The sequence below is a fragment of the Prionailurus bengalensis genome, chromosome E4 (genome assembly GCF_016509475.1).
Source record: "Prionailurus bengalensis isolate Pbe53 chromosome E4, Fcat_Pben_1.1_paternal_pri, whole genome shotgun sequence".
NCBI classification, from domain to species: domain Eukaryota; kingdom Metazoa; phylum Chordata; class Mammalia; order Carnivora; family Felidae; genus Prionailurus; species Prionailurus bengalensis.
In genome coordinates, this window is record NC_057360.1 from 64,310,926 (window position 1) to 64,446,755 (window position 135,830).

General features: G+C 56.0%; 5 protein-coding genes, 1 long non-coding RNA gene and 1 pseudogene across 11 annotated transcripts; 2 read left to right on the forward strand and 5 right to left on the reverse strand.

Annotated features, from left to right (window-relative positions):
- The first annotated feature begins 794 nt into the window (after positions 1-794).
- DCAF8 (DDB1 and CUL4 associated factor 8) lies at positions 795-41,371 on the forward strand. Of its 3 annotated transcripts, none has more exons than XM_043568933.1 (14): positions 795-920; positions 1,966-2,038; positions 14,264-14,338; positions 16,932-17,605; positions 18,540-18,680; positions 20,183-20,277; positions 25,292-25,402; positions 32,835-32,907; positions 33,383-33,440; positions 33,948-34,055; positions 35,356-35,486; positions 39,193-39,312; positions 39,676-39,792; positions 40,412-41,371. In XM_043568933.1, the coding sequence occupies exons 3-14, from the start codon at positions 14,290-14,292 to the stop codon at positions 40,526-40,528; spliced, it is 1,794 nt and encodes a 597-aa protein (XP_043424868.1). In that variant the 5' UTR covers positions 795-920; positions 1,966-2,038; positions 14,264-14,289; the 3' UTR covers positions 40,529-41,371. The 3 variants fall into 3 exon arrangements, with proteins under 3 accessions (XP_043424868.1, XP_043424866.1, XP_043424867.1); XM_043568931.1 differs by having other exon boundaries at positions 825-1,090; XM_043568932.1 differs by having other exon boundaries at positions 826-1,244.
- On the reverse strand, positions 28,208-28,689 carry LOC122476357 (annotated as a pseudogene).
- A 1,314-nt stretch (positions 41,372-42,685) lies between the features above and the next one.
- PEA15 (proliferation and apoptosis adaptor protein 15) lies at positions 42,686-52,048 on the reverse strand. Of its 2 annotated transcripts, none has more exons than XM_043568935.1 (4): positions 51,902-52,048; positions 46,220-46,393; positions 44,895-45,050; positions 42,686-44,742 (listed from the first exon to the last, which is right to left on the reverse strand). In XM_043568935.1, the coding sequence occupies exons 2-4, from the start codon at positions 46,389-46,391 to the stop codon at positions 44,678-44,680; spliced, it is 393 nt and encodes a 130-aa protein (XP_043424870.1). In that variant the 5' UTR covers positions 46,392-46,393; positions 51,902-52,048; the 3' UTR covers positions 42,686-44,677. The 2 variants fall into 2 exon arrangements, with proteins under 2 accessions (XP_043424870.1, XP_043424871.1); XM_043568936.1 differs by lacking the exon at positions 51,902-52,048 and adding an exon at positions 51,260-51,452.
- Positions 52,049-54,906: 2,858 nt separating this feature from the next.
- CASQ1 (calsequestrin 1) lies at positions 54,907-63,249 on the reverse strand. Its single transcript, XM_043568941.1, has 11 exons — positions 62,678-63,249; positions 61,023-61,107; positions 60,186-60,286; positions 59,837-59,948; positions 59,458-59,531; positions 58,989-59,119; positions 58,210-58,255; positions 57,744-57,798; positions 57,440-57,540; positions 56,637-56,711; positions 54,907-55,523 (listed from the first exon to the last, which is right to left on the reverse strand). Exons 1-11 carry the CDS (start codon positions 63,233-63,235, stop codon positions 55,383-55,385), a joined length of 1,479 nt encoding a protein of 492 aa, XP_043424876.1. The 5' UTR covers positions 63,236-63,249; the 3' UTR covers positions 54,907-55,382.
- A 3,383-nt stretch (positions 63,250-66,632) lies between these two features.
- ATP1A4 (ATPase Na+/K+ transporting subunit alpha 4) lies at positions 66,633-94,343 on the reverse strand. 3 transcript variants are annotated; one of them, XM_043568938.1, is made up of 23 exons: positions 94,249-94,343; positions 93,825-94,009; positions 92,657-92,716; positions 90,686-90,889; positions 90,051-90,101; positions 88,476-88,610; positions 88,075-88,192; positions 84,089-84,357; positions 82,138-82,336; positions 81,791-81,900; positions 81,491-81,625; positions 78,185-78,374; positions 77,875-78,047; positions 74,866-75,005; positions 74,395-74,545; positions 73,954-74,122; positions 73,566-73,720; positions 73,290-73,413; positions 71,915-72,060; positions 69,571-69,701; positions 69,363-69,464; positions 67,022-67,113; positions 66,633-66,749 (listed from the first exon to the last, which is right to left on the reverse strand). In XM_043568938.1, exons 2-23 carry the CDS (start codon positions 93,975-93,977, stop codon positions 66,721-66,723), a joined length of 3,036 nt encoding a protein of 1,011 aa, XP_043424873.1. In that variant the 5' UTR covers positions 93,978-94,009; positions 94,249-94,343; the 3' UTR covers positions 66,633-66,720. The 3 variants fall into 3 exon arrangements, with proteins under 3 accessions (XP_043424873.1, XP_043424874.1, XP_043424872.1); XM_043568939.1 differs by having other exon boundaries at positions 69,363-69,396; positions 90,051-90,164; XM_043568937.1 differs by having other exon boundaries at positions 90,051-90,164.
- A 7,449-nt stretch (positions 94,344-101,792) lies between these two features.
- On the reverse strand, positions 101,793-124,249 carry LOC122476359 (sodium/potassium-transporting ATPase subunit alpha-2). Its single transcript, XM_043568940.1, has 23 exons — positions 124,115-124,249; positions 119,796-119,900; positions 119,563-119,622; positions 117,584-117,787; positions 117,000-117,113; positions 116,603-116,737; positions 115,607-115,724; positions 113,850-114,118; positions 112,899-113,097; positions 112,662-112,771; positions 112,391-112,525; positions 111,597-111,786; positions 111,291-111,466; positions 107,817-107,953; positions 107,145-107,295; positions 106,703-106,871; positions 106,315-106,469; positions 105,939-106,062; positions 105,606-105,751; positions 105,280-105,410; positions 103,039-103,140; positions 102,839-102,930; positions 101,793-101,910 (listed from the first exon to the last, which is right to left on the reverse strand). The coding sequence occupies exons 1-23, from the start codon at positions 124,124-124,126 to the stop codon at positions 101,882-101,884; spliced, it is 3,063 nt and encodes a 1,020-aa protein (XP_043424875.1). The 5' UTR covers positions 124,127-124,249; the 3' UTR covers positions 101,793-101,881.
- Positions 101,921-118,098, forward strand: LOC122476362. Its single transcript, XR_006295465.1, has 3 exons — positions 101,921-102,030; positions 110,320-110,325; positions 118,088-118,098. It is a non-coding gene; the product is annotated as an uncharacterized LOC122476362 (long non-coding RNA).
- Positions 124,250-135,830: the final 11,581 nt, after the last annotated feature.

Sequence of the window (135,830 nt, forward strand, 5' to 3'; positions counted from 1 at the left end):
GAGAGATAGGGAAGCTTTGGGGGCCATAATGTGGCCTGACTTACATTTTAGGCCGCCAGCCTGGCTGCCTTCTAACTAGCAAGTCAATCATGGAAGTAGACAAACCAGCTAGGCGTTCATATGTTTATAAGTAACATACAACGCATTCTAATTGGATGGTAATGGTAGAGGTGAATGGGGTCAGGTTCTTGCACCGTGCCCCGGTCAGAATGCCCTGCGCCTCGCAGCAACCTTTCCAGGGATCTCCTGCAAGCTTCCTTCAGGTGTCAGAGCCAAGCAGCGTCCGCCACCAAGCCCATTCTGCGGAACTTGCGACATCCCCCCCCCCCCCGCCTCCCCCTTCGGAGAAACAGCCTCTTGAATCGCTCAGCTGCATCTGAAGCTTCCGAATCCCTTCATTTAAAAATGGGTAAATGGAAGCTCTCGCGGGGAAGCGGGTCTCAAAGGGATTGAAACCACTTAAGGAAACAAGGTCCTCAAAGGAAATGGGGTTTCCACAGGGAGCCTGGCAAGCACTGCCTGTTCCCAGTATTCAAAAACAGGGCGGAAATGGAGGCCGCCCAGGAGGTTGCCCTCCAGTCCGCTGGAAGGGAAATTCGGTTCCACCGCAGCCACAAGTCCGGGAGGCCCCCTACCCCCGCGTCTGCCCGCGGCCGTGCGAGAGGTGCGAGCCCCTCCAAGCACGCCGCGAAAACAGCTTCGCCTCACGGGAGCGCGCACGCGCCCCTTGCTCTGTTTGCCGTTGGCCCTAAGCCCCGCCCCTTCTGCGTCCTCCGCGGAGGGCTGGGAGCCGAGAGCTCGCGCGACCACTCTTCCTTCAGTCTTCTCCAGCACCTCGTCGCAAACGGGGCCGGAAAGCGTGGCGGCGCAGGCGCAAGCGCCGAGAGCGGAGGCGGTGGTGGTGGCGGCCGCTGGCCAGTGTAAGATGGCGGCGGCGTTGGTGGCGGCAGTGGACGGGGCGGCTGGGCCTGGAACAGTCGGAGCAGCCGCTGGCAGAAGGATGACCCAAGACGGGAAGCGGGCTGCTGAGCCTCGTCGGCTCCCGTGCTTGTAACTGCCCCAGCCGGACACCCCCCCCTTGACCTACCCGGTCCGTGTCTCGTTCCGGCTTGGCCTGACCCCCTCGCCCCTGGCCCGCTCCCCTTCAGGATAGATTGGATTCCTTTCCCAAGCTCCCGGGGCTCAGGTCTTCTCCTGGCCCTGACCCGGGTCTCCGCCGGGAGGACTGGCTGCCCTTGCCTCAGGTCAGCCCTGGGGTTGCCCCCAAGAGCCTGCCCCACGGTCCACAGGGACGGCTTTGCTGCTCGGGTGACCCGTTTGGGTGCGCGTGTTTACCCCCTTAGGCTGGGGGAAGCGGTCGCCCTGCGTCTCCCCGTCACCTCGGGGCCACCGCGCAGTGTGCCCCCCTCCCCCATCCCGAGTTCTCGGGCCCAGCACCTTGTACGGAAGGCCGAGGTCCAAGTCAGTTGCCGCCGTCTGGTCTCGCTCCCTTTGTAATACAATTCTCGCAGCTTTGCTTCCCCTCACCCCCAGATCTTCCAGGGCCCCGCAGAACCGTACCATTTGCTCCCTGTTAGTTGGAAAGCATCTGGTGGCTTGAATTTCTGACTCATATGATTGTCGCTGGAGTCTCTGTAAACAAACCGGCACTAACGCTATCACATTCTCTCCGGGATTTCCCCCCCTGCCCTGTGGCTTCTTGTTGAGAGGTTTGGTTATGGGTTAGCAGCGACAAGATTCAGGTTTTCCTTTTAAATGACTTTTAACGTTTTAGCGGAGCTGGGAGATGACTTGCCTGGTTCGTGGTGTTTCTGTAACTGCCTGGGTTATTTATGCAGTAGTCGGACTTACTCTGGTTTTAAACAGTGCGGAGGAGGTCTGAAAAGAAACTAAAATGTATTCACAGATATGTTGTGTTATGGTCAGTAGAGATACTTTTGCCATTTAAACTTTAACTTTTCTCAGCCCTTCAGTGAATCAACCGACCTATTTTCTCAGGAGCTCAGCCTGGCCCAACTTCAGTGATAAAGAAGGAAAGGTGAGTAGGAGTCGAAGGCATTTAAATTCCTGAGCCCAAGACAGACCCTACCCTGATGCCCAAGTGCTGACCACTACAGTCATAAAATTCCTACCCCAGTATCCCAAAGAGTTGGGGTGTTGTTCTTGGCTGTGTTCCAGCTCCGGTTAAATTACTTTGACAAGTTTTACGGGCTGTGGGCGTCTTGACTTTCTGTCCTAAACTGTTGCTGTGTATCTTCAAATAACGCACCCCCCCACCCCACCTCGTTAAGCCTAGAAGGGAATGTGTCCCCCTCTTCCTTTATTCATTTGCCTTGTGTGTTGCTTTTCTGTGGATCGTGTTTCTTACGTTGTTAAAAGCTGGGAATTAGTCTGCCTGAGTTCTCTTCAGCCTTTTGTCAAATCGAGTCTCTTCCCTTCTCAGGGCTTTGCATTGTTATTTGTGTTTGGAGGAGAATCTTCAGCTGCTTGTCCCTGAAAGCTGGGAAGTGGTGCTGGGAGGTCGGCGTCCGAGTTCAGTCCACTTCAGAATGCCAGTTTTGCAGGACATCGTAGTAAAGTTGGGGTTAAAAAAAAAAAACCCAATCAGCTGCTCTTTAATAGCCGGTCTGAAGAATTTGGGGTCAGCCGAGGAATCATCTTGTGCATTCAACAGCACAGGCCAGGGTCAGAGAGGGAGTCAGAACATACTCGTAAACGTAGTTTTTGTAAGACTCCTGGGTTTCTGGTAGCGGAGGATAGTGCTGTGCTTGAAGTCCACGGGATGCGACAGAAGAGCTGAGTGGCTCTGGGAGGGAGGCCTGGCTGAGTCTTCATACGTTCAGGATAGGTAGTAGGTACAGGTTGAGTGGCACACTGCTGAGTTTTGTTCCGTGTGGTGTCCTGATTGGAACATCAGCCGGGCATGTTTGTGTGTCATTGAGACAGATAAGTACAGCCGTTAGAGCTGGACAGATCAGAACTTAACTACTGTACTAAGATTTATTGGCCACGTGACCTTGGGCAAGCTACTTAAACTTGTCGGACTCTTAATTGCCACGTCTCTAAAAGTGGGATAACGCCACTTACCTCCTACAGTCATTGTTGGTCTCGTGGGAGGGAACCTGTGTGAAGCTCTTATATTGTGCCTAGCACATGATAGACACTAAAAAAATGTCTTCTGTTTTCTTTACACATTGTTGCTATGGCTTTGAATAAGGCACGCGCCAGTTTCTACTTCTTTGCCTTCTGCTTTCCAACGTAGTTTCCTTTTTATTTTTTGTGAATCGTTTTTAACTGGTCAGCTTAGATGTCTGCTTTGTAGGCACCCATCTACAGTTATCTTCTGAACATGATTGGAGTCAGTGTGGTGGGGGTTCAAGACCAGAGAACAGCGGAAATAATTAGATGTCCGTGTGTATGTGTCTCTCTAAATAAATGCATTCTTAGACTAAACATCAGTGTATCTCCTTAGTTCATCGCCTCCTTCTCTTGGTCTCTGTTCATGCACACCTGGTCAGCGTTGACACGAGGATTGGAATTCCTTCCCTTGCTGCTTCAGTGTTCACTGCCTCCGCTCCAGCTACCCTGTATGCCTTTTCCTTTTTTGCCTTGACGAGAATACATTTTTTCAAGCTATTGGGCTCTGCAGTGACCCCCATCAATAGATCATCAGAGGCCTAGACCATGAAAAGGTCTCCTTGTTCTCGGAAGTGAGTCTGGGCTAGGGAGCTAGGAGTGTGGAGCGTTTTATTTCATCCCCCCAGCTGGCCCGTCTTAACAGCATGATGGCATAGATGCAGGTTTTTAACCTTCTCTTGTTGGCTTTTCTTCTACATTTTTGGGGGAGGTGAGGGCACATGAAAATTCAAGTGTTGATCACGTCGCAATGAAATCAACTGTATTCATTCAGGCCAGTGACCAAATTAGGCTTGGTCAGCTTTCGTTACCACCACCACCAAAAGTGGACTTGGGTAGAGGGTGTTGAGGTGGACTGAGACTGCATTATTATTATTATTATTATTATTATTTTTTACTGTTTTTATTCATTCATAGAGTGAGAGAGAGTGAGCGAGCATGAGTTGGGGAGGAGCAGAGAGAGACAGAGATACAGAATCTAGAACAGGCTCCAGGCTCTGAGCTGTCAGCACAGAGCCCGACACGGGGCTCGAACTCACGAGCCCTGAGATCATGATCTGAGCCGAAGTCAGATGCTTAACCGACTGAGCCACCCAGGCGCCCTGATCTATTACTTAGGTTTTTGTGAGATCTGGAGATCTGTGTTGGGAGAGGGGTGGGGTGGGAGGAGAAAAGGAGATGTGTTGAAAAAGGTATAACTTTGTTCCTTATTACTCTGTGTGCTGGGTGAGAATCTCTCCTCCCCCAGGGGTTTCACCTTCTGTGCTTCAGGTGACATCTGTGTATATAGTGAACCAGTATTCTTAGTTTGTGGGCCACAACGATAAAATTCTTACTTTTCTGAAGTTATTTTATATTTCAGGGCGTCGCATGAGAATTGTCGCATCTTAGTAGGAAGTATTTCCTAGCATGGCTGAGTGGGAGGGTAGGTATGCTTGTGACTGTGACCTTAGTTCCCACCGCCAGCCTGACAGGGCACTGTATACAGCAGTCTGTGGAATGTATAGGAACCAGTACCAGTGCTGTGATCCTTAGCGTTCACTAGGATCAACCTAAGACAAGCTTGTCTGCAGAGAGAGTAAAAGAAAGCAGCCTTTTTGTGGCCTGTTTAAAACAATACTGACATTTCAAAAGCAAAAGGACTCTAGAAGACATTCTGCAGAAGTGTGCCCTGTTGTGGGAGACTGAGACCTTCGAGTTTCATGCTCTCGGTCCTGTGTTCTATCAGGTGAGTTGCAGTGACTAATTAACCTTTGTTTTCAGGAGATAGATTTGTTTCTGGATTGTTTCTACTGGAGAAAAGTTATTCTAAACATGTCTAGGAATTTTCCGGATTATAAAAGACAGAATTAAGAGGTTTTTTTTTTTTTGCATAACATTGGCATTAAAGTTAGTCGTTAAGACTGAATTAGCTTTTTCTTTTTTAAAAAAACAAATTATCAGTAAGCCAAGATAATCGGCTTACACTCAACCCATTTGGAACCCCGGGCAACTAACTGGAAGAATTGAACCAGCAGTGGACGCGGAGGTAGTGACACGTGTATATCTTCATGTCAAAGCTACCTGCCAATGATTTTAGGTTAGCTTCACAGTAATAATGAAAACTTCATCTTAATGTTTTCGTGCATATAATAGAGGAACTGTGCCACGGTTAGGATTGGTCAGAAATTCTTGTTTACTGATTCAGTTATTTTCTTGGAGAAGAAAGTCCTTGAAAGGTCTTTGAAAGTTAGTGTGTGATGAATTTTGTGACTCGGTCACGCTTCTTTAGAGCAGGCCTTTATCTGTGTCTCTGTAGGACCTGGTTTCTGGGCCAGAAGCCCACTTTCTCAAGTGCTACCTTCACCTCTGGAGTGTGCATGCTAAAGATAAATTAATGAACTGAGTCTGCCCTGAGTTTGCAGATAGGGCCTGGGGAGTGACTAATATGACACAGATGGCATCTTTTTAATGAAATGGAGTATGTGTAATGGATTGGGTTATTGGCGATGTTTTTGGTATCGCGTGTGAGAGGTTAGATTTTTGCTCTTGTCGTTGGTACGGATCCTGTGTAAGGAGGCCTGTCCAAGTTCTAACGTGGAGCATCCATGCTTGCCTCTCATGTCATTTTGTTGTTGTTCTGGTTTTTCTCAGCCATCTGGAAACCTGTCGTAGGATTTACCTCTAGTGGTAGCCAGGAGGCTGTATTCCCCTGGTGTAGTTTAAGCACTGCCACATCATCAGACGTGTTTTTGACCTTATTTTAGGACCCAGCATTAAAACTCTTCCCTCTCACCTAGTGCAGGTAGGAGGGCACTTCTTGAGGTTTTGAGACTTTCCGTTTTACTGTTTTATTAGAAGTTCTATCTTTGGAGCATCACACTTCCATCTCCTTTCCAGCGATTAAAGAACAGTTTGCAGTGTGAGTGCAAAAACTGGTAACGGGGGCTGGATTCTCATGTAAAGGTAAATCATTTCATCGTGGAAACACAGTGGAGTTTCCTTGGAAATGAATTTTCCTTAGAATCATTTAAACTGAGGTAAATGGGCTTAAATGTTGTCATAAAAGGTCCCTTAAGTCTGTTGCCGCAGACAGCACTTAAGGTTTAGAGCGCATTCCTAACATACTCTGAAATACTGTTACTAGAATTAAAGCCAATAAACTGTAAACACAGGACATTTGGAATTACCAACAGGGAGAGGAGGCATTCATCCAAAGGAGGAAAGAAGTTTCTTGTTCATAGTATAGTTGATGCAGGTATTCTTTATTTTCTTCCTCGTCACCTGTGAGGATTGCTTTGAGGTCCTCACCTTGGCCATCCAGTGAGCCTTCAAGAGGGAGAAGAATTCAGAGAGAGGCACCTGGGTATATTGCTTTACCTGTAGTTCGTAGAGCATGGATGCGCTCGAGAGATATTGGCAGATCTCTGAGTCTTTAAAAGGCCAATGAGAACAGGTAAACAGATTTCCTAGACTTAGAACCGTGTCCTCATTTGTGTACAGTGTTTGGAAGATCATTGCTGGGTGGTGAAGACGCCCAGGCTTCTCTAGGAAATGTGGTCTGGAACCAGAAATGAGAAGCCAGAAAGAAAATACACGTACCTCCCAGGTACAGACAAGCTCTTTGCAAAAATGTCTTTAATTCTCTAAACCAGCTTCTGCAGGGTAATGGTATCGTCCCATTTTATAGGAGGAGAAACAAACGTAAAAGTGAGTGGTAGAGGCAGAGTCAGACCCAGGTCCGGCTGACACCAGAAACCCTTCTGTTCTACCAGATTCTGTCTTTAAAAACCGGACTCTTCAGTGCCGAGTGATGAAGCAAATGAGCTCAAAGGAAGAATTCGGTGTTTCTTATAAGAGCGTATCTAAAGACTAAAAGGTCTGTCCACATGACTGCATAAATAAAAACATTTCTGGGGCGCCTGGGTGGTTCAATCGGTTAAGCGTCCGACTTCGGTTCAGGTCACGATCTCGCGGTTTGTGGGTTCGAGCCCCGCGTCGGGCTCTGTGCCGACAGCTCGGAGCCTGGAGCCCGCTTCCGATCCGGTGTCTCCCTCTTTCTCTGCCCCTCCCCTGCTCACGCTCTCTCTCTCTCAAAAGTAAACATTAAAAAAATTAAAAAAAAATACTGAATTGTTTAAACATGGGTCTCAGGTGATGATTGATTGGTAGACTGATGAATTTTTTCAGGAAATAACTAATGGACTCAGCTGAAGAGATAACTGAGTCCTTTTATGATCCTTGAAGAGGGAGGAAATGACATTCTCCCTTCATATCTGAGGTAATTCCATGGACAGCTTCTCTGACTCTTCGAGCCTTTTCTCAGTACGCGTCTTTCTGGGCTTCTCCGTGGCATTTGAAATGGGAATTCTCTCTTTCTCCCTCTCTCTCTACGTGGACCGTCCCCACCTTCTCGAAACCTTTTTAGCTCTTGACTTCCAAGACACCTAGCCCTCCTTATTCCTTCCGCTCTCCTGAGCGTCTTCCTGCCTCCCTCTTACTTCTTTCTCCAAGGGTAGATGTTAACCCGGGATTGTTTCCTCGGACTCTCTCACCTTTCTCGGGTACATACGTTTTTGTTGTTGAGTGAGGTGAAGTTTATAAGGTAGTTGATTTTGAAGCTTCTCCGTGTAAGTCGTTCCCAAGTCTGTATCTCTGACCCTGATTTCTCAAATTTCAGACCCACACTTGTTTTCTGCTCCCTTCCTGACGTGTCGACTTGGATTTTAAACATAAAATCAAATTCATCTCTTCTCCCGCATGGCAGCTTCTCATTTGTGGGATTGACTTCCCTTGGGCACCCAGCCTCAAGCTTGTCTTTTTGACTTTGTGAGCTTCATAACTACCATTGAGCCATCAGTTTTACCTCTACAGGGTTCTCACATCAACTCTCTTCTTTTAATGTCTTCTGCCACCAGCCTAAGACAGGTGCTCATCGCTTTTTACCTCAACAACCATGGCAGCCTTTAAACTGGTTTGTCCTTCCGTTTTTGTCCGTTTCTGTCGGTCTTATTATCCTTGACAAAACAATCTTCCTGATGCCTAATACACACACACACACACACACACACACAAACACACACACCCCTACACCTCCTGCACTCCTTAACTAATCAGCTGTACCCCACCAGCCAGCCAAACCAGACTTGAACATGTTTTTCATCCTCCATGTATTTTCTCATCCTTGTCCTGGTCTTTCTCACCTTTACGCCCTGAAACCCTGTCCTGCCTTTAAAGCCCAGTTTATCTTTTTTGTAACCGTGATTGGTGCTTGGATCACTTGTATCGTAGTTGTGTACTCATTTTTCCTAATCGATGATCGGCTGCAGAGGGGATCATGACTGCCTTGTCTGTATTTGTAGCTCCTGTATTGCCTTGTACGTTGTTGTGTTAGTAGCTTGTCTGTGTGTAGATGGGCCACTGGGTGGTGCCAGAGCCCTATAATCGGGATAAGCAGGGGCAGCTCGAGTGCCGTGCAGTTAGGTTGCCTTGTGCTGTGAAGTCTGCACAACAAAAAACTGATGGACATTAACTTCCCTGACCCGGAAGCACGTAGGGTCTCTTTCTGCTCCTCCGTCCAGCTTACCAGGGGAGACCGGGCAGTGTGGTCAGCCCCTCCAGGCACTTAATAGAGAGTGGCCCAGAACCTGCCCCCCGGGAAACGTGGTTTCTAGTATGAGTTTCAGTTTCCTTGGGGTTATCCTTTGAATTTCAGTGCGTGAGGTCGTCTGATGAATAAACTCCATACCGATGGAGTGTGGCTGGTGGCCGGAGGGTTGGCCAGAAGTGTTTATTGTGAAGTAAAGAAATAGTAAGGTGAGGAGAAAGGATTGAAAATGAGCCATTTCAGCTTGAACTCCACAATTGGGGATGGGGAAAGTAGGACTGGTCGATTCCAGATGGACCGCAGAGCCCAGGGCAAAGAGGTAAATTAGGCCCGTGGATGGAGATTGGCCCTGAACAGCTGTCCCGTGATGGGGGTGTTGGGACGTCTGTCCTCCCAAGAGCAACCCGAGACCGTGTGGCTCTCTGGTAGGTGTTTTACCAATAATTGAAGTATTTCCTACCACTGTTTCTCAGTTTCAGAGGAAATTCTAAAACTTTGCTCCAACTCCGGGTGTCGGTATAGGAGAGCAGGGCCCTTGACTCGCAGAGGGAGGCGCACCACGCCAGGCACCGGAGCGCTCCGGGCTCGTGTGTCGGTGAGCTCGGGTCTCGGTAAAGGGAGCAGTGGCGGTACCGTTTGGAGGAGTAGATGTGCCCGTCGGGCCTATTTTCCTAGCAAAGGAGTTAAAATGAAATTTAGGAGAAATTTGAAAAATAAAAGCAGTAAGTATACAAAATAACAGTACAACCACTGGAACTATTTTGAATTGCTTTCGTTTCTTGATACGTTTAGCTGTCACCAACTAGGTGTTGGGGTCTTTTAGAAGTTTAGGCTTCATCTTGCCTATCTTGCCTTTTTTTTTTTTTTTTTAGTGTTTATTTGTTTTGAGAGAGAGGCAGGGGTAGGGGCGTGGGGGGGAGAGCATTCCAAGCAGGGGACATGGGGCTCAAACTCACAAACTGTGAGATCATCACCGGGGTCGGACGCTTACCCGACTGAGCCACCCAGGCACCCCTCGCTTGCCTTTAATGGTGCTGCTGGTAAGTCACGGGCAGCTTTGGTCACAGTAAAATTCCTCCCACACTTTCTTTTTCAAACAAGAAGACCTGATGTTTTGCCTTCATTTACTGTGGTGTGTTGACCACTTTAGCTGACTTGTTTCTGTCACAGGCTTGAGAATTTAGTATTTAAAAAAAAGAAATTGTTTTTTTAGTGTTTATTTACTTTTGAGACAGCGAGAGACAGAGCATGAACGGGGGAGAGTTAGAGAAAGGGAGACACAGAATCCGAAGCAGGCTCCAGGCTCCAAGCTGTCAGCACAGAGCCCGATGCGGGGCTCAAACTCACAACCCGTGAGATCATGACCTGAGCTGAAGTCGGATGCTTGACCGACTGAGCCACCCAGGCGCCCCATGAGAATTTAGTATTTTTAATTTTTAATGATTATCCTTTACATTTTGCCCAACTTCTTCCCCCTGCCTCCTTTCTCTCATTCTCTTTCGTTTGGCCAAATTTATTGAGGAATCATTCACATACAGTAAAATCTATGCCTTTTTTCAGTGACCTGTTCTGTGGACTCTGACAAACGCATACTCACATAACACCACCACCCACGGTCGAGGCGGACAACAACTCCGTCGTTTCTAGAAGTCTTCTTGTGCCTGGTCGTTGTCCATTCTCCACCCCCATCCAGCAACCACTGATCTGCTGTCTGTCCCCGTAGTTTATCTTTTCTAGAATGTCCCATGAGAGGAATCCTGTTACGTAGCTGCTTGAGTCTTGCTTTTTTGACTTAGCATGACGTATTTGCGACCCGTCCTCGTTGCTGTGTGTGTCAGTAATCCACTCCTTTTTATTGCTCTGTAGTAGTTTATTGTGAGAGAGAGAGAGAGAGAGAGAGAGAAAGCGTGAGTGGAGGAGGAACAGAGAGAGAATCCCAAGCAGGCTCTGCACCGTCAGCCCAACGCAGGGCTCCAGTTCACAAACTGCGAGATCATGGCCTGAGCTGAAGTGGGACGCTTAATCGGCTGAGCCACCCAGGCGCCCCCACAAAGTACTCTCGTACACTGTATTAACTGCCTCTTTGCTTGGTTTTTAGTTAGTATTTTGTCATATATTTGGTTAAAACTTTAAGGCCTTTTCCTTAAGACAGGAGAGATCTAGGTCACTGGCCTTTCTTGGGTAGAAATTAAAATGACACCTGGATCTTTTTCCCCCATCCCCCAGTAGTTTACTCTTTAACCTTCTGTTTGGCAGGGGTTATGGTTATTTTTAGAGTGTAGGCAGCAGGGCTAATCTAATTAAACTCCCCCAGCTACCTGGGACAGTGAGCTCATCAATCAGCTCCTCCGAGCTCAGATTCGTTTGCTCTGGACTGAATTTTACATGGAAATTGATCAAGGTAAAAGCAGTGGATTTGCTGGGAATGTAGTGCATTAAAAAATGAAGAAAGCAATTTATGTTTGGGTCAAGTAGGGTCCCTAGCCTCTGATTATAAAATAACCATCATCTTTGATGGCGGCGGAGACTCTAGAGCGGTTCTTATACTTGAGACCTAGGGCCCTGTCATAGCATCTTAGCCTGTTTTCAGTTGGACACTTGAGTTCCTGCCCCAGAGTTGAGATGGCGTTAAACTTCTTCATTCTGACAGAAATTTATATGATAAGAACAACAACTCCTTTCCAAAGTGATTGTATTTTATTGTCATCATTTCTTGGCTTTTTAAAAAAGTGGTCCTCCTGAGGGGGAAGGTGTGCACCCAGAGGGGTATGGAATGTGGTCCGGTGGTGTATAGAGAAAGAATGTTGGAATTTTTTTCCCGCTACAAACATTAAATGTAATATTTAATGTGAATCGGTTAGATAACGTGTATGTACATGCACGCACACATATTCAGGATTCATGGTAAAAATTTTCACCGATAGGGGTTTATAATCCGTTTTGAGACCACTGCTCCAGAGCGTCCTTCTGCAGAACGTTTAACGTAGAATTCTGCTTATCTCGACCGTCTCTGGAGTTAACCACTACTGTTTTACAAAAAGAGAAAAATGAAGCCTCAGGAAGGTTAAGTAGCTCATCCAAAGTCAGAAAGGATGCTAATGGCTTACTCATGCTGCAACCCTGGACTAATTTTCAATCTACAACTAATTTTGCTAAACTCCATGGCCCCTAAGATGTGACCTTCAGAAGCTATCTGCCTTCCAAGTCCGTGATTAAACAGAGTTGGCATAAGCATTCACGGGGTTGTCCCTGTTTCTGAATTTAGCGATACGTTCCGTCAGCTTTCTTCCTCACGAAGAAGATCTCATTTTGCAAGAACCGTAAGCCATTTTCCCCGGACGACCAGCTCTGCAGCCTGGGGTTGAACCGTGAGGCCCTGCTCTCCCCCTCGCCAAGCTAGGAGCTCTGGCTTCTCCTGGCCCCGGAGGCCGGGAGCGCGGCTGTGTTTTCAGGCACCGACCTGAGTCTGCAGCTCAGGCCGTCTGGGCCTCTGGAGGAGTTGGTGCAGTTCGGGCTCGAGAAGGGGTCTCCGGAGCCACTTTCTTCTTTGGAGGTGGATGATGGTGAGGTGGAAAGTAGGGGCCGGTTGAGAGGTTTGCTCCTGGAGGTCAGAAACCTCAGGTCTCTCCTCAGTTGACCATCATCACGTGTGCTTATGACCTGAGGTTTTTAATCTTAAAGTAGCACAGCTTGTTTTCCTTACCCTGCGGGACTTTTGCAGTTTAAATAGAATGGATTTCAGCCCCGGGTGGGGAAGAAGATGCTGCGAGATGCTAAAGAGTAGAAACAGGGACTGCTGCCAGGAGAGGCCGGTGCTGTGTGCAGAACGCTCACAACACGCCGCCTCCGAGCAGCAGCGGGAGGAAACCAGCCGGCCCCGCGGACCGCTCTTCGCCCGTCGTTTTCCGCGCGGCTTCACAAATCTGTGCTTTGTTGGCATTGTCTCCCAGCACCCTTCCAGGTCCTTCCCCGGACTCGGCCTTGGTCCTGCCTGTGCATTATTTCCACCCCCCGCCCTGGGCTGCGGAGCGAGCCTTGGGCAGCTGTCTCTTGGCAGGGGACACTTGCTGAAGCAACTTGGATTTCTGTAGAGGAGAGTAGGGGGTAAGGATGCGGGCGGGGCTGCTTCTGGGATAATTGTTATGGGAATGAAAGGGCTGTTGAAAGATTAGAAGCCAGTGTGCCTGGGTACGAGGACCGGAGTCATAATCATACTTTGTCTTTTACCAGTGCCTTTTGTCCAGGCACTGAAAGGGCTTCACAAAATTCTAGTCTGAATAATATTATTCTTCGCTCTTTGGAATTTGCTCGAGGTGGGAGTGAGGCTCTGTAAAAATAATGAACGTGTTATAGTGGCATAAGAGGAAAAAAAGCTAGGTACCCCGGTTCCCAGACAGAGCTTTGCCGAAAAGATAAATCTGGTGAAAGTTGGTGGAGTTAGGTGCAATAATGTTTGCTGTTTTATGAAACGGACTGAGATGGAAACGTCACCCTCTTCTTCCCCAGCTTTGTACTCGGTGACTTACTTGTAAGAGGAAGAAAGAAACCTTAGGTTCTTTCTTGGGGGCAAGGCGCTCCTTGCTCCTGAATTCTAATTCGGCTTTGCTTCTTGTCGTCCTTAGTTAATGTCTGTGCCTGTAAGTTTGAAGCTAGGCATCTGAGCAAACAAAGCCCAAGCTCTCGCCCCAAGAGCTTGGTCTCTTCTGTCTCTGTTGACTTGTGTGTAAGATGATATTCAGAGTCTGGCCCTCTGCTTCATGTTATGAAGATGGTGTTTCATAAAATTTATGGACACATCTGACTGAATTTACAGCAGAAGATTCCTGCCTAGAGGGCAATGCTGAAGCTAGCTTTTTGTGTTCAGGCTCTCTGCTTGTAGTACCTCTCACTGGATACATGCCTGCTGGTTCAGGTTTTATTTCAGTTCCTTCCTTTCCATCTGAAAAATCATTGCCAGTTACTCAGGTAAAGAGATAGCAGTTGACCTCCCAAAGATACTGCCTCTTTATGGAATTTAGACATGGGGGAGGGGGGCCTGATAGGATTTTCAGCAGCTGAGAAGCCCTGTTGAGCACAGACTCAAAAAGTTTTTTTTTTTAAAGCTTTAAAAAAAAAGTTCACTTATTTTGAGAGAGAAAGCAGGAGTGGGGGAGGGGCAGAGAGAGAGAAGTAGAGAGAGAATCCCAAGCAGGCTCCGTGCTGCCAGCACAGAGCCCAGTGCGGGACTCAGTCTCACAAAACAGGAGATCATGATCTGAGCCGAAATCAAAGAGTCGGACGCTTAACCGACTGAGCCACCCAGGTGCCCCCCAAGATATTTTTTAAAGTAATCTCTACTTTAAACCCCCAACATGGGTTTGAACTTAACCCCTATATCAAGTGAGAGTCACATGCTCCAGGGACTGAGCCAGCCAGGCACCCCTCAAAAAGTCATTTTTATGAAAACGATAAAGGCTGTGCGTTGTTAAATCTCCTGTCCCTTTTCTCTTCTCTCCCAGACTATTTCCTAATTGTTTCCTTGTCTTCCTCTCCTAAATGCAGGCTGGCTACGGTAAACATCGCTCAAGATGTCCAGCAAAGGGAACGGCGCAGAAGGCAAAACAGACTTAGCCAACGGTAAGGGGCCACCTGAGGGTCTCCTCCTCCCCCAGGGAAAGTGGAGGCCTGGAGTTTAGTGGAGGGAAGGACATCTTTCCTAAGAGTGGACCTTTCCTGCACTGTTTTGTGTGTAGGAAACAAGGAGTTGTGGGAAGGTGCGTTTCCCCACTTGTGATGAGAGGTCTCTTTCTGTGGTAGCTTATAGTTCGATAGAGCTAGTGGACGACAGACGGAGTTACAGCCTGGACCGACTGGAGTCAGGGCTTGCTTGCTTGCTTTGTAGGGTCTTGGCAAGTGTTAAATCACTGGGTCGAGGGCAGGTTTGAAGGTAGAATGTCGGGATTTTGACATGGGTTATTCAATCAGTGCTTGAACCCTGAGCCAGCTTCTTAACTGAGAAATGTCCTTCAAATGCATAGAATTGGGCAGCACAAGAGTCTAGCGTTCCTCAACACCTTGCGGGCCAGGACTACAGGCTAAATTCTAGTTGATGTGATTGGTGGAACAGTGAAGCGGAGTAAGGAAAAGTGAGATTTTTAAAAAATGCTGTGTATTGCTCCTTTGTTCCCTTCTTATCATTGCTGTTCATTCATCTTCTTTCTGTGAAAGACAGTGGTTCAGATTTTTTGCTGGGCTTAATTGAAAAGTTCAGGGTTCTAGAGTGGTTTGGAATTTGGCTGTTAGCCAGATCGGGGATTAGCGGGCTATGGCCAGCAGACCAGATCCAGCCTGCCGCTGTTTTTGTAAAGTGTGTTGGAACACGGTCACGTCCCATTCGTTCACATGGTGCTTACGGGTCCTTTTGTGCCGTAACAGCGGCATCGCGTACTTGCGACAGGGCCCTTTGTAGAAAAAATTTGCCAGCCTCTGGGCTAGATCTTGGTCATCGACTGTTAGGGTCATCTTGCTGAGCTCGCGATTTGCTCTGGCCCTTAACTTAATCTGGTAGAGCCCCCAAGTCATCTTGATTTGTTAATCATAATTTTAACAGTAAATGCTAGGATTTTCGGTGTTTACATTTTCCTTCTGCGTAGAAGCGAAAGTGTGGTATTTCGGCCTTTCTCGCCACTCCCAGTTTCAAAGCCAATTGTGTGTCAGAAACCACAACTACTAATCTTTCTCAGCATCCACAGCAGTCTCAGCAGATGCAGTTCCTAGGAGAAAATTGCTGCACTTTTCCCCTTTTTCTTCCAGTTCCTGCACCACTTGTTTTCGTGCTGGGATCTTAGTTGGGGTGCTTTTCTGAAAAGAGCTGTTGATGTGTCTCCCAGCCTTCTGTCACTGCTTGAACCAAAGTGCTTGTATTGTTCATCTGTTTTCTGTGTTGGGTTTTGCCTCAGAGTTCGTTGTGAAGGGGTTCCGTTGCCGCAAAGATTTTTAGAAATTGCCACTCTGCTCCAGGTGACTAAGCGGTCAGGCACTGCTTTGAACCCTTTAAATGTCATCGTGGGGTTGGATAGCTCATACCAGAGTCGCCCATCGCTGGTCTGCTTTTCCTAACAGCCTTCACTTCTGGTAAGGTAAAATTTGGCATCATCAGGAAAGGAGGCCGTGAACGGTGTTCAAAATCCTCATTCCCTCCTTCCTTTCTTCACACCTCGGCTTCAGTGTGGAAGCTGCGGCCGTATTGGCTCTAGCACATTGCCAGAGTGCTCGCTGAAATAAGACCTGGCTGTCGTTGGGAGAATGCAGTGTCTCATTGTCGGGGGTTAGATTGGTCCAAGTGGCCCGGTTCTTTTACGGCCACCAACATGGCAGACTGGAAAACGTGGTGAACTTCCCTTCCCGGGTGCCACTCTGGTAGCGTTGCTTGTCATCAGTTTTGCGTGTGCTTCCTGGTAAAACTCTACCTCAGGGTAGAGTTCCAATAACTAGATGTAGTGTTAACGTTATTAAATTAATGGAAGTTATTAGAACACATTTATTAGCGAACAGCGAACCAGGAACCCAGGACCACAGTTACCGCATGTCCCTTCTACCTTCTTCTGGATTCTTAGTGGACTTTAAGACCTCAAGGGAAGAAACTGGGATTTAGGAGGTGGGAGGTGGTGGTACTTCCTTGAAGTAGGAAATCGTTCTTCTCTACCGCCACTGTCAGAATGATTTTAATCTGTTTTCTGCCTTCCTCTAAGAAGATGGAGGTGCCAGCTGTTGCTGGGAATGGCTGTTCTTTTTTTTTTTTTTTTTTTTTTTCCTATTTGACTTAATTGTTTGCTGTGCTTAATAGACGTGTGTCCAGCAGAACAGAGCTTAAGGTAGTTGTATCAGATGTACTTGGACTCCACCTGGCTGTGCTTTGCTAGAGAGAGGTGGTGGTGGGGAGGGGGAGTTATCAGACTCTTGGGCTGCCCTGTGGTTTTCCACTTGGGTTGAAGCACCTTTGTTTGCCTGTGGCTTTGATCTTAATCTGTCCAGTTTCTTGTCCTATACGAGACTCCCCCCTCAGAAGGTAGTCTTTATGGTAAGCACTTGAACAAAAGCACGTTGACCAGAGTTGGTTTCTGGATCCTTGGGCGTGATGATTTCTTGGACCGAGGAGGGAACATCCTTCTGATCACTCTCCCGTTTCCTTGTTTTCCCCCTCGCCCGCCCATTCCTCACTACCATGCAGGAAGCCTGTCTAGCAGTCCAGAGGAGATGTCTGGCGCTGAGGAGGGGAGGGAGACATCCTCAGGCATTGAAGTGGAAGCCTCAGACCTGAGCTTGAGCTTGACTGGGGATGATGGTGGCCCCAACCGTGCCAGCACAGGAAGCCGGGGTACAGATACGGAGAGCTCAGGTGAAGACAAGGACTCTGACAGCATGGAAGACACTGGCCATTACTCCATCAACGACGAAAACCAAGTCCATGACCGCTCAGAGGAAGAAGAGGAAGAAGAGGAGGAGGAAGAGGAAGCGCACCCTCGGCGCCGTGTCCAGCGGAAGCGGGCCAACCGTGACCAGGACTCATCAGATGATGAGCGGGCCCTGGAGGACTGGGTGTCTTCGGAGACATCCGCCCTGCCTCGACCTCGGTGGCAAGCCCTTCCTGCCCTTCGGGAGCGGGAGCTGGGTTCTAGCGCCCGCTTTGTCTATGAGGCTTGTGGAGCAAGAGTCTTTGTGCAGCGTTTCCGCCTGCAGCATGGGCTCGAGGGCCATAATGGTTGTGTCAACACCCTGCACTTTAACCAGCGCGGCACCTGGCTGGCCAGTGGCAGCGATGACCTGAAAGTGGTGGTTTGGGACTGGGTGCGGCGGCAGCCAGTGCTGGACTTTGAGAGCGGCCACAAAAGCAATGTCTTCCAGGTGAGGCAAGGGAGCAGGACAGCCACTGGGAAAGTCAGGCAGGAGTTAGACAAGCCTGAGGTGCTTGGAGCGGGAGCAGACAGTGAGTCTGGACTGGCCTCAGGGCTCAGTCGTGTCGTGGCTCCCTTGATCACTTAGAGGAGTTAAATACGCTGAAAGAGCCATGACCGCCTTTCATTCTTCCCAAGCCTGGTGGCGGTCAGAAGCCTCGTCATAGGTCGGGTGCTTGGAAGTCATCAGGAAGGTACCCAGGGGACCCTGATAGAAGGCATCCATCTAAGAGCAGAGGCTCTTGAGCCAGACGGGGTTCCCATCCTGGCCCTGCCCCCTCGCTAGCTTTGTGATCTTGGGCAAATTCTGTAATCTCCGGCTTCAGTTTGTGTATCTGTAACGTGGAGCTAGAAACAGGATCGTGAGGATTAATACGGAAGCTGAGCAGTCTAGAATCCTGTCTTGTACTTAATAAACGTTTGATGAATATCTGTTAGTATTGTCCTTCTCGTTTACTCATCAGCCCCTCCATCATACTGCAACTAGCATTGATTCCTGGGTGGGAGCTCTTCTGCGGAGAGAAGGCACTGGTTGCCTTTGTAACAAGTTTCCCTTTGCTTCCTGAATCAAGATAGACTTTCCTCCTCTTTTCCTTACGGTTCTCCCCTCGTAGGCGTAGCCCTAGTTCACCTGAGCACTAATCCTGTGCCAGTTCAGCCTTCCAGAGTCACCTGCAATGCCGTCTTCTATCAGAAGGTTTTCCTCCCTCTTCTTTAACTCTTGGAAGAAACGGGATTTGAGCCAAGGGTATAAGGCTAGGAGAGCCAAGTTTCCAACCGTTGCCCAACAGAAGGGATGGGGTGGGGCCGTTATCCCGTTTTTCCCTCTCAGATTCACCTCCTCAATTTCTTTTGTGTATCCCTTTTTGTCATTAACGTTCCAGGCCAAGTTCCTTCCTAACAGCGGTGACTCCACCCTGGCCATGTGTGCCCGTGACGGGCAGGTGCGGGTAGCAGAGCTGTCTGCCACACAGTGTTGCAAGAACACGAAGCGTGTGGCCCAGCACAAGGGAGCGTCCCACAAGGTAAGTAAGCTCTCGCCCCCACGGTTGTGTGGTCCAGCTCCTCAGCCCCGGATCTCAGCCAAGGCCTTCGTAGATCTCTGCCCATTGTGTCCCTTCTGTCGTGGACACCTGCCTCACTTCTCTCAGTCCTAAAATTTGTAGCTGGAAAGGGAGAAAAAGCAGCCACCCTAAACTTCTTGGAAGGCAAGTGTTTGAGAGCTCTCTGGATCTTGCACGTGTCGCATTCAGTTGATGAAGCCGAAGCCGACCCACGGTTGCTTTGGAAATCCTTGAGGTCTCCTGCGGCTTCCAAACTTCTTAAATCTACTTCGATTGTATCTAGAACATCTTAACGGCGCCAAAGCCCTAGTGGTCGGCTCCTCGCATGTGAGAGCACCAACTTTTTGCCCAGGTCTCAGGGCACAGACAGCACTATTTCTGGAAGCCCTATTTAGAACTGGGAATATAGGACAGACAGTCATGGGGGCAGCCAGTGAGGAGCTGCGAGCTGCCTAGTCTCAGAGTGGTCATACTGTGGGGGGGGAGTGGCCCGCTTTTACAAACCCTAAGCTAATGCGTATCCTTTTCTAGCCCAAATGGCTCGGAAAATATGAAAATTACCTATTTCTTTGATTCTTAAGCCTACCCCAAACCTGCTAGTTAGCTAATTTTTAGAACTACGATGTAAGAGAGTGACACTTGGGCACCATTTTTCTGCCCACCCGAGAGCGGAATTGATTTTGAGAATGAACGTTAATGGCTGACGTTTTTCTTTGGTATTGTTACTCAGATCCCTTGAGGACTTAGTTGAAAAAGCAAAACTCCTGTCCTCTTGACTTGTATGGGATCAACAAGCTCTAACTAATTCACACACAACAAGAGAGAATGGGTTTATTAGTTCTTTTCCCGGGGTTTTGTAACAAAACAGCTAGGCAGCTTTCTCGCTTAGGTATTTAGTTAGTTAGTTAGTTAGTTATGGGACAGAGGGCACAAATGAGTGAGGGGCAGAGAAAGAGAAAGAGAGAAGTTGGGGCTCACCTGGGGCTTGTGTTTTACCCAAAGCAGGGCTCATGCTCACCCGAAGCAGGGCTTGAGCTCACCAGATGTGGAACTAGAACTCATGAACTGTGAGATCATGACCTGAGCCCAAGTCAGATGCTTAACGACTGAGCCACCCAGGCGCCCTCTTGAGATATTTAAAATGCAGTCCTTCCCGGGGTGCCTGGGTGGCTCAGTCAGTTAAGCATCCGACTTCGGCTCAAGGGTCATGATCTCACAGTTCATGAGTTAGAGCCCCCCTTGAGGCTCTCTGCTGTCAGCATGGAGCCCACTTCAATCCCCCGTCTCCCTCTCTCTCTCTGCCCCCCCCCCCACTTGTGCACGCGCACACACACTGTCTCTATCAAGAGTAAATATTAAAAAGTAAATAGTAAATAAAATGCAGTCCTTCCTAAAGATAAAGAATCAGGATGGCCCTGATTCTAATCTGCAGAAACCTCATCCTTTCTTTTTTTCTCCTTCAGTTGGCCCTGGAACCGGACTCTCCCTGTACGTTCCTGTCTGCAGGTGAAGACGCCGTTGTTTTCACCATTGACCTCAGACAAGACCGGCCAGCTTCGTAAGTGTAGCAGTAGATATTTTTACATCACTGGACCTCTTGGCCTTGAAAGTACCCTACGTGTCCTAGGTAATACCCACCTCTCCGGTCAGTCCCCAGAGTCCCTCTGTGCCTATGCTAAGAAGCAGATGGAGGTTTAGGGCAATTCCTCACTTCTTTGTTGTTGTTTGTCTGTTTCTCAGCAGTGTAGCACTGTTCATGTGTACTTTTATTTCCAGAACGAGATTCAGTCATCTTACGTGTGAGCTTGAATAACTTGTTGATCTCCTCTCCGTTCACTTGGGTGCCACTCAGCTCGCCCACAGGAAGCGCATCACCCTGCAGGGCAGCTGAGAGATACGGTCCTATGTAGTTTTCAGTTATTTATAGAAACATGTAAACAAATGATAAATCTTGAACAAAAATATTGGTAGCTATAATAGAGTTCTGTCTTATCACAGCTCATTTGTACATGAATTTGAGACTCGTGATTAATGATTAAACCCTCATCAGCTATGTGATCTCATAGAAAGAACATAGCATCTTGCTTGGATCTGGACAGACCTGGGTCAGATTGCGACTCAGGCACTACTAGTTATGACCTGTCTGACTTTTCTGAACCTCAGTTTCTTCAGTCTGACTTTGGGCATAGTCAGTTTATCTTACTCTCTTGTCTCTGAGGGTTATTGATAAAGGTGCTTGAAGCCCCAGCATCGTGTCTGGCACTGTGTTTGGAACTGATTATATTATGGCTGCTAATTATTTTACTGTGTTAGAATTTTAGTTCTTATAATAAACAAGTACACCTTGTTTAAAAATTTCAAATAATAGAGTATGTGGGCAAAATGTATATGCTTCTTCATGCACATCTCCCCCACCCCCACTTTTCTAGCTATTGGTAACCGTTGTTAAAAATTTTGGAATACCTTTCCAATCCTTTTTTATACTTTTATGTATCTTAATATATACATAGATGTTTCACCCATGTATATATGTACGTACATACACGTAGGATTCTGCAATTTGCTTTTTTCATGTTATAATGTGTTTTTGGAGTTCTTTCTACATCAGACCATAAAGGTCTACTTTACAGCATTGGTGTAATACAGTTTATTTAATTGCTACCTTGTTGATGGATTATCTAGATTTTTTATTGTCTTGTTAGTCTTAAAAATCATAACAAATTTTGGGGTGCTTGGCTGGCTCACTCAGTAGAACATGGGACTTTTTTTTTTAATGTTTATTTTGAGAGAGTGTGCACACGCACGCGCGCACATACACACACACACACAGACACACACACACACAAGAGCTGGGGAGGGGCAGAGAGGGGGAGAGAGAGAGAGAATCCCAAGCAGTCTCCACGCTGTCAGCACAGAGCCCAACTCTGTCAGCACATGAGCCGAATTCACGAATGTGAGATCATGACCTGAGCCAAAACCAAGAGTCAGACATCTAATGGACTAAACCACCCAGGCGCCCCTAGGGAATATAATCTTAAGGCTGATTATTATTAGACTTATTTTTATTTTATTTTTTCTTTCTTTTTATTTATCTTTTTAAGTAAGCTCTATGCCCACCATGGAGCTTGAACTCCCGACCCCAAGATCAAGTCATATGCTCTCCCAACTGAGCCAGCCAGGCACTCCAGACTTTTATTTTTAGAAAGGTCACTATAGAAAAGGTTGTCTAGAAAGTGGAAGAATTTAAAAAATGTTTTAGGCTTGTAGAAGGGATGTGCTGTACTTCTATAAACCTTCAAGAGAATGAAGATTGGGAGATTATGGGTTTTATTGGAAGGTGAACAGGCCTGGGTGACAACAGATCTGCCTTCTAGACTAGCTTGCAGTTGTTTAGTTGTGAGGAAATAAATTAATTTCTTGATCTGCATGTTTGTGGTTTTCATTTTAAAGTTCCAGAGTAGGGGCAGGGGGAGAAACGCAGAGGTGAAGCAAATGGGCTGAGTTTGTTCGGTCTGCTCTGGTAGAGAGCTGTGAGGCAGGTGGGAGAGAGCTTATCCTGTGCGTCAGGTCCTAGGAAAACCACTGTGAGGCCACAAGGAGTTGGGAGCCCAGTACTGGGCAGAACAGATGAGTGTGTTAGCTTACTGGATTTGGAATGAAATGATGTACACGGTGGCTCTGGTGTGAGCAGTGATAGATGGGGAATGTAGGAGAAACTTCACGTAGGAGCAGGCCCAGATTCTGGATTTGGGGAATCAGGGACTGTGAGTTTTCAAAAAGTTTTTGCTTTAAGGATTGAAATAGTAGCGGAAAGCTTGACTGAGGTGGGGAGCTGAATGGCTGGAAAATCCAAGCTATTCTTAAGTTTAAGCTGGTACGTGAACATCCACTTACATCAGAGACGTTTTTGTGTGAAGCTGGCGTAAGGGGAACTTTTACGTATTTATGATAGCTGCGTCTCTGGAAGCTGGTGGTATTGGCCGACCTCTTAGGAAAAGAGTTGGCTTTGGAGCTGTGGATGGGATATTCGTTTAGCCAGTGGCAGCCAGTTTGAGATCTTCTTCAAAGGAATTCTTTGGTCTGACTGGTAATTATTTTCCTTTTTTTAAAATTTTTTTGCTGGAACATACCTGCTTACTAAAAAACTGCAAATTGTATAGCGAAACTTAGTAAATTTGTTTCCTGTGTTTTTGTGTGCTGCCTCCTCCTAATGTGAAAAACATTTTTCCCCCTGCTGCCATCGCGATTAATCATTGAAACAATTTTTTTTTAAGTTTTTATTTAAGTAATCTCTACACCCAACACGAGACTTGAACTCACGACCCCAAAATCAAGAGTTGCATGCTCTTTCGACTGAGCCAGCCGGGTACAAGATTAATCATTTTTATAGCATATCTGCTAGTTCCCCAGAGGGCCCAAGGTACTCTGCATTTATCCACCGGGAGAGAGAATTCTTTGTTTCAGGTGAATAAAGTGAAGCATTAGAAAGATTGAGTTCTGTCAGGATTACAGGACAGTGAAGCCCTATTTCATAACCTGTCCTTTTTTTTTTTTTTTTTTTTTAAAGTTTATTTATTTTGAGGTGGGGAGAGACAGAGAGAGAGGCAGAGAGAGACTCCAGCTCGCACCCAGAGAGCCCCATGTGGGGTTCAAACTCCCAAACTGTGAGATCAGGACATGAAGTGAAGTCAAAAGTCGAAAGCTTAACCAACTGAGCCACCCACGTGTCCCCAGGTTTCTTCCTTTTGCTTCCACGTGGTCACCTTTATATTTGTCTGACCCTCTCCTTCTGAAGGTCCAAACTGCTGAGAAAATGGAATGGTCCTGTGAAAAGCAGCATCTGCTCGTTCTCCCTGTCTACAGCCCGATTAGACGGGGCACCCCGGTGGCTCGGTCAGTTAAGCGTCCAGCTCTTGATCTTGGCTCAGGTCATGATCTCTTGCTTCATGAGTTTGAACCCTGTGATGGGCTCTGAGCTGACAGTGCATAGCCTGCTTGGGATTCCTTCTCCTCCCCGCCCCCGTCCACTTGCGTGCTCTCTTTCAAAAAAACAAAAACAAATGATTAGAGCTGTCTCTTCTCCACTGCTGGTTTTATTCCTTAAACTCTTTTTGGAGTGTTTTCTACCTTGTGTTTTTGAGGGTTGTGTATGTGTGTGTATTTCCTAACGACATTCATTTTTCATGATTTCCATCTACTGTTTTAATGAAAGGTTACAGAGATTTTAAAATCAAGTAAAATCTCTCCACTTTGCTTAGCGCATTTCTAGGCTGGAGTGACTTTGACCAGGCAGAGAGGATGCTAAAATCATTTCTTTACCAAGAAACTCGTTGTCATGGTTATATTTCTTTCAGTTTCCATAGCAACAAGATGAGCAAAACTCTAGAATTAAAAACGAAAGCTAGAACCCAGCCCTTTCCTTCCCAGTCTTTCATTTCCTGTAAATTTACTAATCTCTGTGATGTCACATTTGACTGGCTGGACACTTAGACCCGGGAAGCCATAGTGCCACCTTTAAGCTGGGACAGAATAGAATTATTTAGTCCGAGTCTTCTGGCTACAACTTCAGAATTTTAGAGAGTTTCCTCAGGACCCCCGTACCCTCCTAAGGGCTGCCTTTTGTGGTACAATCAGAGGAGTAATTTAGAGAGGATTAGCCAGCCTTGTAGACAGCTGTCTTCTTAGGAATCTCCTCTCCTAGCTCACTTCGGGTAAAGGAAGAATGCTGGTTTCCTCCGGGCTGTCCCTGTGCCAGGAAACTGTGGCTTGTCAGTCTTCAGTGTGCATGTTTAGAGCTGGGTTGTGACACTTCTGTGGAATCCGGGAGACAGATTTAACCCTAAGGTCCCTTCTGGCCACTGTTTTCATGATTGGTCCTCTTGCTGACTGCTCCCAGATGATTGGGAGGGTGTTTTTATCTAGGACGGGAAGGTGTGGGCAGGGTCGTCATGTTGGGCTCCAGCTAAACTGACACCACCTGGGGAGCAGTACTTTTGCGTACGGGTACCTTACATGTCTTGGGGAACACCGGAAAATGACTTCACTACGCATTTGTTTTTCCATTCCTCAAAGTAGCATTTATTAAATATATGTGGAAGTGATTTTGTCTTGTTCTTGTTCCAGTGTTCAAAACTAACAAAACCACTTTTTCCGTTTCTAAGTATTTATTTATTTATTTATTTATTTATTTATTTATTTATTTAGAGAGAACATGCACAAACATGTGAGTGGGGGCGGGGGAGGGGGGGGGTGGGGGGGGAGAGAGAGAGAGAGAGAGAGAAAGAGAGAGAGAGAGAGAGAGAGAAAGAATCCCAAGCAGGCTCGTCGCTGTCAGCTCAGCGCCTATCACCGGACTTGAACTCACGAATCGTGAGATCATAACCTGAGCAGAAATCAAGAGTCAAATGCTTAACCGACTGAGCCTCCTGGTGCCCCAAGACCACTTTTTTCTTTCTTTCTCAATCAGAATCTGGTTTCTTCGTAGCTTTGTCTGCATTACTCTCTGCTCTCTCTTGCCATGACCATCTGGGTATTTTCGAGAATATAACTTTTCTACTTTTCTACTCTTAAAGGAAACTGGTGGTGACAAAAGAGAAGGAGAAGAAAGTGGGGCTCTATACGATCTATGTGAATCCTGCCAATACCCACCAGTTTGCAGTGGGTGGACGAGATCAGTTTGTAAGGTGAGTCTGGCTCCTTTGTGTCTCTGAGGAGTTTGAGACTTGACGCATTGGCTGCCGCCAGGTGTCTCTTGTGGGAATGTGTGAATGGCCTAGGAATCCATTGCCCGCCATCTTGAGTTTTTTATCGTCTTCAAAGAGTATAAGCTCCTTCTGAGGCATTCTGTTCCCTAATGTAACAGTCCTGACGTGGGGGGTGGCGAGTGGCTTACCATATTATAGAGATGATCAAGTTTTAAAGAAGTTTGATAAATTGGCCAAGGTCCCTACAGAGCAGCTGAGACATAAACCCAGGTTTACTAGCAAATGCTCTATTGGTAAATATTTTCCACCATTTTTCATGTATAAGTTAACATGTACTAAAAATTTTGAATGGTTTCACGTACAGATCTGAGTGGGAGTTCTCACTGTGAACTCAGGGTTTTTGACTCCCACCGTCATGAACCAGTTTTCTTTTTTCATAGTGATACCTTCGTCACTGTGAACATTTGCTATAACGCTTGCTGTTGAGGCCCATCCTGAGGAAAACCAGACTTCAGAGATTCAGTGCTCATGTGCACCACTTAGCTTCCTTCTAGCCCTTCGTCACAAACTTAGTCACGTCACAAAACCCCTACCCAGTTGGCCTGCGTGAACTATATTTCTGTGGCTATACCATCCCCCTTTGCTGAGTGATCATCAGTTTAAAAGGGAGGAGACAGAGGATCACTAGGAAAATAAATGACTTTTTGCTTTCCTGGTGGTGGGTGGAAAGCATTATCTTCCTTTTTCAACGAAAACTCATTTTTATAACTGTATTCTGAAATTAGTTTCATTGATAAGTGTCTTGGGGATAGATTCAGTTTTTAGAAATGCATGAGAGATGACCTTCCTTTGTTCAAGAATCCTGCCACAAGAGAATTGGGCAACTTTGTTACTCTCTACTTCCTGTTTCCCTTGCTTTTCAAATTCCTGTCCTTTATTCACCAATAACAGATACATAGTGGTAGTTTTTGTTTTGTTTTTTAAATAAGAAGCAGTTGATCAACAGGGGTTGGAGTTGTCAGAACGACCAGGTGGTGCCTCCTGCAAATAGGGCATTTACTGAAATTCCTGATTTGGATTTCCTGCCTAGAGCCCTGGATTGCTTGAAAAGTCCGTGTCTGTAGATAATTCATCCACTGGTCCTTGATGTTTGGAGGAGACTGAAGCAGTTGGCTTTATTGAGAACTGCAGTTGATAATGCCTTAATCCAAAGCTAATACTTGGCCATGGTTAGAGTAAAGCTGGAAATTAGTTTTAGCATTTCAGCACAAGGGGAAATACTTCGATTTTCTGTTTCTTACCAGCTTCAGTATCCCCTGTCCCTTTGTACATCCCAGATTCTGAGGAGATACAGGCTATTTACTTGGCAGAAGCCTGTGTGGGTTTTGAGGCCCCCTGACCCTGTGCAAGCAGATGGCCCTTGTAGCATCCCAGCTCTTCTCTGACGTTAGGGTCATCCCCAGTTTCTCTGGCACCTCTTCGGTTCAGCCAGTTGAATGTTTTGGGATTTCCCCATCAGAGCTCACCTTTTCGGTACAAATTTGAAAGTATCGTTACTGGATAGTTTACATCATACGCCAGTAGCTTTCATTCCTAGCCTAAAGGAATTCCTTCAAGGGAACACAGAGAAATAGCTTACTCATCCTCAAGGCCTTTGCATCATGAATACAAAATTTTGTTTTAGTGTTGTGAGGGAGCGTTGAAAGGAAGCCTAGAGAGACATGCTTTTTGGTCTGTGAGCCCAAAAAGGTGGGGGAAGGAGGGGAAAGAAGGGAAAAAGTAGGCAAATGGAGATGGTGGAGGTGTGAGTGCCTCCTACTAAATCGTGTTTGGGTTGGTTAACGAAGCGAAAGGCGTGAAGAAGAGGAGAATGTATCAGATGAATGAATCCTGTGGTGGTTGGTGGACAGGTAAATATATTGGTAAAGGACTTGGAGTGGGTAGATGGTCCCTTTGCTTCCCTGTCCTTGGGCTGATCTTCACAAAACAGAGAACACTAGATTACCGGCAGGTGGCGGGGAAGAGGAGGTGAGGCGGGAAGAGAGAGACTATAACGTGACAAGTTGGTGGGTACCTGGAGGAGCGTGGAGGGAGGTAACATAAGGGTGCTGGGTGCTGAGGTCATGCCGAAGCCACTCTTTATCTGATTTAAAATGTGAAGGGCATAGAAAGACTCACTGCCGCGGAGATGTCACTTCTTCCCAACTGGATCTGCTGATTTGGTGCAGTTCTAATCAACATCCCAGCAAGTTATTCTATGGATAGTGACAAACCCTTTCTAAAGTTTATACAGAGAGGCAGGAGACCCATAATAGTCAACACGGTGTCGAAGGGCAAGAACGAAGCTGGAGGACTGACGCTACCCGATTTCAAGACTTACAGTAATGAAGATGGTGTAGTACTGGCAAAACAACAGACAGACCGATCAGTGGGCTGGACCAGAGAGCCCAAAAGTAGGCCTGTGTGAGTGTAGTCCCCTTACCTCTGACAGAGGAGTACAGGCAGTCCAGTGGAGCAGAAGTAACCTCTTCCACAGATGGTACTGAGACAGCTGGGCATCCACGTGTGGAAAAAAAGGGAATCTAGGCACACGCTTTACACCCTTCACAAAAACTGACTCGGGTGGATCATAGACCTACCAGTAAAACCCCAAACTATAAAACTCTTAGGTGATCACGTAGGACAAAACCCAGATGACCTTGCTGGGGTATGGTGATGCCTTTTTACTTCAATTTTGATTGAATAAGTTTTTATTGTCTAAAACGTACAGTTGGTGGGATCTATTCATGCGTCTTCACCAGCGGCTGGGGCGTCTCCGTCCTTGGTGTTCCTGGTGTAAATAGCTTGAGCTCTGTACTTTGAAACCAGTTTGATAAATCCTTCGCCAAGGAGCTCCTGAGGGGCTGCCTTGGCCAGAAAACCTCAAAGCCCCGGTGTCTCAGGACGGACAACAGCTAGAGTCTGAGCTTATGGTTAGGAACGGCCTTCCGGAGTTTGTCATGAGTTGCTTTGTCAAACAAGACCAGGTTATGGAGCTTGTCCCAAACTTTGCCTTTGGACACTTCTTTTTGGCCTTGCCCCCAGATTTGTTCACTGGGTCTTTGTCTTTTTTGGCCAACTTTTTGGCATCTTTCTTCTTCTCGTCGTCCTTGGGTGGCATTGCAAAGCTCAGAGAGCAGCGGGCACCCCCGCGGGCCTTGCTGAGATGTTGGACCAAAAGTGGTGACGCCTTTTCAGATACGACACCAGAGACACCGTTTGTGAAAGAAATAGTTGATAAGGTGGACTTTATTAAAATGAAAAACTTCTGCTCTGTAAAAGACACTGTCGAAGAGAATTAGAAAACAAGCCACAGATTGGGATTAAATATTTGCAAAAGACCTATCTGAGAAAAGACCGTTGTTTAAAATACATAAAGAACTTTTAAAACTCAACGATAAGAAAACAGCTCAAAAAAAAATGGGTCAGAGACCTTAACAGACGCCTCACTGAAGAAGGTATATAGGTGGCAAGTAAATACATAAAAAGGTGTTCCACCTCTGTGTCATCGGGAAAACACATATTAAGCAACGAGAGACTGCTACAGAACACGGACCACAGCAAATGCTGGCAGGTATGTGGAGCCACGGGAACCCTAACAATCGCTGGGAATGCAAAACGGTCCAGCCACGTTGGAAGGCCGTGTGATCGTTTCTCATAGAACTAGACATGCTGTTCCGTTTGATCCAGCAGCCATGCTTCTTGGTATTTATCCAGAGGAGCCGAAAACTTCTGTCCACAGCGAAACCTGTACACGACGTGCATCGCAGCCTTATTCATCATTACCAAAACTTGGGAACAACCAAGGTGTCCCTCAGTGGGTGAATGCATAAACTGGGACATCCAGATAATGGGATAGGATTCAGTGCTAAAAACGAAATGAGCTAACGAGGCACAAAAAGACATGGAGGGACATGAAATGCATATTACTAAGTGAAAAAAAAAAAACCAATCTGCAAAGGCTACATACTATGCGATCCCAGCAACATGATATTCAGGAAAAGGCAGTAAACTATGAGGACAGTAAAAATACTAGTGGTTGTTACGGGAGAGGCGAGAAGAACAGGCAGAGCACAGAGGATTTTGGGGACAGTGACAGTGCTCTGTCTGATACCATAATGATGGGTAGGTGTCATCATTCATCTGTCCAAACCTGTAGAAAGGACCACGTCAAGAGCGAGCCCTCAGGTAAACTGTGGACTTTGGGTGATCATGATGTGTGGGTGTAGCTTCATCCTTGGTAAGAGCAAACACAAAGCACTCTGGTGGGTGTTGTTGATAATGGTGGGGATCACGCTCACCTGTGGACAGAGAGTGTATGAGAAATCTCTGTCAGCTCTCTCCACTTGACTGTAAGCCTGGGACTGCTCTAAAAAATAAAGTCTCTGCCATTTGAAATTTCTTCCTGTCCTATGCTCAGAAAATAAGGGAAAAATTCGTATTCATCTTTGTATCGGCGCTGTCTGGCTCAGTAATTGACGGGCTACACTGCCTGTTTTTTTCCTAAGCAGAGTGTTATTGGAGCACAGCCCTGGCTGTTCGTCTACGTGTTATCCAAGGCTGCTTTCATGCTACAGTGGCAGAGTTCAGTAGTTGTATCAAGGACCAGGTGGCTTGTCAGCTTAAAATATTCACTGTCTTGCCATTTAAGAAAAAGTTTACCAACCCTTAGCCTAGCTTCACAGCTAGAATATAGTAGTTTTTTTTTTTTTTTTAAGTTTATTTATTTTGAGAGCGAGAGCACATGCACAGGGGTGGGGTGGGGGGGTGGGGGGGGCAGAGAGAGAGAGAATCCCAAGCAGACTCCATGCCGTCAGCACAGAGCCTGACATGGGCTTGATCCCATGAACTGGGAGATCTGACCTGAGCCAAAAATAAAGAGTCCAATGCTTAACCGGCTGAGCGCCCCGTAGAATATAGTAGGTTCTTGATAAATACCGAAGAAAGGGGAAGGAATGTAAAGATTTCCTCATAAAGAGGAGGGGCAGAGCGCATTAGATACTGAGGAATACTGAATGGTCCATATACCAAAATATTGCGTATTTAAATGTGTTTTACAGGGCACCTGGGTGGCTTAGTCGGTTAAGCGTCCGACTTTGGCTCAGGTCATAATCACAGGTCGTGGGTTTGAGCCCTGCATCAGGCTCTGTGCTGACAGCTCTGAGCCTGGAGCCTGCTTCGGATTCTGTGTCTCCCTCTTTCTCTGCCCCTCCCCTGCTCATGCTCTGTCTCTGTCTCTCTGTCTCTCTCAAAAATAAATAAACATTAAAAAATAAGTAAGTATGTTTTACTAGTTTGCAGACTTACAAAGTTTACGATTGCTTAGTGACATTTAAGAATTGTTGGTTTAGTTTAGAGGGAAAAAATTGATTATCAGATGCTCTGTTTGTTGAAGAGTACTAATTAGCAATATAGCAGTCTCCTATTTGTGGGTTTTTTTTTTTTTTTGATAGCTAGGGGAGGGGCAGAGAGAGAGGGAGACGCAACTAAGCAGGCTCCGCGATGTCAGCACAGAGCTGTACGTGGGGCTCAAACCCATGAAATGTGAGATGGTGACCTGAGCCGAAACCAAGAACCAGACGCTTAACCAACTGAGTCACCCAGGCACCTGTCCTATTTGTCTTTTCTTCATTCGGTGTTCATTTAGCAAAGATTTCTGGGTAATTCTCAACGCAGGAGGATATTAAGCAAGAAATTGTGGAGAGTAGAAGTATGTATTGATTCATTCATTTCTTCATCCAGTGTTTACTAAGCACCTGCTGTGTGCTAGACACACACTTGACCTACAGGGAGCATTCTGGAGAAACAGGTGTGTAAGGATTAAAAATATTAAGTAACTTCCCAGGATTACTCATCTACTAAGTAGCAGAGTTAGTATTTGAACTCAGATCGTACGCCTCAGATGTGGTAGAAACCCTTTCGCCATGCTGTTCTTTCTCACAGAGGAAATATTAAAGACAAAATCAGCGTATCAGGTAGAGGGAGCTGTGTGTGTGGAGGTGAGAGAGTACGGTTGCGACACGGTGTCTTCAGGGAAGCATCGCTTTCTTGTTTTGTTTTTGTGTAACGTGTAGGATCTTTTGAGAAGAGATGGAGAGTTGTATGTACTAAGGAGTTTGGACTTTATCTAGTAGAAAATACAGAGTCACTGAGTAGATTTTAAGCCGGGAATTTACACAAAATACTGCATTTTGGAATGATTCTGGTGACGACATGAGCAAGGAGGTCAGAAGGATACAAATAATCTCAGCGAAACCTCTCTCTAGGTTGCGGTTTCCCTATACAGAGGCTGGAGAGCTGAAGACCCGGCCTCTGGGGAACATGGGCATTTTAGAGAGACAGACAGACGAGCTCATGAACACCAGTAAGGGGCCGTTGGCCATCAAGGAAACACACCGTTTGAGGGCAGGAGTGGTGAACGCTGTCGGGATGCGAGAGAGACGCCCCGAGACCCTGCTGTGGGTGGAGGCCGTCAGGTCCTGGTGACTTGAGCCAGACGAGTCTCAGTAGAGGGCTGAGGGCCGAGGCTGGACTGCAGTGGATTGAGAAGCGAATAGGGAGCGAGGAGGTGAAAGCGTTGATGCGGGTTGCTCCGCTTAGTAATTTGACTACAACAGGGAAGGGCAGAAAAGGCAGCGGTGGGGCCGGTCAGTGGAGGGAGGGTTTTTGGGAAGTGGGCGGACAGGCACGAGGAGGAGGTTGAAGAGTAGACGGACGGAATCGGGTCCTGCAGGGATGAAGTTAAGAGCAGCTGCGGAGAGGAGGCGCGGAGACTGGAGGAAACACGCCGCCGTGTGTGGTTTCTCCCGCATGTCCAGCGCCTGGCGGGACGCTTGCACACGACATCTGCCCCAGATGTTGGAATGGATGGTCAGAGTTTGGGTTGCAGAGATGAGGGAAGGGGACCGTGGTTGGATGGGAATGAGGGCAGGAGAGAGGACGTCTGGAGGAGATCCTGGTGTGGCGGGTGTTCGTAATTGTCACCGTGGGGAACGAGAGGGAGAACCAGCCAAGTAAGGGGCCAAGACGGGACCGAAGACCCGAGGACTTGCACGAGCCCGGCCTGGTAGCAGCGGACCCTGTTGGGGAGCTTTCGGTGGAAATCAACAGTAAGCGATTACAAGCTGGGAGAGGACAGAAGCCACTTCAGGCTGATGTGGTTTAGGATTACCACCTGGAGAAGAGCTAGGGTTTGGAAGGGGGTAGGAGAGGCGGGCCTTCAGGGAAGAGCGGGAGCCAGAAGCTTGGTGGGGGACTGTCCTTTATCCGTCCTGACCTCCCACTGGCCGTGGTTCCCGCCACTACGCATCGCAGCTCTTCAAGGGATCGGTTTGTTAAGTTGTAACATCTCCGTCGTTTCCGCCCACGGCAGGATTTACGACCAGAGGAAAATTGATGAGAATGAGAACAACGGAGTGCTCAAGAAATTCTGTCCTCACCACCTGGTAAGGTTCACGAGGGGCCGGTGGTTCCAGGCTTCCCCGACTCAACCCCAAGGCTGTCCCCAAACTTGTCGGCCTGGCGGGTGGAGCCTGGACTGTGGAGTCAGACCCCTGGATTTGAATCCCGGCTCCACCACTTACTGGCTTTGCGGTCTCCGGCAGTCGCTTCACCTCCGTTAGCTAGGTTTTCTTAGCGACAAAGTGCGGAGGTAAAGATAACTGCCTTGCCCCGTGCCGGTGGGGCTGAGTGAGATAGGGCGGACGTAGGGTGGCTGGCATCCTACAGAAGACGGCCAGCCGAAAGCCCTCTCCCCCGAGGCGGCCGCGTGTCACTGGCTGTACTCCTGTCCGTCTCTCTCTTCCGCGCTCTCGCTCTCTGGGAGAAGATGGAGGGGAGTTTGAAGGAAGACCTGTTTCCTGAAGGTGGTGTGACAAGTGGGGGGGTGGGGCATCAGTCAGTATCTGCTCCTTATTGCAGGTGAACAGTGAGTCCAAAGCAAACATCACCTGTCTTGTGTTCAGCCACGACGGCACAGGTACGTGCGCAGGGCCCGGCTCCGAGGCTGGCGCGCCCCCTCTGTCCAGGGAGCTGCCGGGCCAGTGAGGCGCGTGCCCTCCGGCGCTCACCGCCGTGCCCTGGCTCCGAGTGGAGCAGCTGGGGAGTAGTCGCTGCTGGTGAGCACACGAGCGGGAGGACACAGCAGACGACCCCCGGAGGCGCCGGGCGCCACCCGCAGATCAGATTTCGCAGCGCCCGTCCCGAAGCCCAGGCTCCTTGCCTGAGCAGGTGCTCACGCCTTCGGCTCCTCCTCGAGTCAGTGGGTGTGACCTTCCTGAGCATCCTGCTACCCCTGGGTTGGCAGCGTGTTCTCAGTCTACCCTGGACACCTGACCTGCCTGCCGTTCCAACCGAGTGAGATGGGTGCCATCCCCGGGTATTAGGAGGGGGCACTACCGGCCAGAAGCTGCACCCCAGCCCCCGACTCCTGGTCCCGGCTGTTTTTCAGCCTTTGCCTTCACTACTGTCTGCTTGTTCTTGGCAGAGCTCCTGGCCAGTTACAACGACGAAGACATTTACCTCTTCAACTCCTCTCACAGCGACGGGGCCCAGTATGTGAAGAGATACAAGGGCCACAGAAATAATGCCACAGGTGAGGCTGTCTTTTAGTTTTCTGTCCGGTGGCTTAGAGAACTGCAGTGTTTCGATCAGGTTGTACAGATAAGAACTACCTGAGGGACTTGGCAGGGGGAGGGTGTCCCTGATTAATTGGCCAGGGGTTTTCACGGGCCTGCTGTGCTCAAGCACGGAGGGCCCGAAGCCCCTCGATCCCTGCAGTGAGGTTACTTCCTCTGGGCGTAAGGAGACGTGGGTGACTATTTTTCCAGGCGACTGCAGGCTCACCAGGCTTGTCGGGGAGTCTGGGAAAGCCGTCCGCTGCCGGTGGTACCGAACTGCCTGAGATGGGGAGCTGCTCACTCTAGGGTGGAGGGGGCGGTGGGCCTCTGGGAGGAGCCAGAGGAGGAGGGTGGTGCTGGGGGCTCCTCCCCAGTCTGCGGCGGGAACGGCCGTCTGGGTTCTGCGTGCGGCTGCCTAGCTTCGCCGTGCCACGGACTCACTGCCGACCTTTCGGAAATGCCGAAGCGTGGCTTCTGTCTTCAGACATCTGATTCAGCTGGCGTGGGGTACAGCTGTGGTTGGAGTTCTTGAGAAGCTCCCTACTGGACTCTCGTGTACAGAAAAGTTGGGGTGGCCACGGCTCTGTTGCTGCCACCACTCCCAACAAGTATCTGTCATAATTTTGACTTGGAGGGACGTGTCCTTTCCTTCAGAGCGAGTGAGGAGAGCGGGAGAACTTGGGCTTGGAACTTAGTCCACGGGCAGCCAGGGCGAGGGTGCAGCCCCGTGCTCGGCGCGGAGCTTGGGCCCCCAGCTCCCCTAGCCACGTCCCAGAGTGGAGCCCTGTTGTTCAGTCTTGGGTACGGGCGCTTCTTGCGGGCAACTGTGGCATATTCCTCCGTCGTCCTTAGCCCCACTGCCGGCCCAGGAAGCACTGACGGGGTCCTAAGGAAGCACACAGACCAAGGATGGGCCGGGAGTGTGGAACAGGGCTGCCTAGTGGGGTGATTCAGGCCGGGACAGGTAAGGCATTCGTGAGGCCGGGGGTGCCCCGCAGGGTATAGACCACGGTGATTGAGGCTGCCACCGAGGGACCAGAGCCCCTCTGCCCCACGGAGCTCTTGGAGGGACTAGAAGCAGGCTCGGGGAATGGCATGACTCTTGCTCTGTCTGTTGTATACGCACAAGCCCTTGATTTGGTTTGTGAAAATGAAAGGGATTCTGTGGCTCTTTGCTGACTCGGACTTTGTGAATAACTAAATTCCCTATGAGGTAAATACATACAGGCCTGATGCCAACTTCCGTGTGGTTTCTTCCCTCGTTCATCGTTTCAGTAAAAGGCGTCAATTTCTATGGCCCCAAGAGCGAGTTTGTGGTGAGCGGCAGTGACTGCGGGCACATCTTCCTCTGGGAGAAGTCCTCCTGCCAGATCGTGCAGTTCATGGAGGGGGACAAGGGAGGCGTGGTGAGTACGCTGTGCCGGCCCGGCCGGCTCCCTGCTCTTCTGGCCCTTGAGCTAGGTGTTCGCAGGGCCCCTGAGTTCACTGTGGCGGCGCGACGCCCTGTCTTGGAGTCTGGCCAGCCACATCGAAGGCACCAGGGGGTGCTGAGGTTTGCATGGAATGTTTTCTCCTGTTCTGCCTTCTGCCCCTCTGAGGCATGGTTTGTTCGGGAGAGAAGGGGACTGTAGGGAAGAGCCTGTGGCCCGAATGAGGGGTCTCTAGCCATGCACCTTTTCTGAAAGGAGAGCACTGGAGTTCAGGGCACTCCCATCGTGCCCGGTGCCAAAGGGGTCTCCGTGCCACGTGCCTCATCCCTTAAGAGTAGCTGAGGAGGCATCTTGACTAGATCCTGGGTCAGTGGATACGAGGTAGAAGGAGCACTTTTCAGGCAGTTGGGAGAGTCAGAATATGGTCCACACATCCTTCCGTGGGGCATTCAATGTTAGGTTTCTGTCATGTGACAATAGCGTTTTATTTATATAGGAGAATATCCTCGTACTTAGGAGATACATATTAAATACGTAGAGGTGAAGTGTCATGTTTATATTTAAATGAATATAAACCCATAACATCTACATTTAGATAGGGACAGAGCAAATACGGTGATTTGTTGTGGTGGTGGTTTAAATAATGACTGAGCAGCCTGCTGTACAGCCCATGAGCAGATCAGTCTGCCTGTCCTTTGAATTCCAGACACCCTTCGTAGGGGTAGGGCAGAAAGGAAGCATGAGGGGTCCTGAATTGGGGAGTGAAGTACGGTCAGCTCTTAAGACCCATCTAGCTCATCATATATTTTTTTTCTTTTTTGAGACCCAGACTCTGAAAAGGAATTCAGTGGCTTCCTTTTGTAAGGTTTTTGGACTGCAGAAGATCTGAAAGAGGCAGTTTGGGAGACTGCCTTGTACTGATTACCCGAGTCTGGTTAGGAGCCTGTCAGGAACGGCTGAGACAGCTTGGTCTCTCTCCCTTTTCATCCCGTCTCAGCTCCGGGCAGTTGCAAAGAGCCCATCTCTTCATGAGGTGTCCAGACAATGGTGGTAGAATTTAAAATGGTGCTTTGCAGTCAGGCTCCCTTTCCTTGTGTGTTTCTTGCCTTCACGTGAAGCTCTTTCAGATTTTTTTTCTGGTTTTGTCTAAGTTTTTGGGACCTGGGGCCAGTAGAGATCCCAGGCTTCTCTGGCCTGGGCGCATGTGGAGAGGGTGTGGAGCTTGAAGGCGTATCTCACTGTTGCCCGCTTCCTGTCCTGCCCTTCCGTAGGTCCTCCTCTATCACCTGCAGTGAACAAACTAAAACACTGGAGTCTTCGTGAGAATTCTGCAGTAGGCATGTAGTCAGAAGGAAGTCAGAAGGGCCCAGTGAATCCTTTCTAGATCATAAACTGTCTTGCGTTCCGTTCCGGAGAGACGCAGGGCCGATTGCCCTCTCCCAAACCACTCTGCAGGCCGGTTTGCTTTCAGCTCTGCCAGTAGCAGGGTCTGATGGGTAATCCAGGTTCTCAGGTGGAGAGGGCAGCCGCTTGGGATAGGCGGGCCCCACGCCTGGATCTGGTGGTCACGAGAGTGAGAGACCAGAACAAGAGATCTAGAGGCTGCACCCTGAAGAGCGTTTCCCAGCTTGTTCTTGTCCCCATGTGAGCTCGATGATCTGTGTGTTCCCACCTGGCCACCTCCGTGTTTTTGGCCCTAACTTCCCCGCAGCAGGTCGCCAGGCACCAGCCTCCAAAGAAGACACATTGCAGCTCATTGTAAAGTAGAATATTACAGCCAGAAGGGATCTTAGAAGTTATCATCCGCCTTGCCCAGGTCTCTCGACTCTGGTTTTGCGTCAGTCTCTAGTCCTTTCTTTGTTCCCATTTAAGGACAAGGGGGTGGGGTTGATGTTAAGGACAGTCCTTGGTCCCCCAGGGCACTTCACTGCTCTGTCCCATCCGCGTATCTCCCAGCCCAGGCCTCTTGAGGCTGGAGCTCGTTGCTCCGCTCAGGTTGTTACTGACCGGGTAGTGCTGGCGTTCAGACGGGCCTGGCCCAGAAGCTCTCTGTCGGCTCCCCCTGCAGGCTCCAACCCAGGTACTATACGGTATTGACTGCTGTCTCTCTTGCCCTTGGCTTTGTCCTTAGTCCCAAGTTGCAAGGAATTTTTTTGATTTTGCTGACTTGCTCCAGGAGAGGTAGTCAGGGTGGAGGGCTCATCAGGAGGCGGCGGAATGATCTCTGGTTTGTACGTGTAAGTTGTCACGTATCTTTGGATAATAATCTCCGGCAGCGGAGCTCCTGTCTGGGGTCTCCTCATGCCGCAGATGCTGAGAACTGTCCGCACTACCCGAAAAGAGCCCCAGTAGAAACTTCCCAGTGAGCTGATACGGGGCTTGAGAGAAGGAGAAGAGGGGAAACGTGGTTTCTGCTTTACTCTCAGGCTCGGGCTTCACTTCAGTCTTCTCTGAGCATTTATTTACTTGTAAAATGGAAGAACAAAGACGATTGGGAGCCCGGGTCAGTATTATTTTCCATGCTGGCCCCAGTTTCCCCTCAGCTGCGCTCTCTGCGTGTGCAGGCCAGGCAGAGGAGGTTGGTCCAGAGAGGAGGAAAAGATAAAAGAGGCTTTTTGCCAGGGGTGGATTTTTTGGCCTACGGGGGCAGCTGCAAGGCGGGATGGGATGGTGGGGGGGGCACGGGTGAGGACCGGCTAGGGCCACACCCTCTTCCTTCCGGGTGCCTTTCCTATCTATTCTTTGGCTGACTAAGCCCCAAAATGCTTTAGCAGCTAGATCTGGGACCAGCTCTTCCAGTGGCCCTGGGAGCTGCCTGCCCTGCCCTACCCTGCCCTGCCCTGCCCTGCCCTGCCCTGCCCTGCCCTGCCCTGTTTGGAAGGCTGATGTTTCCAAGTTAGACAGCAGGGGGCATGGGTGCCTCCAGACAGAAGGAAGCTGCTGAAGCCAGAAGGCCTGCCTGTCTGCCACAGTCCCTTTCTCCTGCGCAGTCACTGTACCCAGAGGTGGTTTAGATTGATGCCATGGATGCCCCAGGAAGCTGTGTTCCTACACTGTGCCACCCTATGGCTGAGCCTGTTGGGCTTTCCGGGTGCGCAGCAGGATGCCGTCCCCCTGGGGCGTGCAGGGTTCTCCAGCATCCGCGTGCCTCCACTGCCTCACCCCTCCCCAGCCTGTGCCTTCCTCCAGTCCAAGTAAACCGTGCCAAGTGAATGTGATTGTTCTCTCTTTTCTGGGGGCTCAGCGGCAGCTGCTGCTTTCTTCATTTTTAAAAATTTATTTGCCATTTGGTGAAAGGCACTGAGATGTTTTTTTTCCAGCCTTGGGCAAGTTGGAACTGTGGAATCCGGAGTAGATGAGGTCATCTGGACCTCATTGCCTTTTTGTGAAGCCAGCAGTGAGCTTGGCCAGTCACCCCCCTGCCCCTGCGGCTGTGTCTAGGGCGAGGCCACCCCTGCCTATACCTGGGAGATGAGAGATGGGCCTGTTCTATCTATCCAGTCTGTGTCCAGCGTTTCTTCCACCCCCAGGACCCTTGGCCTGCGTTCGTGATGGTTGGGCCTGCCTTCCCAGCACTCTCTCAGCTCTGATTGAGGAATATGTTTGGCTCAAGGTGAGTAGTGGTTTTTAAGTCCTATTCCCATATACCCCTGAGCCTGTGGTTTCCTTTCCTCTTGACCAGGTAAACTGTCTTGAGCCCCACCCTCACCTGCCTGTGCTGGCAACCAGCGGCCTAGACCATGATGTCAAGATCTGGGCACCCACTGCTGAAACTTCCACTGAGCTGACGGGGCTGAAGGATGTAAGTGGCTGACTGCGGAGGTCCATGTTGCACTTTGAGTCTAACACCCTCCCCCACACGGCTGTGATTGGCCCTCGGGGAGCATCCCCTGCGCAGGGGTCCAGGGGCAGCTGTGGAGTGCCCTGAGTTCACGGCGGAGTGGGGAAGGGGGGTCTTTAGGAAGAATCGTTCTATTTTAGAGCTTCCTGACCTTCTCAGTGGATAAACCTGGGGCACCCTTTCCTAATCTGGTCTGGCTCCCCTTCGGCTTAACAGCTCCTGAAGGACGTTTTCAGGGGGATGGGGCGTCAGTCCCTTCTGATCAGGGCCGGGGTCCCTAGTCGTTACTCGCCACACTCACCCCCAGCACCCTCTCTGGTTCAGGTGATTAAGAAGAACAAGCGGGAGCGGGATGAAGACAGCTTGCACCACACTGACCTGTTTGATAGCCACATGCTCTGGTTCCTCATGCATCACCTGAGACAGAGACGCCACCACCGGGTAAGCTGGCGTGGGGGGGTGGGCGCCCGGGGGCGGTGACCCCCGCAAGGGTCACATGTCCTAGTGCACACTTCCTCGCCATTTTGAAAAGCGATCGGGTGGTTGTGGTTGGGTTTCTTATCCATTGTCCTGCACCCCCACCAGAGCCCTGGTGTAGCCTTGGAAGAGCCACCAGGCAGACGGGTGGGGTCTGCTCTCTGCTCTCCATCGCCGCGCGTGCGAGCGCGGTGTTTGCAGAGGCGTGAGGGTGGGGAAGGAGTTGGGAAAAATGATAAGTGTCAGAGTGACTTTCTGTTTTTCCTTCTGCCCGAAGAGGCCTAGGGCAGGGGTTAGCAAACTCTGGCAGTTGGCATGCTGCCTGTTTTGGCAAATAAAGTTTTACTGGAATACAGCCATACCCGTCCATTCACGTGGTCTGTGGCTGCTTGCGTGCTACCACAGCGGAGCCGAAGAGTTGCAATAGACACATGCAATAGACGTGGTCGGTAATAGTTATTATCTGGCCCTTTTAAGGAAAAGTCCGCCGACCCCTGGCCTAGAGCACCTGAGTTACAGTTAAGACCTAACAGGCTTGTCCTCTTTGTGGGGAAACCACTAACAAGCCTTTCCCATTCTACAGCGCTGGCGAGAGCCTGGGGTTGGGGCCACAGATGCAGACTCGGATGAGTCCCCCAGCTCCTCAGACACATCGGACGAGGAGGAGGGCCCCGACCGGGTGCAGTGCATGCCTTCCTGAGGCCTCGGACCCAGGAGGGGCGGGCCGGAGCTGCCAACCCCGATCCTGCCTGGACAGCCCTTTCCTGTCTCAGGCCCTTACCTTCAGCAGAAACGCACTTTGGACTTTTTGCTTTAGATAAAAGACAGACCTCCTGGGAGAAAGACAGACCGGAGGGGGCGTGAACCTGCGGAGTAGCTAGGAGTAGGAGCCAGGCCCTGGCATGGGCTCCGCGGAGAGGTGCAGAGGGCTCAGCAGAAACGGCCTCTCCCCAAAGCCTTGTTTTTTTTGGGAGGGGGAGCCTATTTTGTTAACTGGTTTGGGGTAGGGAATGGGGTTTCCTTTTCTTTAATCTCCCTTGTTTCTTGGGTGGGGGGCGGGGATAACTGGCTGTTCAGTACCAATGGGCCGGGGTGGGGGCGGTGGATGTGCCGTTCTCTCTTTGGTTTAGGTTGTTGACCTTTTTCTTTATGTTTTAAAAGTCCGTGACAGTTGCATTCCCCTGCCCCCCCCCCCCCCGCCGCCGCCCCCAGACGACCCCATCCCAGGATCCCGTTATTCTGGGGAGTCCTTGGAGCCCCTAACCGCCCCACACTCTTCACTGTCCTTCCCACCCGCTCATCCTCTGTCCTTCCCACGGTGTTTCACACATGCCCTTCTCTTCATCCCGTCACCCCTAACTAGGTCTGGTGAGGGGGGCTGGGGTGGCGGGAGGAGGGGCAGAAGTGGAGGAAGGATAGGAAGGATGTTACCTCTTCTGTTACTTAAAAAAAAAGTTGTTTGGTGGCAGCAGTCTCCTTGCCCTGTCACTGTTAGAGGCCTAATTTTATATCTATAAATATATTAAAAAGCAAGTCAAACTTGGATGTAGCACGTTAAAATTCTTGTCAGTTTGAATACCTGTATGTCCTCCGTGACTGCAGGGAAGGGACTGAAGGTGGAGGGTGGGAGTCCTGCCCTCGCAGTCACACAGGGCCCAGCCCGCCCTCTGTTTGCGGCCACCAGAGATGGGGGCCGACCCCTTGGGTTTTTGGAGGCTCCAGAACGGAAAGATCCTCGATTCTGCCCTTCTCTGCTTCCTGCCGCGGTTGCGGGATTGGGAAAACGGAGTTCCTTTCAGTTCTTTGCCCCAGATCTCCTACCTCTCCTTGGGTCTTGTGGGTGCTTCCAGGATGCTCTCCCAACCAGAGGCTGGCCCGTCTTTAAAACTCGACTGAACTGTGACTTCAGGAAGGTTCTGCCACTGCAGACTGTCTCTCCTCATACTGTACGTGACAGAGGACACGCTCACTCTTACCTGTAGCTGCTTGATTCTCTAAGCCACCCACCCTGCCCCAGCAGCCCCCTTCCTCGCGGGAGGAGAGTATAGCAGAGAAAGGCCTCCTGGGGTGGCCTCTCTAGCTGGTCCACCTCTTGACATCTTGCGACTGAGGGACAAATCGTTAATCTAAGGATGAAGATAGCTGGGGCTTGGACACCTGTCTCGTCACTGGTCGCTGAATGAAAGTCCTAAGTTGAATCTTTGCCCTTATTGCTTGTGCTGCTATCCACCCCGCCCCCCCGCCCCCCCCAGCCCCCAACCAGGAATTCTGCATCCTGAGGCGGCCCGATTCTCCTAGAACAGGCCAGGAAGGAAGGGCAGAGTGAAGGGATGGAAGGCACTCCTTCCTCCTGCCCCTTTTCTCAGCAACTCTCAGACCAGATGTCAGCTGCTGCGTTTCCTCCCCAAGGCGGGGACGCGCGCACTCCTGTTGCCGGAGGGGTCGTGGAGTGGCCTGAAAACCATGCGCTCTGGAATTGATTGTGTATTTTCTGTCAGTAAAGCTTTTTTTTTTTTTTCTTCTCCTTTCTGACTGCCGCTGTGTGTGTGCGACATGTGGCCCATTCATTCGTGATGGACCGGGTTGGTCTCTTCCACTATAGGCTCCTGGCCCTGTCTCCCTTACGGTTTGAGGAGGTCTGGTCTGGGACAGTCCTGATTCCAGGCCTGGGCTACAGTGGAGCAGGCCCCATAGCTCAGGGCTACTCGGGAGACGGGTGGGGGGAGGCGGGGGGAAGGATACCATTAGGGGTGTTTTCCAGGCTGCAGTGAGGGATTTGGGGTATCGCTCCCCCTCCCTTCCCCAGTCATTCAAAGACTCCAAAGTCCTGGTAATTCACAGAAATTCTAGAACCGGGTACAGTACAATCACCTTTATTCCAGGGTTAGAATGAGGCCGTGCACACTGCAGACGGGGGAGCACAGGATAGGGACGATCTCACAGCAGTACAGGGATGGGAGGGCAGGTTAGTCTTTTTAGATTATTTTTGCCTTACAGAGATACTACTAGACTCTGTTGAAAATGACCCTGTCTCCCTTCTCCCATCTCACCCTCTCTCCTCTTCAGAGAAAGCTCCTAATTCCTTCCTCCGTGTCTCTCTCTCTCTCTCTCTCCTCTTACACACACACACTCTCACATCACATATCCTGACCGGAAGGACAATTCGTGCTCAGTTCCCCCCTCCCAATTCTGCAAGTATCTCTCTGTCCTTGAGGGAGAAGCCAGACAGGGCTGGGGAAACTTGGGAAGGTCCTTTAAGGCAAAACTGTGTGGAGTACTCAGGGTGTATGTGTTAAGGCAGGTGTCCGCAGCGGTGGCCAGAGGGGACGGCTGGGCTGGGCACAGAGGCGGCTTTCTCCGGCCAGTCTGGCTTCTTCCCTCCTCTGACAGCCAGCCCTCCGCTCCCACTTAAGTTTTGCTCCCACGTCTTCAAAGCTCTGAACTTAAAACTTTCTCTGAATAGTCTCTTGAGATTGCATGTGAATTTAAACTTGAAGAAAGTTTCTTCGTTTTCACTACATAGCCACTGGACTGGCGCTCCCTTCACTGCACCGCCCCCCCCCACCCCCGCCCTGGCCTAGACACTAAGTTAATGCCAGACACAAGAAAGGGCAGACATGGCAGTGCGGGTTTAATATACATATATGTAGATATATATGTACACACAGTTAGCACGGTCAGGGCAGGGAGGGCATCTTGGCACAGGAAGGAGGCTGGGGTCACTGCACTCTAGTGATTTGGCTAGGAGGCATTCACGAGCCCAACACGCCAGGATAGTGGGGAAGATGGGCTACAGGCTAACAAGTCCCCTCCTGGACTGAACTGGGGGCGGGGTGGCAGGGTGGCGGGGGTGGGGGGCGGGTGGTCAGTGCAAAGGAAGACACTGTAATTAGCTTCTTCCCTTCGTTCCAGCTGGGGGCGTTCTAGACCCGACATAGGGAGGGTCGCCTGTAGTCACCACGCTGGGACCCTGTGGGTGGGACGGGGTTGGGGTTAAGACCTAAGGAGCTCATTCCTCAGTCTCCCTAGGTTTGGAGTCAGTGTGTGCAACAGTCTGAGTAGGAATAAAGGAGTGGAAAAGAGGGCCCCCCTCCCCACATCTGGTTTAGGGGGGCCTGCTCCCAGCATGGGCTCTGGGGGAGGCGGGAGGGTCTAATGCTGGGTGCTCCACGGGGTTTGAACTTCGGGGCCAGGAAGGGATCCAGCGGTCCTCTCTCCTTAGATCCCTGGCTCATACCCATCCTAGGCCCATGGGAGGGGAGCAAAATGGGACCTGCTGGGGCCCAGGCCCTCCAGCCTGAGGAACCACTAGAAAAGACTCGTTGGCCAATCCAGCATGGGAGTACAAACTCGGAACTCTGGCTGTTCTTTGCCCGGTCCGGGTGGGGGTTGGGTAACCACTTTCCCTCCCGCTGCTCGTCATTAGGTCCAGCCACCTCTCCCCGGGCCCTCACCCCCAGCTCGGCTCCTCAGTGTAGGAAAATACAGGTCCTTTCTGCTCCCACACTTCGGCCGTGTGGGGGAAGAGTGGAGGAAAGGGCAGCAGGAGGAATGTGCCCATTTCTATTTGCATAGAAACAGCCCCCACCTCCCCCTAAAGTGGGGAAACGAAGCCCCCCCCACCCCAGCCCGACCCCCATCCTCTCACAAGGAGGAGGAACTTGATGAGCTAGACATACAGACGGACAGCCAGAGCGTGCGCACACGCACACACACGCGCACAGTAAGGGGGTTAGGACCAGGTTAGTAAGTGGGTAGACTGGGGGGGTTGCCCTCGGCCCTCCCCTGGAGGCTGGGGGAAGGGAGTGGTCCAGTGAAGGTCCAACCTTCCTCCTCTCCTCCCCCTCGCTCAGGCTTTCTTCGGTGGCGGAGCCAGTTTGATGATCTCTTCCTCCGAGGGCTGCCGGATGATGTCTGGGGGCAAAAAGGGAGGTGTCCAGGGACGGGAGGCATGGACGACAGCAGGCAGGCCCGCCGCATCCGCCTCCGTTCTCCCCAGAGTGAAGTGCTCCAAGGATCACCCCTGGGCGGGGGGACAGGTGCACGGCGAAGGCGTGGCCTCCTACCTTTGTACTTCTTGGCACTGGGGATGCGGGTCAGCTTGGTGTCCAGCTCATCCTCCTCGGAGATCTTCAGAACACGGGTTCTGTAGTCCACCACCATGGTGAGCAGGTCAGGGCGGCGAGAGATCTCGAAGATGTGCTCGATGTAGGAGAGGTTGTCTGAAGGAAGACGGAGACGGGGTCAGCCAGGCTGGAGAGGCCTCCCCTGCCCCACCAGGCCAGGCTTCTGGGACCCACACTGGCTATCAGAGGGCATGCCCCTGGAAGGGGCGGGGCTGCCGAGCAGGACAAGAAAGCTAAGGCACCAACAGTAAATACGGAGGACTTCCCGGGAAGAGCAGGTGGTTGGTCAGTGAAGTTTAAAACATTAGGGATTTAGAACGAGGGATTCGGGCTGAATACCAGGTTCCACGTTGCGGGGAGGGGAGAACAGAAGAGTTAAATGGCCTTCCTGACCCCCCCACACCCACGCTGACTCCCTAGCACTCCTCCTCCTCAGCAGCAGAAAGAATTTCCTGACAGCACCTGTGGGGGTGCAGGCCCCAGACCAGCCAGGAGAGATGCTGGGCCTCGTGAGCCCGGGCACGGCCGTGGCCAGAAGGATGCTCTCTCCGTGGCTGGGCCGGTTCTAGACTGCAGACGCCCTCCGCCCTTCCTCCCTGGCTCCTCCCCTGTGACCCTCTGCAGCCGCCTCCTGACCGCTCGCCATGCCACAGGCAGACGAGTACCTCTCGCGGCCCACGGGGCCCAGGGGTCACTTACCGCCCGCCGAATACCCCGTCCCTCAAGGCCCCCCACGGCGCAGCCTTAACTTACCTTTCCAGCCACCACTAAATGTACCCTAGGCCCCACCAGCCAAGCCAAACAGGCCCCCTTTGCTCTTCCAGGCACACCAGACACTCCTGCCTCTGGGACTGTGGTCCTTTGCCAGGCATGCCCCCGCTTTGGACCCTGCCTTCGAAATACACTTGCCTTGCAGGGCTAGCTTAACGCACCGACTCCCCGCCCAAGCCACTCCCAGAGCAGTGTGGTCTCTAAAAGTGGATACGAAAAACGTCGGAACCTGTGGTTTTACTTCTAATCTCATCGCCTTTGACTTGTGTTTTAATGTGTTGTCACACATCTGACAATAGCACAGGGGCGTGTGAGCGCCCCCGTTAGTGACTGACAGCACCGTAAGGCACGCAGGGGACCACCACCCCCGGGTCTCTACTCGCAGCCTCTCTCCCCGCCTGCCGGAGAGGAGAGTGCTTGGCGCGTGCGGCCCTGACCTTGCTTCTCGCTGCCGCCGCCAGGACTGAGCCCGAGAGGCCGCGGCCCCCGCCCACCTTTGTCCAGCTTGTTGTGGCTCTCCAGGAAGCTGAACCAGGCACTGCCAGTAGTGATCTCCTCGCTCTTCTCGCTGGGGATGTCCTCCTTGCAGGCCGATTTGAGCTGTTCCAGGTCTTCAAGGGTGATGTTGTTGGTCAGGTCCTGGAGGAGGGTCCCGTACTCGGCCATGACTGGGGGCGGGAGGAACAAAGGGAGAGGCGGCTGAGCTGGAGGTGCCAGTCCGGTTTCCTCACCGGCACCCGCCTCCACCAGCTCCCTCCACCCTGGCAGAGGCTGGGGGGGGGGCTCCCCCGGCTGGAGGGAGAAAATGAAGACCCAAGGGCGGCGGGCGCAGTCGGGAAGAGACGAGAAGCTAGGGGCCAAGCTTCAGCCTAGAGTGACAAGTCACACCTCCTTCTCCCCCATCTTTTTTCATTTCTGCCCCCCCCCAGCAGTAACCCTGGCAACAGCTCCCCTGACTGAGGAGGCGGTTACCATAGCAACCTGCTCCAGACTTTCTCACCCACTGCCTCCCAGGCCCCCCCCAGAATCGCCCCACCCACCTGCAACCCCTCCCCCTGTCAAAAAAAAAAAAAAAAACCAACAAAACAAAAACCCCACAACACTCCAAAACGACCTTCAGGGAGAGGCAGGCTGGCCGGCCGTGGCAGTGAGAAGCTCTGGGAGGGGCAGGAGGGGCAGGAGGGGGGCTGCTTGGTTAGAGCTCGTGTGTTCTAGCTCCCATTCTTCCCCAGAAGCAAAGGGGTCCCTCACTTCAACTCCCCACCGCCCCTCTAATGACTCATTTTGGATGGATGCCTAGGTGCTTGGTCTAACGGTCCCCTGGCCCCTCTGTGCCCCCCTGTATTCAGTCCTTAGGGCTCGGGCGGGCGGGAAGGGGGAAGCAACAGGCCACCCCCACCTCTGTGGAGCCCGTTTCTCCCTTGATGGCCGCCGGGCCTCCGCACAGCCCTCTCTCCTAGCCTTTGTGCTACGCCCGCAGCCCCCGCGCCCCAGAATACCAAGCGGCTGGCTCTGGCCCCCTGCCCGGTTCCCAGGCTGGCTGGGTGGCAGGGGAAGGGGTTTCGAGGCAGCTCTGGGAGAGTCTGGCAGCAAAGGGGCTGCCACCGCTGCCTGCACCCACGTCCGGCTGGCACCACCTTCGGGATGGGCTCCTGGAGGGGGCTTGGGCGAGGCTGCGGCTCCCCTAGGCCTTCACCCCACCCCTCTTTCGGGAAGATCTTGAAGTGGGAAGGTAGAGAACGTTCAAGGCCCTCCTTCCCACTAGGTAGGAAGCGTGACTAAGACAGGAAGAAGGAAGGTCAGACCTTAGAATGAACTTCTGGAAGTGATAAGACGTGAAACTCCGGTGCTGAGTTTAAAAGGGGCTCCCCCCCGCCACGATGAATATATGTTTCTTTTATAATCAGAAAAGTAAAGCGTTTTAAAAAGTAAGTTCCATCCTAAACTCTGGCTGAACCAAGGATTGGGACAAGGAGCTAGACGACCTTGTACTTGACGGGGACTGCCCACAAATCACCCCAACGCTGGCCTGGGAACGTAGCAGACGGCGAGGGGCTGGCCTCACCCCGTTTTCCTTATTTCTGGTCTAGGTGCAGGGAAACTGAGGCAGAGAGGCATGGCATAGTAAAAGGCGTGGACCCAGAAGTCCGCATTCCCAACCCCCTACTCGGACCGGAACCAACAAGCCTCCCTTGGTGGCAGGCACTGTGACACACACACACAATGAGCCAGCAGGACCCCCACAAGAGACAGGCACTCACGGGCACGCTCACTTGCACAGCCAGGTGCAAGCAGACAGCAGGGCCCGGCGGCCGCCCCACCAGGCCGGGCCAGGAACAATGCTCTCTGACTGTCAGCACCAGGAGCCGTCTCTGCCTTGAAATCTAGGTCACAGCAACAGGCTCTGGAGCCCAGCCCCCCCCCAACCCCCTCCATAATCCCGGGCCAGGAGAGGGGGGTGACGGGCAGGGGGGTCCAGGCATGAGGACATCAATGGGGGGGGGTGGAGAGAGCTCAAAAGGAAGGGGCAGCACGGGAAGGAGGCAGGGTGCCCCCAAGAAGACCCTGTGTCCGCCCCCCCCCCCCCATGGAGGAGACCCTGGGACCAAGCCCTCGGCTGGGAAATGGGACAGCGGTTAGGGGTCTCCTGTCCATTTTCACGCAGAAGAGGCTGTAACTAGATCCTGTGGAAGGAGAATGTGTGTGTGTGTCTCTCCTGGAAGGAAGTTGGGTTTAGGGCTCTGAATCTAAAACACAGACTTCCAGGGGAGGTGGGCGGGGAGGGATTAATGTGTGAGTGAGCCACCCACGAAGGAGGGGGGCGGTGGGTAGGAGCTTTCTTAGAGCGCGAGGCAGACGCGAGGCCCCCAAGAGGCGCGGGGGTGGGGGGAACGTTGAGGGGCGCGGGCACCGGGAGGTGGCGGTGGCGGGGTGTGGGGGTGCGTGCGTGTTCTGGGAATGGATGTGTACGTGCTAGGGCTGGATGGGTGGCGGTGAGCGTACGAGGTGTGTGTGTGTGTGTGTGTGTGTGTGTGTGCGTGTGCGAACGCCGCACGCGTGTGTCAGCTCTGTAATCACAGGCCCGAAAGCAGAGAGAAGGGAAGGGTGAGGAGGGCCCACAGAATGGAGGAAGAGCCGGGGCTGGGAGAGGGAAGGAGGCTGCAAAGGAGGGATCCTAGGGGAGGGTGCGGGGACTCCGCGGTTACCAGGGTGACCTCGGTTCTGCCCCCCCCTCCCCCAGCGGTGGGGACAATGACACCACTGGATGGGAGGGGTGTGGGAGCGGCAAGGAGGGACACAAGCTGTGCAGTAAGGCCCCCTGCAGGAGTGGGAAAGGCGGCCTGGGGGGTCCCTCCCAGGAGAGATCTGTCCAGCCAGGCCTGGGCGGGGCAGCAGGGGCAAGGCCAGCCCCTTGGGGAATTCTTGGGGCGCAAGGAAGTGGAATCTCCTTAGGTGGCTCTCAAGTCTCACGGACAAGCACCGTCCTCGGGGCGGTGTGGCCCCGGTGGGGCTTGGCAGAAGCCGGGCTCCTTCGCCCCCGGTCACTTTTGTCACCGAGACTCAGGATTCCTCAGGGCCTACAGAGGCGTCTCCTCCCCTCCCAGCCCTGCAAAGTCTTCCAGGTCCCCGGAGCAGCACAGAGGTTGTCTGGGGAACACCAGGCAGCCTGGGTGGAGGCCATTCTTGGGACAGGATACCAAGGCAGGAACCGGGACCGGAGCTGAGGCTGCCAGGAAGTCAGTCCCCTTCCCTCCCAGATCATTCTGTGCTCTGCTCACTGCTTCCTCACACCTACCTACCTTCCTTCCTTCCTTCCTTCCTTCCTCCCTCCCTCCCTCCCTCCCTCCCTCTCCTTCCAAGCTGGCCCCAGGTGGAGCCCTGACAAAAGTGGAAGTGATGGAGGAAGCTGGGGGGAGAGGGGCAGGTGGGGAGGATCTTACATGCTGGCCTCCGGGGATAGGAGCCCGGAGCAAGACAGGTGGGGGCCCTGGGGCACCACCTGCGGAAGCAGCGGGCCGGGGCACCCTGAGAAGCCTAGCAAATCGGGGTAACCCCTGTGCGTTGGGACACTACTTCATGCCCATCCCCGCTCCCGTTTGGTCCCAAACTCCCAGTAAACTTCAAAACAAAGCCTTCCCCCCCCCATCTGTGGCAGCTGCCGGAGTGGGGGGTGGAGGAGGTCTCCCACACCAGCAGGAGGGGGTCTTACTGCCTCGATTCTGGATCCGGGCATGGGGTGCCAGGCGAGGGGAAGCAGAGGGGTGAGTAGGGAGGGCAGGGCGCCCTTTCTACCTGGGCCCCAAGTTCAAGCAGTCCTAGTCCTAATGATTCCCTTAATAACCCACTCAGTTGACTTCTTCCCTTAGCTTCCATTCAGCTTTGGGGGGGGGTGTCTTTCTTCCTGTAACAAAGGAAGAAGGGGGCTCTAAGACTCAGCCGGCCAGCCTGGGAATGAGGGGAGACCCGGGCCTCAGGCTGAGAAGGCAGGTGGGTTAGCCCTGGGCACAGAGGCCCTCAGTCTAAGAGAAGGCAGACGCCCCGCGATGGGGGCATCAGGAGACCTCTGGCATCGGGTCGGGCAGGGCAGAGAGGGCTGCCTGCTGGTGAGGTGGCCCGAGTGCTGGCCACTCAGCTGGTGGTGTCTCTCCTACTCCTGTTTCGGTTTCCTTCCCACCTCTCCCCCTCACCCATCTCCTTCCTGCAGTCTCTCGCTCCCTTCCTCCTGTCCTATCAGTGGGCTTTCAGCCGGTCTCACTGGGTGGTGGCCCCGAGTACCGAGGACCGCTGGGGTCTGTGACTCAGTGTCCCCCTCTGAACACCCAGGGCTACTACACTCTTAGGAAAGAGTGAGTTTCCCTGCTGCCCAGAGAGTGGCAGCTTGGGGAAGGGGGGGGAGGGGCTTGAACTGGTTGGCTGCATCCAGGTGGCGCGTGAGGGTCCGTAGGGAAGGGGACGGCCCGGCAGGGCGTGACTCCGTGGCCCTCTTCACGCATGACAACACGCACACAGGACGGGCACAGGTGTCGGGGGCGGTGAGGAAGTAGGCAACCGGGGCAGTGGGCAGCCTAGGGCATCTCTGGCAATCTCCCCAACGGAGTGTTTAGCCACAAAGGGAAGAGCAATTAAAGCTAATCGCTCTGACAGCCTGGGGGCCAGACTCGTCGAGAAACAAAACCCACACATTCAGCACGTTTCTCGAACTCCCCGGGGCCTCGCCCCATCCTGCTTTCGCCGGGTCCTGGCTCTCGGAGCCCGTGCCGCCCAGCCCCCAGCCCGCTTCCCACTGCTCTGGCCACCTCGGCCTCGCTTCCTCCCCTCCCGTCCCCGACTGTGTCCCTGTCCCTCGCACACATTCTCCTCATTCTCTCTCTCTCTGACTTGGGCTCCATCCTTGGCTGACTCATACTCATTCTTTTTCTCCCTCTCCTCTTCTCCCACCCCCTCCTCCATCCCTGGGCCACTCGGGGCGCAGAAACCAGCCGCTCCCGGCACCTAAGTGGACCTGGGGGGCAGAGGCCGCAGCAGCCCCTTACCTTCCCGGCTCCCCCAGCGTCGGGGCGCCAGGCGGGCTCACTCACTCCGGATCCCGTCTCCCTGTCCCTCTGTCTTAAAGAGGGGCAACCTGAGGCCCAGGGCTCGGAGACTGTGCCCAGACAATCAGGGTGGCCTGGGGACAGGGGCCCCCACTCAGCTGTCCCGCAGACAGATGTTCTCCCAGGGGACGTGCACATGGAGGCCGTGGGGGGAGGGGGTGGATGTGTAGTGCAGGGACGTTTGTGATTTGCTGTGTGCGAAGCGATGTGTGGAAGAGTCACATGGGTGTGTGTCACCGTGTGTGCTGGCGTGTCTCTCGTAGGTGTGCGTGTCCCTGTCGCTTCCGACACGGACTGGAGGAAATTAGGGCTTTCGCCTTAGCTGCTCCTCCTCGCCCCCGGCTCCCGCCCCCCTGCCCCGGACACGCGCCCGCCGGTCCCCCGGTGGCCCCCGCGGGCCGCGGCGGGGGTCCTGGCCGAGCCGGCCCGCGCGGGAAGCGGGCTCCCGGCCGAGTGTCCCCGGGCCGGGCCCCGCACCCCGCACCCCGGCCGCCCCCCGCGGCCCCGGGTCGCCGCCCCTGCGCGCCCGCCCGGCCCCGACCCCGACCCCGACCCCGGCCCCGGCCCCGGCCCGCCTCTCACCGCCGCGGGCTGAGCGCTCAGGGCGCGGCTCTCCGGCGTCCCGGTTCCTGGGCAGCGTCCGGAGCCTCCTCCTCGGCTCCCGCCGCTCCTGCCGCCGCCGCCGCCGCCGCCGCTTCCGCCCGCCGAGCCCGAGTCCGAGCCCCGCGCGCCCCGCCCGGCCGGCCGGTGACGTCACGGCGGGGGCGGGGCGGGGGCGGGGCTTGAGGGAGGGCCGGCGGGTGGGCTGCCGAGGGCCGCTGCCCGCGCCCCCGGGGACTGCGGGACCCGGCCCTCGGGTTTCGTTCTTTCCCAGCGGGACACCCTCGTCCCCTGGTTCCCTTTCGGTGGCCGCGGCGGCTGGGACCCTGGGGAGCACAGAGTGCGTTAGGGTTTAGGCGTTCGGCGGGCCTCGGGCCTCTGATCCTCTTAGCTGGCTGACCTGTGTTTGGAAAAACCTCTCTTCTCCCCTTCTGGGTCAGGGGACCCGCTAGCGAGGGATCGGAGGCTAGCTCGGGCTTCTCCACATTGGGGGCGGGGGCGTGGGTAGGGATGCAGGCGGGAAGCAACACGGGGCCTCGTCCCCTTGCCCTGGAGCCCCGGATCTTCTCTCCTCGGGGGTGATGCCCGGTTGTGTTCCTCTCACCTTTCCCGAATATATCGCCCTCCTGCCTTCCCCCCACCATGATGTAATTTTATTTTCTGGGGAGGAAAAGAGCAGCAGTGAGCTCAGCATGCAAATATAGACATCTTGCAACGCCGCACTTAGCTCTGTCTCCTAGCTCTGCCTCTCTGCCCAGGCCCAGCACCCGGCGGCGGCTCTCAACTTCCTCTCCACCCCTAGGGACTTTCCTCCCCCAGATTCTCAGCCAGACTGAAAGAGGGAAGGAAGAAGTGGGGAAGCATCTGTCTGCACCCCCATCTCCAGCCTGAGGGCTCTTGCCTCAACTCTGGCAGGGTCTGGCCCTGGGAAGAGGTCCGGGCCCCACCAGTTCCCCCGGGGACCTCTGGGAACGATCGCCCCGGCCTCCCTCGGTTGTGGCCTGGCAGAGCCGGGTCAGGCCTCCGGGACCCCTGCTTTCTTGGTCTACACTGCCCCGGAAAGAGGCTCAGGCTCCTGGCGTCTTGGGTTTTCCACAGGCCTTCTCTCTGCTCTTCAGTGGCCCTCTCCTGGCACCACGCTTCCAGAGTAAGACCGCCTCGTAATCTGCCTTTGAGGATATCTCGTTTGTTCTGCGTTATGGGACCGAACATCATTTCACTGACCTGTCGTTAAGACTCAGAGAGACTCAATGGTGTGTCTGTAGTCAGTGACAGGCTCAGATCTTCCCGAGGCAGCAGGCACGGGGGACTGGGGCTCCGTGCTGGCTCCCGTCCTTTCTTGGGTGGTTTATGCCTCTGAGACTCAGTGTCCTCACCGGTGAGATGGGGACGCTGATGCCCGTCTGCCGGGGCTCTTCTGAGGACTGGCACAGAGGGGGGCTTGAAACCTAGAAGCTTCTAGTTAGTGTGGGACCTCCCAGTGACCTGTACTAGATCGTAAGCTCCCTGTTAGAATCGCATCCGCCCATGGCCCACAGCACGGATTAGACTGAGCATTAAGTGGTTACCAGTTGGGTAAAAACACGGTCTCTGCTCTACACTCCTGCGCCTTCCGTAGGAGCATGTCCCGGGTTTGTCTGTAGAGGTGACGCTTCGGTAACCTCGTGTCTCCTTCTTCCATACCGAGTGGCCCCCTAGTCTCTCAGCAGCGCCTTTCCACCTGACCCATGACAACTGTCCCATCTGTGAGTTCCGGGCGTGATCAGTAGCTTGGTTCCGCGACTCGACGCCTGGCTCCCTTGCCCATACGCCAGCCTGGGCTGTGCCGGACAGAGTGCGGACCCCTCCAGGCAGGAACCCCGGCAGCCCAGATCCAGGGCCGGGGGAGGATCCTGAGTGTACGAAACGCAATGTCTCCTCTCTATTTGGGACCACGACTCGGGGCCACGCTTCCCCAATTCCACCTTGACTCTCCTGGTGGCCTCTGAGTGTGAGAGTCCCCTCCCCTCCCCCTGCGCATCCCCCTGGGCACTGCCACAGGATTGAACTCAAACTCTGCCACCCGCCGTGCCCACCCATCCTTGCGGCCAGCCCTGGAACATCCATCTCTGCTTGTGTCTCTGGTCTCTCCTGTGCCCCCCTGCATGATACACATGAAAAGCACCTGCCCGTGCTTTTCAGGTTTCCCACTGACTGCAAGGTTCCTTCCCGAACTCCTTGGCCCCGTCGGACCCCACTCTTGATCGAAGGCCTAGAAAAATGCTCACTTTATGAAGCCATCAGAGACCCCTGTGACCTCTCTCTTCTGAGCCATCCTGTTCCATTGTTCCTTCTTCCAACAGACGTTTGTTAAGCGCCGCGTTTTGTGCGCCAGGCCCTGTGGGCACAGGGGCAAGGGGCCCCCCGGTCCAGCGGGGGAAGACAGGCGTGTAAATGACGATCTAGGGTAGAACACGCTGAGGACTGGAGTAGGAGCGTAGAGAGCGCGCGGCGTGACCCCAGAGGAGGGAACCGCAGGAGGGGCCGCCTCTGGGAAGGCCTCACCGAGGAGGTGCTATTTGGGCTCAGTCTTGACATTCAAATAAGAGCTGCAGGGGGGGTGCTATCAAGCAGCCCGTAATCACTTAATTACTTATTGCTTTGTGTTTGTCTTCAATTGTTTAGTTGCTCGGCTCGACTTCCCAGGGAGGCTAATCAGCTCGGGAGCAGGGACAGGCCTGGCCCTCCGTCTTCTCCCTGAGCCTGTGAGCAATGCTGGACAAACACCATGTGTTGGGGGGCGGCGGGGTGGGGGTGGAAGCTTGTTGACTAGTAGCAGATAAATAATCCACTCTCCTCTGGGACGACTGCCTGGAGGGAGCCCCCCCCTCCTTCTATTCAGCGCCCTCACAAGGCACCCACACCCAACACTCCCCCCTCCCACCACCCCGTCCTCCGGCTGCCCCCCTCCTGCCACGGGGTGAGGCCTCCTCAGCAGATACTGGTTCTTGCTGCCCCAGATCCTTTATTGAGGCCTCTCATTTGACCCAAATACATTAACAAGAGATGGCGGAGAGACAGCCCCAAACACAGGGCCCGCCCTTCCTCCTGGCCAGGGACAGGCCGGTCAGAAGGATGCAGGATTTGAGAGTGTGGGGAAGAGTGTGCGTGGGTGGAGGGAACCGAAGAGGAAAGAGTCCCAGGAAAGATTGTACAGAGTGATGGACGAAACGAATCGCGGGCCCAGGGCCACCGTGGGATAGGACACGAGTCAGCTGAGGCACCCGGGCTGGCACGTGGGTTAAGAGTGGGATCCGTCCTCGTCCGGTGAGGGTCAGGGGCTCAGCACTCAGCCGGCGGACCCCGGCGCGCCCCAGGGCAGAGAGTGACCCGGTGTCCCTGGAGGGGCCCAGGGAGGGACAGGGGAGGCAGAAGAGATCACGAGGAGGAGAGCGGGCGGGCTGGGACACGGCGGCCACAGTAACTAGTCATCGTCGTCGTCCTCCTCCTCGTCGTCGTCCTCTGTGTTGATCTCGCCCTCCAGCACGTCCTCCAGCCAGTCCTCCAGCTCCTCAGCGGAAGGCAGGTCCTCCTCGTCGTCCATCTCCAGCCACACGCTGTCCGCCTGGGTGAGGCACACACAGGGGACCCGAGCTAAGCCCCACTCAGGTCTTCAGACCCGTCCAGGGCTCCCTGAGTCCTTGCCTACATCCTCTGTCCCTTCCCTGCACCTGTCATGGCCGGGGGCGGGGCGGGGGGGTGCTGTTCAGGTGGAGGTCTGGGCTGGGATAGTGGCTTGGCGAGGAGACCTTCTCCCTCAGCCTCTCCAACACACCCGTCGTGCCCTTGATGAGGGACCACTGGTGGCTCCTCGTGGCCAGAGAACAGAGCCAGCAGCCCTTCCGATCAAGGCTTTCCTAACCTGCTTTCCCAGCACCGTCCGCAGAAACCTCTCGACTCTCACGCCACAAGAACCCAAACAACGACACCAACAAATGACCTGCCTTTTCCAGAACCTGGTATTCATTTCCCTACTTTTGACTTTTGGCACTAACTTTCCCATCGGCCTGGGGATGGCTTCTCACAACTTCCACGTGGGGGACCCCTGTAGGTTGTCCTGGCTCCACTTTAAATGCCACTCCTTTGAAACCCTTCTCTCGGATTCTCTGCGGCAGAAGCAGCTTTGATTTCTGTGCCTCCCTGGCATTTTATGGGGCCCTTTATGATAGAGTTTACGCGATCCGGGCGCGTAGTTAACAGAGCACCTGCCTCCCCAGTCGGACTGACAATTGTATTAACGAAAAGACTGTGGCTCCACTCGGTTCACCTCCGCGAGCACGTCTGAGGCACCTGCCACGAGGGAGCGAGAAGCTTTCTGTCCTCAAAGGGCGCGGAGTCGGCTGGGAGGGGCAGGCGTAACACACAAAGAGCCACAGAGAAGTCACGTTCTCAATGCCAAGTGGGCGCTGGGAGTGGCGAGGAGGGGTGGGACTCCAAACGGGGGGTCTGGACATACTTCGTGGAGGAGATGGGCTGTGACCCGGGCCTTGAGGATGACAAGCCAGTTCCAGCAGGGGTGTGTTCAGGGCCCGAGTCGCTCCCCCTCCCCGCAGCCATGAGCCCGGCCGCGTCTCCTTCCTCTGGGCAGGGTTCAATGCCCAGTCAGCAGAGCAGGGGATGTGGGCTGGGCCGGGAAGCAGAGTCAGGGGCCAGCGGGGCACGAGGGAAGGGGACTCACATCAGTAACGTTGACGACTCCGATCTGTGGGGCCGACAGGTCGATGTCAAACGTCTTCTCCCAGTATGGCACCAGCTGTGAAGAGAGCACGTGTGGTCAGTTAGCATGAGTCCAGGAACACACGAGTCCGGGAGGGCGAGCGCGAGGCTCAGTCCAGGGGCAGAGGAAGGTCCCCCTGAACCCATGCGGATGGGGGACAGGCCCAGCCCTAAGGCCCAAAGGGAAGGAGCGGAGGTAAGCAGTGACAGGGAAAAATCCCAGAGGGAAAGAAAGTATCAGGAGGGTCGGCTGCTGCTCACGCTCTCTCTCTCTCTCTCTCTCTCTCTCTCTCTCTCTGTCTCTCAAGAATAAATAAAAAATGTCAAAAAAAAAATTAAAAAATAAGTAAACATTAACGGGCACTAGGTGTTGGGGATCCCGCTGGGCACAAAGCTGTCCCCTGACAATGGGATCCCTGTGCTTGGACTCTGCAATTGTGTAGACCCACCTGCAGGATAGGGTGTGCATCTGCCCCCCCCCCCCAAAACTCTGGGCGTTTGTAGGAGAAGTCAGCCCTGGGCACACGAGCTACCCGCCTAGCCTCTGCTCTGGGAATCGGGTGCCACGTTCCGTGAGATTCACTCCCCATCCTGCTTCCCCTTCTCAGGGTGCCTTTCCTGCCCACGGTGCCCTTGAACCTGTACTGGACATAACCTCCCGAGGTCCTCGAGCCAGGAGTTGGGGCCGGGACCCTGAAGGAAGCTCGTCTCAGAAAGTGCCACCGTGAGGCGGGGGGTGGGGGTTAGGAGAGCCGTGCCCCTCACCAGTGGGAAGTCGTCGGGGTCGATCCAGATGATGCTGAGGTCGGGGTTATCAGTGTTATCTTGAGCCACGGACTTGAGCGTCTCCAAGAACTCGTAGCCATCTTGTAGGGAACGCAGGGAAGAAGTGTCAGGTGGGGCAGGGGAGAAGGGGACACGGAGGCGGCGGGTGTCCTGACGGCCCCCCACTGCCCGCCATTGCCCGCGGATCCCCAGGAATGCCTCCCGTTGAAGCCTGTTCACTCACAAACACCCGCGTCCCCCTCTCACCGGTGCCCCCCCATCCAATCCTGCATTCCTCCCTCACCAGGATCAGCTTCCTCTGCGAAGGCCACAATGTGAATTCCGTCCATGTCGTCTTCCTGTTAGGGGGAGGGGGGCTTAGCTGTGCTCCCCGAAGTTAGAGAGCCAGACACACCCTTCCTCTTCCTTGAACCTGAGTTGGATGGGAATCCAGCTTCTGGATTCAAGGACAGGTACGTCCTTGGGGTGGTGGCCCTGTCCCAAGGGACACGGCTCGCTTCAGCGCCAGGCCCCCCACACCTCTGTTGCAAACCCGCTAGCCCCAGATCTCGGGGCTCCTCCCCCTGTTTTCTTTAACAGCTTTTGTGTGTCTCGTTCGTGGCACGTCCTTCGGAACGAAACCCTCCGCACTCTGCCGGTGCATCGATTTCCTACAAGCGAGGGCACAGCAGGTGGGAATATTCCCGGGGCTTGAGTCCTCAGTCACCCCTGCTCCCCCAGGGGCCCGGCCCCATCCAGGGGACACTCACCCAGGTTTCATACATGCTCTCGGGCTTCAGCTTCCTCAGGGTGGATCTGGAAGAGACCGTCACTACTCAGTGGGCGAGAAGGATGCCCTCCCAGGGGGCCCTCGCAGCGGAGGCTGCCTCTGGGTCAAGCCTCGGGCACAGCCGGCTTGCAGCCCAGAACAGAGCCATCTGGCAAAGTCTAAGCTCTGGGCACCAGGCCCAGATCATTGCCTGGTTAAAGCAGGTGGGAGAACCCAGAGGGGGCCAGCGGACTGGGAGAGAAATCTTTGGAAGAAAGGTAAGACCTGGGCGTCTGGGCATCCACTCGTTCACTCGTTACAGCTGAGAGTCTCTGAAGTTCTAGGCCCCGGGCCAGGTGCCGTGGACCTGGAGCTGGACGAAGCTGACCGGCCCTGCCCCGGTCTGGTGGGGGGGAGTGAGAGTTGGTGGCGTTTCCACCGATGAGTGGGTATTTCCAGTTGTGGAGTGCAGGCAGGGCCTCTCGGCCTCAGCACCACTGACGTGTGGGGCCGGACAATTCTGTTGCGGGGGGCTGTCCTGGGGGCACTGGAGGAGGTTAGGCAGTGCCCCCGCTTCTACCCAGCAGCGCTCTCCTCAACCGGAAATGTCTCCCACGCAGCCAGTTGTCCCCGGGAGGGCGAAGTCCTCCCCCACCTCACCCCCGTCAAGAACCACTGATGCAGGGCGACGGCGAGGAAGGACAGAGCCAGATCTGGGTTAGGATTCCATTCTGACACCCACTGCCAGTACCCGTGGGGTCTGTTGACCCTGCTCCCCACCTCCTGTGTTCCTCCACGAAGCTGACAATCTCCTCCTCGCTGTTGGGCTTGTCGGGGATGGTCACGGGCTCTTCCATGAAGGCCTCGTAGAAATCAATCTCATTCAGCTTCAGGGTCAGCTTCTTTGCCACCTTTGGGGGAGGGGGTGGGGGGAGCGGAGCAGGGGGAGGTGGGTCACGGGGCGAGGCAGCGTCACGGGGAGCAGCCCTTAGAAAGGAGGTCAGACAGCCTGGGCCCTTGTCACTGCCACTGTGACAATGGACAAGTGTCTTGACGGCTCTGGGCTTTGGCTGAACGCTAGAGGGGTGGGTTAGGGAATCTAAAATCTTCGGGGCGCGCGCGAGAGGCCTGAGGTGGGGGTGGGGTGAGGAGTGTCCTGTGTAGGGGGGGACCGTAGGTTCTGGGAGAGAGCTCTGGAGGGCAGCTGTGGGGAGCGAGGGGGACCCCATACGGCCGCGGGGAGGAGAACCTTGCTGTCGAAGGTGGCGAAGAAGGGGATGTAGGGGTGAAACTCCTCCGCGGCGTCCTCGTAGGCCTTGTAATCTGAGGGAGTAACTCGGAGTCAGTCTCTGGGGAGGCCAGGGTCGGCCGGGGAGCCACGTCCCCTCTGTTTCTCCCCAAGGCTCCTTCGGCCAGAGGGGTTCGTTCTGAGACCCCACCCCTCAGTCCTCTGAGAGCAGCTGCACTTTAGCGGGGAAGGTGGAACGCTGGGGGTGCCCATCCGGGAGCCCCCAGTGCAGGTGGGTCGGAGAGAGGAGGGCGTAGAGATGGGGAGACAGTGGGCCGAGTGGGAGTTAGGGGGACAGGTAAAACGGGGGTCCAAGGAAGGACACCTGGGAGATACCCACGCTCTGAATCTTTGCTCTTGAAGTAGCCAATGAGCTTGACCTCGTCCTCAATGTTCTCAAATGCCTGCAGCTCTCGTTCACCCTCGATCAGTTCCACGGGGTCCTCTAGGACCTGGAGGAGCGGGGCCAGCGGCGAGAGTGTGAGTTCTCTCCTCGCTGGAAGGAGGAGGAGAGGGAGGAGGGAGGCAGGGCTGAGAGGGAGGCAGGGGCTGTCCATCACCTGCAAGCGCGTGTGTGTGTGTGTGTGTGTGTGCGCGTGTGCGCGCGCATGCACATGTGCATGGCTGGACTCGGTCGGCGAAGGGTGTCAAGACTTAAAGCCATGCCGTTAGGGGCAGGGGACCCTCACATCGAGTAGAAACTCCACCAGGGTGTCAGCAGAGAACTCGCCATCGTACTCGATGACTTCATCTCCCTTGAACACGTAGATGCTGTCTTCTTCCGTGAGTCCTGGCGAGCCAGAGCCAGAGGTGAGCCAGGGCGCCGGGCTGCCCACTGGTCCAGGGCCCGCGCCAGCGTCCTTGGACCCCACGTCCTCCTCTCCACTCTCCCTTCCCCCGCCCCTCTCCCCTCCCTTCAGACCCCCCAGCCCTGGGATCTGTGCCGTTGGCTCTAGTCCAGGCGGCTCTCCAGGGGGTGTGTGTGTGTGGGGGGCTGGGGCTCTCTGGGAGAAAGTGGGATCAGCGGGGGGTGGGGGGTGTTAAGGGGACATAGGGAGATGTGGGGTCTAACAAGGTGTCCCCCCTTCCCTGGCTTCCTTCACCTCCCGGGAAGACTCGGGCGGCTCTAACCCACTGCTATTACTGACTAGATGACTTCATCACTGACCGTCCTCCCCAGCCACACCCGGAGCCCAGTTCGGGCCTGTGCTGCTCCCTGGTGGCCGGTGTTTAACTCCCGGGGCCCCAGCTCTGGACAGAGGGGTGTGACTGGGCCTCTCCATCCTCGCCGCCGGTGGTGTTCCCTGGCGTCCCCTTTCCCCCAGCACCTAGCCCTGATTCTTAGGTGAGTATAAAGGCCACCGCCCCCCCTTTCTGGGATTTGAGCCTGGGTCTCTCTAAGGAGTAAAGGAGATGCCAGAACCCCAGCCATAATCGTCCCAATTTCAGTCTCCCCGCCCCCACCTCCGACTCCATTCCCAGTGGGCACCGTGGGGCCCTTGGCCCAGACAAGGCCGGTCCCTTACCTAGTTTCTTGGCTACTGCCGCGTCCTTCTCAGAGTCCACCAGCCCGAAGCCAACGCCCTTGTCTTCCAGGACTTGGGCCGCTAACTGGAGGGAACGGAGGGTTAAAGTCGGCTCCAGGATTCTGTTCCCATCTCGGGGGGCTTCCCGGTGGGGTCGTTTGGGGAATAGAAGACTTGCCCTGGGTGCCGCGCGAGGATCCGGGGCCTCTCCCCGTGCCCTGCAAGCCCACCCCTTTGGTCTGCGGTCCAGTGTTGGCCCCTGACCCCTACGTGGCCCTCGTCGGTGTGCTTCTGATCCTGCCCTTGAAGGTGTGATCCTTCCCGGTTCCTGAGGGGGTTCCTGAGGAAGGCCCTGCCTGCAGAGTGACGGAGGCCCTGCCCCCCATCCTGACTGAAGGCCACACTTGGTGTGGGGTGACATTAGAAGTCCCTGAGTAACCCCCACTGGGGAGAGCTTTGGAGGGCAGGAGGGTGTGGGGGGAGTCTGGTCATGTCCCTGAAGAGTGGGGAAAGCCAGAGGGTCACGGTGGCCACCGCTTGTCACCTTCAGAGGCAGAGACTCCAGCAGGCCCTAGAGGGGACCCAGGCAGGGCACTCCTCCCCCTCTTTACCCCAGCCCCTCACTCCCACAGGACCCTGCCCCCTCGGCCTCCCGGCTGGACCCTGGAGCCCGATGCACTCTGCCGAGGGCGCCCCACCTAACAGACCCTGGTGCCGGATCCTCAGGAGGATGGGGAAGGGAGGCTGCTGGCAGGTGGATGGCCAGAGATGTTGAACGCTCAGGATAAAAATACTCAGCGCATTAATCAGATGGCAGGTTCTAGCAGCCACAGGGACACACACACACACACACACACACACACACACACACGGGAGCCTGTGGTCCTTCCTCCGGGCGGGCCGAGGCCCATCCATACTGCCAAGGGCTGCAGAAGCTTGGGTGAGAAGACGTCCTTATCCAAGGATGGAGAGTGTGTGTGACCACACGTCCCAGTCGTCCCCAGACACAAACTTTTGCTCTCGTTCTGAAGTCCACTTGGGGGTGGGAGGAAGCTTCCCGCAAAGAGAAGCGGGGGGGAAAGGCATTCTGCAAGAATTTTCCAACCAGGGCATGCAGCCTGGCCCAGTCTGGGCAGGGAGAGGGAGCGAGGGAGAGGGAGCGAGGCCACGGTGGTCTCCGTGGAACCTCCAGCCGGGAAGCGGATGCAAACGAATGTGGATGTGGATGAATGTGCAAACGAATGTCGACTGTCCACGGCATTTAAAATTCATACCGGGCGGGTCTCCTTGGGGTGCAAGACCGGGGCCACAGCGCCCCACAGTGCGGCTCTTCCCCTGTCCTCTGAAGAGCGTCCCTTTCCTTTTTGGAGCCCCCCCTTCCAAGGACACCCGGGTCCTGGCAAAACCCAGCGCTTCGCGGCGTGGAGGCGAGGTCTCCCCGCAGCCTCTCTGGCCCACGACGTCCTGACTGGGGTGGGACTTTGGGTTCCAAGTCTCCCTTCTCTTGTGGCGAAGGCCACATGCCCTTGTGTCCACTGCTGTCCCTCGCGCCCCCCCAGGCCCCCTCAGAGGCTGCGCGCACTTGCCAGCTGGGGCTCACGGTGGGGGGGGGGGTGGCGGGCGTGCCCATGGGCCTGCGGAGCCCCCCCACTCACCTCCAGGATCAGCTCTTCCATTTCGAACTGCCTCTGGGAGGCCTTGTCGTCCTCAGGGGGCTCGTGGTAGAGCAGCGCCAGCACCTCGTACTTCTTGAAAATGTTCTTGTAGTTCTTTGCGTTGACGTTGACCACGCGGTCCACACCGTCGTACTCGGGGAAGTCCAGCCCGTCCTCCCCCCGCACCCCCGGCCTGGGTGTCCCCAGCAGCAGCAGCAGCAGCAATGCCAGCCGCGGGCCGGGCACGGCCGCGGCCCCCATCCTGTCTGCGGTGCCCATGGATGTCGCGGGGTCTGGGTCGGGTCGGCTCTCCTGGTCCAGAAGAGGGTGGCCGGGGCAGGGAGGGGCCCTGGGTCCTGAATCCCGAGTTAGGGGCTCACGGTGGGGGCGGGGTGGGGAAGGGCCCAGAGCAGTGGACAGAGGACACTGCTGGGTCCCGGACAGGCTGCCGACAGAGCCAAGAGTGAAAGGGTCAGGAGGAGGGATAGGAGCAGGGGGCGGGGAGGGAACCGGAGCCGGCCCCGAAGTTGGCACCCGTCGGCCCCCACCTGGTCCCATCTAAATATGTCTCTCGGCCTGGCAGGAGAGAGGATAACCTTCTGAGGCCAGGGCAGCTCCGCGAGGGCCGAGAGAGACCCTCCCACCTCCTACACCTCACCCCGCCCCCCGGCCTCCCAGAGCCCCTCCCCCGCCCCTTCCCCGCCGTCCAGGACTCCTCAGCGCGGTCCCCACGCCGGCCTAGAAGCTCATCGCCATATTAAGAAAGGAAAAGGCCTGAGCTAAAAATAAGACCAGATGAGTCGGAGGTAAATGATGCTGGGCTGGGGGAGGGGAGGTGTGGGGTAATTAGGGAGAGCCCGGGGAGGGCCAGGGTACTCGGACTGAGGGGAATGGGGGTGGAGAGGAGGGATTCTGGGTCAGAGACTGAATTCACGAACACAGAGGGGCACAGACGCTGGATTGCCTCCCCGTCGTCGTCGGAAAACCCGGGAAGCTCCTCCGGACGAGGTCCGTTTGCTCGATCCCGCGGGCGGAGGGGGCCGTGAAAAGCAAGCGGGCTGCAGAAAGAGACCCCCTTGCACTTCCCTTCAGAGAGCCAGGACCAGGGATGAGGTCATCCTCTGAATAAAAGATGGAGCCTCGTCCAGGACTGGCCACCTGGCTCGGCCCCAGCCAGTTTCCTGTGCTTCACTCAACACTCCTCAGTCGGGACGCAGGGAAGGACGGGGCGGGCGGGGGGCAAGGAGCCCTGGCTGCCGTCCACCCTGCAGACATGCGAGGCGGGGGTTTCTCCCCGCGAGGAGGCCCAGGAGAGGAGGGGAACCGTCCAGCCGCCTCCTGCCTCCTGCCTCCTGCTCGCGCTCTGCACTCCCATCAAAGGGGACCCGGTTCTCCAGGGCACGCGGGGAGGGAGGCTTCCCCAGGCTGGACCACGATGCATTCTCGCAAAGGGGATCAGGTGTAAACGCCAGGGGAAAGGTTAAAACCCGAAGAGGTGGGACCTCGACCCGAACCCCAGCCGGGGAGGTTGATTCATTCTGTGCACCTGAGAGTTGGCGGGAGGAGGGACTCTAACTTCCTGCGCCCCAGCCTGGGGGGCGAGCACCAGAGAGGAGCTCCGCTCTAGGCTCCTGGGAAGGAAGGACCCTCTTCTCGGCCCTCCAGGGCTCTTACCATGCACAGGTAAACTGAGGCACGAGGGAAGCCAGGGAAGAGGCTGGATCAAAGTCAGAAGTCCCCCCTTCCCACCCTGAGGGATCTCCGACTTTGGAGAGACAGGGTTTAGTTTGCACCCAGGCAGGGGCGTGACATTATCTTAGGAGGAATAACTTTGCCCCCTCCTGTGGGGTGGACCTTGCACAGCTAAGCAAGGAAGGCCACAGAAAATCTCAAGAATGCGGCAGGAGTGGGTCCAAGAGAGACAGCTGTCACTGGAGGAGAGGCCGGAGCTAACCTGAGCAGGGCTGGTGGGAGCTGGAGAGGCCTCAGAACGTTTCTCCTGGTCTCACAGGAGAGCCGCGGTCGTGCCCACAGCCCCGCAGCCAGAGGGCAGGAGGGAGGGCCGGGATTTCTTCCCTCCACCGCATGTTGGTGGGGGGTGAGACCCTGGAGCACCGGCCCTGTCCCCCAGGACGCTGACCTCCTGCTCCCCCCAAGGATGTGAGATGGGGGGAAAAGGTGACCTTGGCCCCGCAGACCCCCACCTTCTCCCACTTCGTTCCCACTCCCTGCCCTTGGCCCTCCAGGCCTAGCCAGTCCTTCCCAACAGCTGTACCTTCCCCTCCTGCCCCCTGCCTGCTCTCCCTGCTGCTGTGTTCCCTACTTTCTGCTCCGTCCCTTCTCTCTGAGCCCCTGCCTTCAGGCCCTTGGACTTGTAAGCCTCAGCCGCTGATATCAAATGACCCTGAGTTGGGGCCTCTGTATTTTTAACCCACCAGACACCCGAGGCTCCTGCTACTGAAACCCGAGGAGCTGGCCCCTCCGTGCTCCCCGTGCTCTCCGTGCTCCCTCACTCCCCACACCCTGGCCCCTCTGTCCTCCAGGTCTGGTTCAGCCCTGTCAGCAGCAGAGGACGACCCCAGGCGGATATAGCCCTGTCCCTAGGGGACCTGGTGCTGGAGGGGGGAGGCTGACAGGTGGGAGAGACCTCAGGAGGGGAGGAGTGGCTGGTGACCCCCTACGATGGCTTCCTCTTTGCCAGCCCACGGCCTCTCGTTCCCTAGAACCGTCCGCGGACCTTCCTCCCTCGCCGTCCTTTTTTTTCTGTTTCGTCTTTTGTTTTTTGTTTTGTCGGTGTATATTTTCGGCCCGGCCCACGCTGGGGGACGAGTCTGTGGGTGGTTAAGGGCACAGGTTTTGGAATCCGACAGACCTTGGTTTCCTCATCTAAGAAACAGGGTGGCTGATAAGAATCTGTTTGTTGTGTGAACTCGCGGATGGGGCGTGCGAGGCCCTCGTCCCACTGCCAGGCACGTGTGCTCTCACTTAACACATACGCTTTGTTTTTGGTGACAGTCTACGACTTCCCCCAGCTTTCCTTAGCATTTTCCCCAGCCCTGCGGGCTTTGGGGACATGGCCCCTGAAGACGTGTGCCAATGAGCTGACCCGCAGCGTGAAGCCCAGGGAGCAAGAGCCAGCAAGTGGGTGAAGGGGGAGGGGCCGCCCCCGAGGGAGACACTCCCAGGCTCGTCTTCCTCCTCCACCTGCGACCAGCCCGGAGCCTGGCGGAGACCAGGATTTGGGGAATGTCTGTCACCCTGTGCAGAGCCTGGGGTGCGAGGGGCAGGGGCGCTTCACCCACAGTCGAGGCTCCAGGGATCCAGAATGGGGTGGGGTCAAGATGGCCCGACAGCGGGGCGCGGAGGGCGGACCGGCGGCCCCGTCCCCAGAGGAAGGCATTCACCACTGGCCCTGTGACACTTAGGTCCTGTCTGGACCTCAGGCTCTTCATTGACTTCATAAGGTCTTTTCTAGCGCTAAAGCTCCATGAGGAGTCCAACCGCCAGCCGGGACGTGGCGCCTGCGGCCCCCTCTCTAGGCGGTGGCTCTGCTCTTTCTCCCTCGCCTGCACCCGTGTCTCTGATCCTGCTTGACTTGTCCTGGCCTTGTTTTCTTCCACATCTTCAGACTCGAAGTTGGGGGCTAGCCCTCAAGGGGCAGGGATGCTTGAGTCCGACCCCCGCCCCGCCTCCACTTGGTCCCCGAAAGACTGCCCTGCGGGGCTCCCGTGGAGATCTAGGGGGACGGTGGCACAATAACCCCCTGTCTCCAGAAACCAGACAGACGCATCCAGCCAGGTGAGGGCCATTGCAAACATTTACTCTCTAGACTGGCAACTGATTCAACAGGACAGTGCCTTCCGCTGGGCTTCCCGTCCACCCGCCCGGTCTCCTAGCCCCAGTGCCCTCAGCGCAGCCCCAGGCTCGCCTGTCCCTAGCGTCTCGGCTCCACTCGCCCCCCTCTCCCATGTGCCGAACTCGTCACCCCAAACCCCCACCCGGCCCTGGGACATCCGTCATGTGAAGCTGTTCCTGTGCCGAGTTCAGTAATAGGTCTCTCTCTCCAGCCAGCCTGTGGAAGAGAGGACACCGGAGTGAACTGGGGACGGGGGAGGGGAGGTCTGGGGGGGCGGGGCGTGAGGCACGAGGGGGCCGAGGACAAGGTGGGAGGCACCGCGGACAGGAAGGAGCAGAGCGGGAAGGCCAGGACCACGGGGCCTGTCTGGCAGCAAAAACCCGGGGGCAGTGGGGTGGGGGGGGCAAGGGGCCCGTGGCAACAGGGCAGGACGGGAGAGCCAGTGGGGAGGCCGGCGACTGCTGAGAGCAGGGCGCAGGGAGCCTCACCGCCAGGATGACGACGGATGATGAGCCTTCGGATTTCATCGTAGATAAAGATAAGAGCACTGTAGGGAGTGGCACAGAGCCACCAGGCTGTCCTGTAGGGAGTAAGAGTTGGTCAGTGGGGCAGCGAGGGAGGGGCCAGAGGAAGCAGGTGCAGAGGACAGCGCACAGAACCGTGTGACCCGTTGTGGTGTGCAGGGTTGAGCCCTACCTTTCAGGAGGCCCGAGCCTGGTGGGGGAGGGAGGAGACAGAAACACAAGCAGCCACAGATGATAACAGAACGCGACAAATGCCGAGTTAGCGGCACACGCGGTGTTCCTGGCTTCTGTGGAGTCGCTCAGGACGACCCCTGTTGCCCTGCAGGTAGTCGGGGCCTTGCGCCCACACAGGGGAGGTTGTCTGAGTAGGACGCATCTACCTGAGTCTAGACGTGTGGGGGCATTTCACCAAGGGATGGATATACGTGTCCATATGGCAAACACGCGGAAAGTTCTTCTGCCGGTTGACCCTCTTCTGCAACTAGAGGCCGGGGACAGAGACTCTGGGGAGGAGTCAAATCAGAACCACGTCTGTTCCCTTGGGTGATAGACAGGCAGGTGGCCTCGACCAGTGTCGTCTGGTAGAAATACACTGCGAGCCACCCGTGAGAGCTCGCGTTTTCCAGTAGCCACACGAAAATAAGTAAAAAGAGAAGGGGGCAAGTAATCCTAACAGTGCGTTTTATTTCACCCAGTATCCGAAGTATCATCATTTCCACGTGGAACCAACGTGAACGTTATTAAGGGGATGGTTTACACACTTCCTTTTGTCCTAAGCCTTCGAGGTCCAGGGGGCACTTCACAATGACAGCGCATCGCATGTCGGACCCTCGATTTTCAAAGGGCCGCGGAAAACGTAGCCCAACCCAAACAGGAAAGGTGTATTGAGTAGAATAATCTCTGACGGCACTTTAGCTTTTAACTCTACATCAGCTAGGTACAATGGCGGATTCCGTTTATCGGTCTCTCACTAGCCAGGTCTCAGGAGCCTGAGAACGAGGGACGGAAGCAGGGCGGCTGCCATATTGGCCAGCCATATTGGCCTCGGCCGCGGGCTCACTGCACACGCGCACACCCGGTCCCACACACACGGCCACCCAGTCACTCAACAGCAACTGCCGTGTGTCCGCTCTGTGTCCGCGCGGGTCCCGGGGGAATAAAAGCGATGCCAGGATGGCCTTTGATCTCCAGGAGCTCAGGTGATCAAGGGGAAAGAAGGTAGAAAGACACCCAACATGAATACAGTGTTAGGGGATGTGTTGTATGGCCGGGGAGGGTACAGGATGTTTGGGATCACGGCTAATGCTCAACCGCATCTACCAGGACTTGCGTGTTGACGTTAATGGCAACAATAATAGAACCGCTGCCAACAAAGCTCCCGCCACGACCCAAGGAGCCGCGCTTGGTGCATAATATTCTTTCCTTGTGTCATTCTCACAATACTCTGCCAGGTGTGCATGACCAAGACTCTGCAGGGAAAGCTGAGCCTCAGACTGGTTATATACCGTCCAGCACAACACACAGTGGAGTCGGAATTCGAAACGGGGCTCGTCAGTATCCAAGGGCAATGCCAACATCTCTTATTAAGCATTCATTGAGCACCTACAGCCCGCAAAGTGTTGTGTGAAACACTGCAAGGGACGGAAAGGTGAGCAAAGTGTGTGAATTCGTTGGAGATGAGCTGGACGAACACGCCCGAGACCATCGCAGAGGCGGGCAGGGCGATGACAGTGGGGTGGTATGGCACGTTTGCTTTTTTTCCCTGTAAAAGTCGCGATAGAACGTCTTCGTAACAAGCGCACGCCGACGTAAAAAAAACAAAATACACCAAGACACGGACGCACGGGACTGTTTGGAACAAAACGAGGTACCGGCCAGTAAGAACTTCAGTACGGCCGCTCACCTCTGCACGAATGCGCTTTGAATGTGTTTGCCTGAGTAGGACAGGATTAGCCACGCCTAGATTGGGCGATTTTTATGCCTACTTCCCCTCTGAGCAATTTGGATCCTGGAACAGCTATAGCACACATCACCATAAAAAAAGGTGCCCCTCTGTTGAGTGCCGGTAAGTCTGCTCAATTTGCATGTCTCGACGAGGGTCACTTGACACGGTCCCAGTCCCTCCCTAAATAAGACGTGCTTCTTGGAGCACAGACGATTCTCCTCACGTCACCCAGGGCGGCCCTCAGCCAGCCAGGCAGCCCCCAGCTCGGGGCTTCCCTTTCCAACACACCACTTCCTGTCCCAGGCTCTCCCTGTGCCGAGGATCCCCAACCCCCTGGCTTGCGTCCCTTCCCTTACTCACTTGAGTGGGTACATCCGCAGGGCCATGTCCATGCCTGGAGTGTAGGAGAGAAAAACAGCCAGGAATGTCTCCTCCATGAGCCCAAATATTAGGATGTTGTTTCTGGGAAGAAAGGTGGAAGGGTGTGCCGAAGAAAGGGAGGGAGAGGTAGGGGAAGCCAGCGCCCTGCGTGCAGGTGTGAGGCGGTGGGGGCCCGGGGGGCGCTCACTTCATGCCCTGCTGGAAGATGGAGTTACGGCGGGTCTTGCAGATGATGAGGTCCGCCCACTGCACGACCACGATGCTGACAAAGAAGGCCGTGTGGCACGTGAACTCCACCACCTTCCGCTGCTCGTAGGTCTGGGGGCGGGCAGGGTGGGGAGGGGCACTGTCAGAAGGGGTCCGGGTGCACCTCAGGGCCCCTCCTGCCGTTCTGGACCCCAAGGCTGGGTCAGACCTTCAGCCCCTTTGGCTTTACGCCCTCTTGTCCCAGCCCTCTTGTTCGCGCTGGGTTGTGAGCTAGTTCACAGGCTGTCCTGACCCACTGAGAACAACTCAAGGGCAAGCACCTGTCCCATTGACCTTCGAGCACCCTCCCGAGCTTAGTTCCGTGAGCGGCACGTGGTGCGGCTCGGGAATCCCCGCGTTAGAACGAGAAGGGTCGTGTGAGGGGAGGCGGACCCCGAGAGCGGCGTCAGAGGAGATGGCTCAGAAAGGAAGGTGGGGCCAGAGGGCATCTGACCAAAGAGACGGGAATGCCCGAACGGGTGGCACCGGGGAGGAGGCGACCACACATCTCCAGTGGTTCTCTCTCGAACTCACACTTCCCGCGTAAGGAACGTAAATCTAGTGGGGAAGATAAACAGGCTGGCCGTGTCAGCCTCATAGTGGTTTATGAGAGGTCACTCGGGACCGTGAGAACACGGAAGAGGCGCATCCAAATTAGGCTGGAGGAGAAGCCCCTGTTAGAAGACGAAAACGGCATGTTTATAGCGAACTTGTAGAAGGAATCAAGAATTTGAAAATACGTAGGACTGAACGACAGTGGGATGCCACGTGCCGAACCTCAGGGGGTGTGGCCCAAGTGGTCCCCGGGGGAAGAGATCGAGCCCTGAATGACCAGAAAACATCGGATGGAAACGACCGGAAATTGATGAGCCAAGCGCTGCGCAGGTAACGCATCCAGCGGGCACGTTTGTGACGCCAGGTCGCATGGCCACGTCTTGCAGGCGGTCATCGACCAACACCCCGGGGCTCTGGGGCCGCTGGCAGATCTTGGCTCTGACTCACTGCCTAACACCGCTCCTGTCCTGGTTTCTGAGGATCCAAATATCTGTGTGGATGATCCTTCCACTGCCACGGTCTCAATGTCCGCCCCCCCCATCATCTCCTTCTCCAGTGGTGTTTGCCTCCGCTCCCCACCTGGGCCCTTTGCTCCCTCAGGCAGACTCCAGATCCTGTCCTTCCCAACAGCTTGTTTCTCTGCGATTTCAATTTCAAGCATCTCTTCTGCTCTGACCACCACTACGTGAGGCTGCATCTTGGCCGCAGGGAGAAAGTATCAAGATATGAAACTAACAAAGGCTGGAGTTGAGGATTGAGGGGATGCTGACCGTGATTTGGGGCCTCATTGGCCCCCGGAGCGATGTTGGTTGCTGGGAACACTGACATCGGATGGCCTCGTGGGGCTGAGCTAGGGGAAGCCAAGTGCGTTCAGTGGGCATCTTTCCAACGACTGGGATTCTAGCACACTATCGGGAAACCTACAATTAGCGCTGCCTTAGAGGCATCATGGTGAAGGAGGAAGGTGTTAGACGAGAGTCAGCGTGGAGCTCCCGCCCAGCTCTTCTAGGGATGTGCTGTGGGACTTGGTGCAAGTCGGGGAATCCTTCCAGACTCTGCTTCCTCACTTACACAGGGATGATAATAGACTGTGTGTCCTCCATCAACTTTGTGTCTTCTGTGGTCCTACGATGCTAGCAATAATTGGGGTCACATCTCCTACTGTCTTAGAAATTGGGACAGGAGTTGTTCACAGGTAGGAAAAAAGCACACTCACTAAAATTCTCAAACACCTCGTGTTGGGGTTCGTCCTGGGTTTTAGGGAAGCCTACTACAGAGAGGCATCCTCTGGGTTTAAAAGCTTAGAAAGGTGAGAAAGGGGGAGACACAGCAAATAGGTTTTCAGACTTGAAATCATATTATTTGAGCTCCCGCAGAGGGAGGGAGAGAACAGAGAGAGAAGAGCCAGCCCTCATTTCTGGGCCAATGATGGCTAGAACCTGGAAGAACAGAAATCAGCCTCCAAAAGTTGATCTGAGGAGGAAGAACTCCAGGACCAAGGAAGCCAAAAGATGCAGGAAGGTAAGGACAGGTGACAGACAGCAGGAACAAATGGAAATGAAGCCATTACGCCAAGTCGTCACTTGAAGGACCTTTGCCGACGTGATCGGAGATTGGGGTCATGTAGGACTGGAGATGAGGCGTCACCTCCGTCTGTCTGGTGCCTCCCTTCTCCACTCTCACTGGCCCACTCTCACTGGTCACTCTCTAGGGCCGACCCCCTGACGCACCCATTGCTGTCCGTAACTGTCCTCCAGGTCATTGAGGAATCTGTTTTCCCAGTTGAGACGGATGCCCAGCAGATCAAAAGGTCTGAAACCATTCTCGGCCAGGATCACGAAGTAGGTGAAGAAGCCAGCCAGAGCCTGGATCATCCCTGTGAATGGCAGAGTCACAGGACAGGGGAACCTGCTTCAGAGAAGCACCTCACAAGGCAGACCATGGAAGGGGTGGTGGCCGGGAGTGGCTCCTGGCTGGGTTGGTGTGTGTCTGAGCTTCTAACGCCAGAGATGCCGGCCATCAGTGACCCGGTCCCATCATCTCTCTCGGACTTGTGTCCAAGCCCTGACGTTTGTCTTTGGGCTCTAACCCAGAGCCTTCTTTGAGTCGTATAATCTTAAAACTGAAAGGACCTTGGAGGGGATTTATTCCCCCTTTCCACCGAGAGCGCGCTGGACTCCTCTTTCTCCACTTCCTCTCTCGTGCGGGCCCTCATCAGGTCCTGTGCTCTCATCGAGCCTCCCCTGCCTGTCCCTTGCCTGTCCCTGAGTCAACACCTCTGTCCCCCAAGCCTGGCCACAACGATAGAGGATGTCAGGGTTAGCATACCGGCTGCGGGGCTGCGCACGGAGTCCCTGTGGACGTTGATTCTCGCAACAATGATAAACTATTCGTTGGGGGAAAACAGATTCTAACCTCATCCAGGGTCCCACGGGCACTAAGTGGCGAAATCGGGACTCAGACCTAGCAGCTCCTGGGTCTAGCGGCTTCTACGTGTTTCCTCTTCTAGATGTCCCCTGTCCCCAGTCTCTTCCCTGTCCCTCCCTCGCCTGCTCCACTGGCAAGTACAGAGCAAAGACTTCTGACGGCTCTCAAGTGTCCTTCGAGGCTGGCTCCAGGATTCACGCGACCTGTGCCTACAGCCTGATTGTCTACCCCTCCTTTCTCGGGAGTACGCGCTCCCCCAAAGCTGCCGACTCACTCTTCAACTGGCAGACACGTGCGTTTCCCCTCCCCTGACCCCCTCAGCTGACTGTACGCCTGCCGTCTTCTAACAGCGGGTGCGGGTCTTGTTTCCTCCACAGGGTCCCCCTGACTGTCCTCCTGACTCGTGAGCCCCCTGCTCTGTTCTCCTGTCGCGTGTCCCATTCACGTTTGTTGTTTGGCACTTGGAAAGGTGCTCTCGTTTGATGTACGTGTGTTCCTTCTCGGCTAGACTCTGAAGTCAAGGGCAGATCAGAGCTCAGTGGCTCTGTGTGTTCCCAGGGCCCAGCACGGTCTGTTGTCATGAAAGTATCTCCCTGACTTCCACACGGAGCCGACTCCAACGGCCCGGCAGGTGCAACCGCTCCCCCCACCCCCAGCCCCCCATTCCTCTGGCCGCACCAATCTGTCCGTAGGCCATGCCAATGAGACGGTGGTTCACCAGGTTATCAGTCTTTGGATTCCGCGGGGCCCTCTTCATGATGTCACTTTCAGCTGACTCGTAAGCCAAGGAGATGGCCGGGACCTGGAGGGTGGGAGAGACAAAGGACGCAATGTTCAGGAGGAAACTCACAAGTCACTTGAGCGAGCTCTATCCCTCACCCTGAACACGGACTTTTCCTGCCCCCAGACCCTCTCCCGGGAGCTCCTCGAGCCGGGTTCCAGGCTGGGCCTCACCATGTCTGTGCCCAGGTCGATGCAGAGGATGGTGATGGTGCCCAGAGGCAGGGGAATGCTGAGGATGATGAAGAGCAGGAAGGGGGTGATCTCGGGGATGTTGCTGGTCAGGGTGTACGCGATGGATTTCTTCAGGTTGTCAAAGATGAGGCGGCCTGTGGGAGGTGGTGAGGGCGTCAGGGAGACGGGAGGGCCCCCTCCCCGGCCCAGGCGCTCGAAGCATGGTGGCCCGTGTTCCCCAGAGAGGGGGAATGTGTGCTGGAGGGGAGCCGAGGCGGCATGCGGGTGCCTGGGGCCCTGCGTCGGCTCTGCGTTGGGGTCCAGAGGCCTGGGAAGCCAGCGCCGGCTTAGCGTCCCCGACGCCACCCCAGCCCGCGTGGCCCCTCACCCTCCTCCACGCCCGTGACGATGGAGGCGAAGTTGTCGTCCAGCAGGATCATGTCGGCGGCCTGCTTCGACACGTCGGAGCCCGAGATGCCCATGGCGATGCCGATGTCAGCCTTCTTCAGCGCGGGGGAGTCGTTCACGCCGTCCCCCGTCACCGCCACGATGGCCCCCTGGGCGAAGCACAGAGGGACTGAACTCACCACCGTGACCCATCGGGACCCGTCCCAAAGCTCACTCTGCTCCCATCATCCCTTGTCTCTGAGGGTCCTCGTGCCCGGCCCTTCCCTGTCCGGCTCCTCCTGAGACGTTAGAACTCTCGGGGGGCCTCAACTGGCGGCCGTCTCAGGGCTCAAGACAGGGTGCTCTCGGGAGTCTCCTCCCGGCCCGAGGAGGTTTGGGGCTGAGCTGGGCGGGGCCCCCGAGGCACCCCTGTCGTCCTCACCTGCCTCTGACAGCCCTCCACGATGATGAGCTTCTGTTGCGGGGACGTCCGCGCGAACACGATCTCCGTGTGGTTCCTGAGGATCTCGTCCAGCTGCTCCGACGTCATGTCCTTCAGGTCCGAGCCGTGCACCACGATGGCCTTGGCTTCCCTGAGGGAGCGGGTTCCAGAAGCCGGTTCAGAGGGCTCAGAGCTCGCGTGTCCCCGGCCACCCGCTGTCCCCACGCGGACACACCGCACCCTTGCCTGCTTCCCGTCTGCCCCTCCCTTTGCCCTGCGTCCTCCTGCAAACTCACTGATGTGGTCGTGTGGCCATTTCCCTATCACGTTTTACTTTGCCGTCAGTAAACCCCGTACGTCCTATCTACCTACCGCACGAGGCTTCAAGAACCTTAGTGAGTGGGGATCCGGGTGGGGCAGACCGAGGATGGAGGGAACACACGGCAGATCTGAGTTCTGTAGGGGTCCCACCTGGGGTCGGTGCTGCTGCAGACGGGGACCTTGAGCTGGGCGGCCACGTCGTCTATTGTTGTAGCGCCTTCAGAGATGATGCCCACCCCTTTGGCTATGGCCTTGGCTGTAATGGGATGATCCCCTGTTACCATAATCACCTGGGTTGGGAAGGGAGGAAAGAGGAGAAGAATCATCTTCGGGGAGTCCTGGGTCCTTTGCCTTTCTCCCCACAACCCAACGGATCACCGCCTTTATTCCGCAGGGGAGTTAGCAGCTCATCCCCGAGACCTTGCGCTGCCGTGGCTTCGCCCCCTGGGACTGGGTCAGGACCACCAGACCATAAAACATAGAACCGTCTGGGCTCTAGGTTTCCCAGGAATAAACTGGGAATTTGGGCACATTACTATATTCAGAATTTCACTGAATTTGCTCCAGAAGCTGGTCGGCTTCTTCAAGCTCAGAAGACAAACACCTACACAGAGAACAAATGGTAACAAAGGAACGTCTGGAAGCATCCGTCTGCCCTAGCAAAATACCATCTAGGCCCAGGTGTGTGCTGTCCTCGCTTTTCCTCTCGCTCCCTGGGGTCCAGCCCTTGGCGGGTGCCTGGTACCAGCCCCAGCCCTGTCCCCTTGCTCCCCAGAGCTCTGGCGCCGGCTCTCCGAGCTGCCCGGCATTCTGTTCCTCCTGTATGTCAGCACTTAGCCTCCTCCCCGTGGGGAGCGCCCACCTCCCCGCGCGCCGCCGTGAGCTCTGCAAGGGAGGGCCGTGTCCGTGACCCCTTGTGAAGTTTGGCCCTGGCGCAAAGCCTGGCACACAGCCCTCGTTCCACAAACAGCCATCAGAGAAGGGAGAAAGAATGACCGCGTCCGGGGAACCACGGCTCCTGGCTCCCGGGTGCCCTCCAGGCGCATGATTTTCCAGGCACCGATGGAAGGAGAAGGCAACTCCGTGGCTGTGACGGAACCATGCAGCCTCGACGGGTGGCAAATGTAATGGGGTCCTTGCAGGTTTTTAAATCACATTAGTTCCAAAGGCCTGAGCACAGGGCTCTACCTGGGGAAGTATGGGCCCTGCCGTCACTTCCTTGTAAGAACTTCGCTGCCCTGGGACCGCCATCCGATGCCTGTCAGCCGCCGCGTTAACATCGATCCGCTCTGCATCAGCGCCGTTTTGGAATCGACCCTGAAAGGGTCCACCCTTCGGGGCAACCCCCTGTACGTCTCACATTTTGTCCTCCTCGGAGGATAGCGTCATGTGTATGTCTTTCACTTCCCTACAGGGCAAGGGGATGACTCAAAATTTCTCACCAAGTCGGCCAAAGTCCTGGCAGCTTAGGGTCCAGAAGAAGTGATGACGAGAACTGCACATCTGTGCCCGGAACACGGGCTGGCCCGGAAGGCAGCAAGGCCTCAGCCTCCGACTGCTGCGGGCTCGCCTGCTTCGGGCTCTGACGACACCCAGGCTCGGTCAGCCCCTTGTCCCCCCGTTCGGTCCTCCCTGCCTGCAGGTGCATTTGTGACCCTCTTCTTCTCGCTAAAGGGTCCCACAGATCCCCAGATGCATTTCGCACCTGCAGCATGATTCCCCACTCCGACGGCCGCCTCAAAGCTCAGGAAACTCCAATGGGCCCTTCTCCACGTGTCTCCCATCGCATGGTGCGGGAGCTCGGAGAGCCAGAGGGAGGGAGCTCGGGTCGGTGTGGGCATCCTCCGCAGATGTGCTGCAATGAAGCTGTCGCTACAGAGAACTGTCCCACGCAAGCAGTGTGTACTCATTAGGGAATTCACTCAAAATAGTTCCTACATCCAGCCCTTGGTGCTCAGAAACCAATCCTTGAACTTGGCATGGCCCAGCTGCCCTCTGACAAACTGCCCACAGTCAAAGGTCTAAGATAAAGCCAGCTCTGCAGAGAGCATCTCGTTCTCCCTAAAGACCTCCAGTGCTACCCTCCGCCCCACTCCTCCGTCTAACTGCTCTCCCCCCGCGTCTGGGATCCGGAATATCAGGTAGGAGCGGGAAAGGTGCCAATCTCTAATCTCCCAGGTTGGAGGTGAGTCTTAGAATTTGGCGTGGAAGTGGGGTACAGAACATCTCAGGACTAGAGAAACTCTGCAGCTCCCTCCTGAAGCCCGAGCACCCCCTGGCCAGGGAACAATCCCCACCTCTGGGGGTGCCCGGCGACTGTGCCTCACTCTCCGACCGATTCACTTTGGTGTCCAGCTTTTGTATCCCCAGACGTGTACCTGTTAGCGCGGCTGTTCACCCTGCGTCAGGCCGAGGGCCCAGCTCTCATGACCTCATTCTCGCCGTCGCCTGCTCCAGCCCCCAGCCCATCCCGGCAGCACATTGACCTGACCCCTTCTAGCACTTGGCTACCTCTACCGTGGCCTGCGGACCGGCATCATCTGGGAGCTTGTCACCAGTGCAGAATCTCAGGGTAACTTAGACCTGCTGAATCAACCAACACCTGCGTTCCAGAAAAAGCCCCAGATGAGTCGCATGCACAACCGTGTCCTAGGACGCCGGTCCTCAAACTGACCTGCCTACGGAAATCTCTATGAATGTCTTAAAAAAGGCAGATGCCTGGGCCCCACCCTGAGAGTTTCCAATGTAATGGGTCTGGGGTATGGCCTAGGCATCAGATTTTTTTTTTTGAAGTTTATTTATTTATTTATATATTTATATTTATTTAAGTAACCTTATACCCAATGTGGGGCTCGAACTCACAACCCCAAGATCAACGGTCACATGTTCCACCGACCGAGCCCGCCAGGCGCCCCCAGCCATCAGATTTTTAAAGCTCCCCTGATGACTCTCACGGTCAACGCAAGACAGAGTTCTAACGACAGAAGAAACTTCCTGTTTACTACTAAGTCGTCTCTTATGACTAAACGTCATGAGCTCAAGGAAACCGAAATCAATTCAGGTAAACCTAGATGGCGGAGAACCCGTTCCATGCAAAGCTTTCTACCCTTGTGCCGTGTTGTGACGGGTCGGCGGCTCCTGGGACCGTCGGAGGTTTACCTTAATCCCCGCACTGCGACACTTGCCCACGGCGTCGGGCACGGCGGCCCGGGGAGGGTCAATCATGGAGATGAGCCCCACAAAGCAAAGGTCCTCCATGGGGAAATTGATCTCATCCGTGTCAAACTTGAATCCCTTGGAGAAAGTGGTGGGCAGATTCAAGAAACAGAAGCCTGGAGAGACAGAGGGAACGGAAGTCCTTCAGCTGCCGACGTCTCCGTCCCGCTCACCCCAGCGCCTTCAGCTCTGCGCCCCCCGAGCCTCGACCAGGTGGTGCCAGTCCTTCCAGACTTCTTCCCCAGCCCCTCACCGAGCACGCGCTCCCCCAGGCCTCCCAGCTCCAGATAGGCGTCCTGGAACTTGCTCTTCATCTTCTCGTCTATGGGGTACTCCTCTCCGTTCAGAAGGTACGTGGAGCAAAACTCCAGCATCCTCTCGGGGGCCCCCTTCATCATCAGCACGTGGGGCTGGGAGCTCTCCTCCTGCAGGTGGATGGACATCTGGGGAGGAGAAAAGAGTCCCGTTTCACACCCTCCCCCTTCCCACTTCCTCGGTCCCCAAACCCCAGCACAGCTCCGACTCAGGGCCAAGCCCACCCATCGTCCTTGCCGGGAATCCAGCCTATGACAAATCTGTTATCTTCTCCGCCACTGGAGGCTGAGAGCTGGACCAGGACTCTCACTGTCTCTGCTTCCTCTCTGCCTGGAAAGCAGAAGGTTGAGCTGGGCAGAGGCAGCAGAGTGTACAGGAGAGAAAACGCAGGGTCCGCGGGCCTGGGTCGCAGGGCCGGCAGGAATGCTTTAGGACCTCGGGTCGGTCCATTTAACCTTCCTAAACCTTAGTGCCTCTGAGGAAAAGCAAAAGAGTCTGTGTTGCCAACTTCATCGGGTTTTTAGCAGAAACCCCACAGTCACGAATGAGCGTGGAACTTTTGACTCCCCTAAAACTTAGCTGCTAATACGGCCTGCTGTTGACCCAGAACCTTACCAATAGCATAAACGGTCGATTGGCGCATATGCTACATGTTACGTGTACGATATACCGTATTCCCACTGAAAAGTGAGCTCGAGAAAAGCCAGCGCTGTTACGGCGATCACAAGAGAAAACGCACGGACAGTACCGTGCTGTGTTTGTCGAAAACCGGCGGTGTTGAAGTGGACCCCCGCAGTTCACACCTGCTGTTTGAGGGTCAGATTGTTTGTTTTCCTCTTTTTAAGTTTATTTATTTATTTTGGGACAGAGAGAAAGCACAAGCCGGGGAGGGGCAGGGAGAAGGAGAGACAGAATCCCGAGCAGGATCTGCACCATCGGGGCTGAGTCCGATGCGGGGCTCGAGCTCACAAACTGTGGGATCGTGACCTGCCCGAACTGACGTCAGGAGTCAGATGCTTAACCGGCTGCGTCACCCAGGCGCCCCCGAGGGTCAGATCATTTGTACAAAGTACTTTGAAAATCACGAAGCATCATCCAGAGGTAGGTCGGTCATTGTCATGCCCTTGCCCCTCTCCCAGCAGCGTGAGAAGTCCCAGGGGCTAATGGAAATTTGGGGTCGGGGTCAGTGCGGTGTGCTGGGGACAGGGAAGGGCATATTCAAGAGTGACTGAGGAGACCACACTCAGGGAGGAGAGAGAAATTAGATGCATTTTGGTTTTGCGTCTTCTCTTGATCTCTGATCTGGGAGCGGGAACTATGATGAGGTTCCTCTTAGGAGCCAGGAAGTCCCTATTCGTAGCCTGTCTGGTCACAAAAGCAGCACCTGGAAATGAGCAGGTGCAGAGGAGGCCGGATTGCACCGTCCAGAGGAGAAGCGATGGGAAGGCTGTGTGTCAAATGCCGTTAAAACCATCCCATTAGAGGGGCGCCTGGGTGGCTCAGTGGGTTGAGCGACCGCCTTTGGCTCGGGTCATGATCTCCTGGTTCGTGGGTTCAAGCCCCCCGTCGGGCTTGCTGTCAGCGCCCCGCCCCCCGGCCCTCCTCTGCTTGTGCTCTCTTTCTGTCTCTCAAAAATAAACATTAAAAAATAAATAAATAAAAACACAACCAACTTATTCAAAGGCCCATCCCATTAGAAACTTTCAGATATTCCTTACCGCTTTCAGTTGTAGTCAAAGTATGCCTAAGCAGTTAAGAGGAAAAAACCTTAGCTTGTCTAAACAGAAAGCTGTAAGCGGTTTAAAAAGCTTGGTTTTCTGAAGGCTTAATACGCATTTGTTCGCTATTTATGGGGATTATCGGAGGTGATGGCGTGACCTACTTATGAGTTAGCCCGTTGGTCATGGGAAAATCGCATCTTGATAGAAAATGGCAGATCAGAAGGTGGAAGCAGTCTGGAAATATCAGAACTGAGACGTTCCTTTCCTTTTAGTCCGAGAGCGAGGAAGAGAGCACGCCCCGCAAGCGACTTGCGGGCCGAGGACGGCCGCGCTCAGAGCTGGAGTTAGGCCACCACCAGTTAGGGCGTTTGCTCGGCCGGCTGGGCGCACCTGGCATGGGAACCACCGAGGAAGGTTGTGCCGTTGGCACGTGATAGCTCAGGAAAGGCGCTAACCTGGTCGTTTTGGGGGAAGTCGCTATTTCGTGGGACGTCCCAACGAATGTCGTGGGTATATTTGGCTTTTATTTTGACTCGTGCCCACCTCTTGGCCGTCACAGGCTTTCATCCGGCCCTGCCAGGCACACAACCGTCTGGGTTGTGAGGCCACTAAACGTCAGATAAAAGTAGAAATAAGTTGGCAGTTTGGGCTCAGGAGACCTATCTTGTTCCACTGACTGAAAGCCAGCGGAGACACAAAACTCTGGATCTCTTCCTTGACCGCTTACGTGCTCGATGTTCAACGTGAGAAGGCGGGGAATTGGGTTTTTAAAAACTCCAAACCCCATATAGCTTTTGTTATTCTTCTTCTTCTTATTTTTTTAGTTACAATTTTTTTTCCGCTTTGTGAGGAGAACTTTTAGGATCTGCACTCCCAGTAACTTCCAAATACCGCCCTTGCTGAGTCTGCCTGGCGTCCTCGCGCACAGGCCTGAGACGAAACAGGGCACCACCGGGGAGCGCCTTGCAAACCCAGCCTTATCCCGCGGTGGTAAGCCTGGCGGGAGCCACAGAGATGCCTCCGACAGCTGCACGAGGCTGGACCCCGATTGTCACCCGGCGGCTTTCGCTACCTATGGGACACTTCCGACTTGCTCTTTTCGAAAGCGACTGGGAGACTCCTGCTCAGCGTCTTTCCTCTACCTGTCTGTCACTTTCTCTTGCGGTGAACGTCTCCTTTTTTGAAATTTTTATTTATTTTTATGTTTGTATTTTTTGACAGAGAGAGAAAGAGAGCAAGGCGGGGAGGGGCAGAGAGAGGGGGAGAGAGAGAATCCCAAGCAGGCTCTGTGCAGTCAACACAGAGCCCGACGGGGGGCTCGAACTCACGGCCTGGGCCGAAACCAAGAGTCGGACGCTCCATTGACTGAGCCACGCAGGAGCCCCCAGCCTTCCTCTTAATGAGGATGCTGGTTATCTATCCACCGTCTTCATTCTACTGTTCAGAGATTAGGTTGAAGGCGAAGGCATTCTCCAAACGACCAGCCCACCCCCACCGCCATTCTGCCTTCGCGGGTTCTGTACCTGGTACTTGTTGGTGGAATTAAAGGGAATCTCGGCCACCTTGGGGTTTTTCTCTCTCATCTCCTTCACAGAGCTGTACGAATGCTCGATGAACTTGAGGAGGGCCGACTCAGAAGCATCGCCTGTTGTGGCTCGCTGCCGAGACGGGGTGTGTTCGCTAAGCCCAGGGGGTACGGCACAGGGACGGGGGGGTGGTGTGATGGGGAGGACCTGGGGGGGAGCACTGAAGAGAGGTGTCTGGGGAGGGCGCGGGGCACGCCTCAGACGCCGAGGCATCCCCTTCCCGCGCAGGCCCCATACCTTGGCGATGGGAAGGGTCTCCTGGTTAGCCTTAAAGTCAGCTCGGTTGCAGAGGCCGGCGATTCGGGCCAGGACGAACCAGGTAGCTGAGCCCTTGGCAAACGTTTTCCCTGGGGAGGAAGGGGGGGGGGAGGAGAGGCTCATGAGTAGGGGGCAGGGGGCAGGGCAGTGCAAAGCAGGGACATAGCCCCATCCTGCTCTGTGCCCCAGTGCCTGGCACCTCCGCACCTTTCCTCCGCGCCTCCCTTCTCTGCACTCGGGGCCCAGCCGTCTTCCCCGCGTCAGATTCCGCAGCCCACTCGCCACCCCCAGCCCCGCACCCTCGGCCCACCGGTGCCGCCAGTCACCAGTCTGCTCTTCGCTGGTGTCCGCCTCGTAGATGGTCTCATCGAACCACATGTGGGCGACGGTCATGCGGTTCTGGGTGAGGGTCCCCGTCTTGTCCGAGCAGATGGTGGAGGTGGAGCCCAGCGTCTCCACCGCCTCCAGGTTCTTCACCAGGCAGTTCTTGCGCGCCATGCGCTTGGCGGTCAGGGTCAGACACACCTAAGGCCGCGAAGAGGGCAGACGATCAATGGAGACAAGACGCCGGCCACTCACACCACGGTGTGCTTGGGAAATCTGGTAGCTGGTATTGCTATTGTCACTCTTTGTAGCTATTTCCCTTCCGTTCCCACCTAGTCCTTAGGAATCCCATCTGGGGACGTGGTGAAGGAAATCGGGGAAGGGATTTTGTTCGCGCGTTACGGCAGCGCTTTGGAAAAAAAGAGTCATCCTCTACCAGGGTGACGTAGAGCATGGCCTGATCCCTGGAATATTCTGCTCCCCCAGGATCCTTTCGTCTTTTCTATTCAGCAGGCCCTGCTCCAAATCGAGTTCAGGCCCCCCCTGTGTCTCTCAAGTCCGGTCTCCCCGGGGACCACGTCGGTAGCTAACGGTTCACTGGGGTATAAGACGCTGTGTGTGCGGGGCGGGGGGGAGGGGGGTTGGACCAATAGTTACACGGAGCGAATCATGAAACTGAGAAGGAATATTGCAGACTTGAGAAGTCATTCAAATCCGATTTTTGTGGACATTAATTATACGGACCACAAATTCAATGAAAGTCAGGTATGCGGCAAGGTTGTTTGAAAAACGAATACGTTCTTAGGCCATGGCTACAACAGTACAGAATTCTAATCGTGGGGTTATGATCTATTCACATCTCATCACTGGTCCTGGGGTTTTGTGCTAACCAACCACACCCTGGGTTATTATTCTCATTTCTACTTTTTTTTAAAAATTTTTTTTTCAACGTTTATTTATTTTTGGGACAGAGAGAGAGACAAAGCATGAACGGGGGAGGGGCAGAGAGAGAGGGAGACACAGAATCGGAAACAGGCTCCAGGCTCTGAGCCATCAGCCCAGAGCCCGACGCGGGGCTCGAACTCCCGGACCGCGAGATCGTGACCTGGCTGAAGCTGGACGCTCAACCGACTGCGCCACCCAGGCGCCCCTCTCATTTCTACTTTAAGAAGGATATCGGTAAACTAGGGCATACCCCAAACGGGTGACCAGCAAGCCGGGGGCCTGAAGGCCGTGTGACGTGAAGGATGGCTAAGAGAAAAGGGATTATTTTTTATCTCCCGCCGGAGATTTTGAGGAGGACACGATGGGTACCATCAGTCGAAAGCATAGTTTGTAGAAGGGAGAGAGAATTGACTTGTTTTGCGTGTCTTCAGATGGGAAAACTGGGACCAAACAGGAAAACCTGTTTCTGCTCAACACAGTGAAATCCAGCTACAGCAACCTAGTGATGAAATGAGCAGAGAGAGGATGGGGCAGGCTTCCCAGGACCAGAAATCATCCTCAGCATCTCCCACAGATTGTATACCGGATATTCAGCATCGGCTGAAAGGCTGGATTTCTATGGGCTCTGAAGCCCTTTCTGGTAAGATTCTATATTCCAAGTCAATCTTCCTCTAGAAAACCCGGTGATTCCATTAAGCCTGGCGAGGTTCAGTGATTTGGCCAAGTTCACCCGCCGGTACACCCAGGACTGGAACTCGCTGCCGACGACTGAGAATCTAATGCTCTCTGCACCACAACTCATGGAGAAAACAGAGAAGGTGCCAGAAAATGCGAGTGGGGGCAGTCAGTGCCTTTGGGGAGCAAAGCGGGTGGTAACGGTACACACATCAGGGGTAGCCTGGCCTCGAGAGGTTCAACAGCAAGAGAGATTTCTCGTGTTTTCTAGTGGTTTCCCCCCCTGGGGTGGTTTGTCTGTGTAGACGGCCACCCTCCACCTTGGCTACTCACAGTGACGGTGGCCAGCAGCCCCTCGGGCACATTGGCCACAATGATGCCGATGAGAAAAATGACAGCCTCCAGCCAGCCGTAGCCTAAGCTGAGCGAGAGCCCGAAGAAAGAGACACCAAGGAAGACGGCCACCGCCGTGATCAGATGGATGAAGTGTTCGATCTCCACAGCGATGGGGGTCTTGCCCATCTCCAGGCCTGACGTCAGGGAGGCGATGCGGCCCATCACTGTGGAGTCTCCCGTTGCTATCACAACGCCCCGGGCTGTTCCTGCAGAGGAACAGGGAAGTCTGAGGTGGGAAAGTGGCCGCCCTTGGTTCCTGCAAGGACACAGCTGTCAGGAGCAAGGTGGACACTCCAGAGCCTCCTGGAGGCCGTCGTGTCGTATTCTCCTCACATTTAGTGGACACAAGCAAAGGGTCTCCTCGCCCGGAAAATCTCTGATTTCACAGTCCTCCCATTTCATTGCCTTATTGCCTTCCCCGTCAAGAGGGTCTTTGTTGGGGCGCCTGGGTGGCTCAGTCGGTTGAGCGTCCGACTTCGGCTCAGGTCATGATCTCACGGCTCGTGGGTTCGAGCCCCACGTCGGACTGTGTGTTGGCAGCTCAGAGCCTGGAGCCTGTTTCGGATTCTGTGTCTCCCTCTCTCTCTCTGCCCCTAACCCACTCGCATTCTGTGTCTGTCTCTCTCAAAAATAAACAAACATTAAAAATAAAAGGTCTTTGTTACACTGATTCTGAGTATCTCTTATTGCCTGTTTCTTATTTTTCCCTCAGCAGCTGCAAAGTTTCTAGATCCCCAGGAATGGTGGCCGCCCTTCTGTTAGAGCCCTACCTTCCAACATCAGCCTCTCCCCTGAACTAGTGGGTCCTCCGTCGGTGGCATTTTGCCCCCAGGAGCCGGTGGGCGAGGTCTGGAGGAGGCACCTTGGCTGTCACATCTGGGGTGGGAGAGGTCGCTGCGCGAGGGCGTGGATGCTGCCACATCCTGCAATTGACGGGAGAGCCCCTCTGTCCCCCTACAACGAAGAATTATCCTGCCCCAGTGGCCCCAGTGTGGAGTTCGAGAAACGGCTCCGCTGAGCCCCTCCCTGCTCTGCTGGCTGGAGCCAGCCTGACCCCTGCTGGGGAGGAGCCGTCATAACAGCCGGGCTTCTGGGCTTTCGCTCCGCGGACCCTGCCCCGGCCTCAGAAGGGGGACCTGGACGTCACGCTTGGCTCCACACCTGTGGGATGCGGGCCCCTCACCCGCGTGGCTCGAAATGAGGGGCCCGTTCTTGGCTCAAAACGGTTTCTTCCTGCTTTACCAGAATGGCTGGAATCCCTGCCACTACAGTCACCGAATCACCCAGAAAAAGCTGCGTATTCTAGAAACAGCACCTGTTTTCTAACCAGCAGGGCTCCGGCCGGAAGTTGGGTTTTGCAGCGTGGTCGCTGCCCGGCCCGAGAGTTAGCTCCTTACCCTCTCTGAGACCCAGGTGTGCTCAGCCTGAAAGTGGGCCAAGAGCATCTACAAAGCGGCGAGGATGAGAGGTGACGAAACAGCTTGGAACAGAATCGGGCACATAGGACGCACCCAGATACTCGCTTCTGTCTTTTCTTCATCTGGACGAATTTGGCCGTAAGAAGGACCGACAGAAACTCATACCCGTGACGCAGGAGGGGTGGCTCGACTCTGACGGCTCCCGCAAACACCGTGGCTCAGAGCGGCTGGTCCATTTCCAAGGTCCCCTTCAGCTGAGTGGGCCTGAGAGCAGGGTGCCACCCCAAGGGCGGCGGGCGGGGCCGGGGTGCCGGGGAAGACTGGCTGCGTCTAGGGCTCTCTGCACACAGGCTCCACACGGGCGGGAGTAGGTGGCGTTCACCGAGCCTTGTCAAAGCAGACACTCAGATGACTGAGGGGGACCGAGAGGGCTTTGTGTTTGAGGGCAGGGTAGCTTGGTGCTACCTACATCTATTTTGTGCCAGGGTTTGGTTTGATTCGCCTTTTGCACGCCTTCCCTCGTGGGTTTGTCCATCCGCAGAGGCGGGATTTAGTACCGAATCTCACGTGTCTGGAGACAGGATGGGTTGATGCGAAGCTGGGGAAGGTTGAGCCCACGGGCAAGCCTCCTGTATCCCAGGCCAGACTGACCCCTCGGGACCCTGCACGTCGCCAGGGAGACAGCTCGGGCCCCGTGGAGATGCGTGAGAACCCAGAGTCAGACGTCCGTACCTGCAGCCCTGTCAGGGCCGTGGCCATGAACGTCGGGAGGTGAGGATCTGGGATCAAGGTTGAAGGTAGGCTACTAGTTTGCAAACCGCGTGGACATCCCTCAGCTGCACAGTCAAGAGCTCCTGGGGCCTAGCTCCACCCTCTCGGCCACAGCTTGGGTCCCCGTGGTCTCCTCCGTTCCGGCCGGAACTTTGTTTCCTGGGTGGGATGCCACCACCCACTTGCTCCCTCATCTGAGGCATACGCTTTACTGATGAAAAACCCCACTTTGGGAAGACAAATCTGAGCAAAAGCTTTTCCTGAATTTTAATAATTGAAATCCAGTGTTTTTGGAGGAAGCTTGTTCGCCTGGCTCTTTCTGTCCCATCAAAATTTAAAAATGGTTCAATGTCGATTTTATTTTCTGGTGGGATTCTTAGTTATTTCGTTTTATAATTACTCTCATCTGTTATAGTATTTTCTCTTTTTAAATTTAAATTAAATTAAATTAAAAATATTTGTTTTAAGTTTATTTAAGAGAGACAGAGACGGCGTGAGTAGGGTAGGGGCAGAGAGAGAGAGGGAGACAGAGAATCCCAAGCAGGCTCCACACTGTCAGCGCAGAGTCCGATGCGGGCTTCGAACTCACGAAACTGTGAGATCATGACCTGAGCCGAATCGAAATCAAGAGTCGGATGCTTAACTTGCTGAGCCACCCAGGCGCCCCTCATTTTATTTTATTATTTTATTTATTTCATTTTGCTTTATCTTATCTTAGTTGGCTTCATGCCCCTTGTGGGACTTGAACTCACACCCCAAAGATTAAGAGCTGCATGTTCCACTGACTGAGCCAGCCAGATGCCCCCAAAGTATTTTTGCATTAAATAATTTCATTAACAGAGAGATCAGTAGGCGGCTTTGTCCCAGAGAAGGGTCTATGGAAAGAGCGTGGGCTTTGGGAGACAGACCTGCAGGAGAATCCTTGATTTTCCTCTTTCCTATCGACTTGTGCTCTTGGAGACTGCATTTAACTTCTCTGAGCTTCTCATGTGTAAAAAAGCGATAGTATCCGTCGTGCAGTGTTGTGAGCGTCAGAGACATCTGTAGCGCTTGGCGCGTCCAAGGCATTCAATTAAAAAATAGCTATTTCTTGGATACCCAAACATTTGTTGTTAAGCACGAATAATGGCTTTCATGTGTGTTCCAGAGGGTGTTGCAGGCCTCCCTGAGGGGGAAGGTTGACATAATGCTATTGACTCCGTTGTTACCACCCGTGGCCAGAACTGCCTGCGCAAGGGTGTCTTAGATTCTAGGAGCACAGCCAACGTGTTGAGCGGCACCGTTGGTAACTCGGATCTCCGATGCTGATACCTTTCTGGAATAGTGAGAAGTTAGCGCTCAACTCCCGAGAAGACTGACCTGGCGGGGCTCAACAGTTTTCTGTCCTTCTGTGCTATTTTCAGCTGAGAGAGCACAGTCTATTCAGCAGCCACAATAGAACTAGCTGACGACTGCAGGGCACTTCCAACGTGTTAGGCTTCGTGCTAAACATTTTCTGTGCATTGAATCCACATAAACATCCACGGGATAGCGACTCTTTGTATCATCGTGGTGCAAAACGGGGAGACGATGGCTTTGACCCTTCCCCAAGGTCGTGCAGCTCATGAGCGATGGAGAGCCTCACCCGTTTACTGGCTCTTACCTACCCGACTGCCTTTAGAAGATAGAGGGTTCTTGGGATCTTTATTTCAACCTCTGCTTTCGAATCTAGGCCACTGATGACGTCATGCTCACCTTCCACGCAGTTGGTGGAGAAGAAGCAGATGTTACGAGTCTCCAGAGGGTTCTCGTGGCTGAAGTCAGGGGAGCGGGACTGGGGCTCTGACTCGCCAGTCAAGGAGGAGTTGTCCACCTGGGATGGGAGGGAGGATGGGTCGTAAAGTGAGCATGGGAAGAAAGATTCCTTTGTAAAGATGACACATCTTTATCCGCCACCGACGCCATCATTGTTGGCTTGCAGAGAGAAACAAATTCACACCCCAGCACCTACTGTCTCCAACCTCAAATTTGCACCTGTAACTTCTTGAGGTTCTGAATGATAAGATCGTGCTTTCTTTAACCGAATCCAGGCCAGTACCTAAGGTCACCCTAAGACCATGCTGGGCTCCCTCCCTTGGCTTCCCCCACCCCCTCACCTTACATCCTTGTGCAGAGATGAGCCGGAGGTCCGCAGGGACTCGGTCTCCGCCCTTCACCTCCACCAAATCTCCTACCACCACGTTCTCTACGTTGATCTGTATCTTCTCTCCATCCCGAATCACCAAAGCTTGCTGCGGGAAGGTAGTGCTGGGTCATTTCCAGAACTTTCTGCTTCCCTCATCCTGCTTCTGGCCTATAACCTCTTGTTCCTGGGCTCCTTCCTTCTGACTCCCTTTCTTACACTGTCACTCACCACATCACGCTTGAAGGTCTCTTTGGTGGATTCCAAATTCTTACCATCCTTGTCCTTTGCGACGTGACTTTGATGACCCTGTCTCTAAGAGATGGGGTCTGTCTCTCCATGCCTACACTTAGGCTTGGCTATACCACTGGCTTCGGCTCCTGAGACATTAGACACATAATGCAAAGCAGAGGCTTAAAAAAGTGCTTGCACGTGGGCCCTCCATACTGAACAAGCCCGAGCTCGCCTCCTGGAGGAAGAGAGGTCACAGGAGAAAGGCCCCGGCTGTCACAGCCATCTCAGTCATCCCCAGACATGGGGATGAGGTCATCTGAGACCGTCCAGCACCGCTCGGCTCAGCCCAGATCAGAACAGCCCCGCCACAGAAGTGTGGGAAACGCTATGTTTGTTGTTTTGAGCCACTAAGTTTGGGGTGACCAGTTAGGCAGCAAAAGCGAACGGGTGGTCTCCACACTCCTGCTTCATTTTACCAAAACATTGTTCCCCGAAGTCTTACCCGAGGGAGGAATTAATTCACGTTGACACCAAAGGGGAAAAATCTCCTGGGCTAGGACACCAGAACATGATGGTGCTGTCGGGAAATTCGCGCCTGTTCCTTTCCGAGTCTCCGTCTCTGTGCCTAGAAACCTCTTTCTGCTGTCATGTTATTTCCAGATGCTGACAAATCATTTTTTTTTAATTTGGAAATTACCTAAACTTTCAGGAAAGTGTCCAGCATAAAAATGGTACTAAAAATACCAGTATAACTTTTACCCAGATTCACTGTTAACGTTTTACCCCACTCGCTCTGTCGTTCGGTCACCGTGTCTACCGACGTGTGGATGCGAGCACTTCTTTTCCGGAACCGTCTGAGGGTACGTGACGTACGTCGCGGTCTTCTATCCTGCACCTTTCAGTGCGCACGGCTCAAGAATGAGTATGTTAAAGAACCACGATACAGCTAGCGGTGTCGTTAACTTTCGCTTTGACACCAGACTTCAGTCTACTGTTCGTAGACCCAGTACGTCAGTCCCCTATTTGTTGGGACCCGGTACGTCAGCCGCGTTATTTGCCCCTTCGCCACAGGACTTGGTCTCGTCCAGGTATTGCATTCAGTTGTCGTGTCTCTTTAGCCCCCCAGAACCTGGAACGTTCCCACGGCTGGCCTTTGTCTGGCCTTTGTCTTTCAGGTCATTGAGGAATCCAGCCTCTCCAACTTCCTTCGCCCCTCCCTCACGCGTCGCAGGATGTAACGTTCCGGGGACTTAAAGACTGCCCGTTTGGGCACATTCTACGCCTCCCTCACCTGATCCTCCCACACCGATCCTACCTGAGGCACCATGTTCTTGAAGGACTCCATGATCTTGGAGCTCTTGGCCTCCTGGTAGTAGGAGAAACAGCCGGTGACGATGACCACAAAGGACAGTACGATGCCCAGGTACAGCTGGGGGCGGGGATACACAGGGCTCATCAGTAGCCCTTTTTTCTCCTCTTCACATCAGAAAATCAGCTCGCCAGGGTAATGGCCGGGGAGGGGCTGAGGAAGAATCTGGGGCAGGGTGTCTCAGTCGGAGCCCTGAGCTACCGTGAAGGCCTGCAGGATGCAGCAGAAGCCCAGGATGCTTGGGCTGTGCTTGGGCTGGGGGGGCAGGTAAGGGAGGGAGACCAGGAGGAAGGAGGTGAAGAGATCAAAATTCTGGCAAAGAGAACGGGGCCGCAGAGTGCTTTGATGATGAGGCAGGAGGATAATCAAAGGAGAGCAAGTTTCGGGGTGAAACCATGCCTCTCAGGCAGCTGCATCAGTAGCTTTCTAGATAAAAGCCTAAGGACCAAGGGCTCCCTCAGAAAGTCCTGGGAGTACCGGGGGTTTGGGCCAGAGGCCTTCGAGAGGGCAAGGGTGCGGAGCAGGAGAGTATCAGGGCTAAGCAGAGACCGGGCTGGCCGGTGGCAGTGGAACAGACTCACATTATCTCTGGAAAGATCCTCCTTGAAATGCATCTGGATGCCATAGGCCACGAAGCAGAGAATGGCACCCATCCACAGTAAGATGGAGAAGCCACCGAAGAGTTGTTTACAGAACTTGACCCATTCCGAAACGGTGGGGGGCGGCGTAAGCACGTTGGGTCCATCTCGGTTCAAGATTTCCTGTGCCTTTTTGGGGCTCAGGCCCTGTGTGGAGAGGAAAGAGGGAAGAATGGAGGGCCGCGAACAGAGAAGCAGGCTCCGGCAAGGCTCAGATGTGCCATTTATAGCCCCAGGACGCGTTGAGAGGGTCTAGAGACCGAGGAAGCTCCCTGAAGGCCACCCTGGAATTTCTTCCTAGGTAAGGTGGGATTTTAAAATTTGCATGATAGAAGGGATAACCTTTAGCGTGTTTAAAGCATCCCAGGGTTTTAAACTTTATTTTGAGAGAGACCGAGATGGCGTGAAGGGGAGGGGCAGAGAAAAGGGGAAAGAGAGAATCCCCAGCAGGCTCCTTGCTGTCAGCGCAGAGCCTGACGCGGGGCTCGAACTCAGGAAACCGGAGATCATGACCTGAGCCGAAAACGAAGAGTCTGATGCTTCAACGCCTGAGCCGCCCAGGCGTTCCCATCAGCACGTTTACATGGGGAGGATTTTTAGCTGATGGGTCGGTTCACAGAAAATTTGAATTTGTATCTTGGGCTGGCACTGTGCCAGGACTCCCGCAGGAGTCAGAAGGGTCCCTCCCCTACGGTACCCCGTCTCCAGCGGGAGGTAACTATCAACTGTTCGTGACATAACGAGCAAGGCTAACGCAATGACCGGCTACGACACCTCATGTCGACAACCTTGGGACATTCATTCCTGCTTCGGCTCTTTAACTTAGAGATGGGGGGAAAGAGAGCAAACGCAGGAAAGAATAGATTCTCGCTGGAGGCTGGGCGTGAGTTCCTGTGCCTTTTCCTCTAAATGAAAACAATAGTAGAACCCACCAGAGGATTAAAACACAAACGCTCCTTCATCCCCACCGGCCACTCCCCAACTTCCCCGGAAAAACATACAACTTGAATGAAAACAGGACAAGTCTCTTGCACACCTCCCGGGTTACCAGATGAGACCCACCCTTTCCGTGAAGACGTTCTAGAACGAAGAAGGGCTTCTATTTTGAGGGCTTTTAGGGTTTTATTTGTGGCCCTTGTATGAGTGGTGACAGCAGCAGGGGCAGTGATGGTAACCACATATACGGTTTTCCTGTTAAACTATTAGTTCTCAAAGGGTGGTCTGGGGGCCAGGAGGGTCCCGAGACCCTTTCGGGCGGGGGGGGGGGGGGCGTCGAACGCTGTTCACGATAATGCTAAATCGTGGTTCACCTTTTTCGCTCCTGTTCTCGAGTGTACGGTAGAATTTCCCAGAGGCTACATGACATGTGTCACAACAGATTTAATGCTGAAAGCACATGGGAATCCCGCCGTCTCCGGTTAGAAAGCCAGACATTAAAGAGGTTCACAAAAATGTAAAACGCTGCTTGTTTGGGAAACCAGTTTGTCGTAAAACAATTGTACTAACATAGAGTGGATTTACCCTTGTTTTTAAGCGAATTGGGAAGGGTCTCTTAATTTTCCCCGTTTTAACTTTGAATATGATAACCATCAACAGATATAACTCAGCGAGCAAAAGCTCTTTGGGGCCTTGACAGTTTGTAGGAGCGCGGAGGGGCTCCGGGACTCAGGCTGGAGAAGTGCTGCCCTGCCCCATCCTCCCTCCTCTCATCTGCCCTTGAACTCCTTGGGGCCTCGCCATACTCTGCTCGCCCCGCCCTGGAACTCAGCCAGGCGGAGGGGAGGGGTAAGAACATTGACCTGGAAGTTAGGGCCCCGAATCCCAGCTCCACTGCCGTCGGGGGCGGGGGTGGGGGGGGCGGGGTGGGGGGGGGCGGGGTGGGGGGGGGCTCCCTCAGCGGCTTCCTTCGCTCACCTTCGTCAGGTCCACGGAGTACTTGGTGCTCAGCTCTTCCAGGGTTAATTTGTGATCGTCCTGAAGGGACAGTGGAGTCACTGGGGACAGGTGGTGACCTGGGTCATTTCCAGGGGAGGGGGAGAGGCGCTTGAGGAAGACGGGTGGTCCTGGCCTGCTGGGAAGTGGTCTTAGGGCAGGAAGTTGATAGGCTGAGGGCTGGGGGCTAGAGGCTGGGGCCTGGGGGCTGGGGGCTGGGGGTTGGGGGCTGGGGGCTGGGACCTGGGGGCTGAGGGCTGAGGACTGAAGGCTGGGGCTTGGAGGTTGAGGGCTGAGGCTGGGGGCTGAGAGCTGTGGGGCTGGGGGCTGAGGGCTGGGAGCTGGGGGGCTGTGGGGCTGGGGCTTGGGGGCTGAGGGCTGGGACCTGGGGACTGAGACCTGTGGGGCTGGGGGCTGAGGGCTGGGACCTGGGGGCTGAGAGCTGTGGGGCTGGGGGCTGAGGGCTGGGGGCTGAGGGCTGAGATCTGAGGGCTGGGGGCTGAGGGCTGGGGGGCTGGGGGCTGAGATCTGGAGGCTGAGGGCTGAGATCTGAGGGCTGGGGGCTGAGGGGTGGGGGGCTGGGGGCTGGAGGCTGAGGGCTGGGGGCTGGGGGTTGAGATCTGAGGGCTGAGATCTGGGGTCTGAGGCTGAGATCTGAGGGCTGAGATCTGGGGTCTGAGGCTGAGATCTGAGGGCTGGAGGCTGAGGGCTGGGGGTCTGGGGCTGAGATCTGAGGGCTGAGATCTGGGGACTGAGGGCGGGGGGCTGAGGGCTGAGATCTGGGGGCTGAGGGCTGAGATCTGAGGGCTGGGGGCTGAGGGGTGGGGGGCTGGGGGCTGGAGGCTGAGGGCTGGGGGCTGGGGGTTGAGATCTGAGGGCTGAGATCTGGGGTCTGAGGCTGAGATCTGAGGGCTGGAGGCTGAGGGCTGGGGGTCTGGGGGCTGAGATCTGAGGGCTGAGATCTGGGGGCCGAGGGCTGAGGACTATGGGACTAGGGCTTGGGGGCTGAGGGCTGAGGTCTGAGGGCTGGGGGCTGGGGGCTGGGGGCTGGGGGCTGGGGACTGAGATCTGGGACCGGGGGGCTGAGGGCTGAGGACTCTGAGGCTGGGGACCGAGGGCAGGGGGCTGCGGGAGGGCTGGGGGCTGTCACCATGACCACTTCCTTCTTCAGTTCCTCCATGTCTGCCTTCAGTGTTTTCCTCTTCATTTTTCTTCTCTTCCCCGATTTATGCCTCCTTTTATGTCTTGGCCTTAGGATCTGCTCGTGAGGGATCACGGTCCCCCTTTTTCTCTGGCGCCCCATAGTCCTCCCTGGATACGGTTGACCCAGCCCCGCTGGTGGGAAGGAAGGCAAAAGGAGAAGAAGAAATTGAGGGGCGCGGACAGAAGAGGGGCACAGAGGGGTCCGGCGGCAAGGACGGAAGGGCCAGGGGAGTGAGGAGAGAGGGCGAGGTGGAAACCCGCCAGAAGAGAGCAGAGGCCAGAGGCGGGGGCACCGGGGAGGGAGCGGCCGAGCAGGTGACAGGCCAGGCGGGTGGGCAGGGCCGGGGACAAGGGTGGGGGCAGCCCCGTGCCTCAGTGAGGAGGTGCAGGTGCCGAGGGCGCCGAGCAGGTGGGTCAGGGTGAGGAGGGTCCCCCCGCCCCACCGCCCAGGCCCTGTGGGCGCCACGGCAACGCCCGGCTCTGTGGTCACAAAGGCCTCACCGCAGTTCCGTCCCAGATCCCAGAAGTCCTGTCTCCGGGCTCGAGGGTGACGGGAGCAGGTTCCGAGTTTCCGCCACAGTGAGAGTTTCAGTGTGAGGGCAAGACTGGGCCCGGGGTCCCCGCTGGGTCCCTCGGGCTTCCGGGGCTCCCAGGGGCCCTCGGCAGCTGACAGAAAAACAAAGCAGGCACTGTGTGTGAGCGTGCGCTTACTGAGACCCCCTTCTCCACCACCCTCGACCTTGAGCTTTTAGGAAGTCGTAGCAGAAGAGGTCAGATCTTGGGCCTTTGAATCTGTGCTGGGGTGGAACTCTGGCTCCTCTGCTTACCAGCTGTGTGGCTTTGGGCAAGTTACCTAACCCCTCTGTGCCTCTCTTTCCTCGTCCGTAAGGGGGATATCATCTAACTAAGGCGGCAAAAGTAAGGATTCAAGTGAGGTGCTCTGTGTAGAGCACTCTGTCTGACATGTAGTATGTGCTCAAGAAATAGCTCGAGTGAACTACTGTTCGTTTTATTTGCGGCTTAATTAAAGATGCACAAATAGGGGCGCCCGGGTGGCTCCGTCGGTGGAGACTCCCAACTTTGGCTCAGGTCACGATCTCCCGGCTTGTGGGTTCGAGCCCCGCGTCGGGCTCTGTGCTCACAGCTCGGAGCCTGGAGCCTGCTTTAGATCCTGCGTCTCCCTCTCTCTCTGCCCTCTCCCAACTTGTACTCTGTCTCTCTCAAAAATAAACATTCAAAAAGTAAAAAAAAAAAAAAAAGGTGCCAAATAAAAAACTACAGGCCCGCCCCTTGTCCTGCCTCCAAACTTCGATCCCCCACTGGTGGTGTTACTGCTGTCGACAGTGTGTGCAATCCTTCCAGGCTTTTTTTCTGTCTATACAAATAGAATCTCGAAGGAAAAGTATTCCTAATTTTTATAGAGTCCTTCAAGTCCCCTGTGGTTGCCAATCTGTTGTGCAATTGAACTCAGTCTTCAATGGTGGTGGTGCATTCCATGTTCCGTATTGACCGCGGTCTATCCGATCACTCCCACCACTCGTGCGTTTATAGGATAATTTCCTTTTCTTTTTCATCATTGGAAACATGGCTGAAGTGGTGTCCTTATATATAGTTACCTTTAGGCCCCCAAGTTTCAATTTCTGTAGCATCGAAGTTTGTTGCTGAGTCACAGGATTGGATCCTCTCATCTAAGATCTTAGCGGAATCTGCCAGATTGCTCTTGAAAAGGGCTCTTCCTCTCTCTATGTCCCAGCAATGACGGGCAGGTGTGGGATTATACTGGGTGACTTCGATCCTTTTCTGTCCCCATTATAATTGGTGAAATTTGGTATCTTGTAGTTTAATTTGCGTTGCGTTATTGTGAGCATTTTTTCATGCGGTAATTGGCTTTCTGGATTTCGTGTTCCTTTGTTTTTTTTTTTTTTTTTTTAATAAACCTACTCTTTTTTTTCTTTTTTTTTTTTTTTTTAGGTTTATTTTTGACAGAGACAGAGTGTGAGAATGAGCTGGGGAGGGGCAGAGAGAGAGGGAGACACAGGATCCGAAGCAGGCTCCAGGCTCCAGGCTCCAAGCTGTCAGCACAGAGCCGGATGCGGGGCTCGAACCCATGAACCGTGAGATCATGACCTGGGCTGAAGTCGGACGCCCAACCCACTGAGCCACCCAGGCGCCCCTGGATTTCATGTTTCTTTTTGTGAATTGTTCTTGACGTCCCCCGCTTTCCCACTCTCTCCTCTTTCTTATGGATTTGTAGGAGCCCTTTGGAATACTTGTTACAAACAGTCTTGCCCAGTCTTTGTGTGTAATGTAGCTCGTAAGACCCTTGACAGCAAGGATCGAATTGAAGTTAAAATTGCCAAGTTCACCTGTGCGCCATCCATGTGGGCACCGCCCTCAGCCCAGCCTTGCACGTGGGAGGGTGCCCCCCAAAGCAACTTGATGGACATGTAATCAATCGAAATTATTTTTGGAAACCCCGTTCTGTTCCACAGATCTTGGCTCAAAAGTCTACCTCTTTAGAGAGGCCTTCTGGCTGTCAGATCCAAAATAGCTGGCCACCACACGTGCAGCCCACAGTCCGTCCCTGTGGTCCGCACCGCCCTTTCCACCCTCTGAAATCATCCTGCCCACTTATGCGTTGACTTGTCAATTGTCTGTTTCTCCGTGACCGTGACCGTGACCGGGGGGGACCTTTCCTGCCTTCTTCCCGGCTGCATACCCAGTTCCCAGAATAGCGCAGAGAGGCTGGTCCACAAATAGTTCCCAAAATATGGCGAACGAATGATGAACTTTCAGGTTTGAGCTCGATGTGACAAGGTTTTGATAATGGTCACTTTGGTCTGCTAGGGTCACCGCGGCTGTCAGCTTCTTGGCTTCATAATTACTTATAAAAAACTCTGACGTTCTTGCCTGACCACGTTGGCAGCCGAATGTCACGACCGACAGGCCGTGTTTTGTAAAAATACAGACAGGATTTTGATATTGGGTTGAGCCTTGGTAGCAACTTCTGTTTCTCTTTCCTGCATTCTGGCTCCCAGACAGCAGCCATGCTTAGCAAGACCTGTGTTCATGCCTTTGTTACTCTTACCGCGCTTTTAAAGTTTCTTTAATAAGTGCCATATGTCACACAAGTGGAATCTTTTTTTTTTTTTAACATTTATTTATTTTTGAGAGACAGCGAGAGACTGAGCGCGATCAGGGGAGGGGCAGAGAGAGAGAGAGAGACACACACACAGAATCCGAAAAAGGCTCCGGGCTCTGAGCTGTCAGCACAGAGCCCGACGCGGGGCTCGAACCCACGGACCGCGAGATCATGACCTGAGCCCAAGTTGAAGACTTTTAACCAACTGAGCCACCCAGGCGCCCCACACACGTGGGATCTTGAGTGTAATTGGTTTTGATTCTTTTGCGTACGGAAGCCGTTTGTACTATATTTTCTATCTCACTAATTTTAGGGATACACGGGATTTTTTTTTTTAAATTGGTATTTCGTACCCTGTAAGTTTGAACTCATTGCTTCCAGGATTTTTGTGATTTTTTTTTTTTTTGCTCCTGTTGTTTTGTGTTGAAATAAGTTTTTATTTCTTCTGGTTGGTCTCTATATTTAGACCACTTAAATATAAACTCCTAATTCAGGATTTCAAATGTTGCTATTGCTTTTGGTATAGTTGCTATGATTATAGTTTTCCAGACTTTTATTACATCACTTCCTGTCTTCTCGGAGCATGATTAGTCATCCTATACACTTTTCCTTCCAACACTTTAATCCAGAATAGATGCTGAATCTTACTGATAACTTTCTCAACATTTTTTTAATGTTTATTTATTTTTGAGAGAGACAGAGACAGAATGCGAGTGGGTTAGGGGAGGAGAGAGAGGGAGACAGAGAATCGGAAGCAGGGTCCAGGCTCTAAGCATAGAGCCCGACGCGGGGCTCGAACTCACGAACTGCGAGATTATGACCCGAGCCCAAGTTGGACGCTTAACCGACTGAGCCACCCAGGCGCCCCCTCAACATTTTTTTGAGCTGATTATCTAATCATTTTGTCTAGGGTATGTTAGTTCTTGGTTTAACATATAATGTGCTGCAGTTGCATTCTGTGATTTGCTGGGAGTCATCAAAGATATGTTTTATTAAATTCTATCAAAACTGTATTTGTCTCACAAAATAGGCTGGACAATGCCCATTTCCCCCCCTATATTCTAGTACAGTGGAAATAATCTAAAGATGCTCTTTGAAGGAATTTGGAAAACAATTCTCCACTGAATTCACACTGGAGCTGAGGATGTTTTTGAAAGACTCGTTTTGTGTCAGATGTCTTCCTTTGATATCGATCAACTCAGTTTTTCCTATCTTTTTGCTGCCTTCTTAGCATGATGAATATTTAGCTTGTCGTCTGTCTCTGCTGGGTGAGTCATCACATTTCCTATTCTGTGGATAAAAAGGAAATGCCGTGGAAAGCATTTCTGTCTGGCTCGGAGGTTGGCCTTAACCTCCAGCCCTAACTACCTCCAGTGCTAAGATTCTCTCACCTTGGACTAAATCTTCTAGTGGATTGTTCAGTCTCGGTATCTTTCTTCTTAACCCCCTCCGGCATCTTTAAGACCGAGTCCTCTCCCTTTGCCTGGCTCTCTCTAGTCACATGTGTCTGCCCAGCCCCTACCGCACCAACGTTCGTGTCGCGCGAATCCCTGACTCCCTCCGAAGCCTCCACGGTTCCCCAAACCACCGGGCCGGCCAGGCACCCTCTGGGCTAGAGAGGGTGTGGTGTGGCGGCTAAGAGGGCCGGCCCTGGGGGCCACGCTGGTGGAGAGTCAGATCCTGATTCGGATACGCACCATCCTGGAGACTCTGAAGACGTAACTTGACCTTTCCAACCCTTCTAATTTTCTCATCTGTAAATTAAAGATCACAGCAGCGTGCATCTCACTGGGTCCTGAGGGTTCTTTCAGTCACCCGGCCAATCTGTTTTCATTGCCTAATATGTTGCAGGCATGGTTTTAGCTGCTAAACATAAAGGTGGTGGACAGAAGAGAAAATATCCCCGAGTGCATGCCGGAGTCGGTCGAGCAAACCAAATATTATGTATGTTTCAATCGTGGGCATACATTTCTATATATCGTCTCCCTAAACTTGAGGTAGCAAGCATGTATGAATAAATCAAAGAGAATGGGGAAAGGGCTCCCGGGAGCGTAATTTTATTGGGGTGCTCCGTGCGGGCCTTTCCGAGGAGGGAACATTTGGGGAGCCGTCTGAATGAGGTGAGGAAGCCAGGCATGTGAATGACGGGAAGCGTGTTCCCGGCAGCGGGACTATCAAGAGGGAAGGCCCGGAGGTAGAGTTACACGAGACTGTGCAAACAAAGGTCTGACACGGTCAGGGCACGGAGTGAGCTGCGGGTAATACTCCCGCTAAGGTCACCGTCACCGTCACCACGCCCGCGGAGCTGAAGGTGGCAGGCACGGACTCCTGACTCCTGTTCCCAGATCCTGGCATGGGTCATCAGTGCTGGTGTCTTCTCCTGTCCCATTCCCGGGGACCCCGGGGAGGAACGCCCGGCACCCGACGGCCGCTGCACCTGCAGCACACAGACGTCCCTCCCCGCTGCCCGTCACGCCCCGCCCACGAAGGCTTCCAGAGTCGGCTACTTAGGTCAGTTGAAAGGGCTGCAGCCACTTTTCCCTCCGTCCCCTAAACAGCACCCAGACCGGGGCTCTGCCTATGGTATAGGCTGTTCATTGGTTTTGACCATCCCCTTCCCCCACCCCTCAGACTGACGGCGGCCTGATTTTGGTCTGGAACAGAGAAAGCAGAAGTGGCCTTGAGGATCTGGGCCCCCATAGACTCGTAGGTCCTTCCCTGTTCTGGACAAACCTTTGTGGCCCTCGGGGTATGTCCGGCCGCGAGGACGGAGGCCTCCACTGGCTTTTCTTCCAGGTCATTTCGCAGCCTGGCTTCTTCCCCTCTGGCCCTCTCCGCTGACATCGCCTGCCCCCAGACCGTTTCCTTCCTCTCCCCATCTCCTTCCCGCTCTTTACGGCTTCCGGCTTCCTCCACAGGCCACGTCCCGCACACCTTTCAATACCACAGCGTTGGTGGGGGGGGGGGGGGGGGGAAGGCAAGTACTCAGTCTAGAAACCTGAGCTGTGGAAGGGATTCCTCTTCCGTAAAGAAATGCAACTTTATTATTTTCAAGTACACGCGGAGTATGTCAAACTAACGTCTTACAAAAAGGTCACCGAGTAAAGGTCTTGCAAATGTTTCTTTAACAAACACATGAGAACTGGTGATAATTAGCCCAGGCTACTTCTATATAGATATTCCTAAAGTGCTTCCAAAGTATTGTTTTAGGTAGACTAAACAGGCCACCCCCAGCGATGTGGTTTATGCCCTTACTTTGCTAGACAAGTGCCCTTTTTGTTGATTGTGCAAAGAGAAGCTTTGTGCACAGTCAACACATCTCGGGTGAATCAGGCCCAAGTTCATCTGGCTTCCAATCAGGTTTCCGAGCCCCAAGCCGTGACTCGCTTGTTCTAAGGTGCTTCTGAACAAGTGACATTCCAGGGTAGTGGGGCGAGCGCCCCCGGGGAGGCTGTCTCTGGGCCGCCTTCCTTTCTGCCTGAGGCCTTCCGTTCCCCTTAGGTGTCTCTTGCTCGGTTCATCTGGGTGTCTGTCTACGGGAACTTCCCAGTGCCTTCTAGGCCAGGCTTAGAGAAGCGGCAGACGCGCATGCAGAGCAAGACCGTTAGTCTTGGAGTTGGGGCGGGGGGGGGGGTGGTAAGGGAAGGAAAAGGACCTCCCGAAGGAACCTGAAACTAACTCCCCATCTTGGAAAGTGGGCGAAATGATCACTAGCGGGAAAGCAGTTTGCCCGGGAGGAACAGCCCTCCTAACATTTGCTCTCTCGTGGTCCAGAGCTTCTGCCCGTGCTCACGACCTAAGCTCATTCTGCATGTCCCCGGAAGACAGGAAGGTTCTGGAAGTTCTCCACCCTGGTTCCCGCTGATGGCCAGGGAATTCCTGGAATGGAGCCGGTTCATCAGGATGGGCACAAAGGGGAAGGGGGTGGCTGGGGCAGGGAATGAACTGGTGGCTGTCCCTCTGGGAACAGCGTGGAGGGAGGGCATCACCAGGTGCATGGGACGGAGAGCGCTGGAGCATCTGGGACACCTGGGCCCCAGGGTCCAGACGACACAAGCCGGGGGTCGGTGGGGACTGCCTGGTGCACGGGCGTGGGATCCCAGGGGAGCTTCCGGATCGAGCTGGCCTGCCTTTGCTGCTACTCTGGTGACATGTGAGCTGGCAGGAAGCTTTAAAAGGGCAGGACGCAGGGCTGGAGATGCCACACATCAGCTGTCCTTTCCTTGGCTCTCTCTTCCCTGGTATCTGTCCGTCCGCCTCCCACCCCCCTGCCCAGCTCTCCCCTAGAGGTTCCTAACCAGCCTTGCCTGGGGGGATGGGTGACTTCTGCAGTCAGCTTCCCTTTCCGGCCCCACACCTGGCACTCACCAGGAGGAACGGCGTCTCATCCCCAGCGGGGGCAGGGGGCAGCGTCTGGCAGGAAGCAAAGGACGGGTGGAAGGGACAGTGGGGTAAGGCCGGGGAGATGAAGGGACATTGGTGATCTGAGACAGTCCCCTCCTCCTGGTTCAGACAGGTCCCTGCCTTTGGGTGTTGAGCTGTTGTAATGGCAGGTGGGTGTGCAGGGACGGAACAGGGAGGGCTGGGGTAGCCGTTAACTCCTCGGAAAAAGCGGACCACAGAGCGGAGCGTGTGGATTGGGATCTGGGAAGGACCCTGACGTGTGGGGTCTAACCCGGTTGTTTGTAGTTAGGTCTGCAAGGCAATCACCCCGAGCTTAGTTACCCATTCCCCCGAACTTAGCCTGCTGAGTGGCCTCATTCTCCCTCCCGGACCCTCCCCCCGACACCCCCCCAGTCTTTTTGCACCACCACCCCCAGCCCCCTCCAGGCGCCCTTGACCCTGGTCCTTCTTCAGATGGCTCAGTAGTACGTCTCCTTCTCCACCCAGCCTGTGGGAGAGATGGGGGGGCACGGTGTGAGTTCACGGGGTGGGGGGCAGAGATCTGTCTCCACGGGCTCGGGCGCTTACGGCCACGTGCAGCACAGGCCTGGTGCAGGGGCCCAGGGAAGTCTTGAGGAGGGTGGAAAGGGAGGGGAAGAAATCAGGGAGCTGGGGCCCTGGGGTTAGGGAGGCTTGTATTTAGCACGGTTCAGGGTGGGTACAGAGTGGGTTGGGGGTGAAGATTCAGGGGCCATGGGGGTAACAAATGAGTTTCGAAAGGGACAAGCGCCCATTGTGGCCGTGCAGAGATGTGGCCGTGGAGCTGGCCGCTCATGGTTTTTCAGAAGTCGAAAATTTGGATTTTGCGGGAAAGCCTCCACATTTCAGTCATTGGACCAATTAAAAAACACACCCACCCAGCAAAGGGCAGACCAGCCCAAACGATATCCGTGGGTCATATTTGGCTTGTGGGCCATCCATTTTCAATTTCCAGTAAGTGGTCAAAAATGCTTGTTGGGAAAAAAAAAAAACAAAACAAAAAACTTGGTCGATGCCCAGGAATCAGGAGGCCGGGTTCTAGAGCCAGGTCCTTGCTTTATGACCCCAGACAAGTAAATTCACCTCGGCACCTCTCCATTTCGGTAAAGTGTGGAAGCGGGACGAGGTGACCTGGAGGGGCCCCCCCAACTCTTTGTTCTCTGGTCACTGTGGAAGGAATAGCCTGAGGGCCCCCTGTGTGTCAGGTGGGCCCAGGCCTGGCAGTAATGGGGTTCAGCAGGCTCAGGCTCCTAGGACCAGGGGCCCCAGGATCTGGGGGACATGAGGAGAAGGAGCAAGGATCCACAGTAGGAATGCTTTGGGCGTGGAGCCCGGGGCGGGGTGGCCAGCAGTGGGGTGCAGCGGCGGGGCGCAGGGGTGAGGGTCGGGGGGCTTACCGCCGGGATACCGCCGCAGGATGAGCTTTCGGACCTCATCGTAGATGAATATGAGGAGGCTGTAGGGGAAGGCACAGAACCACCAAGTGACCCTGCAGGAAAAAAAGAAACGGGAGAGTGTCAGGGGCATCCCAGGGCGGTCGCAGAAAGTAGGGTTTGGGGACCAGAACCTCGCGGGGCCCTTCTGACGACACACTCACTTGAGTGGGTACATGCGGAGGGCCACACCCATGCCCGGGCAGTAGGACAGGAAGGCCGCCAGCGCTGTCTCCTCCAGGAGCCCAAAAATCAGAATCTTGTTCCTGGAAAGACAAAGAAAGGAGGCGGTGTTGGAAGGCGGGGTGACGTGGGGGGAGATCCAGGGAGACCCTTGGTGGTGGAAGGGGCAGGGGCCTGCCCGGGACCCATCACAGACGTCGCCCTACACCCTCCGTCTTCAAACACCCCCTTCTCAGGCTGCACAAAACCAAAGTAGATGTTCTTTACGTTTTCTGCCTTCGGATTTCACCTCCGACTGTTGCCCATAACACATATATTCATCCATTAAATGAACGTTTCCAGTGTGGGGGTTGATGCGCTCTATGTTGGAGATGCTGTGGTCAACACAAGCTTCCTTCTGCCCTCCCGCAGCGTATGGTCTTGTCACGGGTCCCGGCCTGCGGTCTGCGTCAGTGCGTCTGCCTAGCGAGGGGCTTTGGAAGCCCTTTGCCTCAGGGTTTGTGTACGTCTTTCACACTCTCGGGGCCTCCCCGGCCCCGGTAGTTGCTGCTCGTCGAGATCCCATAAAGAGGAGAACGTTTGTAAGGCACTTAGCAGAGAGGAAGGCGTCCACTCACTGGAAAGGAAATGCTAGAAATGTGCCCACGGTCTGGGAACCGAAAAGCAGGATAGAGCGAGGTTCTGAGAACAGTTTCTGGAGTCAGTCAGCAGAGTCTAGTCCCAGCTCTCCCACTTACTAGCTTTTGGCTGTAAGCGAGGTTCTGGAACCTCTCTGAGCCTCATGTTCCTTCCCTGAGACGTGGAGATACTACCCGTATATCGTAGGCTTGCTGGGGACAGGATAGCTCTGGAACGTTCGCAGGGTGCGGTTGCATTACTGGTCAGCCTGTTAAAACCTCACGCACCACATGTCTTTTTGGGCCAGGGCTGGTATTCCCAAGCTTTCCACTCACTAAAGGATCCTTCCCATTCTTTCTTGACCACGTTCTAATGGAGTGTCGTCTCTCAGGCTACATTTGTTAATAAGTAATGAATAATACCATTTCCCCATTTAACATTGGAAATGTATACGCTTTCCAAACAGAGCCTCGTGTTAGCGTGGGATCACGGATGGCCCTTCACACCCATGGTTCTGCCTAAAAGTGAAACTTCAGGAAGCCTAACAGCCCTCTCGTAGGTGGGTGGTCTCCATAAGGCTTTGGAATCTTGCAGCCGGCACCACTGAGGACCCCAGGACCCCGGACCCCAGGTGGGGCGGCCGTTGGCCAGTGGCTGTTGGTATCATCAGTTGCCCTTCTCTTTTCCATTTGTCTCTCGGAGGGCTGGAGGCAGCTGGGCTGTGTGTTCCCACCTTCCCGTGTCACCTGTGTGCAGCACAGCATGTGATCCCCACAGCGGGACCCCATGTCTTCGATTTTCTGCTCCCGGTCTCCCCTTACCGCACCATCCAGCTGGTGGACTCTCCTTCCATCGTGTGACCTTGACTTAGCCAATGGACTTTCCACCTTCCTCTCCCCGGGATCTCAAGCCTATTAACTTCACCAGGGTTTTGGCATCTCGCTCTCCCTTCCCCCCCCCCCCCCCCCCCCCCCCCCGCTAAGAAATTAGCTCAAAACTCACTTGGGGAATCGCGACCGCTCTTTGCAGAAGAGAATGGCAGTGATGCCTCCAGAACGAACCACCGTCCATGCCACAGTCACAGAGTAATTACTGAGTACCGAGCAGGTGCCAGAGGGACAGGCGAGCCACCCAGGGCAGTAGCCAAGAGCTTGGGCATTCGAAGCAGACCCGGGTGAACGCTTACCGCCTGGGTGACCTCAGGCACGTCACGGAACCTTTTTGGGTTCTCTGGTCCATAAAATGGAAATAGCACCTATCTCATTGAGCTATTGTGAGGTTAGACAATGTGTTTGAGTCACAGCACGACAACGGGCACGTGATAACTCACACTCTAAGAAGGCAGCGAACCTGACTCCGAGCAGCTCCCAGCCCCCATGAGGATAACACAACTCCACAGGGCGGGTGCCATAAACTGGGGCTACCTGGGCGTGGGGGGGGGGAGCACAGGGCACCCGCGTTTAGGGCTGGGCAGAGGGTGGGATGGGTGTCACTGGAGTGTGAGGCGAAGGAGGGAAGGAGGGAGGAGGCACACGGGAGGAGGGAGGAAGAGAGCAGACTCTGCCGGGGGAGGGGTGGGGTGTGGGGGGCCCGGGGGCGCTCACTTCATGCCCTGCTGGAAGACCGAGTTACGGCGGGTCTTGCAGATGATGAGGTCGGCCCACTGCACGACCACGATGCTGGCAAAGAAGGCCGTGTGGCAGGTGAACTCCACCACCTTCCGCTGCTCGTAGGTCTGGGAGGGGGGCGGGCAGATGGGGTGGCGTGAGAGGCGAGGGCAGGTGCCCAGGGCAGCGTGCTTGTGGCACTCGCTCAGCCCTGGGCACCAGGCGCCCTTCGCCCCCAGCCCCCATGGGCCACGAGGACCACTCCTGCCGGCACTGAGCCCGCCCTCCCCGGCCTGGGTGTCCCCGCTCGTGGGCCCACTCACCCACTCCTGTCCGTAGCTGTCCTCTAGGTCGTTCATGGACCGGTCGTCCCAGTCCAGGCGGATTCCCAGCAGCCGTGATGGCAGGAAACCATTCTCCGCCAGGATGACAAAGTAGGTGAAGAAGCCACCCAGTGCCTGGATCATCCCTGTGGGGAGTGGGCAAAGACAGGCCCTGGGTCAGAGGAGGAAGCAGAGTGAGGCCAGAGATGGATGTCCCCGACCCCTGGCGGGGGGGCTGGCCCCCGGCCTGGGATTTCGCGGGGGGCTCCTCCCCCGACAGCTGGGCAGAGACTTGTCTCGGGGTCCCCCCGGGGCCCCAGGGTCCCTCCGCACCGATCTGTCCGTAGGCCATGCTGATGAGCCTCTCATTCACCAGCTTGTCCGTCTGAGGGTTCCTGGGCTGCCGCTTCATGATGTCACTCTCAGCCGCCTCATAGGCCAGGGAGATGGCCGGGACCTGTGTGAGGGGCGCGCGGGGGGGGGGGGGGAAGGAGGGCAGCGGAAGGGAGGCGACAGGTGCACAGGACCGTCAGTGAGGAAGAACCTCTGATGCAGTTCGGCACACGTTATTAAGACGCTGTTACGGTCCAGGTCTCGGACTTCTGTTCCCTCGACCGTCACAGCCTGGCCACATGCCCCGGCTGCCCTCCTCCACCCGCCTGCGCCCGTGAGCGCCTCGCCCGTACCCCGCTCCGACCCCCGGCCTCACCATGTCTGTGCCCAGGTCGATGCAGAGGATGGTCACGGTGCCCAGAGGCAGGGGGATGTTGGCGATGATGAAGAGCAGGAAGGGGGTGATCTCGGGGATGTTGCTGGTCAGGGTGTACGCGATGGATTTCTTCAGGTTGTCAAAGATGAGGCGGCCTGTGGGAGGTGGTGAGGGCGTCAGGGAGACGGGAGGGCCCCCTCCCCGGCCCAGGCGCTCGAAGCATGGTGGCCCGTGTTCCCCAGAGAGGGGGAATGTGTGCTGGAGGGGAGCCGAGGCGGCATGCGGGTGCCTGGGGCCCTGCGTCGGCTCTGCGTTGGGGTCCAGAGGCCTGGGAAGCCAGCGCCGGCTTAGCGTCCTCAACGCCACCCCAGCCCGCGTGGCCCCTCACCCTCCTCCACGCCCGTGACGATGGAGGCGAAGTTGTCGTCCAGCAGGATCATGTCGGCGGCCTGCTTCGACACGTCGGAGCCCGAGATGCCCATGGCGATGCCGATGTCAGCCTTCTTCAGCGCGGGGGAGTCGTTCACGCCGTCCCCCGTCACCGCCACGATGGCCCCCTGGGCGAAGCACAGAGGGACTGAACTCACCACTGTGACCCATCGGGACCCGTCCCAAAGCTCACTCTGCTCCCATCATCCCTTGTCTCTGAGGGTCCTCGTGCCCGGCCCTTCCCTGTCCGGCTCCTCCTGAGACGTTAGAACTCTCGGGGGGCCTCAACTGGCGGCCGTCTCAGGGCTCAAGACAGGGTGCTCTCGGGAGTCTCCTCCCGGCCCGAGGAGGTTTGGGGCTGGGCTGGGCGGGGCCCCCCGAGGCGCCCCCGTCGTCCTCACCTGCCTCTGACAGCCCTCCACGATGATGAGCTTCTGTTGCGGGGACGTCCGCGCGAACACGATCTCCGTGTGGTTCCTGAGGATCTCGTCCAGCTGCTCCGACGTCATGTCCTTCAGGTCCGAGCCGTGCACGACGCACGCCTTGGCTTCTCTGGACGGCGGGGGCGGAGGTGGCTGAGCCCCCTGCGTCCCCGCGCCCCTGCCAGCCGCCTGCCTCCACCTGCACCCCCATCACTGGGCCACAGGGCCCCTGCCGAGTCGGGCTCCCAGGGCCGTGGGCCTCCTCCCCCTGTCTCCATGGGTGGCCTCCTTGTCCCATCTCTCCCTTTGAGGAAGAGAGGTGGCATCCTCACCGAGCACAGTCGTTGCTAGGCAACGTGCTAGTTCTCTTACATGCCTCTCGCCCCCGTGGCCACCCTGCAGTGTAGACAGCACCCTAAATTTGTAGTTGAGGGAACGGGGGCTCAGGACGGCAGAGTGACACCTCCGGGGTTACACAGTCAGTCAGTGGCACAGCCTGGACACATTCAGGACCGAGCAGCCATCACTGAGGTGTCCCAGGCAAGGCCTGCAAAGTCCCAGAGGAGCTATCCAAATGCCCCCCGGGGGACACTCCAGCGCTCTGTGGGACAGGCTGGGTTGATGGGGGACGGGCTCCTGGGAACGCCTCACCTGGGGTTGACCTGGCTGACAGGAATGTTGAGCCGGGCGGCGATGTCCTCCACAGTCTCATTGCCCTCTGATATAATGCCCACACCTTTGGCAATGGCCTTGGCTGTGATCGGGTGGTCCCCAGTCACCATGATCACCTGGTAGGACGGAGAAGAGAGAGAAGAACAGCGGTGCTCGGACCCCCTCCCAACCCATTCCTTTCCCAAAGTCAGAAAAGGCCGGACCACCAGACGGTGGGATTCACAGATCCCAGCCCAAACGGCGCAACTGTGTATGTGTGTGTGTGTGTGCACGCGTTGGGTGCGTGACAAGCTGTACTTAAGGGATCAAAGGTACTTCACCAGGGTGGAGGAAAGCCTCCACGAAGAGTAGCAAATTAACGAGGGTCTCTTGGAAGAGGAGCCTCAGAGACCGTTTAGGAGTTGGGATTTCATGGGATACGAGGCCGTCCCGGCTGGAAGGACCCCTCATCTACCGGTGAGGGGCAAAGGCTTAGAAGGGGCCGTGACTCGAGGCCCCTGGGAGCCGGGAGTAGGAGACGGTTTTCTTAGTGCCCACTCCGTGGCTGCAGGCCATCCAGCAGGGCAGAGGAGGGATGCAGGGGGCACAGCACCCCTTCCCGGCCCTCGTCTGCCTGTACATCTGCCTCTGACACCCCTTCTCCACGGGGAGGAAGGGGATTCTTGCAGAATGGACGGCACTGATCGGGAGGGTGGCTGGCATCCGAGAGGCCGGTGACGAGGCTCTCGGTCACGAGCGTGAGCGGATCGGAGCCTGATGATCAAGCATTTGCACGTGCGGCTCTGTGGGCAGATGTCACAGACCCCGAGGAGGAAGCCCCTTCAAGGCCCCCTGCCTTCTCTTGCACCCCCACGAGCCCCTGCACCTGCCCCCTGAAGGTCACGTGGGCCTCCCAGTTGAAGACAACAGCATCTTTGCGGTCCTTATGCCGCGTGACTCCTCTGAGCATTCGGCACTGGCCACCACCCCCTCCTTGAGACCTGCTTGTCTGCATGGACCCCATTATTCCCGGTTGCCCTCCCCGCTTCTTCCAGCTCTTTCCCGCCTCCTCAGGGTGGCCTCCAAGTGCAGCGGAAGAGGTGGCTGTGGAGGCGGATGGACACCGCCTGAGCTTGGACACCGGCCCTCCCCAGTGTCACACCTCGGACCCGTCTTTTCACCGCGTCTCGGCCCAAGGAGGGGACGAGCCCCACCCTCCAAAGTTGTCGTGAAGGGTAAATGGCGCCAGCTGGGCACTCAGCACACGTGAGCTGGGACACCCCCTCTCCCTTCCTTCACTCACTCCTCTCTCTCTCTCTCTCTCTCTCTCCTTGCCTCAAGACTGGTGGCCCGGGTTCCATCCTTGTCCCCTTCCCTGACGCCGGTTCTCTTCCCGGCCAGAACGATGCAACGGACTAGCCGGCCTTCAGCTGTACCTGTGTGCTGGTGAGCCTTGCTCTCCGGGCCCGACCCTCTGTCCTGGGCTCTAACCCGAGGCCAGCTTCCCCTGGGATGTCTCTTCCCGGGCGTCTCATGGACGCTTCCAACTGAAGGTCAAAAGGGAGCTCATCATGCACTCCCACCAGCATGCCAAGCCTGCCCTCTGTCCCCGTCTCGATACGGTCCTGTCTGTGCATTCTGTCCCTTTGTCCCTGCATCTTCCTCACTGACCACGTCCAGCTCGGTCACTATGTTCTCAAAGCATTTCTCTCATGTGACTCCTCGCCTCCAGCCCGTTGCCACCGCCCTGGTTCAGGGCCTCAGGCCTTGCCTGAACTATGGCAGTGGCCTCTCTCCCTGTCTCCTTGCCTCCCGTCCTCCTCCAGATCCAGACCCTCCGCACGGGTAGCCTCCTGAAAGCTGGATCAGCCGGGACGCCTGTGCTCTCTGGGGACTGCAGGATGAAGCCCAAGTCGGGCATTTAGGCAAAGTCCTTCCAAATGGCCTCGGCCCAACCTCCCCGTCTCCTGTGCCGCTCGCCTCGCCCGACACCTGCACCCCACGTGCAGGCTGACGCCATCAGGGCACGCACTGTCTCTGACCTTGACAGCCTTCCTCTCCCCGCCTCACAAGACACTCCAGCCTTCGAGGCCCAGATCAAATATCGTGCGCTCTGTACAAACATTGTCCAGTTCTCTGAAGCAGAATTAACTGCTCCCTGCTCAGAGTTCCCTGGGGGATCCGTCCCCAGGCCTCCGTGACGGCACCGATCGTGGCCAGAGGCAGCCTCACCAGCAGGAGCATGGCTTTCCAGACCGTGTACCATGCTTCACATACCTGATCCGGCCCTTACTGGCAGATTTATTTTGGGAAAGCGACTTACCCCCTCTGAGTCTCAGCTTGTTTTATTTTTAAATGGGGATAATGACGCCTCCCTCAGAGACAGAGCGGTTACAGGGTTGAGAAATCCTTTACGGACACACACACACACACACACACGCTTCAGTGTGGTAGTTAGGAAAGGGAGGGCTGCCTTGGGTCAAACCCCGGCTCTACCACTTAGGAGCACGTTCCTTCGTGCCTCAGCTCCCCTCTTCTGTTCGAAAGGAAAAAAACGGTGCTTACGCATCAGGTTCTTGCGGAGATTAAATGAGATCATACGGGTTAAGCGCTGAGAATAGTGCCTGATTCACACGACCGGCGGTTTGCGTTATGCGAGTACCTGGCCCGTGGTAGGTGCTCACGACCCCAGCTCTCAGAGTGTTCTGTGACTAACCGTAGGGGCATTTATTTCCCCCGGGGGCCCGTGAGCGCCGGAGGCCAGGCACCACATCTCCTTCGTCTTAGAATGCCTGCGCCTGGCGGAGCGCCTGGCCCTCAGTGGACGGGCGGCTTGAACTGATTGGGCATTAGCTGAGACGCCGGAAAAAGAAGAGCCAGCCGCGGCACCATGACTGGCGATGAGACGGGTTAAGGGGCTGGCGAGGAGGGTGTCTCGGAGACAGGAAAGCGGAAAGGGTTTCCGTCTGTTGAACTCGGGCACCTCGAACAGTGCCTGGTCCGCAGGGGTACACGATAAATATTTGCAGAATGAAGAACGAACGAGGCACAGAGGAAGGAGTGGCCCCTGGGGAGCACTTGCAGTCGGACGCGAGGGTCCAGGAGGGGTGTGTTTGGGGGATGAGGACGAGAGCCAGTCGCTGGGGGCGTGGGGAGGGAGTGGGCGCCCACAAGAGCCTGCTAATCCCACCCCAGATGCTAGAGAGCGTGGACATTAGTCGGGAAGTTGGACAGCCAGGTGTCCGAAGCACAAGTGCCAGATGGGCTCAAAATCAGAGCAGAATGAGAGAGGGGGCGATGTGCATGGTTACCTTGACCAAGAGGGACCAGAGCGAGAGCTCCAGGCAGATGGACAGCTTCTCCTCTGGGTCCGTGGGAAGGCGGCCACCCGTGGCCTGGGTGTCCGCGAGGCAGCAGCCCCTGCAGGCCCTTGACCTTCGGCGTTGGAGGACGGGGGAGGAAGGGAGGGCGTACCTTGATGCCCGCACTGCGACACTTGCCCACGGCGTCCGGCACGGCAGCCCGGGGAGGGTCGATCATGGACATGAGCCCCACGAAGCAGAGCTTCTCCGTGGGAAAGTTCAGCTCGTCTGTGTCAAATTTGAATCCGCGAGGGAACTTCCCAGAGGGCAGATTCAGCTGACAAAACCCTGAGGCGGGCAGGAGGGAAGAGTCAGTGCAACCAGGTGCCTGCCTGGCTGTCCCCAGAGCCCCCGCCCTGGGGAAACCACTGAGGCCCGGACAGCCTTCTGGGCCCCGCTCCCGGCTGTGGCCTCTCACCCAGCACGCGCTCCCCCAGCCCGCCCAGCTCCATGTAGGCGTTCTGAAAGGCGTCTTGCATTTCCTTGTCCAAAGGGATCTCCTTGCCCTGCACCAAGATGGTGGAACACCGGTCCAGGATGCGCTCCGGGGCTCCCTTCATCACCAGCACGTGGCTCTGGGGGCTGTCTTCCCGCTCGTGGATAGACAGCTGGAGGGAGGACAGGTGGTTACAGCGGGGGCCATACTCGTCCCTGGTCCTGGGACAGGAGAGGCTGCTAAGGACACCTCCCCTAATAAGATAACCCCTGATCCATCAACCATTGTCAACAGAGGGAGGGCCTCTGCGTGTGAAAGGGAGTTGGGGCCTCATCGTCCCAGCACTGTAAACGGAGCGTCCTCTTCCCCCAGGACATTCATTCACCTAACAAATGTTTGCCCAGACCAGCTGAGACAGGCACTGTGCTGGCGTGGGGGGGCGGCACCTGCCGCCAGGCTGGCCTCAGTGTGCTTAGGCGGGGAGTTCTTGGCATCGAACAGAAGCCTGCGGCCTGAGGGGTACCCTAAGGCAATTTCAGGGGTGCCGCTGGGCGGGTTGGGAGGCTGGGGCCAGAGCTGGGAGGGCGACGGGATGTAGTGAGGAGTGGAAGTTTGGAAGTCAGAGGGGGTCATTGCGACCAGACATGGGTCACCGCGGCTTTCCTGGAGGACGAGGCCGGGCGAAGGACGCGGCCGAGGCTCCCACCCTTCCTAGGTCTTGCGCGCCCCCCTCATTTCGGCCCCCTCCCTGCCCCCGTGCTGGTGCCCGACCGGACCTGGTACTTGTTGGTGGAATTGAAGGGGATCTCCGCCACCTTGGGGTTTCTATCCCTCATCTTCCTCACGGAGCCGCAGGACAGCTCGATGCACTTGAGCAGAGCTGACTCGGAGGCGTCGCCGGCTGTGTCCCGCTGCCGGAGGAGAATTCAGGGTCACCTGGGCCGAGGGAGGAGGGCACCCAAGCCCCCCCCCCACCCCGAGGCTGTCGGAGGGTGTGAGCGGGGGAGCTGGGCGTCAGCGAGGTGGGCAGGTGCGGAGGCGCCCCACCTTCGACACAGAGATGTTCTCCTGCCCGGCCTTGAAGACAGCGCGGTTGCAGAGGCCGGCAATCCGAGACAGGGCCGTCCACGTGGGGGATCGCTTGTCAAAAGTGGCCCCTGGGAGGCAGGGAGGGAGAAGCGGGCGCGCGGCTCAGGGCCCTCGTCTGCCCCCCTCCCCGCCTCGCGGCCACGCGGGCGCCCTGGGCGTCCTCCAGCCCCTCGCCCCCTCGGAGCGCCGGATCACCGGACTGATCTTCGGTGGTGTCGGCCTCATGGATCTGGTTGTCGAACCACATGTGGGCGACGGTCATGCGGTTCTGGGTGAGGGTCCCCGTCTTGTCCGAGCAGATGGTGGAGGTGGAGCCCAGCGTCTCCACCGCCTCCAGGTTCTTTACCAGGCAGTTCTTGCGCGCCATGCGCTTGGCGGTCAGGGTCAGACACACCTGGGAGAGGGAGGGGAGGAAGAGGGGCTGAGCCTGGAGTCGGGCGTGTGGTGACCTCCTTCCGGACCAGGGGTCCCGCTCCGCCAACACCAGGTGGGGTCTACACGCGGGTGGCGGATGGATTCGATTTCGGACGTGCCGGGCTGAGACCAAGGGGTGTGTTCGGGGAAGCGAGGCTGCGCAGCCGGAGTCCAGAGCGGGCCAGCGCAGAGCTGGGCGAAGGGGTGTGACAGCCGCTGGCACAGAATGGGGTGTGGCGCCTGGGGTGGGGGTGGAGAGCAGAGCTCGAGGCCTGAGAATCTGGGTCGGAGGAGCAGGAGGAGACCGCTCAGGGGACAGAGGAGAACCGGAATAGTGAGGCGTCGCGGTGCTCAGTGGAGGGGAGACTTCCAGGGGGTGGACAGCGGTACCCGCTTCCGCGGCAGAGTCAAGGAAAGGAGCTGAGGCAAGGGCGCCGGGCTTGCCAGTTAGTCACCGGTGACCTTTGGGGGAGGCTTTACGGCATGGTTGGCCGCAGCTAGCACGTCGGGGGTGAGCAGGTGGCTGCCCCGCACCCCCGGGAGAGAGACGGCCAGCCGAGGCGCAGTCCCTCCCGAGATTTTTCAGGCTCCAACTCTGAGCCATCCGTTAAACGGGAATCTGATAAGTGACTTTGGGGGCTGGAGGCGAAAGCATCACTGAGAAATGGTAAGCCCCTTGAGGAAAAGGGTGGCGAGACCCTCCCCGGGTGGCGCTCGGCCTGACCCACTCACGGTGACAGTGGCCAGCAGCCCCTCGGGCACATTGGCCACGATGATGCCGATGAGGAAGATGACCGCCTCCAGCCAGCTGTAGCCCAGGATGAGGGAGAGCACGAAGAAGGAGACCCCCAGGAACACGGCCACCCCCGTGATCAGCTGGATGAAGTGTTCGATCTCCATGGCGATGGGCGTCCGCCCGACCTCCAGGCCTGAGGCCAGCGTGGCTATGCGGCCCATCACTGTCCGGTCGCCTGTGGCAATCACGATGCCCCTGGCCGTGCCTGCAACATAGAGGGGAGCCCGGAAGTGGAAAAGGAAGGCCGGGCAGAGGTACGCCCAGGAGGCCGTACCCGCCGTGGGTGGCCGTCTTCCCCCTGCGCAGACTACCCGTCCCAGCCCCCGCCAACCGCAACCCCTTTCCTCTTGTCCTTGGGCCCCGAGGGGAGACCTTGCGGGTAAACCCAGAATTCAAATGGAGGAGGAATGAAATAAATGAAATAAAAACAGCGCCGGTATTTCGGTAAAATCAGTCTCCGGCTTGTTCTGGTCCGGAAGTATACGACGGGCACGGAGGAAAGCACCTGTTACGGGTTTTCCGTGTGGCCTTGAGACTTTCTGTCTCAACGTTGGGCCTGAGACTGCACAGAAGGAGCCAGGCGGTCACCGACCCTTAGGTAGACACGGGTAGACCCTTGGGTCTTCCTCTCGAGAGGAAGAGAGCGAGAGGGAGAGCGAGAGGGAGGGCGAGCACGTAGGTAGGGGCTGGCCAAGCGTGGGTTTGCACTCCCGTTTGACTTCCCGCCCGGGGATGGGTTGCCTTCCTAACGAAACGGGTCGGTGCTGTGTTGCACCCGACCGGGGCCTGGGACGTAGCAGGCCTTCGACAAATGTCAGCTCCCTTCATTCCTCGTCCTTTCTCCACAGCCCATTTCGGAGTAAGCAACGCGAGTATTTTAGTAGGCATTTTTACCAATTGCGGCAAATGTGGAGCACGTTTCAGAATCTCAGGACGTTAAAAAGGTAAGATATTTAATGTGTGGCGATTTGCATTATGGTTCCAATTTGCTAAAGGAGGGGAGTGGCTCAGAGAGACATAATACCCTGGGGAGAAGGGGGTGGAGGGGGAGGGGGCACGCGGCCACCTCCGGCCCGTCCCAGGCCCCAGGTCTGGCCAGGCCTCTGTCCCCAACAGCGCTTGCCGTTGGGCTCTTTCCGAGGGGGCACGGCCGCAGAGGGCAGGGGTTTCCGGTAGGCTTGGGCTCCTGCCTTTACGTGGTGGCAGCTCGGGAAGCTCCCGTCGGCCCTGGTTCATGTCCAGAACCCGGAACAGAGATGGGGCTCACGGGGCAGACTGAGGGGGGTGCCCGGTGTTCAGCTGGCTCGAGCCTCCCCAGCCTGCGTGCTGGTCAGAGCAAGGGTGAGACAGGGAAGCAACTAGTCCCTGAATCAGGAGAAACGGAACCAATCAGTCCAACTGAAGACTTCTCGGAGTCGAGGCTGGTTTGGGGCATGGTGCGTGTCGTGAATCGTGTGTGTTGGTGTCTGTGCGTGTCCCGTGTGGAACGGTGTGTGTGGAAGGGACCGGTCTGGAACGGACTGCTTCTGCTCTTCAGGGCTCCCTGACCCCTCGGTCCCCTCCCTCTGCCTTAGGCAGGACTTTCGAGAACTAGGTAAGGCCGCAGCCCCCAGCCCTGCCTGGGGGTTCGGGATTCGGACCCTGCCTTCCGTGGGTGCTGGGCTGGGGCGCTCCCACGGGGCCGGCTTCTCACCTTCCACACAGTTGGTAGAGAAGAAACAGATATTACGAGTCTCCAGGGGGTTCTCGTGGGTGAACTCGGGGGAGCGGGTCTGGGGCTCCGACTCGCCTGTTAGAGATGAGTTATCCACCTGCAGAGGAAGCAGGCGTGTGGGCACGAGACGGGCTGACACACGTGTCCACACAGAGCTGTCCCCGGACTCCGACCACGCTCAACCTCCGCGACACGACGGGCACATTACCCTGGCCCTCATCACGTGTTTACTCAGCTACTGTCCGTGCCCCGGTTCGGGATCCTGGCTCTCGCTTCTTACGTGCCCTTGGGCTGGTTACCTAACCAACAAAACCTCCTCTATTTACCCATCTGTAAAACGGGGCGTGTAACCAGAGTCTCTGTGTCACACAACTGCAGGGGGCGCCTCCTCGAACATCACAGGCTAAGAAAATGGAACCGCCTAGGGTCGTGCACGGTCGCCCTTGAGGCCACACGCCACGAGAACACTCGCCTGGCAGCTGTGGGGGAAGGGGCACCTGGGGGGGGGGGGTTCTGCCGGTTGAGCGTCCGACTCCCGATTTCAGCTCAGGTCACGATCTCACCGTTCGTGAGTTCGAGCCCCGCATCGGGCTCTGTGCTGACTGGGCGGAGGCTGCTTGGGATTCTCTCTCTCTCTCCCTCTGTGTCTGCCCCTCCCCTGCTCATGCTCTCTCTCTCAAAATAAATAAATAAAACTGAAAAAAAACAGTAGCATAAGTGGATGTAAATAAAGCATCTGACACATAGTAATGCCCGCGACATGATTGCATAAAGCGGATGTCAAAGAAACGCCTGGCACACGGCCGCGAGGAGACGATCCACAAACGCTCCGTGGGAGGCAGGGTTCGGCCGGGTGGCGCGGGGGCAGGTGGACACTGGGCCTGGGTCTCCCAAACCTGCAGCCTCTAACTGGGCGCCCCCACCCCAGCTCTGTAGGGCCTGTGCCTTCGGGCCGCCACCCGGCGGCTTCCTCACCTTGCAGCCGTGCGAAGAGATGATCCGGAGGTCCGCGGGCACGCGGTCTCCGCCCTTCACCTCCACCAGGTCTCCCACCACCACCTCCTCCGCGTTGATCTGCACCTTCTCTCCTTCCCGCACCACCAGGGCTTGCTGCGGAGGGGGGACCCAGGCGTCTCACGACGCGCCCGGCCCGCCAGCACCTTCCTCTGCGTGCTGGCCTCCCCCCTCTCCTCCCCCCCTCGAGGAGAAGGCGCTGCGCCCTTCGCAGTGAAACTAGGTCCTGGCGTGGAGAGCGGGAGGGTGTTTCCGCCCACGGCGCCGTCTCAGAGCGCAAGTTGCTGGGGGGTGGGGGGGGAGCTGGACGCTTCCAGAAAGCCCGTGGCCCGCCTTGGAGCCCCGTCCGGCTGTCTACCTGAGGCACCATGTTCTTGAAGGAATCCATGATCTTGGAGCTCTTGGCCTCCTGGTAGTAGGAGAAGCAGCCGGTGACGATGACCACGGCTGCCAGCACCACGCCCAGGTAGAGCTGGAAGGAGAGAGGTTTGAGGGCCTTGCCCCTCTCCCAGCCCGGGAAGGCCAGCTGCCCCTCAGGTGGGCATTCGGGGCCGCCTTTGTCCGTGCGTGACCGGGTGTGGGAATAGCAGAAGACCTTCTCCCCAACCTCCCCCTCCAGTCTCCTTCCTAAGAAACGGAAGGGGCGGGGAGGGCCGTAAGGGGTTCCCAGGACCAGGCCTCTCCACCTGACGCCCAGGGATGCAGACAAGCCCACGGAGGTGGGAAGGACAGGGAGGGGCTGTCTCATTCACGGATGTGTGTGCGTGTGTGTGCTTACAGATATATACAAAGAAGCCTCACCCCCTTTCAGCCTAAAGGGCAGAGGGGCCTGCGGGGCTGTGATGTGAGGGCCTTGTTCCCTGCCCCCCGCTTCTACTGGGATTCGGGCCTGAAGGACAGAGCCACGGGTGGTGGGCCCAGGGGTCGGGCGTGCAGGCTCACGTTGTCATTGGATGGCTCATCCTCCATGGCGGCCTGGATGCCGTAGGCCAGGAAGCAGAGAATGGCCCCGATCCACAGCAGGATGGAGAAGCCCCCAAAGAGCTGGCGACAGAACTTGACCCACTCAGGGGTGGTCGGGGGCGGGGTGAGGGCGTTGGGCCCATCCCGAGCCAGAATGTCCTGGGCCCGCTGGTTGGTGAGGCCCTGAGGGAGGCACGGACAGGCGTGTGAGCACCTCCTCACCGCTTCCCTCCACCTGCTCCCGGGCAGGGGAACAACGTCCGTCCGGGTGGAGAGAAAAATCCCACCCGGTCGGAAGGGGTGGGGGACCATCAGGAGAGGTCACACTGGGGAGGTGGCATTTGCAGTGAGCGCTGGAGGCCTCGAAGCCCGAGGAAGGTTCAGACTGTGGCCCCAACTCTGGGCGTCCTCGGGTTGAGACACTCGCTGGTGAGGGCCGTGGTACCTCCTCCGGAGGGAGCCTGGGTAAGGCTGCCTGGAGAGACCTCTGAACTGGCTCCTCCCACCGCCTGTCTTCCTTCAGATTCCCCTTTTCAGCCAGGAGAAACGGACGGTGTGCTGACCATCAGCGTCACAGGGCTCTGAACCATCTGTCGCTTCCCCCAGAGGCTCGCCCGGCCCTGCTCCGCGAGCGCCAGGCTGGTTCAGACGTCTCTCTCTGCACCCGGTGTCGCCCACACACGGTTCTAGAACCGCGCTCCACACGGGGCGGGGGAATTCTGCGTCACCTTCTTTCCTGCCGCCAGACTTTGAGCGGCTTGGGGACAGGGGCCACGTGGTGGTCTTTCTATCTGTGCACTCATCGGTCTCCTGAGTGTGAGTTGAATGCCTGCTACGTGCCGGGCTCTGTCGCCAGCTCTGGGGATCCAGAGCTGGACGTGACCCGTGAAGTCCCTGCCCCGTGGAGCTTATGACCTGGTGAGGCGATACACGATAAATAGTCGTCACTGCCAGATCCTTAAGAAAACTAAAGAGGGGCGTCTGGGTGGCTTGGTTGATTGAGCGTCTGACTTCGGCTCTGGTCACAATCTCACGGTTCGTGGGCTCGAGCCCCATGTGGGGCTTGGTGCTGACAGGTGGAGCCTGCCTGGAATTCTCTCTCTCCCTCTCTCTCTCTCTCTCTGCCCCTCCCCCGATCCTGTTCTCTCTGTCTCTCTCTCCCTCTCTCTCTCTCTCTCTCTGCCCCTCCCCCAATCGTGTTCTCTCTGTCTCTCTCTCCCTCTCTCTCTCTCTCTCTCTCTGCCCCTCCCCCGATCGTGTTCTCTCTGTCTCTCTCTCCCTCTCTCTCTCTGCCCCTCCCCCGATCGTGTTCTCTCTCTCTCTCTCTCCCTCTCTCTCTCTCTCTCTCTCTGTCTCTTTCTCTCAAAAATAAACAAAAAAGAAGAAGAAAGGCAAAGGCGAAGAATTTTCAAAAGGGAAGTCAGGGAGGGCCTCCGGGAGGAGGTACGCACCCACTACAGTTTCGACTGACGCTTTGTTTTTCAAAATGGTGGCCTTGGTAATCCGACTGTGCCGCTTGCTATTTCTGTGACGGTGGGAAGCTCGTCCCCCTCCACGAGAGCCCTTGCTGTCACACACAGGTCTACAGCACCTAACCCCTAGGTCTTGTGAGGATCAGGGAAGTGGATGTTAGGCGTCGCGTGCACCGTGGGGCGCACACGTTACCGTGAGGGCAGTGAGGGGTTAGCATTTCACGGAGGTCACTTCCCCTGAGACACGTGTCATCGGAGCTGCCTGGGGCGGACGACGAGCCCCGCCTGGAGGGTGCCCCCGGGGGCCTGGCTTCCAGGTTCCCAGGAGAAGGGCAGGGAATCCGGGTTCTAGCTCTGGCTCGGGCCCCAGTAGTCACTGGACTCTGGGCCTCAGTTCCTCGTGGGTGCAGAGGACAGGATTCCAGCTCTGAGGCCCCTCCAACCCACGGGCGGCCTGGCGCCCTCACTCCCAGCCCCGCCGCTCACCTTGGAGAGGTCCACTTGGTATTTGCGGCCCAGCTCATCCAAGGACAGCTTGTGGTCGTCCTGAGGAGGGAAGTCGAGTTACTCGGGGGCAGGAGGCTGAGCATCGTGTCTAGAACGCCTGTGAGCGCCGAGGGGCTCGGGGCTGAAGCGGGGGGCACGGGAGGGGCGGCAATGCCTTCTGCAGGTGCGCTGGGACCCCTTTTCCACAGCCCTCGGGGGGCCGCGGCCCTCACCATGGCCACCTCCTTCTTCAACTCATCCAGCTCCTTCTCTTTCTGCTTCTTCTTGCCGCCTCCATTCTCCGCCGTGGTGGCCGCGGGCGAGTACTCACGACCGGCCTGGGGGGGGGGGGGCGGGGGGAGAACCCAGAGAGTCAAGGAGGCCAGAGGCTAGAGCCTCTATTCCCACCGGGCTGGGGGCAGGGGGCCCAAAGGCAGTGATGATCCCGGGGGAGGAAAGGGTGGAGGGCGGAGGGGACCCCGGGCGCTCCGTTTGCAAACCAGGGGCGGGCTCACGGGCTCTATATGGGGATTTCAGGGAAGGCCGAGGGGCTTCTGAGAACTCAGAACCTCGCTCTCAGCTGCTTACTATTGGGCTTTGGCTAAGGTTCTGTTTATTGAGCGAAGCCCGCAGCCGGATACTAAACAAAACAGAAACTTTAAAAAGCTACGATTCTGTGCTATTGAGAATTCTGGAAGGCAGTGGCCAGGGCTGGGGTCGGGGCAGGGAAGGGTCTGCAGGAGATGGGGAGCATAGGGTCAGGGGGTGGGGCTGGAAATGTTAGGAGCAGGGCTGACGCGCCCGCTGAGAGGAGCCAACGGTTGGAGGGTCAGCGTGAGCCCTGGGAACGGGGACACGAAGTGTGCCGGGGACCCTCTCCACCCGGCTGGGCGGCGGCCTGCCCGCTGCAGAGCAAGAGTGCGCGCAACGTGAGGCCCCAAGGCACAACCGGGTATGAAGGAACTGGGCCCCGTTGTCCAAAATACAGGAAATCGTCTCTGAGATTACATCTAAAACTAAACGTGTGTAACCCTCGGGTCCCGGCATTCTTGGGTCCCCCCCACCCCGCCCTCGTGAAATCACACGAACATTTTTAACTGGAGCCTCATGAGCCTGTGTCCCCCTTCCTCTGCATGGTCTGTGGTGTTCTCACCACCGCCAGGCTTCCGGGGTCTCACAGGGGCTTCTGGGGAAGAGCTGGGCGATTCTCCTTCGGAGGCGGGGTGGGGGGGGGGGCTGGCTGGGATGATGGGGGAGGGGCTGGGGGGCCCTGACACTGCCTTCTCACTCCCTCCCCTCCCCTGCCCCCACACCCCTCAGGGCCACGTGTCCTTGTCCTAGAGGGAGGCTTGACTTCTGTCCCCTGCCTCCTTCTCCACTGGCCCCTGGGGCCGTGCGAGGCTTTCAGGAGTGAGCTTGTCTACACTATGGTGTAATTCATTTGTTCGGAAAGACTGGACCCCTGGATGGCATCTAGAGCCAACATACTTGTCCTGTTTTGCAGGATAGTGTGCATTTGTAAAAGGCAGCCTTTTCTTTTAAAAGGCAGTTTTAGACTCACAGCGAAATTGAGCAGAACGTACACAGAGTTCTCCCATCCCCCCCCGCCCCCACGTGCTATTGTCCTCACTGTCAACATCCCCCCCCCCCCCAGAGTGGCGCATTTGTTGCAATCGTGAACCTGCGCTGGCACGTCATTATCACCCGGGGTCCACCGTGCACATCAGGGCTCCCCTGCGGTGTCCGCTCCACGGGTCCTGGACAAACGTGTAAAGGCTTGTATCTACTACGGCCTCACACAGAGCAGTTTCACTGCTGGGATCATGCATTTCCCCCCCCATCGAAGAGTCAGGAGCCATCTGGGGAATGTGACAGCTGCCCTCATCACAGGCGTTCATGAAGCCAACACCTGGAGGCGTAGCAGAGGGCCGGGCGAAATCAGGAGAAGGGCGGTGAGCTCAGGGCGAGGTGGACGCCCTTGTCCACCTTGCATTCGTTTGTCTCCGTGAATCAAGCACACTTTGGGCTTCCTGAAGGCCGATCGTCTTGGGGAGACTGAAGCAGCCCACAGGAGAGGGGAAGGGCTCGCGGAAGGTTCTCCGTCTCCCGGCCCAGAAGACCAAAGAGGGCTCATTTAACTGAATGGACTGAAGTCCTTTGGGTTCACCGGCTCCGCGTGGTGGAACAGAACCGGGGAATGGACGAAAGGCAGCAAAGGGAGCAGAGACAAGAGATGAGGCCAGACCATCTTCAAGGTGACCCTCCAGAGCTTCAGGGGTAGGAACAGGGCCTGGGCAGAGGCAGAGTGGCGGTGGGGGTGGGGCTGGGGCAGAAAAGCAGAGCCCAGAGAATTTCTGTACGTTCAGACGTGAAATGGCATCTGTGAAGTTAAAGTGCCCATGCACCTGAGGGCGTGTCGCATGGTGGTCGGGCTGGGCAGTTCCACGCAGCACCCCTTCCCCTCGGTTCCCACCCACGGCAGGCACAGAGCTTGGGACACACTGCCCCTTCCCCCACCCGTCCTGGCAAGGATCTCCAGCCCTGCAGCCAGGAGCCTGCAGAGATTTGGGGCCAGCGGGCTGCCCAGGCAAGAAAGAAAGAGAGGAAGCGAGGACCCCCCCTCTCCGCTGCCCCCCCCATGACAAGTCCCCCTCTCTGGGTCTTGAATGCTGAAGGAGAACAGAGAGTTCTTTCTGAGAGAGCCAGAGGCTGGGACAGAGTGGGGGCAGCTGGAAATCAGCCATGCTCCCCCCACCGCAGCCTCGTGGTGCAGCTGGAGCGGGCTGGGCTCCCTCCCTCCGTCCCTTCCCCCAGCTCCCACGCTGCCCTTCACGGCCACAGGGCGCAGGGCGAGGGTTAGGCCTCGCTCTGTAGTGGCGCTACAGGGGGGGAAGAGACGGGAGGCACAAGGAATCGTAGCAGGGGTGCGGTAAGGGGGGGGCTTTCCCTTCCCACGGGGTCTCCTGGCGGGTTGAACTCTGAGCTCCAGCCCTAAGACTCCCGATTTCGCCCAATCTCTCCCTCCGAGCAGAACCACATCTGCTCCCCAACTTGTGCACAATTGCTGGGGTGGAGGGCGGGGGGCTCCAGGGATGCTGGGGGGAGAGGCACAGACCCTCGGCAGCTGGGGTCCCCTGAAGAAGTCAAGGTCAAATTGCTTCCCAAGCAGGACCTCGTGTTCTAAGGTAGAGCTGGGGAGAGGGCCACCTGCCCTGGTTCTCTCCACGTGGGGTGGGGGGATGAGGGAGCACGGCGGGTAGCTTCCCCTCTCCCCAGTGCAGCTGAGGGGCCTCAGATCGGGTATCTTCCCCTGGGCGTGACTTCCTGCTCGGTGACCCCCACAGCTCACAGGCAGCACCTCGCAGACCCTCCCTCATCCACACAACGTGACATCGACGCTCACACATGCTTGCAGGCCTGTTTGCAAGTTGGCCTGTTGAGACGGAAACCCAGGTGCTCGCCCATGAGTATCTGCATCCACTCTGGCCTGTGGAGAACACGTGTGCCACAGGCACACGTACACACACCCGCACACACGCGCGCACACGCTGGTTCTATTTATAGCTCCTACCCCAGCTCGGGAACCCTGGCGTCCAAGCCCGGAGTTTTCCCAGCTGCTAAGCTCAGTGCAATAACATGTCCTTGCCTGACCCCTCCCTGGGCCCAGAAGCTCCCCCACTTCTCCCCACAGGCACCCCCTTTCCTCAGCACCCTCCTCTGTTTCTCCCCAGACCCCTTCTCTCCAGCCAGGATTCCACAAAAGGAAAGCAGCCAGGCACAGTGTGTAAAGGGATTGGGTGACTTCTCTCCATATGGAAATTGCATTTCCAAGAATTCAGGGCCCTGTCCCTACCCCCCCCACCCCACTCCACGGTTGTTAATCTTCCCCCTTGGCATTCCCAGGGCTGCAGAATGTCACGGGCAGGGGTGGGCTGAGGGGGTACAGGCAGCTCTGGGAAAGTGCTCAAAGCCCAGGGCATCGGGAGGGGTGCTGGGCCGGGGCTGGGGCCCGCATCGCTGTTCTGCCCCATGGCCCTCCCAGCTGCTGGCAATTCAGGGACCCTGGAGCTGGTGTCGGGGCCGCTTGGTGACTCGGGAGCCAGCCCTCCTGGCCTCTCCAACCTCAGACTGGACCCCCATCCTCTCAGCCTGGGACTCCCAGAGGCATGGATGTTTTCGGGGGGTAGCAGAGGCAGGCAGCATTAACGGTGCCAAGTTCGGTTGGGCCGGGGGGCCAGGAGGGTCTGGCTAGAAGGTGGGGAGGCTCAGAGATAGAGATGGGGGTAGGGTGGAGGGCTGCGGGGCTACTCTGGGGGGCGCAGTGAAGAGGAGTTCACTTGGGCACCCGAGTGCCGTGGACCCGTGGACCTGTGGACACATTGGCAGCTGGGAGACTGTCAGTCCGAGTTCACGCTGCCCCAGAGCTGGGCTTCTCTCTGCTCCTCCCCTCACACCCCTCCTCACCCCATCCTTCTTTCCCTCTAGCCTCCCTTACCCGCCACAGAGCCCTCCTTCTCCCTACAGAGTGACCCCTCTCTTTGGGAATACTTACCCCGCGGCCCATCTTGGGGCAGAGTGGCTGGGGGGACTAGACAGGAGAGGTCACCAAGAGGATCCCAAGCTCACACCTCTGGTCTGGGACGGCCAGAGACCCCGGCAAACAGACAGAGCAGGCAGTCAGCCACAGGGTAGCTTTAAATAGGTCCCTCTCCCCCTCTCCCCCTCCTTCCCCTCCTCGGGAAAGAAACGTTTGTTGAAACAGGATCCCTGAGGACTCCTCCCCTCCCGCCCCTTAAGCAACAGGCGGGTGGACCAGGGACGGTCCATCTGTCCTGCTGTGTGCCCCCCCTCGGCTCCCCCCATCCCCCCCTGGCCTGTGGCAGCCTCCACTGAGAGAGGCGAGAGGCAAGGCTGGGGCTGGAAGTGTGCCCCTTGGGGACAGGCGGGGGGGGGGGGGTGGTGGGGTGGGGAACAGTCCCTGCAGCATCCCAGGATGCCAGAGACCCTGTGGTTCCATCCTTTCTCTTGTTTTCCTGAGGGGGAAACTGAGGCCCAAAGACACAGACAATTCGCGTGCATAAAACAGAACCAGAACCCGGGGCTCTGGAGTCTGCACCCAACCTCCCAGAGAAAGAAGCAGAGAGACTGTTCCCTCTACTGGAGAGGTTGCAGGGGCACGGACATCGGAAAAAGCAGTCAGCCATGGAACCCAGGGCACCCGGGGGGACCCTCGAGGGGAAAGGCAATCCCCAAGCCCTCCAGGTGAAACCTGTCCAGAGTTTAAGAATCATGACTCCAGGGGCCAGGGAAGCGACTGGAGAAAGGACAGGGACGCAGAGGGGACAGCCCTGGAGCCAGCCGCGCAGACGTCCATGCTAATAGTTCTGGGTGGTGTTGACCCCTTGCTACCGAAGGGACCCACGACTCCCTCACTCTCGGTTGAGAAGCCCTAGGCTGGATCTATGCTTGGGGTTGGCAGGTGGGTCAAAAGAGGGGAAAATTCTGAGCTTCTCAGAGGCATCTGGAGGTCACCACAATAACACGTGCCAGACCCGAGAACCAGGAAGGAGGTGGCTCTTTCCTTCTTCCAGGGATCGAGGGAGGACAGGTGGGCAGCACACAGGACAGGCCTCCGCAGGGAAGCAGGGGAGGAAGCTGGGAGAAGTCCCTGGGGGTGGGGAGGGGGCCTGGCCTGGCCGGAAGGGGTGTCTGTAACTTATACCAGAGAGGAGCTGGGACCAGACCAGCTGGTCTGGGGGTGTGGCCTCACATTTTAATCGAAGAGCCAAAGCATGGGGGGCAAAGGGAGCCAGGGGCAGATAGAGAAGAAACGATCCTGGCCCTGCCATCCGGGAGCAGAGGATGGGATTCTCCTGGAGTGTCCCCATTTCTCTGGGCACAGACAGGGAGTGGAGGGAAGCCAGCAGGGGGAGGGAGAGCAGGTCTGGGAGCCCTGAGCCCAGACGAGCCGGGAGGGAAGGAGGGAGAGGATGGGGCCTCGGCTCCAGAGGCCTGATGTGCCCGCTCGCTGGGCTGGGTCCTCTCTGGCCCCAGAGGGAACTCCCTCCGGAGGGATTACGGACCTCTGTGCCAGCAACTCCACTCTCAGGGCTCAGGGCTCATGCCTGAATTCCCCAAATAACTGGCCCCCTCCGGGCCCGCACTTGGGATTTTCCATCTCAGGGATCCGGAAGGTCACATCCCGCTTCCGCTGTCCTTCTCCTCTTGGGTTACAGCTGGAAGGATGAGTAGGATGGGGACAGACACCTTCCGTCCTCGGGCCCCTCGGCGGACCTTGAAGTTGAGCCTGGGGGAGAACAGGCATTGGAGGGAACAGGAAGCGAAAAGCAGGTCCCAGTTCAAGGGGAGAGAGGGAGGCAGCTGCAGACACAGCAAGAGGGCGGGTGGTTGGACATGAGGAGGGACGGCCCTGGGCAGAAGTCCCTGAAGGGTGGCCCACAGGTGGCGGGGTCGCTGGGCAGCGGGGCAGCCGAAGGGCTGTCTTGGCCTGGGCTGCGGGGAGACGAGGGGACCCCCCCTGGGGCTCACGGGGCTCCTGTTCCTCAGTTGCTGGCTCCGAATCCCTTCTCTCTGCCCCGCGCTCCCAGGACGCAAGGTGAGGTGGGAGAGAAAACCGGCCCGAGCCTGCAGACACGTAGGCCTCAGTCTCACTCCCCCACACTCACCCCTGCTGGCACCTCCCAGGGCTGCCCGGTCCTTCCAAGGGCCTGGCTCCGGTCCCTGCGGCCAGGCCCATACCGGAAAGGACCGTGCCCTCCCTCTGCGCATACAGCTGGGGCCACATACCCAGCACCGGGGCTGGTGTGCGGCCCCCAGGGCGGTGCTGCTCACACATTTGGGGCTCAGACAGAAGAAAGGCTGGACAGGACACCCCGGCTCCATTTCCTGCTCAGACGTCCCTGCCCACCCTCCCCGCCTGGGCGATCACGGAGGCCCTGGGAGTCTACTTCCTTCTCCTCCAGTGCGGGCCTCAGACTCCGGGACACCAGTGCGGAGCGGACGCCTGGTCCCTTGAGCTGCGGTGTCTGTGAAGGGAGCCAGCGGTCAGTTTGGGAGTAAGACGGACAGAGCAGAAATCAGGAAGGACTGGAAAGTAGGCAGCGGGGGGGGGGGGGGGGGGGGGGGGGGGGGCCGGGCCTGGCTGGGGAGTGGGTTTGGGAGGAGGGCAGAGGTCCGTGGGGATGGGTGGTCCTGAACCAGTTGTTCGGTCAGCGTGGGAAGCAGGGGTGCATGTGTGTGCGTGACTGAGGGGCACGACCGTGTGGGGCCCCGCGTGTGGGAAAGGGGCCACGTGAACGTAGCACATGGAAATTCCAAAGGAAGAGCCCCAGAGGACGGGAGAGGCCGGCCCTGGTTCGCCTGTGTGGTCAGTCCAGCCCGAGTGCCTGAGTCCCGGCGTGTGCTGATCTCCGGGGTGTGTGAGCGGGAGTGCGTGGTGTACGTGAGAGTCCCTGGGAGAATGTGTGCGTGCACGAGGGGCTGGGGAGGCCACTCGGCTGCAGATGGGCCGTCAAGGTCTCCCAGAAACAGTTTTGTTTCCTAAGTGACTAGCCTCCTGGGGCCTCCAGCCCAGACTTGAAGGTTGTTTCAAGATCATGAAAGAGGGTGGGGGAGGGAGGGGGGAGGGAGGGACACTGGGGAGGCTCTATCACCCCCACCACCCCTCCTCCGCCCCTCACCCCACTTCTCTGCCCCAGTCCCGATGCGGGCCCAGCTCAGCTGTCCTCCCCCAGCGTCCAGCCCTCTCCGGGGACCTCCCCTGCTCTCCCTCCTCCGGGCCCTGAAAGCCTCCTCCTTCTTCAGGGCCCCGTGCTCTTGTCCCCCACACCAGGCTTGTCCCCCCCCCCCCCCCAGGGCCTTCTTGGGAATGGATGGAATCTTCTCCTTCCAGGGGGAGGCTGGCCTGGGCTGATAGCAGGGACGGCGGACCTGGAAAGGCCCGGGGTGGTCATGGCAAGTGTCCCAGAAAGGTGCCTCTCACCCTCCTTCCTCCCCAGCCCTCGCCCCACCACCCCCGACTTGTAGTGGCCTTGTGGCGGGAAGGTTGGTTGGGCTCAGAGCCACAGAGCACCTGTCTGAGGCCTGCTGCTGCCTCAGTTTCCCTGCTGGGCCACAGGGCCGGTGTCGGGTCTTCCCTCCGTCTCTCCCTTGATGTCCCCTCCTCTCTTTTCTTCTGGTCTTTCTTCCCAATCTACTCAAAATAGATTCTGCAGTCCTCTTTCTCTGTCTCTCCTTGCTTCTGTTGTCGTTCATCTTTCCCCCAGACGATCTTTATGATCCTTTGCATTGTTTAAAATCCTATTCTAAAGAACTCAGAAAGCGGAGAAAAGAACACCCAGAAGGTGCCTCTGTCCCTCTGCCTCTGTTCCTGTCCCACCTCCTTCTGCCCTCTGCACTGACGTCTGGGTTTGGACAGCTCCGGGTGCCCGTGCCGGCCCTCCAGAGGCGACCCCACCCTGGCCTTGCTCCTTCATCTAAATAACGAGGAGAGCTGGAAAACCTGAGGTGCCCTCTCCAGCTCTGACGGTCGCCAGATTCCGGGTCCCCTTCTCCTGGGCTCATGGCTCAGCTCAGGTGAACAGGAGAAATTACTTGCAGCGATATCTGTGTGACGACCCTCTCCACCTGGAGACCCCGGTTCGGAGGGGGAACCGAGGGGGGCAGGTACCCCTATTTTGTGACCCGCAGAAATGAGGGTGATCCCTTTGACTACCGGCACACAGGCAGGGAAAGGCTCGGGGTTGGGCATGGGCTACCTGGTTTCTTACAAAGAGCCCCCGTGTGAGGTGGGACTGGGGAGAAGGAGGGAAGGGGAGAGGGAGGGAAGGGCTGGTGGGGACAGGGAGCGTTTGCAGCAACCTGACATTTCTTGGCTGGCATTTGATCAGCAAATACCAGATTAGTCTGTTTCCAGAGATTCTTTGTGCTGGAAAAATATGTTAGGGGTGATGGGGCGCGTGGAGTTAATGGGCCTTGCTGAGTTTGGGGGTCAGGGGTCACAGCTGGGCCCTCTAGGGTTCCTGTTTGCCTTTGATTCCATCCGGACAGGGAGGGAGAGGCCCTCCAGCCCCCTGAGGCAGGTTTGCTTTGGCCCGAGATCTGACCCGGCCACTGGCCCAGAGCACCCCGCCTCCCTGCTCCCCCTATCAAGAGGCAGCCTGGCTCGGCCCCCAGCCCCCTCCTTCCTACCTCCTTCTTCCTTTACCAGGGCCCCCTCCGCTTGGCCCAGGATACAACTCTGTTGGTCTGCCTGCCCCCAGTGGTGTTCCGGAGGCCTGGCCAGGACCGGATGCCCTGCAAACATCTGGCACACGGGGCCACTGCCTTGTTCCCACATAAGGCGCCCGCCCTCCTGGGGGCTTCCGGGAGTCCGGCCTCCTCTGTGCCTTGGTTTCTCTGCAAGCCCAGGACACGATCACTCTTGCGCTCCTGCCTGGGTGCTCTCAGCACCCGCTGCCTCTTGGGGGATGTGAGTGGCCCCCAGGACCCCGCCGGTGGCACCTGCTGGCTTTCCGGGCACCGAATCGTTCAGACATTCAAGCAACGTTTGCCGAGTGCCGACTGCCTGATGCTGTGCGAGGTGCTGTGCGGAGACTATGCCCGGATACTGTGCCAGCCGGGGCGGACAAGCCTCCCGCCCCCACGGCCCTTCTGCCCAAGTCTCATGCCACCTAGCCACCTTGGTTGGCTCTGCCCAAGGCCAGCCTCTAGCCCTCGGGGACTCCTGTTCGTTTGCTCCAGCTCGGGGTGAACTGGGGTGAGGGCAGAGGCTCGCCACGCAGGACCGGTCCCGCCATTAACTGCTGTGACCTTGGCCTGCCAATACAGTGACGGGCTGACTGGGTGGGGCCTCTCACCCCGACCCTTGTGTTACTGTCTCCTGCCTGGCCCTCTCCCCCAGCGGCCATATTTAAACGGGTCTGAGGGAGGGCCCAGGCATCAGTGTCCTCTAAAAGCTCCCCAGATGATTCCGTGTGCGGCAGGATTGAAAGCCACGGAAGCCGGACTGTCCCTGGGCTCTCTGGCTCGTCAGAGTGACAGCTACTGAGGCACCATATTGCTGCTCCGGCGGTTTCCGTGCGTTACTTAATTGGGTCCTCGTAACGAATCTGTTTTCTGGAGGGGGAAACAGAAGCGCAAGGACCCTGTGGAGCTTACTCAACTAGGAGAGCTGGGGCTCAAACTCAGGGAGGCTGCTTCCAGAACCTGCACGAGGAACTTCTGGGCTGTCAGGGCGCCGAGAAGGATCCCCGGGATGGCTCGTGCAGAAGCCACTGGTTTATAGGGCGGTGGGAACTCAGAAAAGGGGGAGGGTGCTTCTCAGCCGGCAGAATCAGGTGGCCTTCTAGTTGGGCCTTGACTGATAGGGAGGATTCTGGCTCAGAGAACCAGCCAGAGCACGGGCCGTAGAGGGAACCATGTGGGCGAAGGCGCCGAGGCCTGGAGCACCCGGGGGGCAAAGAAGAAACACGAGAGCCCACGCCGGAGATGGGTGGGGGCGCCATTTCCCGGGGGGGGGGGTTCTAAATCCCAGTGTTTCTTAAAAGGCCCTCACGGTAGTAATCACCTGGGGTGCTTGTCAAAAATACAGAAGAACAGGCACATCTCTTGGAAATTCTGACACAGGAGGGCAGTAGGGAGTGGGAATCTGTATTTTTACCACCCAGCAAGTTTGAGACATATCGCTACCAGCAATATGGAGCTGTTTCCACATTTTGAGCAGGGGCGTGGTGGTCTGGGAAGGCTCACTTGACTGCGGGGTATGTGTGTGCGCGTGGGCGGGGGTGTTACCCTGAAAGGGAGAGACAAGGAGGAGGTCCTGGCGATAATTTAGCCAAGAGGTGGTGAGGGTGTGCGACAAGACAGTGGCAACAACAACGAGGGGAGAGCGCAGATGAGAAAGATCTTGGGGAGGCAGAATTTCGGGATCTGGCGACTGATGGCACGTCACCGTGAGGGAGGAAGGTTGGAGATGGGGGAGGGACGCTGGCACAAAGCTAGCTCAAATCAGGGTCCAGAAGGAAGGCACTTGTTTGGGAGAGAAGTCACACATTGGCTCTGGGACATCTAGCTCAGGGGCTGACATCCTCAGCACCAACGCCCAGGGCCCGAGTGCCCACCCGCAGGGGCCTTCACCCCATCACCCTGTCCTGCCAGCTGGCTGGACCCGCACTCTTTTTGCTGCCCCCCCCCAAACACCAGCTCCCTCGCGGGAGGATGGTCTGTCCCCTGCAGAGGCCGCGGGGCAGCGTGGTCCAGAATGCCTGGAGAGGGAATCCTAGAGCTTTCGCTCACTGGACAAACTTTCCGCCTCTCTGAGCTTAGGTTTCCTTCACAGCCCTAAGCACAGGGTGGTGTTGAGAATCCAAATGCTCAGTGCCCGGTAGCTTGTTATTTTCTGGCCTTGCTTTTCCGTGTCCTGGCCTCGGGACTGCCGTGCGCTCTTCTGCTGGATCCCACATCTCCAGCACCCTTCCCTCCCCAGAGGACAGAACCCGGCCCTTCCCGGTTGCCCGCGAAGCCCGCCTGGGTTGTTTCCTGAGGGATGGCAGGTTCGGGCTCTGAGACAGGAGGAGAAGCCTTCCGTCAACCTGTGGATGCAAGTGACCCGGGGAAGGCAAACTCCAGAGGCAGGGGCGGTGCCCTCCGTGGAGGCGATCTGGCCACCCCGGAGGAAGCCCGGGCTTCCCTCTCTCTCACTCACCTACTTGTCCCACATAACCACCCCCCCCCACCCCGCCTCCCCGCCCTGCTGGCTCAATTACTTGGCAAATGTCTGGGGCTTCGACTCCTTGTGAGCCACTGTGCTGGGCTCTCCCCCACGGGCAAAGCCAAGGAGAGCCACAGCAGAGGCCTTGAGAAGCTCGCGGCCGAGATGGAGAGGTAGACAGAAACAGGCCCGGAACGGCAAGGCCGGGTGGGAACCGGCATCGCAGAGCAGAGGTGCTGGGAGCAAGGGGAGGGGGGCCCATCAGCAAGGGGACTGTGGGCGCCCCGCTGGCCCATCTGCTTCTTTGTTTTTGTAGTCTTTATTTCTGGGTTTGTTTTCTCTCCGCTTTCCCAACGGAGGGCCTCTGGAAAAAGTTCACCCTTGTTTCGGTTGGACCGGGAAAAGGGCAATTGTCCTCTCTTCAGCCGGGTCCCTGGAGAGTCCAGGTGTGCCTGGCGGAGGAGGCAGGGGCTGGGGGCAGGGGGGAGGGGGCAGCGGATGGGGACAAGCGGGGGGCTCGGTGGCTGTGTGTTCCCACACACACTTCCCAGACCTCTCTTCATGTTCCCTGTCCTCTGGCTAGAGGAAGAGTTGAGACCCCTTCCACCTCGGAGAACCCTTGAATCCTGGTTCCGTTCTCTTTCCCCACCGAGGGCACTTTAAAGGGCTGGGGCCCAGAGTCAGAAGGGAGCCTGTAATACCACTCAAGTTCTAGAAGGTTCTGTGTGTGTGAAACCCACCTGGTTCCTGGATTCCCAGGGCCGCCTTGGCCACCGCCACACACACACACACACACACACCCCTCTTGCTGATTTCCCCTTTTCCTGAGCCTCCAGAGCCACATCCATTTATTCAGCAAACATTTCTTGAACACCCACTATGCGCTAAGAGCTGGGGATTGCACTGGTGGAAAAGCTATTTCAAATGTTTATTTATTTATTTTTTGAGAGAGAGAGAGAGGGAGAGCACGCGCGCAAGCGGGGGGAGGGGCAGAGAGAGAGGGAGACACAGAATCCGAAGCAGGCTCCGGGCTCCGAGCTGTCGGCACAGAGCCCAACGCGGGGCTCGAACTCACAAACCATTAGATCATGACCTGAGTTGAAGTCGGATGCTTAACCGACGCAGCCCCCCCCAGGCGCCCCGAAAAGCTATTTCAAAAGGTTGTAGAGGCGTGCCTATACAATACGTATGCACTGATGCTTGTGTGTAATATGAATAAGTGTGCAGGTTAGGGAAGCAGGAGGGAGAAGAATGGTCCAGAGTCAAAAAGCTTACAGTTGAATCTCAGTGCTGCCATGTAGCTAGGTGACCTTGGGTCACTTACATAACCTCTCGGGGCCTCCTCTCCCATCTGCAAAACAGGCCACGAGAGCGCTCGCCCTGCGGGGTGCTGGGAGGACTGACCGGAGGACTGAGTGAGCGCAGGGTGCTTAGCGGGGAGCCCCGCACAAAGCAGGTGCACGGGAAGTACTAGCAACAACTGCAGCCTCCTCCCCATCTCGCTCAGAGCTGGGTGTGCACAAACTCATCAATGACCTGTTCTCCAAATCTGTCCCTTGCTCAACCTCAATGACTCAGAGGCAGCCACCTGGCGCTCACCACCTCCTGTCCCCTGAGGCTCATCTAGAAGACGCAGCCCACAAATCTCTGTCTAGCAAACCGCTGCCTTCTTCTGCCCTTGATCCGCTCCCCACTCCCCCACCCGCAGGCTGCTGGGCTGGGCGAGCGACACATTGCGCGGGCTGCCTCAGCTCTGGGCTACCCTCCACCGGGATGTCTGCGCCATCAGCTGGCTGGGCGAGGGGGAGAGGGAGTCGGGGAGCCTCTGGGGAGGGGGAGGAGCCCAGGCAACCAGCACTCCCGGACTGGGGAGCCAGGGAGGGCGGGCGAGGGGATTCCAGCTCAAAGGGATCCATCCTTGGCATTCGGGAGTGGGTGGCAGCTGGCGCTAATCCTGGGTATAGAAATGGCAGGGCCTCCCTGGGAGTCGGGGCCAGGTCATGCTGAGGCCAGCAATGGCACTGGGGCCCCTCTGTTCTTGAACAGCTGTCTACACCTTTGGCATAGGGTTTGAGAGCTGGGGAAGGAGTGTGGGCTCAGCCAGGACAAGAGGAAGGTTCAGAGAACAGACACACACACACAGGCTAGTGCAGGAGTCCCTCATGAGGGCGGGGTGCCTGGCTGGGGAGGAAGGAGGGAGAGGGTCCAGTAGGCATGTGCGTGGGTGCGGGAGATGACTCCGGTTTTGCGGGTGTGCACCTGGGTCCCGGCGTGGAAGCCTCTCGTTTCGGTGCGAGCTGGGGCGAAGGGGCGTTTTGGCTCTAGCTCTGTCTTGTCTCTTTGCCTGAGCCTCTCCAGCAAGTCGGCAGAGAGAAGTTTCCCTTTTTGGAGGGTGGGAAAATATGGCTCATCAGGCGGTACGGTCACGGCCTTATAAACACACATAGATCATAGGACATTCCTCTGTGTGACCCTTAGCTCCACCGAGCTGGGATTTGTACACATGAGAGAGAGAGAGAGAGAGAGAGAGAGAGAGTGTGAGCTAAGGACTACGTGTGTGTGCGTGTGTGTGTGTGTGTGTGTGTGGTGTTCCCTGTGTCTGACGTCTGCCGGGTATGTGTTTCTGTGTCTTTGATGCATTTGTCACGTCTCCAAGGCGCTGCCTGGGTCCACAGCTGGGTCTGTGCTTGTGAGTGCTGGGTCCACGTTTGCCTTCAAGAAGTCACGTCACGGGGGGGTCAGAAGCCCAGGCTCTTCCACACCTCAAACAATCCTAGGCTCAAACCTGCGTTTGGACAGTAACCAATCCATTTACCTTGGACGTGTTCCTGCACTTCTGTCCGCCTCAGTTTCCTCCCAGGGATAATAATAGCACTAACCTCCCAAGGTTCTGGCCAGGACTAAGGGAGATTAAATCACGCGCCTGGCACAGGTCAAGACACGTTAACCGTCCAGTCTTTGAGCGTGCCTCTCAGAAAACCACGTCTTCGTAGTTGTGCCCATAATGTGTGACACCTCCGTCGGATTAGAAGTCGTCTGTAAAAAGAAATGTTTTAACGTTTATGTATTTTTGAGAGGCAGAGCATGAACAGGAAAGGGGCAGAGCGAGAGGAAGACGCAGAAGCCGAAGCAGGCTCCTCCGGGCTCCCAGCTGTCCGCACAGAGCCCAACAGCAGGGGCTCGAAGGCACGAGCTATGAGATCGTGACCTGGGCCAGAGTCCGACCTTTAATGGACTGAGCCACCCAGGCGCCCCCGGATTAGAAGTCGTTTTAAGGCAGATCACGGATCTTAACTATTTTCTGACGACACTCAGTGCAACCCCTTGTTCGTGGGGTTCGTGGGCAGCAGGTGGTCCCACAAGGATGAGGGCCCCCTCCACGCCCACCGGTGCACCCCTCCCCCGTGTCTCTCTGCAATCCCAGGCCCCCTCCCTCCTGTCTCCGCCAGCCTTCCTCCTTTCTCCGCTCACAGCTCCACAGGCGTCAGCCAAGGCGCCAGGTGGGCCTGTGTGGCTTTTTAGGGGCCACCCGGGGAGGGTACAGGGGCCCTCTCCCGTCTACAGGGTGTGTCCCTCCCCCGCAGCGCGGGCGCCTGTGCTGTGTGCATGTGTCTGTGCGTCGCTCTGTCGCGGCGTGTGAGTGACGTCTGCCTCGGTACGAAGCTGCTCTGTGTTTTGGCGGGTGCGGGCGTCCGTCTGCTGCGCGACGCGCCCCGGTGCTGGGCCTGCTCTCCTCCCCCTCAGCGCTGCCGGTTACATAAGCGGGACTCGGGCCTGGGCCCTGGGCGCCCCCTGCTGGCAGCCTCCGGAACTCCCGGTCCAGGGAGGGGCTCGCGGAAGAAACTGGTTCTGGCTTCAGCCCCCACACCCCCCCACCCCCCCGGAACAGCAGTCCTGCCCTCAGCATCTACCTGCGCCGGCTCCCTCCCAGCCCCAAGCCATAGGATGTTCTCAGCAACCTGAGTGTCCCCTCTCATAACGCTCACATTGGGGGTGGGCTATTACTTGCTTATGGCCTGTCTCCCTGGCACCGACCGTATGTTCCCTGAAGGCAGGCGACCGGGTCTGCCACGCTTGTCACAGCATCTCCGGTGCCCAGTACCAGGCCTGGCCTAGTCAGTGTTTGTTGACTAACTAAGTTTATAGGGTGCAGACGCTTGAGAAGGGAGACAGTGGGATGTGGGAAGATTTGGGGCTCTGGGGAAAGGCAGGCCTGAGCTCATCAGACACTGGCCACTTAAAAGCTGTGTGGCCTTGGCGAAGACGCTTAACCTCTCTGCACCTCCAGTTTCTCATCTGTTAAATGACACCATCTGGCAAAATATGCTGTCAAGACTAGAAACGATACCCGGAGGGGCCTACTGTGTAGGCATCCCATAAACGGCATGGGGACGATCGGATGGGCAACGTCTCCCAGCTCTCAAGCATCAGGAAGGCAGAGCAAGTGCACTCTGCTCCCCCGCAAAAGGGAGAGCGGTTTCCCTTTAAAGCTTCCCTATGCCTTTCCGTTTTCACATAGCTCAGTCCCACCCATGGA

Bases quoted from the DNA above. Each gene is read 5' to 3' on its own strand.
- DCAF8 (XM_043568933.1), top strand. From the start codon at position 14,290: ATGTCCAGCAAAGGGAACGGCGCAGAAGGCAAAACAGACTTAGCCAAC. The intron at 25,403-32,834 runs GTGAGTCTGGCT...CGCCCACGGCAG, and splicing joins GGACGAGATCAGTTTGTAAG to GATTTACGACCAGAGGAAAA. The intron at 39,793-40,411 runs GTAAGCTGGCGT...CCCATTCTACAG, and splicing joins GACAGAGACGCCACCACCGG to CGCTGGCGAGAGCCTGGGGT.
- PEA15 (XM_043568935.1), bottom strand. From the start codon at position 46,391: ATGGCCGAGTACGGGACCCTCCTCCAGGACCTGACCAACAACATCACC. The intron at 45,051-46,219 runs GTGGGCGGGGGC...GTCTTCCTTCAG, and splicing joins CCACAACAAGCTGGACAAAG to ACAACCTCTCCTACATCGAG. The intron at 44,743-44,894 runs GTAGGAGGCCAC...TTTTGCCCCCAG, and splicing joins CAGTGCCAAGAAGTACAAAG to ACATCATCCGGCAGCCCTCG.
- CASQ1 (XM_043568941.1), bottom strand. From the start codon at position 63,235: ATGGGACCAGGTGGGGGCCGACGGGTGCCAACTTCGGGGCCGGCTCCG. The intron at 57,799-58,209 runs GTGAGTGTCCCC...TCCCCCTAACAG, and splicing joins AGAGCATGTATGAAACCTGG to GAAGACGACATGGACGGAAT. The intron at 57,541-57,743 runs GTGAGGGAGGAA...GTTCCCTACAAG, and splicing joins CGCAGAGGAAGCTGATCCTG to ATGGCTACGAGTTCTTGGAG.
- ATP1A4 (XM_043568937.1), bottom strand. From the start codon at position 93,977: ATGGGGCGCCAGAGAAAAAGGGGGACCGTGATCCCTCACGAGCAGATC. The intron at 74,123-74,394 runs GTGAGGACGACA...TGCTTCGCCCAG, and splicing joins TGGAGGGCTGTCAGAGGCAG to GGGGCCATCGTGGCGGTGAC. The intron at 73,414-73,565 runs GTGAGGCCCAGC...CCCACCCTCCAG, and splicing joins TCGACCTGGGCACAGACATG to GTCCCGGCCATCTCCTTGGC.
- LOC122476359 (XM_043568940.1), bottom strand. The intron at 111,467-111,596 runs GTGAGAGGCCAC...TGCCCGCCTCAG, and splicing joins GCTGGGGGAGCGCGTGCTGG to GGTTTTGTCAGCTGAATCTG. The intron at 103,141-105,279 runs GTGAGCGCCCCC...TTGTCTTTCCAG, and splicing joins GTCTTCCAGCAGGGCATGAA to GAACAAGATTCTGATTTTTG.